Genomic DNA, 144,179 nt, shown 5'->3' on the forward strand with positions numbered 1-144,179 from the left:
TACCTTTACTATACTGTAATAAATGGCACCATTAAATCGCATAAATTGGCTTCCTGAGTACGTATCAATATAGTATCTCCCAGTTGGTGGCGTGGGGGCAACAGTATGATGGCTTTCAAGGTAATGTCTAGGTGAGAAATCCTAGCTTGCACAGAATAGTGTGAACATGGTTGGGGTTAAAGTAGGCTCTGATTGTCTTTGTGGAGAATTGGCCAAAATCTGCCCAAGTTGACCAGTACTCTGTCATTAGCAGGGAATGCCAGTCAGGTTGATTAAGGCCGGCAACCCAATCTACACTTTTATCTTCCTAAAAAGTGTTTTGTTAAAGTCCTGATTGACAGTAGAGGCCAATACCTATGGGGCCATCTTTCTGATGACTGACATATGGAAGAATGTGACCTGGACTCTAAGAGGAGTAAATGGTAAAGAATATGTATTAATGAATGAAATTAAATAGAAGAAAGAAAAATAAATATATTTAGGTTTTGTCAATCTAACAGAAAAGGGAAGGAACCAAATAGAACTAAATGAAAGTAGTCGGATCTTGTAGAGTGGAAGTTGAATTACTGTTGGAAACCGAATGTACAAGTTTAATCATGAACAAAATAGCTTAACTGTATGTTAAAAAGTTTGACATGATGTCATCTAGATTATTATGGGTGTGTACGAAAGTATCTTCAGCAAAGGATCGTTACCTTGTCGTGGTGCTGGAGCTTGAGCACCTCGATGCCATGAGCTAAACCGTGAAGGGCCACCCAAGACGGGAAGGTCATGACAGAGAGGTCAGACTAAATGCGATCCCTGGGGAAGGTAATGGCAACCCACCCCAGTATTCTTGCCATGAAAACTAAATGGATCAGTACAACCAGAGATATGTCGCTATACCATTGGAAGATGAGACCCCCAGGTCAGAAGATGGTCAAAATGCTACTGGGGAGGAACAGAGGATGAGTGTCATGAGTACTGATGGCGAGCAGGAGGGGGCCTCTATCCAGGGGGGAAAATGTATGTGTAGTACTGAGGAATTAAGCAGCCATTCAAAGAGACACAAATCAGACCCGCCTTAACTTTTGGGGTTTGTCTGTCTGGGTTTTCCCACGCTTCTTCAGTTTGTTAGGATTCTGTTTTATGTAGCAGTAATAAACACTAGAGACCTACTCCTTGTCTCAGCGTGATTCCTGACTGTTAGGACAATGAGTTCAACTAGCCCCAGATGTGATGATGCAGCTAGCTCAAAGCCGAAAGGACGGCTAGCGGCCGACGGTGCTGGTGGTGAACGGCGAATCCGATGTTCTAAGGATCAACACACCATTGGAACCTGGAATGTAAGATCTATGAGCCAGGGCAAATTGGATGTGGTTATTGGTGAGATGTCAAGATTAAAGATAAGACATTTTGGGCGTCAGCGAACTGAAATGGACTGGAATGGGCCACTTCACATCAGATGACCACCAGATCTACTACTGTGGACAAGAGGACCACAGAAGAAATGGAGTAGCCTTCATAATTAATAGTAAAGTGGCTAAAGCAGTGCTTGGATACAATCCAAAAAACGATAGAATGATCTCAATTCGAATTCAGGGCAAGCCATCTAACATCACAGTGATCCAAATATACACCCCAACCACAGATGCTGAAGAAGCTGAAGTAGAGCGGTTCTATGAGGATCTGCAGCACCTACTGGACAACACACCTAAAAGAGATGTCATTTTCATCACAGGAGACTGGAATGCTAAGGTGGGCAGTGGAATGACACCTGGAATTACAGGTAAGCATGGCCTGGGAGAACAAAACGGAGTAGGACATAGGCTGATAGAATTTTGCCAAGACAACTCACTCTGCATAACAAACACTCTCTTCCAACAACCTAAGAGACGCCTTTATACATGGACTTCACCAGATGGACAACACCGAAATCAGATTGACTACATCCTTTGCAGCCAAAGGTGGCAGACATTTATACAGTCGGTAAAAACAAGACCTGGAGCTGACTGTAGTTCAGATCACAAACTTATTGCACAATTTAGGATCAGACTAAAGAGATTAGAGAAGACCCACAGATCAGCTAGATATGAGCTCACTAATATTCCTAAGGAATATGCAGTGGAGGTGAAGAATAGATTTAAGGGACTGGACTTAGTAAATAGGGTCCCGGAAGAACTCTGGACAGAAGTTCGCAACATTGTTCAGGAGGCGGCAACAAAATACAGCCCAAAGAAAGAGAAAACCAAGAAGGCAAAATGGCTGTCTGCTGAGACACTAGAAGTAGCCCAAGAAAGAAGGAAAGCAAAAGGCAACAGTGATAGGGGGAGATATGCCCAATTAAATGCAAAATTCCAGAGGCTAGCCAGAAGAGATAAGGAATTATTTTTAAACAAGCAATGCGCAGAAGTGGAAGAAGACAATAGAATAGGAAGGACAAGAGACCTCTTCCAGAAAATTAGAAACATTGGAGGTAAATTCCAGGCAAAAATGCATACAGCCAGACATCCTGAAGAGTGAGGTTGAATGGGCCTTAAGAAGCATTGCTAATAACAAGGCAGCAGGAGACGATGGCATCCCAGCTGAACTGTTCAAAATCTTGCAAGATGATGCTGTCAAGATAATGCATGCTATATGCCAGCAAATTTGGAAAACACAAGAATGGCCATCAGACTGGAAAAAATCAACTTATATCCCCATACCAAAAAAGGGAAACACTAAAGAATGTTCAAACTATCGAACAGTGGCACTCATTTCACATGCCAGTAAGGTAACGCTCAAGATCCTGCAAGGTAGACTTCAGCAATTCATGGAGCGAGAATTGCCAGATGTACAAACTGGGTTTAGAAAAGGCAGAGGAACTAGGGACCAAATTGCCAATATCCACTGGATAATGGAAAAAGCCAGGGAGTTTCAGAAAAACATCTATTTCTGTTTTACTGACTATTCTAAAGCCTTTGACTGTACGGCGGGGCTGTATACTCTCACCCTACCTATTCAACTTGTACGCAGAACACATCATGCGACGTGCTGGGCTTGAGGAATCCAAGGCTGGAGTTAAAATCGCTGGAAGAAACATTTAACAATCTCAGATATGCAGATGATACCACTTGGATGGCTGAAAGCGAAGAGGAACTGAGGAGCCTTATGATGAAGGTGAAAGAAGAAAGTGCAAAAGCTGGCTTGCAGCTAAACCTCAAAAAAACCAAGATTATGGCAACCAACTTGATTGATAACTGGCAAATAGAGGGAGAAAATGTAGAGGCAGTGAAAGACTTTGTATTTCTAGGTGCGAAGATTACTGCAGATGCTGACTGCAGTCAGGAAATCAGAAGACGCTTAATCCTTGGGAGAAGAGCAATGACAAACCTCGATAAAATAGTTAAGAGCAGAGACATCACACTGACAAGAAAGGTCCGCATAGTTAAAGCAACGGTGCTCCCCATAGTAACATATGGCTGTGAGAGCTGGACCATAAGGAAGGCTGAGCGAAGGAAGATCGATGCTTTTGAACTGTGGTGTTGGAGGAAAATTCTGAGAGTGCCTTGGACCGCAAGAAGATCCAACCAGTCCATCCTCCAGGAAATAAAGCCAGACTGCTCACTTGAGGGAATGATATTAAAGGCAAAACTGAAATACTTTGGCCACATAATGAGAAGACAGGACACCCTGGAGAAGATGCTGATGCTAGGGAGAGTGGAGGGCAAAAGGAAGAGGGGCCGACCAAGGGCAAGGTGGATGGATGATATTCTAGAGGTGACAGACTCGTCCCTGGGGGAGCTGGGCGGGTTGACGACCGACAGGAAGCTCTGGCGTGGGCTGGTCCATGAAGTCACGAAGAGTCGGAAGCGACTAAACGAATAAACAACAAATGAAAGTATAAAATCTGTAAGTTGGTGATGGCTGCATGTTATGCTCCAGCAAATGGCAATACTGGAAGAACCAGAGATGACTTCTGAGAAAAATGATTAAACATTCTGAATGAATGAAATCCAGGGGAAAAAAGTTATTCTGTTAGATGGCACGAATGGATAGGTGGGTGGGAACAAGATGAGACAGTACAGCAAAAGTAATTGGGCATTTTTGAGACCCCAAAATTAAGAGAGTGATGACTGTTGATATAGAGCTCCAGGAGATTATCTTTGGGAAGCTAGGCACAGGGAGCGACAGTGACATAAACAAAAGCATACTTTAAGCCTGGGCAATCTTGAAACTGTGAGAAAGCAGCTCAGATTGATTCCTCCCTAATCCACTATAATATAAGATGAACAGAGGGGACAACTCCGTGAGGCTTTCAAGTTTCTGTTACTATAGCCTATATCAATAAAGTGTAGTTCCAGTCAGATTTATGGAGTCTGTTTTCTGAACCTGGCCTATCTCAAAAGGCTGACATCAAATGTGGGGAGTTATGCTAATAGTATATATGACAAAAGGTGCTTAGTGGAATGATAAAGTGAAGTAGGATGTGGATGAGAAAAAAGGCATGTAACAGAATGCTGCAAAAATGATGATCAAAGAAAGACATATTGTGTAAAGTGTATGGAGAGAAAAAGATACCTGCAAAGAATATAATCAAGAAGAGCAAGGAATTTTTCAGATTAAGAAAATGCAGAGTGATTTTGATGGAATAAAACATTGTTTTGAAAGTCAGTGTAGAAGGATAAACAAGGACCCTCCTGCAGACTGAATGGAATTTAAAAGAAAAGTGATGAAATGTTTTTAGATGACATTTATGTAAGAATAAGAAGATGCATATAGGAATACAGTAATAGACTGAAGAGGGGAATTGAAATTGATTGAAATTAATGTTATAAATTGAGAAAAAAGGACCAGAAAAAGCACACAATCAAGTGAAGGGGCTTGAATGGTGGAATGTTTTACATAAATATGGAGTTGACATTTGGTTGCTGAATGTGGTAAGAGTAGTATATGATTAAACTCAAGCATGCATGAGAATAAATAGAATGCTTAGCAAATGGTTCAGCAGTGAGGCAGGAGTAAAGACAAAAATGTATGATGTCCTCTTGGTTGTTTAAGTTATTTATGGATAAATGTATAAGGAATGGCTGTGATGATGATAGAAGTGTATTGCTTGGGGGCATGAATGTATGCATGAATCTTTGCATGAATCTTTATGCAGATAATGCTGCGTTACTGGTTAAGAACCCAAGTGATTTGCAGTGAACGTCTGAAAGACTATAAGATGTAACTGAAAATTAAGGAATTGAATGTATTGAAGATCAAGGTAATACAAGACCAATTGAATTATTCAATTAGACAAGGAAAATTGAATGAATAATTGCAGTTTAGACAAATGGTAAAAAAAAACCCAGGGCAAGTAGATTAATGTGTGTACCCTGGTAGCATGTTTCCTAAAGATGGGGAAATGGAGAACTTTTAAGATATGCAAATACTGGCAGAAACAGAGGGTAGTATGTGATACCTTGCAAGGAAGAATCTTTGTCAAAATAAGCAAGGTGCTTCTGCTCACCTTGTTTTATGTAAGTGAGACTTAGGTATGTCAGAGAAACCTAAATGTAAGCTGAATGCTATGGGAATGGGGTAATTAAGAATTGTATATGTAAAACAAGAAAAGATAAGGTTAAGAATGTAGGTGTGCTGAATAACATGGACTGAATACAGAAGTGCATGACCACTAGGAAAGATGTACTGCATGTTGAGGTGGCTTGATGATATAGAAAGAATGTGTCATGAGTAAGGATGGCGAGCAGGGGGCTCCCATCCAGACTGTTAAGCGCATTCGTAGCACTGAGGAATTGGGCAGCCATTCAAAGAGACACAGATCGGGACCGCCTTAACCTTTGGGGTTTATATGTCTGGGTTTTTCCCACACTTCTTCAGTTTGTTAGGATTCCTGTTATGTACAAGCAATAAAACATTAGAGACCAGTTCCTTGTCTCAGCGTGGTTCCTGGCTGTTAGGACAGAATGAATGAGAAAAGTGAATAGTTAAGGAGAACGGAAAGAAAGTCATGGTTGGATGGAATTGACAGATCCTGAAAAAGAGAAAGATGAGAGGTTGTGTTAAAGAATGAAGGAAATGTATGAACACGCATGGATGTGATGGAAGCACAACAAGCACAGGTACAGCCCACTAACCATTTCTAAAAGGCAAGAATATACAATACTGTATGCTTTGGCAAAAGTGACCTTTCTCTTCTGCTCACTGGTTGCTGTCTTCTATGGTCATTTCATCCTGGGCTGCTAAATTAGTGAAACACCTAGAATGGTGAAAGACTGGGAGTTTGATTTTTGGTTTTTTTACAAGTTCACTGATGGAATGGTATTAATCTGGTGAAATTGACAAAAGTTCTGCCATTTTCCCCTTCCTGCTCAAGTGAAATTGTAAAATTGTGGTGTTTTCTTTTTCTTTTTCTGGTCCATTGGTGGAGCATCAGACGGGAAGGCATCAGGTACAAGGAGGAGTCAACAGAGAAGAGGTCATACAAAAGGTCTATCATTGGAAACCATGTGTGCCCAAAGACTTGCCACTAAAAAAGCAATTGGTGCTTGTTTTCCCAGCATGAGTGGAAGGGATAAAGAGGCAGGGGAATCCACCTATCAGGGATTGTGGTAAGTGCGGTCTGGACAGAACACCAGCCAGCAGCATGGCCAAAGCAGAAGGAAGAGGTTTAACTCCAGAAAGTGATTTCTTAAGCTGACTACATTTCCATCCAGTTTACACAAAGGAGTCAAGCAGCTTAAGGCTGCAGTGCAGGAAAACCCATAGTGAATGGTCTTGGGGTAAAATAGTTTTAGCTATGTTTTATTTTGCTTATCTTATGCCTTCAACATCTTTGGGTTATTGTTTCTTACACCCTTTCTATACTCTGCATGGCTTTGATTACACTGAAAGGGAATAGTGTGATGGGTACACATGTATGTAATTATTCTAAGGAAAAGGCATTGAAGATGTAGACATTACCTCTCCTCTTAATGGAGCAGAGTTTGCTTACCTCATTTACAAAGGGAGAAAATAAGACAACTGAGAAACTAGAACAAAAAACCCCATGTAGATAAGAATTGTTTTTCTTTGAAATATGCATAGAAAATACGATATTATAAACATATACACACACAGCAATCACTTCAGTTGAATTCAGTGGGATATGCTTTCTTGTAAGTATAATTTCACAATATAATTTCAATCTGTGCTATTTTAAATAAATAATAAATTCAAATGAAAACTTTTGAGAATTCATTAACCCACTAAGCTACTTAACCAGTAATTAATCCTGTTGATGTATTTTTGCTTGCTTCCTTCGGGAAAATGTTAATGTTGCCTTTGATGCCTTTTGTTTACCAAAACCAATAAAATCACAAGTTATAACATTTATTTATTCATTACTTTGGCATTTTTGTTGGCAATAAGAATCATGCATAATCCCATTGTTAACATAGACACAGGCAAATCTAAACCTTTGATTTCAGGATTAATTCACTAAGCCTGCTACTTTTTAATGGCCTTACCACCATCACACGCAAACCAAAATAGGCCATTTGAAAACTGCTAGAGGACTTGTTTTGTTCTGTACATCAAAGCACATATTTAACTGCTATTTTAATAATTTTCTTTCAATGACAACATCACCCTCAACATCAGCACATTATGTAAATCATGGACTCCAGACCAGACTACTGAGAAGAGAACCTTTAATTTCTTCTCCTTTTAGGAAAAAAGTAACAGCATTAACAGTTGAAATTCACCACCTCTAAATCAGGGCCTTGTTAATCTGCTCTTGGTCAAAATAGTTGTGATCTAAGTTGCCAGAAAAAAAATAGATACAACAGATATTTCTAATTGTCCAATAATCTTAATTTGGGTTACTCATGATGCCTGGTACTCATGGACTATAAATGGTCTGACAAGTGGTATTTTTGTAGTAGGCAACTGGTGGGAATTTCAGGCTAACCTTTTCTGCACTCAGAGGCTGAGTAGGATTGGGACTGATTAGTACTTGGAAACTTCAGTGGGAGATCTTAAAAGAATACCAGAACTATAGGCTAGTCAAGAAAACATCCCTGAGGAAGGAAACAGCAAACCCTTCTGTTCTGTAGTCAAGAGAACTGTATAGATGTATCCATTAGGTCACTAAGAGTTTGTCTTAACTTGAAGGTTTAACTTTAGGTTATTGTTATTCAGCTATCATTCTCAACTATTGATCAAAATCTAAAAGCTATGTCTCAGATTGGTTCATAGTGGTTATATAATAGAAAGAATCTGTACTTTGCTGCATCATAACTCAGTACTAAGAATCTGACCTAAGCAGACAGTTCAGAAGATATAAAGACAAGATGAACCTGCAGAAACTTAAATAAAAGTAAACAGATTTATAATTATTTATTTCCTACCAATTTGCTCTCAAGCCAAGGATGTAAGTGGAAATATTTGTCACAATTCTCAAACTAAAAACTTAACAGCATGCCACCAGCTTTTCCTCTACTCAGGACATCAATATCTATCCTATTGCACAGTTCAAGTTGTATATAACAATCCATTTATGCTCAATTGGAATATAATTAATGCTGCAACTGACAAGAGACAGATGAAGAAATACCCTTCTTTTATGTCACTGTTAATAGTAGAACATTATTTCCCTTGATCATAAGTAGTAACAGTAGTTTTTCTGTTCCATTTATTGCCTGAAATACCAGAATGCACAATTATTGTATTCATATTAATGTGACGATCCCAGTACCAAGATCTTAACTTAGAAATTCGCCAGACAGTCCATCAGAAAGCTTAAAGAATTCTTTACTAAGGATCCGATTAACACAGGATAGTAATCAAAGCTCCAAGTGAGAATTTGGTGCCAAGACATTCAAAGTGATTCTTTCCCTCCTCTGATCTCATCCCTCCTCCCCATCTCGCAAACAAGCTGTTTCTCACTCCTGAGTTCCCCCTCCCATCTCAGCAGTTCATTAGAGTGATTAACAACCCAGGTGTCTTATCAGCAGCAGAGCGTCCTTAGCTGAAACGGCTGAGGCAAAGGAATGTGAACCTAACAGGTTGGTTCTCTGGGAATGCAGTGAATGTGTGAAGCCAGCTAACACATGTAGAAACTTCTAATGGCAGGTGAACTAAGAGAAGGGAGCTTGACAATTAAGCTAATGAATTTCATGTGTTTTCCGATGTCTCTGAAAGGCATTAACTTTCTTGAAAAAAATGAAAACTAAACACAGAAAAAAGAGGTATTTGGTTCTTAAATTATTGTTTCTGAAAACCTTTTATTACAGCTTGTCCTCAGTTAACAACTACTCAGTGAACTTGCGATGGCACTGAACAAGTGGTACTAACCACTGGTCCATTGCAGCATCCCATGATCACATGGTCACCATCTGAGACCTTCTTTGCTCGCTTCCGACAAGCAAAGTCAATGGGGAAGCTTGCAGGAGGTCACAAATAGTGACCATGTGACATCCTCCCTAATGACCTGCGGTGATTTGCCTAACTATGGCAACTGTCCTAACAGCCAGGAACCACGCTGAGACAAGGAATAGGTCTCTAGTATTTTATTACTGCTACATAAACAGAAAATTCTAACAAACTGAAGAAGCGTGGGAAAAACCCAGACATATAAACCCCAAAGGCTAAGGCGGGCCCGATCTGTCTCTCTTTGAATGGCTACCTAATTCCTCAGTACTACGCATGCGCTTTACAGCCTGGATGGGAGCCCCCTGCTTGCCATCCTTACTCATGACAGCAACTGTGAGTGCCAGAATTGCCATTGCTAAGCGGCGCAGTCATGTGACATTGTGCTTTACAAACTCGTCACTTAGCAATGGCAATTCCCATCCCAATTGCCATTGTTAACTGAGGACTACCTGTAGTTGAATACTGGAGACGCTGAGTTTAAATCATAATTCAAATCACATTATTGACTTGGGAATACAGTAATAAAGATTTTTCATTGTCCAGAGTTGGGCAATCACAAATCCCTTACTGCATGTCCAGAAAACATATAGCCGAATTTGACAAATCACAAAGATCCTTAGGCATGAAAGCCGGCTAGGTGACTTTGGGCCAGTCACTCTTTCTCAGCCCAACTCACCTCCCAGGGTTATTGTGGGGAAAATAGGAGGAAGAAGGAGTATTAGGTATGTTCCCTGCCTTGAGTTATTTATAAAAATAATAACTTAATAATAATGTGGGATTTTAAAAAATCTAAAAAAAATAAAGTAACTCTCCCCTCAAAAGAGACCCAGCCACACCTATATTTACATCACTGCTCCACCACAGCAGCCCCATCTGCTCCCTAATAAATGAACAAAAGTAATAAGGGTAGTCCCCTCCCATCACAAGGAGGGGAGTCTAACTTGAAGGTAGTCCTCCTGTAGTCCTTTATTTACAAATTGGCTCCTCAATACATTTAGTCGAAAGTAAATCTAATGTATTTCATTGGATTTTATCTTCTCTCGCATATGCAGCATTGCACCCTTGAGTAACAGATAATAATATACATTATTTCTAGTAATCTCCAATTATACTTCTAATACACTGACTCTGAAATCACAAAATAAAATCTGATTTAAAGTTCACCCAGGGAAAGATGAGTAGAAATCAACTGCCCAGTTTTACAAGCCAATATTCTGATTTCTACTCCACAGTGCTCAAATGAGATCTTTGCTGATTAGGTTTTGATGCATTTTCTGTTGCCATCTGGTTAATCAAAGAATTTGTTTGCGGCATGCCAGATGGTAAGTGAGAACATAACAGTAATGTAGTCAGTCTAAGCACATTCAGTAACAATTCACAACATTAACCAATATTTCATAATTAGCGGAAAATGGAGCCAAGCTTGCAAGACTAAGCATGTGGGAAGACTTGGTACTGACTTTGTTAGAAAAGTATGAATTTGTATATCTTACTACACAGTTTATTATTTGGCCACATTTAACCTTTCTGATCATCAATTTCAGAATTCTCATTCAAGAAACCTTAAAACAATTTGATATAGCTTACTTACCTTCTAAAACATGGCCCCAAGTATTTTTGTTAATTGCAGAAGATGGCCACATTTTGGTAAAATGAAATTACTGCTTGGTGGTGACCAGACTTCTTAACCTTGTCCGGGTTTTTTTTTAAATTAGAGAAGAATTTTAAGATGGTAATACTAATTTTAGTATAATGTATATAATATTGTTTCTGGAATTTTAACTGATACCTCATTTTTATGACTATTTTATACATATATACATACAATGCACAACCATAATTTTATAATATTTATTAGATATTATCTAATAAATAAAAATGTTCTTCTCTAAAGGCATTAGCAATTTCTGAGTTACATAAATAGTAACTACTTACGTTTTCATTTTAAAATACTCCAATTCATGTAAAATTATTTGCAATTATGCCCAAGCTGAAATGGAGTGTTACTAGACTTTGTGAGCACTTCTGTGGGGCTGGTGAGGAAGGGTGAATTACAAGGATGACCGGGAGTGCAAATAACCCAAACTACTTATTTTTTTTCCAAAGAAGTTCAATTGATTTAAATAGAATTTACTTCTAAGTAGTGGGCAAAGGATTTACAGGCCAAGCTTATTTCATGGACTTTAATCCAACTCAATATACGTACTCAATTCTTTTGCATGAATGTGCACAAGATTGTGCTGTGAGAATGTGCAGTCTTAATTATGTGCCATCGAGTCATTTTCAACTCCTAGTGACCAAATTAATACTGTAAAGCATTGTCTTTGAAAAGTGCATAAAAAGATGTAGTTGGTCCACAGGACAGCCCCTAGTTATGTTAGAGCTGCGCACATGAAGCATATGGCTATGATACTGTCTTGTGATACTGTTTTGCCAACGGAAATCAGTATGTTTCTGGGCCCAATTCAAAGTGGAGAGTAGGAGGTTGAAAAAATCTGAGATTTGGATAGAAAGACTTTCCCCCACAAACCCAAATAGTGTAGGTGGCTCCCGGAGGCTGGGCCATCGTGGTTTTGATGCCAGCGGTAAGCTTTCCCTATAGTGAGAAGACACAGCTCTTCCACTTAATTGAGGGGGGAAAGGGCCAGGATTTCCTCAGTTTACCTCCAACTGCCTGGACTCGCACGCCAGGCCGAACCACGAAGTGGCTGCGCCAAGCGGATTCAGGCAAAATCAGGCTAAACCGTGGCGGGCTCAGGGGGAAAAGAGCCTCGTCAAGAAGGAAAGGGGGTGCCATTCGCTCCCTCGCCTTAGGCAGCGCGGTTGGGGCCGGACTTGGAGAGCTCTCCCATCCCTGTCCGCCACCCTCCCCTCCTCCACGGCTACTGGAGGGTCTCCCCTGAGCAGGGGGAAGGGAAAAGGGCGCAGAGCAGCAGCCTCGGCGGCCACACCGGGAACTACACAGCTCCTCCTCCTTCTCCTAGTCACGGCTGCGACGAGAGGCGGCGCTTGCTTGTGGCCGGTGTGATCGCTGCGCTGCCGCCGGCCGAGTGTTTCAGCCCAGAGTCGTCCATGGTCGCGACGTGTCGCTTTGAGGCGCCGGGAATGCGCTAGGCCGCGTCGCTGCCTCGGCCTTTTCCGCCGCTCTGACCGCGACGGCTGCAGCCACCCCGCGTTGCTGCGGAGCGAAAATCCCGCTGGTCCCCCCGGGAATTCCAGGCCGAGAAGGGCGAAAGGCGGCGGCGGCGGCGGGTGCCGCCGCCTCCTCTCAGTACTGCCCCCTTAACGCCCGGTCGGATCCCCCCTGCTAAGACTACCAGGGAGAGGCGGAGAAGGAGCACAGCAAAGCCTCGCCAAGGTAGGCCGGTTCGGGCGCCCCCTTCTAAGCACAGGCTGATAAATTGCAGGCGCGCGTCCTCGCCTCGCTTCTCGCACTTGCTTAGTTGCGGTTTGCCGGGGAGAGAGGCTTCCCTTCCCAGGCTCCGTGCACCGGAGACCTTCCGTAATTCGGAAAAGCTGATTTTGTAACCCTTTCCTCAAATACTTCTTCCCCCCTGTGCGCCCCCAAGAGTAACCTATCTCCTCTCCTTGAGTTTTACCAGTAGACGTCTTCCCAAGTCACAGCTGTGAGGAAAAATGGACTGTGTATTTTCTTCCGTCCCCACTTTTTAGTGCCACGAAGATTAGGAACCGCAGCTCTCCCAGTTTATCTCCCTCCCCTTTCCTGTCAACTGAAGGTCGTGTCCTGTCAATTTCAGGCTAATAGTTTTACTGGAGCAAAAGGAATTTGCTCTTTTTCTTAACCTCGAGGAAGCAATTCATAGTAACTTCATCCCCTGTAAGTGTCTACATAAAAAGACTGATGCTACTTTCAGGCCAGGGGAAGTAAGAAGGCTTGTACTGTATCTTCTCTGTCCCATCAGTCACCCCTTTGCCCAGCTAAGCTTTTTAAAAGGAAAAGAATAACAGGTATTTTCACTTGAGGATTGTAGAGAATGAAGACTTATTTTTAGAATATGACAACATTCGCTAGGGAAGTGGAGGGAAAACACTTGCAAAAATGATCTCCCCATACTACCCCCTAGCCCACCTCAGGGCTGCCCATTTGCAGTCCTTGCTTAATTCAAGATGCTTGTCTCAGGATTACGGATATCTTAATCCTCATGTCCTGGAAATGTTTTCCTATGGGGTATATACCTGGCAGTATGTTTAGAGGAGATGTACAGTAGTTTAGCAAAATTAATTAATAAATAAAATTTAGGGCATAAGCATTTGCCATAACTATAGTCCACTTAGTTAGATGTATGAACTGCTATCCTGAGTTGGCAGGAATGTAGATACAATGGTACAGGGGCTACACTGTAAGCAGTGAGGTTGGAAGGAAATGAAATGCAAAGTTTGTGATAATTATATTGGCTTAAATAGGTATGAATTAATTACAGTTATATTACATACACTAATTCCTAAAATAATACCGATAGATAAATTGACTTGGTTAAATTTGATTAACTTTTTAAAAAGCTTTCAGTGTTGCTTCTGGACCAGTGGCAAAGTTCAGTCTTACTGAGTGATATTACATGCAGGATTTTTCTTAGCTGTCAAACAGTGTCATACCCATGCTCTTTTCTAATGGACTTATTTTCTGATATATGTGAAAGTCATGGGGGTTGGAACTGTAATGTTTGTAGATTGTCTTGGGAAGGAAACTTGCATCCTTTGGTGGTATCCTAGATGTAAGCATATGTTTGTGCATTGTGCTTTAAATGCAAGTTATGTGACAGGTACCCATGTCTCATCCCTCTTATGAGAAGTACCCTAAAAGCTGTCATGGGGAAATGGTTTAGATGAAACTTACTTATTTTCAGGATTTTTCAGTATTAAATATTTAGGGTCCCTTATTTGCAAGACAGTCAAATGTTGCAAGGGAAACATTTAAGACATATTTTCAACATATGGCTTATTTTGCTTTTTTTTGTCTGTATGGTTAACATATTAAATGTTCCTAATAGTTCCTTCTAAAATGCTATATTTCCAGTGCCAAAATCAAATGGAAACATCTTCCTTTATTACTTTTGGTACATTTTTTAAATATTAAGTGCTTGCATCCATCGTGGCATATATGTCTCATGTATGCATGGTTTCATAATAAAATCCTTAATTATATCTTAGGAAGCAGTGGGATACCTATAGGTACAGTGGAATTGCATACATTACACAGATCTTGGCATAACCATCCTGTCTTATCAAAAGGGAGAAGTTCAGTTTAAAAAGTTACATGAAACTGTATTATATGCAGTCTCTAATTTATACCTCTGCTTTTTTAATTAATATTTTAAATTTGGAATTAATGGTTTGGTACTTTTTTTTTCTATCTATGCTTTGTTATCTTTTGTTTAGAACTTGAAAAACAGTCATGTATGTTACAGTCTCATGATTTTTTAACAAATGGAACTGGGAGAGATATGAGGTATGCCTTACTGGAACCTTCTTGGAATACTGTTGTTAAGGTAAGCAAATGAAGTGGTTGTTAAACTTTTTCATTTGTTGAGTACTTGCAGAATGTCATCTGTACTTCACACAGCCAGTAGATATTAATAACAAGCTGATGCTTAAAATTTGTATGTTTAAATGAAATGTACAAACACAAGTTTAAATAACTTGCTGACATAATTTTTACTTTTGACATCAAGGATTTCCTCTGTCAGCATCTCTTGAACTAAACAGCTATAAATGTCACAAATTCCAATGTGCTCCAAACAGATGTAAATTTTTAGAGTTGACTTTTTTTTAGTAGCCCATTATTTTTTAGTATAGTAGAAGATATGATTACAAGAAATACTGTGACTTAATTGTTATGACAAACTCCTGGAGACCAAGTTTTGTTTCAAACAATGAAATGAACCTAATAGATATATACCTAAATAAATTATACTTACTGCTTCCTTTTAAAAAGCTAACTGAAAATAAGTTTTTAATGAAAGCATGTATCTTAAAATCTATTTCCAGGGGTTGTTTAACTAAATGAAGATGAAATCAAATAGAGTTGTTTCTTTATGGCATAGAAACATAGGGAAAATACTTAACATTTAAAGTTAAAGCACTGTAAATGACATAATAACATGTAGATATAATCTAAAACACCACACAATATTCAGCTTCTCGGTAATAGTCCTTCTATTACCTCCTTCAAAAAAAAACAAACAGAAGCAAAAACAAAACATCCTCTCCAATTAAATAGTCCTTCTAACTATTCCTTCTAACTTGTTTGTTTAAGTAAGATCATCTTTATTAAATATTAGTGGTTAAGAACAATTCCTAACATTGATGAAAAAAATGAATATTTTTCCCTGCCAAATTAACAAATGGTACCCAAAGAACTGGCAAAAACTATTGTTTCTAGAAAGCAGAAAATTTGTGTTGAACATTGGAATTCTTGTGGGAAATACCTTTTAATTGTTTATGTTTGTATTTACATTTAATCTTTTAAAATAGAATAGATAGCATATTTTTTAACTGATTTCTTGCCTTTCATTAGGAAGAGCAAGACAGCATACATATGCCGCTATTTTTATCTCCACAAACAAAAATCCTGTGTGGTGGGTTGGGCTGAGACCTGGATGCTCAAAGGCATCTCTGAGCTTCATGTTTGACTGAGGATATGAAGTTGGATCTCCCTGTCTCTTAATCCTCTGTTGATAAAGATGGAGGAAGAGTTTGCCTCCTGGACTGAAAAAGTTGGTCATCCTTCTTTAACTAACGTCCCTCCAATTCATAAATAAATAAAGACACTTCAGTCTACACATATTGAGGCAAAAGGATTTTGCCAGTTCTAAATTGCTAAGTTCTGATATTTGGTCATTTCCTCCTGTTCTTGGTACTGTACCTATATATGATGCATCTAACAACCTAACATGTAAATGACAGTGATTTAACACTAATACTTTTTTTCCTGGTACAGACCCCTATTTCACTTAGGAAAGATCTATTGTTTTTGCTACAGTGTTTCACATGCCTTGCATTTTTTAGTGTCCTTCTGATCATGAGTCTTGCAAAAAGTATAATGCACAATGAAGAGTGCTGACAGTGTGCATTTGTTTAATTCTTTTCTTGAGAGTTTTACTTGTACGTTTGCCAGATGTATTACAGTTTTATTTATTTATTTTGGGGGTGGTAGTCAAGCCAGATGCTAATAAATCTATATCTCTCATTCTCACTGTCTGATATTGTTATCCATATATTCTTGACTACTAATTCCCTGAAGATGCCCACTATATGTATGCCTTTTACAAATTAATGCAGGACAGCACTGAGTTTGTTATATATAGGGTTCTGCATTTTCTTCCAGTAGTCTATACATAAGTCTGTTGAATAGAAACTTGTCATCTAGCTCCATTAATGCTAATTAATGTTTATTCATCGCTGGATCCAGCAGTGTTGGATAATTTTTGATCAGTCTCCAACCTCTCCTTTTTCGTTAAGGTGGTAGAGAAGGTTCAGAGGGCCCTGGAGGAAGTGGGTTAACTGGACCCTGTGTAGTCAAGTCTCACACCTGGCTATAGTACCAAGAATGCATTGATTGTGTTTGTGGATGATGTCTAGCAGAACCAGGTTAAGGGTGGTGTGACTTTCCTGGTCCTAGTTCTCTCAGCTCTCTCAGCAACTTCTGGACCTTCTCTAAGAGTTGTATGCAGGAGATGCTGTGTTAGAGTGGTTCTGTTTACTCCAAGGTCAGTTCCAGTAGCAGGGGAAAGATTGAGCCTGATGTTCTTCATGGTTCAACGTGTTCCCCGCTCCTGTTTAACATCTGCATGAGGCCACTGGGCAAGGTCACCCAATGGCATGGGGTCAGAGATCATCAATATGTGAATGATACCCAGTTGTCTATTTGGTCCCAAGCCAATCAGGTGATCCCAAGTTTCTTTCCAGAGTCTGGAGGCTGTTAAGAGTCTGGATGGGGAAGAACAGTGTCATGTCCCCCTTACCTTTTGGGTACCTCCCTAGGCTCTTATTTGCTCTTATCTAACCCATTATCAAAATCTGGTAATTTAATTTAGAACTTTATTTAATTAGACTGAAAGAAGCAGTAGAATTGGATATCATTAACAATTGATTTAGAGAAATCCATAAGTCCAGAAGGACAGTATATGCCCTGTATGTGGCCTAGGCTTCACTGATTGTGAATTGTTTTGGACATAATTAAAGGTCTGGGTTGTGAGCCATTTGGTTTTTGACCAAAACTATTTAAAAGTCTGTTTATTCCCACTAAATGTGCCTGACCCATAAAGAAAGCTACCTAAACTAATTTAGTAATTACCTGCAAGCAGTATGCATGTATGTTTTTCTGAAATTTATATGCTGCTCAATTCCAGAAAGCTTCTGAACTGTTTGCAAGTGACAAAAAAAGTAGAATTAAAAGAGTTAAATGGAGAGAAAAAAAACCCAGTAACAATTGGCTTCCTAGCCATTGACACACTGAGGAAAATTGTCCTAGCATCAATAGTCACCTACTGCAGGGGGTGGGGGGGAGGCACTATACCATCAATCCCCGAACGCTTTCCAGAACAGACAGGTCTTTCCCTGAGTGCCAGCAGGATTGGTTCTGATCTGAGAGGACCGCTTCCAAACAAGAGGAACAGCAACAGAAAAGGCACAGTATATGTCTGTATTGTGAAATTCTGTTCCTTAAAGTGCATCTGATTTTGAAGCTAGTGCTTTTCATGTCAAGAGTAAACAAAACATTTTTTTCCTATTGATTTGGCATGATGGATTTTGGATTTTTCTGACTTTTAGGTCTAGTTTTTAGAAAATGTGGATATTGTATCTGTTGATGTAATTTTAATTTTTTTTAAAAAAATAGAATAGATTTTATTTTTTAACATTGAATATCTGTCCAGGAATAATATTGTGGTCCAAAGAAGTAATAAACTGAGACATTGCAAATGATTAGATTCTATGAGTGGCAGAGAACATCATATGTCAGGTTTTCACTACTTACTGAGCAGTTACATTTGAGAGACATACACTGATATTGTCATGCTACATACTTCCTAAATAACTGATACAAATATGCATGATCAAGTTTTGTATGCTTTTTTGGTTTTTGTTTGAATGGTTTTTTTTCTAATATGGGAACCAACTATTATCTTGACAGATACAGTAGGTTACTGAAGTTAATTATCCATAAGATTCTAAATTATGACTATACTCAAATAGCTGTTAGCAATGAATAATTTAGTGTAGCCTCATTTTGCAGTTCATTTCAGAGGCCCTTTTCTCTTGAAGGCAGTGAGATGATGTCCAAAGATTTGTATTTATTATTCTCTTATGTATCTGCTTTGTTGTTGGATCTTTGGTAGGAAAAATACAGAGTTATCTGTGTATGAGGGGAGAGAATGAAGAAGTTGCAGTATAATGTATTTTATTTTACCAGAATTCCTTCTGAGGCTGTTTATTCCACCTGTCTTTTTCCTGTATCTTGATTTGCATCAAACAATCTACTTGTATTATTGGCTGGCTGGCAGAGCTAGAGGCTAGCTAAAGGCAGTCTTCATTAGAGTATCAATCCAAGGGCAATGTCCAAAGAAAGTCCACAGGTCAGAGCATGTAGACTATGTGACAGACAGGATTGTATAAGATTAAGGTCCAGGCACAATCAGATATTACCCAAGGCTCAGGCTCAGGTTATCAGAGAGGCTCTTGCAAAAATCCTACTTAAGAGGAAGATATTACTCATCAGTAGAACTTTACATGTGAGGAGGCCTGCCTTTGATTCTTTATATGACTACTACTGCTGTTAGTGGTTGACTCGCCTGCACTTTGATGCTCCCCTAGGACTGGGTAGGCTTCAACAGCCTTCTTGGAATGAGGGAAAAACTTTTGCATCCTGAAGTATAGATCTCCCTCAACTGATTGTGAGCCTTATGGTCAACATCAGATTTCCTAAGAGTTTTTCAGAGAAATTCCAGATTTTCTAAAGAGAAATACTCTGGGATGGAGGTTGTATCTAACAGTTGACAAGTTTGTATAATTATCATTAGGCTTCAGGAAGAATTTTGCTGCAAATTGTTTTTACTATAAACTATAAAAAAACTTTGCTAATGGTATAATATGTTCAATAAATAAATAGTGTGGTTAAAAAGGGAGGGAATCAAGTTGTAGGTAGATTTATAACACAAATGTCTTCTTTTATTACATAGGTAGATAAATTTATTGTGCTGAAACCATTAATGCAAAGGTATAGCTCACTGATTTTATTGGAATTATCTTATATGCTAAAAAAATGAATGCATGGTCATTATTAGAAGAGGGATAGACAACATGGTGCCAGTGCATACATGGACATCATTAAATTCGCTTTCCCAAGTGACTTTAAAGATTCATCTAATTTATAAATAAATAAAATGGAAGTACTCATATTATAAATCAAAGATCTAACTCACCTAAGTTCTATAGGCAGAAAATAAAAATATTGGATAGATGCATTCAGAGCTTTGTTTGGAAATATATCCCCTTGCCAGAAAAAGAAATAGGTGAATTATGGTGGTAGAAAGCATCTGGGGTGGGTAAAGGATTAGAGGTAGTGACAAGCAACCAAGCCAACATACTATGTGTAATCATACCTTCCACAGCAGCCCTTTTACAAATACGAGTAGTCCTCACTTACCGATGGTAATTGTGACCGGGAACTCTGCACTAAGCGACACGGTCACAAGGCGCAATGTCACGTGACTACATTGACTTACGACAGCAGTTCTGGCAGTCCCAGTTGCCGTCATTAAGTGAATCCCACACAGTCGCAGCATCCTGCAGTCACGTGATCACCGTTTGCAACCTCCTGCCAGCTTCCCTGTTGCCACTGCTTATCAGAAGCCGACAGTCGCAAATGGCAATTATATGACTTGTTCATTTCCCAACTATATGCGGTGATGCTGCAAGGTCACAGCTGCAAGGACCCGTCACAAGTACCACTTGTTCAGTGCCTTTCTAACTTCAAACGGTTGCTGAATGACTGGACGTTAAACAAGTACTGCCTGTATGGAATATTCTCGCCTATTCCCGTGCTTTCAAAAATTCAAAAAATTGTGTGTGCCTTCTTCCTAGGGCTGAGAGACTATGACAGGCCAAAAGTCACCCAGCTGGCTTTGTGCCTAAGCCTGGACTAGAACTCTCAGTCTCCCAATTCCACTCCCTAGAAGAAAGCTTATGTTTTCTAGGGTAATGTTTGATAATAAGTAAATTTTTAAAATGGCACATATTTACCCAAAGGAAGATGCCCATATATCCTTACAAAAAAGGAGAATTAGGGGAACAAATTATAAACCCCAAAATTCTGTGTCTTGCCCAACTTCCTACCTTGTCCAGCTAGGGTTGCCAACTCATACTAAAACCAGTCCTGGATATTATTTTTTTTTCTGTAAATGACAAAAGTAAGATCCACTGAGTTCTGTGGCTCTTACTCCCATGTAAGGACTTCTCAAACTGCTCAGTTAGCATGCATGGTAACTCTGTCAAGACCTCTGTGGACAGAGGATCCTGGTTTTCTAGAGTCTTCATTTGCATGGAGACCTATGGGTAGAGGAAGCTACCTGCTGCAGATACTCACTTTCTACCTGTGGAAGACAGCAACAAAAGGAGGGCAGGCATAGCATGCTTGTCCCAGTCTCCCTGGAATCTGCAGCCTTTCCTCCTTCTACGTCTACTTCTTCCAGCTACTTAGTTTCATTATTTGCCAGCTTTCAACAGTGTTTTCTTTTAGGCAGGGTTAATGCGTTCCCCCTGGTCTCTCTTCAGTTACCAGCAGCTTCTCCACCTTTTCTGCCTCTTCTTATCCACTTGCTTTCATTATTTGCATTTGCAATCTATTGACTGGGTCTCAGCAGTGTTTTCCTGTTACCTTTTTCTTAGCTGATGTAAGAAATATACACATCCCAGGTATATAACAGGTCATTTCAGAGAAAAATATATACCTCCTGGGTAAATACAATGGATGTTTAAAATAAGAATAAAATTGAAGTTCTCAGTATTGAGTATAATTGGTTTGAATTTGATAATTTATCTTCCATAATTATATAAAAAATACTAGTTTTCATTGTATGCATCTTAATTCTACTAACAGTATTTGTTAATTATCATCATAACTTTTGGCTTTTTAAGTTTTGCTTTTAAGGAAAGTATACAGTTTAGCAAAACAGTGACACCCTGTGGATGAATACTATAAATAAAACATGTTGAAATACTGCCCTACTTTATTTATTAAATATAGTATTCTGCTAATATGTTGCCCTGATCTCATTTCCACTGTACCATGAAGTTTGGGCAAATTACGTTTTATAATCTATCCTTCAAAAGTTTGTTGTGCAAATAAAATTGATTGATTGGGATTATCTTGATATTTTATTGTAAACCGCCCAGAGTCCCTCTTTTGGAGGAGATGGGTGGTAGCAAAATCTGAATAATAAATAAATAAATATCTTTTGGGGGGGGGGGGTCAAAAAATTATAGTGCAACCTGCTCATATATGCTCAAAAATATTTCCCACTGAAATCAGTGGAACTTAATGTCAAATAAATGTCTGTATATTACGATAGTAATTATTTAAAAATAAAATTCCACTTTCAGTTCTGTGCCAAACATCATCAACAGCTGATATTATTATAAAGACTAGATTTGTTGATCAGAAGGGAATCCTGCTTTGACTTTGGACTTAATTTTTTAAAAGAAGACCTCTCAGTATTTTATAATAACCCTTCCCATAATACTTTGAGGTTAAGGATAATGCTCTAAACTTGTAGGGTTGTTGAAATGGGAAGGGGTTTTTAAAATACACATTTAAGTATATGAGAGAAGCTGAACTCATTTTAGCAGCTATAATTACAATCACGAATTGTGCATACATCCATTCAGCGACTGTTAGAAGTTACAGCAGCGCTGAACAAAGGGACTTATGCCTGGTCCCTGAAGTTATGGCCGTTGCACTGCCCCTGCAGTCATGTGATCAAAATTTGAGCGCTTGGCAGCCCGCCTGCACTTACAACCACAGGGGCATTTCAACCCCCCCACCCACCTATCTCCCCCCATCTATGCCCTTTTGGGCCCCTGCACTCCACGGCCCCTGCCACCCTAGGTGACCTTTGCCGTCTTCTTCCTCCTGCTGCTGACCAAGCATGCCCGGCCTGGCCCTTCTCAAGGCAGCTGCTACCCACAGAAGGCTTTCTTCCCGAGGTTCTATGCAGTGGTTTTCTCGCGAGACCTGGGGAAGATGGCCTCACATGGCCAGCAGCTGCCTTGCAAAGGGCCAGGGCAGGCACACCTTGTCAGCAGGAGGGGCAAGAAGATGGCAAAGGTCAGCTGGGGTGGTGGTGGAGCACAGGGCGGCAGGGGCCTTGGAGCAGGGTGGTGCTGATAACTGTGGCTGGGACTAGGCTGGGGCGGCTGCAGCTCCCTGGGGTGCTGCAGCTTTGTGCCACACTGCTGGGGCTTCCCGGATGCTGCGGCTTGCTGGCACTTGCTGGGACTTCCCAGGTGCTACAGCTTGGCGCCACATTGCAGGGGCAGGCTGGAGCGGCTGAGGCTTCCTGAGGCGGGTGTGGTTTCAAGCTGTGCTGCGGCTCAGGGGCTTCTTGCAGACCCAGAGCCGTGGCATGCCAAGAAGCCCCTGAGCCGCAGTATAGCAAGCAGCCCCACAAGGCAGGGTGCAGGGTGGCCAAAAGGGCTGTGATGGGGGGAAGATAGGCAGGTGGGGAGAGTTAGAGAGGAGACAGTCCCTTACCTTACTGAGGCTTGGGGCTGGGAGGGACCAAGCCAGGAACGGGTTGGATTGCGGTCGGTCCTCATCTAATGACCTGTGGAATTCGCTTAACAACAGCAACAGGGATTGCCGTTGCTAAGCAATGCAGTCATGTGACATCTTGCTTTACAATCACATTGCTTAGCGACAGAATTCCAGTCCCAATTGTGATCGTAAGTTAAGGTCTGCCTGTAGTTACAAATGGGAGCTCCTCCCCTCAGATCTGCTCTGCCTCAAATTGAAGGGAAGGAAAAGTAACTAAAATGCAAGAGAAGGGAAGATAACTTGCTGATAAGGAAGGGTATAAAATGCTGGAGTGAATTAAATTAGCAAAATAAAAAGATACAAGAGAGGAAGTCCATTAAAAAAAGATAGGGCTGAGGCTGGGAATAGCGTTTGAAGATACTTTCAGGTAATTTGGAGGAAGAAATATTATTGGGGATTTAGGAAATGTGTATTACCACACTTGACGATCAGATTAATCCAGCCAAACTGTTCATTGTCATTCCTTCTTTTCTCCCTTTCCTACAGCCACTTATGTACTTTTAATTACTTTTGCTGTAAATGTTTTCCACTTATAACTGGTATATGTTTCATTATTCTCCTATCATGTTTGAATATCATAGGAGTATATTTATGTTATTCAAAAATAAATGTACATATATTTTAATCCAGTATTTATCCAGTGGTGATTTTATGCAATGGCCTCAAGCCACCGGTCTTCACCAGTGCCTCAGTCAAAGAACAATGATGCTTTCTTTAAAAAGGAAATGGATTCTTCCAAATGTTTTCGACCAGTGCGCACACTACCAGATGTATGTCCCAAGGAACCCACAGGTAACATTAGTTTTGATGTTTAAATAGTCAGATATACTCTTGGGGTTGTTTTTTGTTTTCAAAAGGGTAGCTGGATTATTTTTTCATTTATCAAACAGAGTGGTAGCCTCTTAAGGACTAACAAATAAGATAGATAGATAGATAGATAGATAGATAGATAGATAGTCCTGATTTTGAGCAACAGCAAGATAATACTCTTAAGATTAATAGATACTGGAGAACAGTCAAGTTATCCAACTAGTTGTCAGTGATAAAATTAAAAACCAAACCAAGATGTATCGAAAAGTTAGTTTTCGGAGCAGCACTCTTAAAATGTTGTGAATCAACATTCAGGAATAGATTTTGCCTGACAATAGCTCTGAGTGGAAAAGGAGTTTACAGAGAAGCCTAATAGAAATAATTTATTATCAAAGGCTTTTGACAATTAATGAAGGTATGCTTTTTTGAAGAATTTACAAATAACCTGAGAAGAAACATTAGAATACCTAATACTCTAAACTGAATGCTTAGTATCAAGCTCTGCATTCAACTGAAGGGGAGCCTCTTTCAGAAACTGAGGTGGGACATCTGGCGTAACAAGAGAAATTGTTATAAAAATACTGAATACACTTATTCAGAGGTTAAAAACCCAAATCCAGATTGGACAACTGAGTCAGTGCATTTGCATTAAACATCTGGTGAGTGGTGAGAATAAATTTTCTCCTTTGTATAAAATAAATCATAGCTTTTGAACTATTTGGTATAGACTAAATGACAGAAGTCTCCAAGCTACCCAAGAACTGGAAGAATGCAAAGTAATAGTGAGATATTGAAAATTTCTGGCTTGCTTAGTATTTTGCAGTAACTCACTCAAAAAATTATATCTAAACATAACTGCTTTATTGACATAATGGTATATTGCCTGTATATAATACTAAGAATATTCTAGATTCAGCCAGTTTGAAGTGAACGAAAATTGGAAGACAAGCAGATCACAATCAAATAGTTTTGATATAAATTAAACAACGTGAGAATGAGTATACAACTCTATCGGACATTTTTACTGGCAAAAAAATGGAGAGTAGACAAATTGCTGTCCTAGCTACATATAATTTGGCCTGCGATATTCTGATAGAGATAGATAATTAAAAACAGCAATCTTTTACCACTAGAAGAAAGAATCATTAAAATGAATCTTTCTTTCTGAAAACGAAATTAAAATGAATGCAGTTTTCAAACGTACCTAGACAATATATAGGCCATTATCAAAAGATTTCATTATTTCACAGGTAAATGAATAAAAAGCAGACTGTGGACAAGCACTGACCTGACCTTTCTGAATCCTGCTTTTTTATTTCTTGCTTTTTGGCTTCAACCCCTTAAGAATTCTTAGAAACATTCACATTATTAGAAAAATAAGTTTCCAAAGTATTGGCAGAAATACAACCTGCAATTGAGCCAGTGAATCAGGGTTTTAGAAATTAATGAACAAAACATTTTTGTGCCATTACTTAAACAAGGTTTTGGCAGGAATAGGCCCAACTTGATTATGTGCTACCTGGGTAATGGATGGGGCACAAATATTTCTTTCTTCCCTCGCATTGAACTCTGCTGCCATTTGGTATGGGAAGTCAGCAAAGTATAATGACTTTGCTGTTGTAAAATATTGTAATTGTTTTCTATTCTCAGGATTCACAAAGTTTGTTTTTAATGATATCTCAGGTTACCTTCTGAATACAAACTCTTATTTGCTGCATCACTGACAGTATTGAAGTGTTCACGATTTTCTATTCTTTTATGACTACTAATAGTATTCATAAGAATAAGAAGAATATGCTTGCTCTTCTTGTTTCAAGAATGTGAACTAAATTCAGACACATCTAAGTCCAGCTAATATGTTATCTTGCTATACAGTAATTCTTTAAATACTTGTTTGTATGGTTTAACTGTATAATCAGCCTATAGGATTACTATAAACTTATGAAATACATTCTTTTGCTAGGTTATATTCTATGACTGGATTTTTTTTCTTGTAGGTGATCCTAATAGCTTATGTGACAGCCCATCTTTAGTTGTTGATCAACATCGATGGACTATTTATCATTCCAAAGTAAATCTCCCAGCAGCACTAAATGATCCTCGATTAACTAAAAGGGAATCTGATTTCTTTACAAAAACATGGGGACAGGATTTTTTGGACATTGAAATCGTGCCTTCACTCTACCTCCCACAAATAAACAAGGAACATTTTGTAACATACCAACAGGAAGTTGTTCAGGTAAAAAGAAACTATATACGAAACTGTATACTGTATACTAAACTCATCTATATTTGCTATTAGAATTTAATGTTTACTAAACTTCAAACTGACTTCCTAATATATTCAGATTATTTAGTCCAAGTTAATGTAGAACCATGAAATAAATCAACTTGCAAAGATTAGTCCTACTAATGATAATGAATTTGTAGTATATTGTACGTTAGACTTGTGTGATAAATTAAGTTATTTAATGCATCCATTTCATGATGGATAAAAACTGATCCCTATGTAATTATATATAGTAAACCCTTGATTTACTAGACCTCAGTGTAGCAGGCTTTGAATGTAAATGGTAAAGTTCATTCACTATTTAATGCATGTTTAAAATACCATTCACCATTTTCCACATAAAATTTACGTGTAAAACGTTACGCATGCATAAAACCCCACTCACCATTTAAGAAATATTTGGGTCTAATAAATGATCCTTCCCCTTACTGTTCTATTAAATTGAGCGTTTACTGTAATGTTGACTTGTTTTTATAGAAGTGGATTTGAACATTCTAAGACAGACCTTCAGCCAAATTTATAAAATAATGCCCTATAAACTATAATGAGTCAGCTAGATGTATAACCAAGGTATTCTGGAGCTAACCTATTATACAAATACTTTGGTTAAATATTATGGCTTCATATTAAGTCTGAAATTTAATTATTTATTCATTTATTCAATTTATACATCTGCCCATCTCAAATATATGACTCTGGGTGATGAACAATAAATGAAAACAAGATGAAAACATCATAACAAAATAATAAATAACATATACATCAGCCAAGATAAAAACCAAACACACACAAAAACTCCCGGGCTCGGTTACAAAACCAGGTCTTCAAGGCCTTATGGAAAGCCAGTAGGGTTGGCGCAAGTCATATCTCCAGGGGAATTATGTTCCAGAGGGTGGGTGCCATGACAGAAAAAGCTTTCTTCCTGGGTCACACCAGATGACACTCCATAATAGATGGGACCTGGAGCATTCCCCTCCTGCCCAATTAACAGGACAGGTAGACACAACCGGGGAGAGACGGTCCTGCAAGTAACCCGGCCCCATGCCATGAAGGGCTTTATAGGTTACTACCAGCACCTATATTGAACCTGGAAGCATACCAGCAATCAATGCAACTTGCAGAGTAGAGATGTCACATATGCTGAACTAAAAGTACCTATAACTGCCCACACTACCACATTTCGCACCAGCTGAAGTTTCTGGATGCTCTTCAAGGGCAGTCCCATGTAGAATTTGTTGCAGTAGTCCAATCAGGAGGTGACCATGAGTGACTGAGCAGAGCCTCCCAGTCTAGGAATGGGCAGAACGTAGCTGTGCAAAGGCCTTCCTAGCCACAGCTGCCACCTGGTCTTCAAGCAGGAGCTGCAAGTCCAGAAGGACCCCAAATTGCTCATAGGTTCCATCTGGGGTAGTGCAACCCCATCCAGAACAAGAGATGGAAAGTCCACAGAACCAATGGGTCCTAAAGCCCAGAGCCACTCAGTCTTGCTAGGGTTGAGTTGAAGCTGGATGTCTCCTACTGTATCAGCACTGATTGGAACCAGCCCTGGAGGAAGGAGGAGAACCAGCACAACACAATACCATCCACCCCCAACTCCTCAAGCAGGTCGAGAAGGTTACCATGATTGATCGTATTGAAGGCTGCTGAGAGGTCAAGAAGAGCAAGGATGAACACACTATCCCCATCCTGCACCTGCCAGAGGTCATCTAGAAGTTTGATCAATGCTGTCTTGGTCCCATATCCAGGTCTGAATCCCGACTGAAAGGGGTCCAGATAAACTGCTTCTAGAGTTCTCTGGAGTACTGCCACCTTCTCTACAACCTTCCCCAAAAAGGGAAGGTTAGAGACTGGAAGAAAATTGTCCAGAATAGTTGGGTTGAGCAATGGCCTCTTGAGGAGAGGGTGACCACTGCCTCCTTAAGTGCCAGTACCACCACCCCTTCTCTCAAAGAGGAATTTTCCACCTCCAAGACCCAACCACATGTCACCTCTAGGGAGGCCTTAGCTAACTAGGAGGGACATGGATATATAACAGTGGTGGCCAAGCTAACTGTTGCAAGAACCCTGCCCACTACCATAGGACCAACAAGATCAAACTCCTCCCAGATAACCAAGCCAGACCGAATTGCAGCTAATTCATTGAATTAATTGGCTCTACTGCTATGTAAATGATTAGAGTGGGTAGTATCTAGAGAATTTTAAAATCATTGGTGTATTTTATCGATAAGATAGTAATTCTTAATTATAAATACCATACTATTATGTCATTTATATTCCATTTTGCCAGTGAATTTTTGGTAAAGGTTTCCTCTTGGGTAAAGAACTTAACATATTAGAAAAATGTTCTTCATCTTTTTCAAACCAAACTTTTTCTGCATCTGATTTCTTCTATAGAAAGAGAAGATTCATGAGAAATGTAAGAGTATTTGTCCTCCTAAAGATACTTTTGACAGGACATTGTTACATACTCATGGTAGGGTTCTGCTTTTATTTTTTCTTCTAGTCTTTAATCAGTATCTTTCATGTGTCGGGTTTATTTAGAATAATATTTAACGTTTTAAAACATTAATTACTAAAACCAGAAAACAATTCTAAAAATTAATAAAGCTTGTTATAATTTTGTAACAGTTTGAAAATCAGTGAATGAATGGAATTTCTTGAGGGTGTATATAATACAAATCTCTTTATCTGTCATGTAATTTAATTTTTCTTTTATTTCATTCCTAGATAAATCCAGGACAGATCTGGAACAAGTACCTAAGGTATGGTTAAAATATTTCATAAGCTGTCATGAGAAGAAATGTATTGCTCAGATATTTGGCCTTATAATTTAGTCTGTGTGTATGGAAATGCATCTTTTAATAGTTCTTTTTTTGATGTAGTGGTTAAGGCACCAGGCTAGAAACTAGAAGACCATGAGTACTAGTCCTGCCTTAGGCATGAAGGGTGACCTTGGCCAGTCACACTCTCTCAGCCCCAGGAAGAAGGCAAGGGCAAGCCATTTCCAAAAATGTTGCCAAGAAATCTGCAGGGACTTGTCCAGGCAGTTGCAGGAGTCAAAATTGACTTGAAGGCACATACGAGTTCTTTTACATAAAGAAGTATATAATTCAGATAGCTTAACATAATTCTCTACTGTTTGCATGTTTTTCTTCTTTTGCAAGATTTTATTTTATTTTTGACCTGTGTTGAATTAACATTTAACTGTTTCAGAAAACCGTTAGAATGTGGCAAAAGAAACTCCAGACTTGTATGAGTCTTCTTTTCCCTTCTTTCATTGTCTGCTCATAAAATGTGACACCAAGTGTGTGGAACTTTAAAATTTCTCAGTTTAGTTTCCAACAAACTTACGCCAATATTTTAAATATATAGTTCATTTCAACCTTTATTTACTGCAAATTTCAAGTAAATTTTTATTTTAAAAATGCCTAAAACAATAATAGCTGGTGTTGCAAGCTTAGAAAAAAAAGACAGTAGATGCTATTTTGCATTTGGACTGGGATAACTGGGTATGAATCCCAATTCAGGCATTTCCCTTCGTGCCCCGTCTCTCAAGCAATGCCATTCTGTCAAGGTATCCATCATCTGGATAGGTTGGTTTGTGTCCATCTGGACTGAACTATGTGGATTAGTTCCTGGTGTATATTTGTTCCCCTGTTATGATAATTTTAAATCTATTTCTAGGTTAATGTAATGTAGTTTTATTTTTATCTTGTGAGCCACACTGAGTTGCTGCTGAGTTGGGCAACCTTACAAATCAAACAAATATAAACCAGCCATGACTGAGGTATTATTCAGTGTCTGTATGTACATTGGGAAAAATGACAACCTATTTATAGGACAAGATAGGTAAGAATATTAAGGGTGACAAGGCGATGATGATGATGTGCCATCAAGTCATTTTTGACTAGTGACCAGATAGATAGATTTTCTCCATGATGATCTATCCCTAAACTGTTATTTTAAGTCTCGCAATGGTGCACTGATTGCCATTGTAACTGTCTATCCATTTTGCTGCTGGTCCTCCTCTTCTCTTTCCTTCCACCTTTCCCAGCATTAGAGCCTTTTCCAGAGAGCTGGGTCTTTGTATAATGTGTGCAAGGTAGGATAATTTGAGCGTGGTCATTTCTGCCTCAAGGGAGAACTCTGGGTTGATTCATTCAATGAGCCGTTGGTTTGTTTCTTGGCTGTCCATGGTATTCTTAGCAGCCTTCTCCAACACCAAAGTTCAAAGGGATCAGTGCTTTTCCTGTCTTGCTTCTTTGAAGTCCAAGTTTTGCTTCCACAGAGTGACAAGGCTCTACTTAAAAATAAAAAATTATAGCTACGTGGGTACTAGTGATTATTATTTTTGTTGCTTTTAAAGCTGATAGTTTTTGAAGGTTTTTTTGCTGTTTTGTTATCTGTAAGCATATCTTTAGTTGTAGTTGTGCTAATCCTCTGATTTCAACAAGTTCTAGATTCAAATGCAAATTTTCCTCCTAAAAGAGCTTCTTCGTCATGGTCTCAGATTTGTACTTCTGTGTGATGTGCCTGCATGTGGACTTGCTGAGACCCTTCTAGAGCTTCTATATAATTATTCGGTGGGCATCCTATCCAGTTCCACAAGGGCAAAAACAAGGAGGTAAAGAAGGGACATCTTCCTGATACTGGCTCAGTGGCTCCAGCAGTCTTAAGCACCAAATCATTCTTCTCCAGCTCTGCTACTGACATTTCTGCAGTTGCTAGACTCACCAGTCCGTACAACCTAGACCCTGCTGGTTCTTCCTTAGACTTGTGTTTGATCTCGGAAGGAGATACTTGTAAAATAACTCCTTTGAGACCTACTTATCTAGATTACCATTTTGTGCATCAGAGTAGCTGGGGCTGATTCCTTCCCCACTCTACCTCAAGATCACTGATATTGTAGTTGGGTTTTTCATCCCCTCTCTATTTTCAAGGGTCATTTCAGCCAATAAATGTGTGGCAGCTATGAAAAAAGATCAATGTTCTGCTAAGGATTTTTAGGAAATGAATTCAAAATAAAATTGTCAGTATTGGAAAGTTGTGTATAAACCTTTGGTGCATGTAGCCATTTTTTCAATCTCAAGTACAGTTCTGGTTGTTGCACCTTAATAACATATTTTAGATTCTGGGCTGCCAAACTTAGTAGCATAGTTAAAACTTTGCCATCCTTTATAACTGAAAAGAGGAATGCAAGCAATGACCAGCAGCAAAAGTTATATTGCTTCCTGTATAAGATGCATACAGTCTATTTTTCTCTCACAAGCAGAAGAAATATCAATGTTAATTACTCATATGTGTAGCGACTGTAACGTTTAGTAAGCACACTGTTTTGCTCACATAACAGGACTTTACTTCCCCTCCACTATCCTGATCTTCTGATAAAGAGCTTTAAGCAGTAGTTTATGATACACTCATTCAAGTCTGAATCATGTTTACAAGTTGATAGATACACAAAAAAGGCATGTTTTTAAAAACTGCTTTAAAGGACTTGGGGGTCAAAGTTACATCTGGTGGCAAAATACTCAGCCATTAAGTATTGTTGAAATCAAAAAGAGATAAATCAGCAAAAAGAAAAGGACCATCAGATACACAGCAGCAGAAACACGATCACGTGCACAGCAGCAGAAACACCAATGGAAAGAAAAGTAAAAAGAGTTTTTAAAGGAAGGGAAAGTAAAAAAGAACAAAAAATAAGACAATCTTGTGAAGACAAGAATGTCAGTTAAAAAGAATCTGAAGCAGCTATAGAATGGCTTAAAAGGAGGCGGGAGTGCTTTCCTCAGATTTTACAACTGGTAGGGACAAAGAAGCAGCATTATGGTCACACATGCTGGTACAAAGATTAGCAAGCTAGTCAAGTATCCATTTCTAAAGGCACACAAGAGGCAGAAAGGGAGATGGAGATGGAAACGGGAAGATTATTGCAACCTGATGAGCAATGGAGGGGATTGGAGATAACATTGGAGATGTCCCAGTTGCAAGGCCTTTCATGTGGTATGGAGACCAACATGATCTGAAAAACAGGTGCTTTGAAAGTAGCAGACAGGCATTTTTGTTGTCACTGGAACCGCAATTCCTGCCATTGTTGAAGCTACAACCACCACTATTCAGGGATATACTGCAATTATGAACAAGTTGGCTGTCAAATGGTAGAAGTAGCAGCAGGGTAACAGACAGGCGAGGCCAGAAATGGCTTTAACCAGTTGGAACATACTGCCTAAGAATGTGTCCTGGTTGCCTGCTTTCAGTGCCGTCATTGCTGTGCGTGTGAGTGGTTTAATGGAAGGATTACACAGAGAGCAAAATGATTGCAGTCATTCTCAAGAGACTGATGAAGATACAGCCATATCAGATGGAAGATCTTTGAACCAGTATACTGGACTAAAGTGCCTTTATCTCTAACCAATTTATCCCATTGGTTGGTTGTGAATGCACACAAGGCCATATGCCTGCTGTGCATAGTGATAGAGCCACCTATGCCATTAAATTGACAAGACCTGCCTTGGGTGAGAGGTGAGATTGAATAGGGGCCCCTGTCTGAAGTGGGAGACAGGTCGAGTGCAAGTTTTCCAGCCTGAGCCATTAGTGTGAAGGTATTGGAAGGAAGGCAGGATCTCAGTAGATTTACTGGTGATTTAGTATATATGAAAGTTTAAGTGAGTTTCTAGGGTTTGTGACCAACTGAGTGATTATTTCCAAATAGACTGGTTGCTGGATATGTGTACTGCATCTTGTGGGGAAATAAAGGCATATGACTGGATGGAGAGGGGAAGGGAGATTAGTGAGAGTCAACAGAGTGGGTTGGGGGTGGTAGTTATATCCCTGTACTGTTGGGTTGAGGGAGATATGGAAGGGGATCCTGGGTATGCTGTTCCAGGAGAAGAGAGGCATCTGACTTAATGGAAATCTCTACTTCTAACTCAATAAGCTCATGCTGGTGGCCAGGTGGTCAGATTGGGCCAAGGTAGTAGCCTCAAGGTGTTGATGGTAAATGCCACATCTGTCTGTAATAAAAACTCCTTCATTCACAGTCTGGTGGTGGACAAACAGGCAGATCTGGCATACTTGACTGAGCAAGGGTGATGATGAAATCAGACATTCCAGATTTCGGGTCCTTCAGCCTTGATGCCACAGCTAGGGAGGGGGAAAGAGTATTAATAACTAGGGATACTCTTTCTGTGATTAGGGAAGCTGCTCTAGATACTAGGGGGTGAAAGCAAGCCATAGAGATAAGTAGAGATCCTGCTCATGTATTGTCTGCCCTGTTCCCCAGTGAGATCCCTCCCTGGGCTCCTGAATCTAGTCTCGGGGCTGATGATGGATAGCCCCACCTCTTTGTGTTGGGGACCTTCATACTCCATGGCTTCAGAGCCAGGATCAGGTAAGGCCCAGGAATTCATGATCTCCATGGTGACCATGGATTTGTCTCAGGTAATCTCTGCCTCAGTACATATAGGTCTTGGAGGTGTTATGTAATGTGGAGATGAAAAATATTTCTATCGCACATAACCCCTTTGACTTCTAGATCATGCTCTGATCCAGATTAGATTGGTAATACCCCTGACTTCCACAGGATGGGTCCTATTCAAATGGTCAAAACCAAAAAGTGATTCTGACTGAGCATAGGTATGTGCCCATTTTCAGGCCTGTACTTGGCAGTAAGGGAGGCAAAGCTTCTTTACTTCTCCAGTGGCTCTGTTTAGGATGACTAATCCTCCAATTAGGGAAAAAGTCAACACAGTATATTCCATCTAATCACTGTAAACAGTTTTCACAGCACAACAGCATTTTGCCTGAAAGGCACTCAGATTTCTCAGAAACTTGACTCCTTGTGAATGGGGTCTTAGTGGTGACGAGGGCATAATCTTGTTGCATTACTTGTTGCATAAACTCCTTCTGGTTTATGAACTCCTAGGAAGTGGATACAGTTCTCTCTAGATTGTCCACTGCGAGATGCCTGGCTCCTGTGGGGCAGGGGGTAGTGAGACCATCTGGATCTGGGAGGTGGTCAAGGCCTCTTTATAGGAAGTTTTGCTAGAAGGGATCCTCCCTGGAATTGATAGTGTCAGATTACTATTGCCCAGTCTCCAACTTACCCATTCTAGGGAAGGTTGCTGAGACAGTGGTGGTGGCAGATCAACTGCAGAGCATCTTAGATGAAGTGGATTATCTCAGCCTTTTTCAGTCAGGGATCAGGGCAAGGCATAGGACTGAAAGAGCATTGGTCCTTCTTAAAGATTTTTTTCTGTTGGAACCTGGACAGGAATGTGTACCTTTCCCAGTCCTTTTAGATCTCTCAGAGGCTTTTGATAGCATCAACCATTATAATTACTGGATCACCTTATGAGGTTGGAGATTGGAGGCACTGTTTTGCAGTGATTACACTCCTTCAGCAGGTGCTCTCAGTCAACTGTAGAGAGGGAAGAGAGGTGGCCCCTTCCACAGAGGTTGGTCTTCTTCCTACTTTTTGACATCTCTATGAACCAGCTCTCAGTTTGGAGTGCAGTATCATCAGGATAACCAACTTTATATTGTCACTGCAGGCTGTTGGTGAGATGCCACTGATGTCTTACCACAGTGCCTGGAAACTGTTAGGTTGTGGATGGGACATAACAGGCTAAGGCTCAATCTTATACGATAGAGGTACTGTTTTTCTATCAAGGCTTTCCATCGACACCAGTGTTACCTTTGTAGGCAGGCACCACGGGTTCACAATGAGAGATCCTTCTGGACTCATAGCTCCTGTGGGTACAGCAGGGGTAAGCTATGGCTAGAAGGACCTTTGCCCAGCTTCAGCCAATGCACCATTTGCAACTTTACCTGGTGCAAGAAGACCTTGCTACAGTAACTCTTGCCATCTGTTTAGTCAGCTGCAATGCATTCTACATGGGAATGCCTTTAAGGACTACTTGGAAGCTGCTTCTGCTTGGGGGTATTTCAGTCCTCTGGAAGCGTTTTCTTTAAGGGTAGCCTGCTGCATTCAGGAAGATGTTGAAGATGGAGCTGTTCTGGAGAGCATTTTAACCTGTTTGGAGCTCTTGTTTTTGTTTTCTTTTATTATTTCACCATTAAGAATGTTTGTTTTAATGATTTTCAGGTTACTATGGATGTTTCAGATTGGTTTTCTGAAGTGTCATCCACCAAGAGTCAAACTGATTGCAGCAGGGTAGAAATAAATAAATAAATAAATAAATAGCGGTATAATTGGTTGATTTAAATTTTAAATATTTTATGCCCAGCATGAACTGCGACACTACCTGAAGAAAACATAAATAAATAAATAAATAATATAACAATAATATAACTACCATGTCTCAATTATAGTATGCAGTGAATCCGTCAATTATATTCATAGTGAGATGTGGGTTTTTTTCCCCAGATTTTTATGAAACCAGATTTTGCCTTGGATGATCCCCTAACATTTAATGCAGTATTACCTTGGTCTCATTTTAATACTGCTTCTGGAAAAGGAAACCGTGATGCTGCTTCCTCCAAGTTACTTCAGGAGAAGGTAAACAATATGCATATTTGCACCACAGTGATTGAAAGTAGTATTTTATTGAGATACCATGTTTTGTTTAAAAACAAATGAAGTGTTAAGATATGGATACCATGTTTGGCCATCTCATTTTCCAGCTCTATCCTTTGTTTTAATACCAGCCCTCAAAAAAAGCTCCCTATGCAATTTCTAAATATTTTTGGAAGAGCTCAGTCAGAAATAACATCAAGTTTGTGTGCTTAGCTTGTGTCAAGTATTTGTGGTGCTTGCAACTAACTCCTCTCTGCCAGTTTCTACATAGTTCTAGTATTTTTCCAGCCTTTAAACTAGATTGGAGGAGCACAGGATTTGTGGATCAGTAAAAGAATTTGGAGAAAATGCATCTCTCTTCGTACATTCATGTTTTGCCAAGTGTCCAGGCACTGGCCAGGTGCCAAACAATTGGTTTTTTTTAGAATCCAGAGACAATGAACCCACCAGTAAGTAAGGAGATGTTAAGCTTTATTGTGAACTTTATCAGGCAGATTAAACAGAAACATGAAAACATAACACATAAAAGCATAATGTACCAAACCAGATGATAACAAATCTCACTTCAGCTGTCAAGACCCCCGGTGAACAACAGCGGAGAGTCCCCAAGCCAATTTTTTCACAGCACCCAGTGCAAGGTCTGTGCCCAAGCTCCAAGCTCAAGAGGCAATCCTAAGGTTTTTATCAAAGTCTAGCACTGGAATCTCATGACCCTGTTTCCATGGTACCAAGGCTACAGGACTTGGCCTTGATGAGATAGCGCACCTGCTCATAAAAAATCCTGGAATGTCTGGGAATTATACAGATAAGCCAGTGCTATTCTAAACAATCTTGAGGTCTTCCCACAACTGTGTGAAGATCCCTCCCCCTTTTCAAGCAAGAGTGAAAAAGAAGCAAGTTAAACATAGCTCAGAATGAACTCTAAACTTCTAGAATTTTCTTAAAATGAAGGAGAAATCAAAATATGTCACTTAACTCCTCGAAATACAGTGATCTTCTGCATTGCCACAACAATTCACAGTAACATCTACTAGATCAAAGAGACTTCCATGAATGGAAGAATAAAATTTTTCTCCTTGAAGAATGGTAGCAATTCAGGGATACTGAAATGTTTCTCAGTTTTATACTGGAATCTTTTTGGTTTTGTCCGTATACTAGTTTTTGCTAAAATTTAGTGCTAAATAAGGGGATCTCTTTTACAGGTAATAATTTGTAAAGATGCTCTGCACACTGTATGAATTCTCTAACATTTTGAAACTGACTTTTGTAGAAAGACCAAATCCAACAATATTGATTTCTCTTCATTTCTTAAGCTGAGCCACTACCTGGATATTGTGGAAGTAAATATTGCTCATCAGATCTCTCTCCGATCAGAAGCTTTTTTTCATGCAATGACCTCTCAGCATGAACTGCAAGACTACCTCAAGAAAACTTCCCAGGCTGTCAAAATGCTTCGAGATAAAATAGGCCAAATAGATAAAGTTATGTGTGAAGGATCTCTTAAAGTGTTAAGTTTATCACTGAGTAGAAATAACTGTATAAAAGCATATAATAAGCTGAACTTGATGGCAACTGTACACCAAACACAACCTACAGTACAGCTATTGTTGTCCACCTCTGAATTTGTTGGAGCATTAGACTTAATTGCAACCACGCAGGAAGTGCTACAGCAGGAACTCCAGGGCATACACAGTTTCCGGTAAGTGATGTTTGGGATTCCATTAGATGAGCATAATCGTATCTGTTAACTTATTTTGCATTTTTGTACTTAATTATTTGACTGTTTTTGAAGAGTTAGAGGGAAATGCTTATTTAGCATTCAGTTATGGATTTGGAAATTTGCTACATGAGAAGGATCTAATGCAGAGAAATGGCCTGCACTTTTCAGTTCTGCAGAATCCATAAAGGTTTTTTTTGTTGTTGTTCATAAGAAATCTAAAAAACTTAGGTTTAATAAATATTTTAGGGAAAAAAACTAAAGAGATTTTTTTAATGGTTTTTAAGGGTTTTATTGTTTTAAATGTTTTAAAATGATTTTTGTTGCTATTTTTTTTGGTTATTTTGTTGTACTGCTTTGTTTTTAACTTTGTATGCTGCTCAGAGTCACATATGTGAGATGGGCAGTTATATAAATTTACCCAATAAAATAAAATAAAATAAAAAGAGAGTGTTTCTTAAAATATAAGAACCTTGGTAGATCAGACTGCCATCCTGATTAGAACAGAAGTCATTCAGATGTTTCCAGGAACTCATAAATAAGACAATGCAAGCAATACATTTCCTATTAAACTGTTCTCACTTTGATTGAAATTTCTTAACTTCAGTTAATGTCACAGTAGAATGTCTTTGTGTAAAGGAAACTGTAATGTACGGAGAACAGAATTTATTAATATGGTAGTTATAAACTCCCATGTATCTCAATACTAACTTGTTTCTTCTGTACCTTTCCCTTGATTTTTTTAAAATCCTAAACAGGCATCTTGGATCACAGCTTTGTGAATTAGAAAAACTGATAGATAAAATGATGATTGCAGAGTTCTCTTCTTATTCTCACAATGATTTAAGTAGACCTCTGGAGGAAGAATGTAAAATTCTAGAAGAGGTACAGTATTCAGTATTGAATAGATTTACAGTTGCCTTCAGGACACAATCTGAAATCCCTAGCTACAAATGCTATTTACTTTTTTCCATTCATGAAATTAATTCACACCAATATAACTTGAATCATATACAGTGATTTATAAACATTAATTCCGATCCAGATTTGCATTTGTTGACATTTTCCATTCTGTTTTTAAATATTGCTTAATGATGATAATAACACATGCAGCATTCCAGTCCATTAACACGTGCAAATAACTTCACTGAAACTGTTATGTGAGGATTGGAAATTATTGGATATCATTCCCATTGACAAACTGTTAAGAGTGGTTTGGATGGTACTAGAGGAAGGAGGGTCGGGCTGGCTAGCTCAATTCAGAGAGTCAGCACTGATGGCTCCGTATTGAGTTGGAGATCAGTAGCCAGTGGAGTCCTACAAGGATTGGTCTTGGGGCCATTATTATGTTAAAAAAATTATTAATGACCCGGATAATGGGGTTGATGAACTGTTTCTTAAATTTGTTTATTATATAAATTTGGGAGGTGTAGCCAACACCCAGAATGACAGAATGAGATTGGATTCAAATCTGGACAAGTTGGAAGACTGTGCTGAGATGAACAGCATGCCTTTCAACAGGAAGAAATGTAAGATGTTACATTTTAGACGGAAAATTATAGAGTACACATACAAGACGAGGTATTCATGGCATGAAAGTACAACATTGGGGAAGGACTTGAGCATGATCAAGTTGAACATGAGCCAGCAATGTGAGCTAACTACTAGAAGAGCTAATGCACTCCTGGGCTACACTAAAAAAAGATGCATGAATTTCTTACTCAGTTCTCCTCTGCACTGGTGAGACCACAACTCATTTACTAATTGATATTGTCCAGTGAGGAAGCATACTGTGTTATGACTCATAACATATAAGATCAGATAAGCTATATCAATATTAAGAAAAGGGTGGCAGAATCAAGATGAAGCTTTTTATTTATGTATTTCACAATATTGAAGTTGCTCTTGTGTCAGAATAATGCATTTTCTGCTAATTAAACACACTGGGTAGTGGTACCTCAATCCAGATGTGAAAAACCGTTATAATCTCCAAAAATATATTTTCATTATATCAATAAATATGCTTGTCTTCTTCAGTTTGGGTTCATAAAAATATTTGGTGACTCTGTCTTAACTCTCTCCAGTATTTAAATAAGCGTATATTCACACCAGGATCTTGCAACCTCTGCTAGTCCAAACCCAAAACCTTAATACTGCAGGGTTGGTTTCCACCGAATTTACTATTTAGTGTTTTAGCTTACTAAGTTTTAATTTTCTTTTTTATAGGGTATTTTGTTTCTTGTTTTCCTTTACCTAGGAAAGGCTTATATCACTAGTGTTTGGACTTCTAAAACAAAGGAAGCTGAATTTTTTTGAAATATATGGAGATGAAATTATTATCACAGCAAAGAAAATAATAAAGCAGGTAACTTATGTTTCAAATATTTTTACCTATCTGATATATTGAAAGTATATATTCTGCGGGCAATTTTATATTACATGGTAGCTTAATAGCTTTCTCTTTTCTAATCTTGAGTTACAAAAATGTGGAAAAATCCATGTACTGTTGATTTATCATAGTGCTTTGAATAGACTACACGTTGTTTGGAGAAGTAAGCTAATTAGGTTTTAAAATGCAGGTTGTTGGGAAGTTTTATAAGCTGAAAACTATAATTCCTCTCTAAATGTTGTAGAAAATAGGGGTTCATTATCTATTGCTTTAAATTTATTTAAAAGTATATCTTGGTTATCACAAGTGGTGTCTGATAATAGCATTTAGCAGCAGCTAGAATTTAGAGAAAGGGTGGGGAATTGCAACTTGATTTATTAGAATTATGAGTTTCAAATTGTGACCCAGCCCTTGCTGTAAAGGACTATGATCATTCCCTAGACTTCGCCAGCCTTTTTTTTTTAAGTGGTATATTTTGAGGGAAATTGATGGCAAAGTGGTGACTTGCCCATGTGTGGGTAGAATAGCTTGTGTGATAGTGAGAGCACCCAGTTAACTGTACAAATGCTAAGGGCTTGATAGAGCAATGTTTGTTTTCTTCTTGTATATTTGAATTCATAAAGCTGAGCTGAACTCCTGATGACTTTACTCCATTTAGCTTTCTTTGCAACAATGTGGAAGTGGTTTGTCACTGCCTTCTCCTGAGGTCTTCTTTTGACTTCCCAGTCTAGCTGTCAGCCCCAGAATTCCCTGACGGTATCTCATCCAAGTGCTAATCAAGTCTGACCCTATTTAAACTTTTGCAGTCAGCCACCACCTCACAAGCTGGGCTCCATTTAAGCTTATCTATTAACTTTTTAAAAAGTAAATATGACATAATTTCCACGTATGAGGGCTAGGATTTGCTGTGGCTCTCTGCTGAGGGTAATCTTTGCAATTAAGATGTGTTACCACTTAATGTATAAAATACATTTAAAAAACCAAAAGCAGGATTGAGTTAAGACTGCCAGCAAGCTGGGTTTGTAGCTTCAGCCTCACAATAATTAGCAGGAGGAGAATAATGCTAAATAAGTAAATCTTATTTATTTGTATAATTAAAGCAGAATCCAATTTAATCTTTCTCTTTCTGTGGATTGTTTGATTTTATCTGAGCATAGCATAAGGCAAATTAAAGAATCTCTAATTGGTTAAGGTTGGGAGGCATTAAATCTGTGAGGAAAGCTAAGACAATTGTTTTGTGTTATGCAGTGTATTGCTACCATAGTATTACAAATAGAAGAAATTGACACAGAAGCTGTTGTAAAGTAAGTATAAAACTAAATTGCTTTAAATTCTGTGAATGATTTATACTTTTCTGCATCTGTCTTTGCTTTTTAGCAATTGTGCTTTTAGCATCATTCTGTCAAGTGCATTATTTAATGTTGGGAATATTCAGATATTAGAACAGTCAGAAGAAAATGGTAATGCTGGAAATGGTCTCAATACTTCTAGTTTAAATTAAGATGCAAATTTATTTAAAACCCTAGTATTCTGTGGTCTTTGTTCAGATGTAATACTGAATTATAGGTTAGAATAACAAAAGGAGCAACTGGCCATTTTCACATCGAATGATAAACTAGACCAATAAAGATAAATCAGAATTCTGAGTATCAGAACATCTGGTGCAGATCAGAAGCAAAGTGAGCTTGGGCTTGAACAGCAAATATATTGATTGTAGTGATGTGCTATGCTTCAGTTCTGAAGCCAGAAAGGTGCTTTTGAGTATGTGTAGTATATGTACCAGATCTGTTGATACCTCCTTAAGGAAGCTGCATTTTTAGCTTCTCGATTCTAGGAAAAATAAATCTTTGAGCTAAGGAAGCACCAAGAAGGTGCTACGTGGTGCTTTACAGCAGACATGGGTGTGCTGTCAGTGTGCTCCCTTAACTCCAGTGTATTGATCTGGGATCACACAACGACTGTGTGCATCTAGAAAAAGGTGCAGGTTCATTAATCATCAGAACAGCATTGTAAGGACCTTATTGTTTCCACTGTAAACCTGAGAGCTAAATTAAAGTTTAAATGATAATGTTTTCATTTTACATTATTGTTCATAGACTTGGAGATCAAATGAGGATGTTGAATTTTCCACAGTGGTTTGAACTTCTGAAAAGTATTTTTTCTAATTTTATTGTCTTTCTCAAGAGAATTAAGGTAAGATACTGTTACTTTCAATAAATATTTTATAATGTATCTTGCATAGTACATAATACAAAGTGTACTAGTTCTGGTGACATAATGTAGTTTACAATAGAATCCTGGGCTTTTAATATAAAACTCATCCATTTTGTGCATGGGTAAAACACACAAAATAAGCCGCAGAAGTCTTCTCCCAAAGAGAACCATGTACCAAAACCCACAGATATGTGAAACCCTTTCCTACAGATAATGAGTCCTAGCCTATACTTACCAAGCATAGATTCATGAAACAATGGGTACTAGAACTGCAGATAATGAAGGCCACTTCTATATAGTAATGTGAGATTTTTACATTTAGATGTGTCCATAGTACTGCAGTTTAATGAATAATTATGATTGTGGTCTATAGTAAGTCTAGGAGAGGCTGAATTTTAGCCTCCTTTCCTCCAACTGGCTTACATAGAAATTGGAGATTATAAACTATAGTTTATATTAATTTGGTTTATAGCAACAAGTCAACTTTAATCTAAAATGAAATTGACTTGTCAGGAAACCATAGTTAAGATAAATGCAAGTTGCTCAGGCTGAGACATAAATTTTAATCCATTGGATGAGAGGAGAAACAAGACATGTCTAAGCTTTTGATGTGCAAAGGAACTGACAAGTTTAACCATAGATCTTAACTTGCAAATTAAAACATACCTGGAATTAAATATCTGCAGGCAGCTATTTGCCTTTATCATTAACACGTTGTTTGCAAGAACATCCAGGCTTTATGAATGAAATGAGCATGAGGGTTGAGTGTTATTCCAAAACACTTCCTGCTTTGGTACTTCATTTCTTGTTTGTTTGAATCAGCATTCTCCATCCTGCCTGAATTAGGGAAGTCTTCCTCTAATATCAGCTAGCAAGCCAGGATCAAATTTTAGAATAAAACTAATCCTCTGCCCATTTCACATGAAACATAGATGAAATGAAGGGTTAAAAAAAGATGCATATTGTTACTATTCAGTCCTAAGAGCAAGCAACAGAAAGGGTGGTCCTGTTTTGCTAGGAACTTGACTAAATATTGTTGGGAATTATTGTAACTCCTCTCACTTGGAGAGTTTAGTGAAAATTTATTTATCTATTTGTCGAATTTTTATTACCGCCCATCTCCCCTCCAAAGGAGGGACTCTGGGTGGTTTACAGAAACAAAATTTAAAATTCAATATCAATATAAATACAATAATAAGTAGACACTAAAAATATAAAATATAATAAAATCCAGATGGCTAAAAGTTGTGTTTCAGTCCATGAGTATAAAAGATCATCCTAGAGCGCTAGCCTTCCCCACGAATTTACAATCCATAATGATAGTTTCCTGATTTAGTTCCAACTATGATATAGAAACATGGTTAAAAAAACAGACATACATTCCAGCATTTATACCAACATCCTGTCCCGTATTGAGCATAAATGTTTGTAGACAGCTATCATGAGCATGAGAAGAAATGTTCGTGTAATTGGCGTTGTGAGGAGGCATTTCTCTTTTTGTTCAGATTCACACAAACAGAAAATCTTCCCTGACCTCTCATTCAGGATTAGAAGACATTGGGGGTCCAGTTGGAGTTCACAAGGCCATTGTGGTAGGGCGTGGGACTGTTATTTTCAAACACTGTCACTTGCTTTTAGTGCAGTTCATATATGCAGCCACAAATGTTGCATTTAGCAAGTTTTGAGACAAAATATATGTTAGATAATTGTGGATTATGAATATTTTAATGATTTTTTTGTTTAAGTAGAGTTTAATGTTCTATTAAACTAAAATATTTTGCTAAAGGATGTAGTTTTCGAGGAATACAGCATTTTAACAAGTACTGTATCTTCTTTAGGGAACGCTAAATGTCATCAGAAGCGTGGTTCTCTTGGTTCTTGACAAGAACCAAAGGAGCAAGGAAGTGGGCGACATTTCTCTGGAGACTAATTCTGCAACGGAGAGTACCACAGACACAGAAGTGGCATATCTGACTCATGAAGGCATGTTCATAAGTGATGCCTTCAGTGAAGGAGACCTTCCATCCGCAGTAGCTGATTCTGTCTCTCGGAGAAACCTCTCCCCAGGCAGTGAGCCCAGCAGTAATGATTCTGTATCTGAAGCCGAATGCACCACTGATTCCACGTCTAGCAAGGAACAGACTTCGTCCAGTGTAACACTGGGTGGGATGGAGATTATGTATGTAGTAAAGACCCTTATTCTAGATCCTGATCCAAACACCAGGCATGATTGGTTCCAGCTGTACAAATATGAACATTCATAAAAGTTCTAAAAAACTGGACTTAGAAAACATAATTTCCAAAACTCAGATGTCAGGTTTGACTCCTATTCTATGCATTCTCTGAGGAAAGAAACAAAACTTGAATTCCTAATCCTGGTTTCTAACACCAAATACTGATTTTACAAAATTCTAAGTTTTTAACATGGTAACTGTATAACTCATAATATGATAGCAAATTGTCACATTTTCCAGTCTTGTTTTCAAATGTGATATAGAATTGTCTGAAACAAGCAGCTTGCCCATCCTGTCTGTGTATGTTTGTGCATTAGAAACTTAGAGATCTGTGTGATTTTTGCTGCCTGCTATGCTTTTGTTGCCTTGTTGTCTCTGGATGAAAGAAGAGCAAATATTGCTGCCACATGTTTTAATTGCAATGGAAGAGTCTTATTTATGTGTTTTGACCTAAGCTGAGAAGCTTTGCTTTGATACATTTATTCCATGCCCATCCTCCAGTCCTTTTAAGAGATTTCTAGTTCTCCTTTCTATTCCATCTTCATTGGTGGACAGTGCCTGTAATATGCTAATGAAATTCTCTTTACTTGAGAACAGCCACAGTACAAGCATTTGCTCTAAAACATAGAGGTTACTGATCATAGGATTTCTCTGCCATGTTATGTAATAACTTCTTGCACTGGATCATTTCTTCTTGTTTTTGGAGAACTGATGTTGTTCAACAATTCTAGGCAATTGTCCTATAAAATGTCGTCCCCTACTGTAACAAGCTGCAGGATTTTAGCTAAGAGTCTAGTATCTTGGTTCTGGTGATATTAAAATAATTGTAATTCTTATGTTAAAAATTCTAGTGAGCAGAAATTTACCATAAAATTCCCTTCTAGTTCAAAGGCGTTGACCTCAAAATACAGTGTAGTCAGTAGGTGATTCCATTTTTCTCCAAGCAAAGCAGTAGCTTATATCAGCTACGTATAGTATGTAAACAAATTTTTCTTATTACTTTCAGGATTGGTGAGGATATAAAATTATCAGAACTGGAACTGGGCAGATTAGCAAATAACATCCAGGAGCTACTTTACAGTGCCTCTGATTTTTGCCATGATCGCTCTGTCAAGTTTCTCATGGCTAGAGCAAAAGTAAGTTTGATGCAGATACCTATAACCAGGAAGAAATTTTTCAGCTAGTTGTGTTTTCTTCTTGCAGTTATAACCAGATCACTTTGGCCTAATTCCCATATAGAAGTATGTAGAGATGGACTAAATGTTAGAATTGGTCAGAAGATTCAGTTTAAAATCTGTATTCAGACCAGAAGCTTTGTGGCTTTGTTTTGCTCACCTGTCTTCACAATCTAATCAAATCTAATTACTGGGAAAATGCAATTAAATGATTACAATAATAAGATAAAGGATAGATAAATAAGGAATAAAACAAACCTTGATGCCATTTCCCCTGCTAGATGGTCTTAGAAGTCTATAGCATAGGGTTGGAAAATGAAAATGTGATTGCATCACCTTTTCTTCTCCCTTTAGGATGGATTCCTGGAGAAACTGAATTCTACAGAGTTTGTTGCTCTTTCACGGTTGATGGAAACTTTCATCTTGGATACAGAACAGATCTGTGGTAGAAAGAGTATGTCGTTGCGTGGCGCACTACAAAGCCAAGCTAATAGATTTGTAAACAGGTTCCATGAGGAAAGAAAGACTAAGCTCAGGTATTTGTATGTAAGTTACAGTTATAACAGATTCTTTATTGCATTCTAAACAGTAAAAAATGGAGTTGAAATTCACTGCATTCCACCTGAATTATTTACCTCTGAGTGTAAGAAGCATATTGAATCCATATTAAATTAATAAAATAATAGTTAATTTTAAGTTACTTTTTAGGTTTCTGTAAGTAGAGTGCCACAGTGGATTTCAGAAGGGATATGGTAGATCAAAATGAACAAAAATACTTTTTTCCCTTCCCCATTCATTATTCTCCTGTTCACACTGATTTTCCAAGTTTCTCTTGGGACTAGGGAAATGAAATGGCTGTTCAAGGATCTACTGTTTCCAGCATGGTCCTTTTTAATATTCTATCCTTATACTTGTGTATGCTCTTCCTTACTTTCACTCAAACCCCTTTGCCTATATTACCCTTCTACCCTAGTCTCCTTAATCACCTCCCTCCATTTTCCTGACACATATTTCTCATGGAGGAAGTGGACTGAATATTTTAGGTTAGCAGTGTAACCTAGATATTTTGAGATAAGATAACATCCCAGCATCAGATACCTTAAGAAAACTCATAAATGGGAGAACTAAGGCGGCAGTGGCTGAGCATTGAGAAGGGTAGAAGAGGGTTGACTTGGGCCAACAAAGGAATGAGTGGCTCATCTCAGCATCACTGCTTCACATGAATCTAGGTTCTCATGGGTGTTCATCCAAACTCTGGCTTGGAAATTAATAGTGGGACAATGAATCAAAATGAAAAAGAAAAGGATTAAAAACAGTAAACTCATCTTTGAAATGGTATATTTGTTTTTGACAAACCACGTGGTCAGAAATAATACTTAATGTTATAAACACCAAATGGGATTTTAATTTTTTTTAAAAAAATCTACACAAATTGATGCTATAGGCAAAACAATCCAAAGAAGTTCAACTAGCTTGCCCCTTTGTCAGGAAACTCCTAATATTGAATTTCAAATGAGTGTGGATGCAGGAGACAAGAGCACAGATTTTTTTTCTCTGAACCTCATTTTCTTTATGTATGTAAATAGTCTTCTACTAGATAATGAGCGCTGGAAGCAAGCTGACGTTCCTGCAGAATTTCAGGATCTTGTTGATTCTATATCAGATGGCAAAATTGCTTTACCAGAGAAAAAAGCAGGTGGTGAGTCCTTTCTCTTGGTAGCCTCTAGATTATTCTAATGTTGCGTGTACTTTGGCAAACCTTTGACAGACAAAATCCATTATGACCATTATTCCCAAGCTCTTCAGTTCCTGAAGAGAAAGAGCAATTTGATAAAGGTAATACTTATCTCTGGGACTCATTAAAGCATTGAAATAAACATAGCTGGTTTAATGAGCCACGGACATCTAAAGCACTGCACAGCCTTACTGAGAAACAAAATTAAATGTATTTTAAAATGTCTGTAAATCTGACATGTCTTAATGTAACCTGCAAGCTGTACTCCTTAGACATGGCCTGCACTTAATTCAGAGTGAGAAAGCTCTAAAAAGAATTAAATGTTATTATTTATATTTCCTTGGATGAGTAAAAGAAAACATTTTATATTTAATGCAGGAGATTCTGCCAAAAAGCTGCATTTTCTTAGAATATCCAAGTTACCCACATAGTAACTCCAGAATATCAGTAAACAAATCATTCATTACAGTTGTTTGTAAGGTATAGTAGCTACTCTTCATTATTACTGATATATTGGGAGATTGCCAGGAGGCTCTGTGCCCTTCTGTGTGAGAGTATCCCTGAAGCAGCACTTCATTTTTTCCCAAAAGAAGTTGTAAACTAAAAAGATGCAGTTTGGAATTTGAAAAAAAAAGTGCTTTTTGAGCAAAGGGCAGATCTAGCCTCCTCTCAGTTATTGAAGATTGTGGGCCATTTATATTTTCTGATAGAATAATGGGATCATTTTTGAATCTCAAAGCTTAAGCTCCCATTATGGGTTTTGTTTCTTGACTTGATGGACTCTAGGAAATTGAGTTAAATTAGATAATTGAAACCATAACAGCCACTTTTCTTTCACAACTGATGAATATTTCGATTTCCAGTTACATGATGAACCATCTGTTACTTTCAACTGCACAGTTATTCCACCATTCTCACAATTTTCTTTCTCTTCATTGCAGATCTTAGTAGGTCTCCAAAATGGCTGAGAAAGGATAATAACTATGGGCCCCAAGGTTATAGACAAAATCTGATTTTTTGTGAAGCAGGTGTCCTGTAATTTACTATGTAGTGACTTATGTGACAAAAGCAAAAGCCAGGAGTGACTTATGTGACAAAAGCAAATGAAAACTAGGTGATAGTATTACTAAGAAAAGTTGAAACTAGGATAATTTTAGGCCAAACCATTTTCTTTTTTATGCAACATCTTACCAATAACTACTCTGCAAAATGTCTGTCTGTCAGCCTTGAGCAGTCAGTTGCATGCTGTGTTAGAACAGGCTTTCCTTCTCTGGCAGTCCACTTGATTTCTATAGTGGCTGGAGAGGAAAGTTGGTGTGTTTCACCCTTCTCTAGCAATATCTTCACTCACTGGCATAGAATTCCAAGTAGTTTCCTGGACTTCCTTGCTGCCTATGGCACTGTGGTAGATTTCAGCACTGCTGCTAGCTCTCAGGAAGGAGGGAGCGCACTCCAGGGAGAACTCTCAGTAGTCCAGGGGCTCTTGGTAGGAAAGCAAAGGGATTCAAGGTGGCCCTGCCCTAGAGTCTCTCAGGTTATTTGTGCTTGGGTTAGTTAGAGTAGCTTTAGTCTGGCAAGATTCTGTCAATATGGTGAGAACAATAAAGAATTAGAGTTGGAAGACACTGACCTAGCGTGGTTCTTGGCCTGTTTCCGACAGGCACAGATGATAATTAGGATCTCACTGGAGGACCAGGTTGCTAACCAGTTCCCCAAATTAATCCACTATGATAGGTTGGGACCAACAACATTAGTTGTTGGGACCAGGCCCGTACCCCAAGCCCCACCTTTTGATGCCATGTGGGTTCTGAAGAGTTTTCATTTCAGGAAACTGGGAGTGCCTGGTTTCCAGTTGCCTTATCCACTGAATTGGCTGAATGTGTCCTTTTCATGACAAGGGGAAAGTGAAATCCAGGATGTGCACTTCAAGATGCTCTGAACACCGTAATGTAGCAGCTCACTCTGTGTCTCTTATGGCATAGATAAAGAACAGTCCTCATGCCTGTGGAGTTAGGGAGCTACTGGGCTAGTGCTTAAATAAACCAGAATGTATTAGTACTTAATGAGATTGATTTAACAAGTGTTCTGTGCATTGCCATTAGTTAGTTTTTTTCTTTTTGGTGATCTTCATAGCACCTGAAGAAAGAAAGCCAACTGATTTCCTTATTGTTGATGGACAAAAATATGCTGTAGTCGGGTAAGATAAACTTTCCCCTTTCTTCATAACATCATTATTTTGAATAATAATTTTGAATTTAAAATATCCTGATGTGATTTATTTTTAAAATAAAGTAATATAAAAATATTTAAAATTTAGTATGTATAGGACTGATGGGTGGACCCAGGCAACTAATCAATCCAGTTGGCTTCCAGAGGGCACTTGGAGAATTTCACAGCTCTCTGATGGGTGGTTCTGTTCAGTGCCTGGTAAGCAGCTGTTATCGGGAAGCAAGCTGGGCCCTGGATGTTACTGCTATTGAGTGGCCTCTTTCTGAGGGCTGATCCTGGGTGGCACCTTATTTACTGAGGCCCCTTTGGGAGATGAAGCACCAGAAACAATGCCTAGAATGCTGGTGGAAAAAGTCTAGAAGTGACACCAACCACAGGGTATGCACCATGTTCAGGCCTACACTGTGATAGTAATGGAGGGGAAGCATTCTAACTTCTCCTCTCTTTGCGTTGGATGACTGTCATCCAGTGGCCTTGTACAGGATGGTGAATTCTGTGCCGGGGCAGATACAGTTTTGTGATCTTCTCCTGGGCCACTATCACTGGTTTGCACAGCACTCTGCCAATAAAGTCGCTTGGATTTGCTGTGGCCTTGGCTGCTCTTGGACAGAGGCTTTGATGGTAACTGGTATCTGGGACTTCTTTTGATGTGTGACCTCCAAGGAAGTGGAGAGGGTGCTATCTCAGATATCTTCTGCTGCTACTTACCTTCAGTGACAGTTCTGTCACTGTTTCAGTTATCTTCTGCTGGTTGGAATCCTATACCTTCTGGCTTGTATAGGAAGTGGTGTTTGTGTGACCACCTTTACCCAGCAAATTGTCAGTCCCTCATTCCTGGAGGGGGAGTTCCCAGCAGCCTTGAAAGAGGCTGTGGTGCATCCTGTTCTGAAGATGCCCTCCCTGAATCCAGTAGTGCTAGAAAACTAATGGCTGGTCTCCAACTTCCCCTTCTTGGGGAAGGTTGTGGATTTGGTAGTAGTGGATAAACTGTGCAGCACCCTAGCAGAAGTGACTTATCTGGATCCTTTTCGATCAGGGTTCATACCTGGGTTTGGGATGGAGACAGCGTTGATTGCTCACTCGGATGACCTTTGTCATGAACTGGATGAGTGAAGTATGCCCTCCCCCCGGCCTTATTAGACTTCTGTTATTGGGCTGCTTCCAGAGGTTGGGTCGGGAGGCATTCTGCAGTGGTTCCACTCCTCCCTCCGTAGGTGGTTCCAATATGTGTTAGTGGGGAAGAGAGCTTGGCCTGGTGACCTCTGACTCCAGGAGTGCTGAAGGGATTGATCCTCTCTCCCTCCTTTTTAACGTCTACATGAAGCCACTGGAAGAGGCCACTTGGTGATTCAATAGTGTTATTTCACCTGATTACAGGGCAGTTATATATCCAAAATACAACAATGGGATTAAATTTGATTAAAAATATTTCTAAGAACAATGTTATGACATTTAATATATCGGTAAATGAAAATGACCTGTACATTTACATACATGTAATATGATGGTTCTCTGATATTAACTTGTTAATTAATAAAATGAAAACATTGTAGCTAATATTGATAGAATATCTATTTCTTTTCTTTACTTCCAATACTCTTAAGTTATCTAAATAATAGAATGTCAAGAATTTGTAACTATATCATATAAATATTGTATTGAAATAACATAATGTATCAAGAGTTATAGTAATACAATAAAAAGGAAAGAATAAACTGAAAATTATTTAAATACATACTTACATAATTCATATGAAGTCAGTTAATGTTCTTTTTAGATAACAAATTTATAAATACTCAGAAAAACTAATATCAATTAGATATTAAATTACCAAAAATTTATCATGCAAATTTTTAAAAACCAGCAAAAGCGAAACCTTAAAATAACAAAGTTAAAACATGAAGGATCTTAAACAAAACTTAAAACTGTTTTTAACAATTTGGGAAAATAAACAAGTTTTTACTTGGTGTTATGAATTTCTATAGAATGGAATTATTCCACAATTGACACACCAAGCAATTTTTCTGGTAGCATCCATTATACTTACAGTAATTTGACAGGGCACATTTAAAATGGCTTCTGAACTAAATGTCACTTTTGAGGTACATAAATATGAGAGGAGGTGAATCTTTAAGTAAAGTATTGCTTAATATCTGTGAGTATTAAAATAAATAAGCAATTGTTATGCTTTTACTAGATTCCCTTCTTAACATATTTGTTGATCGATACACATAGGCCTTCACAGTGGAATATGTTCATGATACAACATGTACTGTAGTGATTGCAACAGTATGCCTTATTGAATCTGCCTTCCTCTGTAAATATATATTTGGCTTTTCTGAAGCAGAAAATCACAACTTTCTATATCATTAAAATAATTAGTATTTCCAATGATCCCTGAAGCATATCTCTCCATCAGTAATGGATGAATTGCTTCCAGCTGCACTTCAAATTTGAAAGTGGCAAAATAAATTTGAAACTGGCAAAGCATCTCTTCTGGTAGCATTAAAGCAGCTGCATTAAAGCCAAGTCAGTCTTCAAAGCAGTTATATAAGCCTTCCAGAGGATGCAGTTGCTTTAATGCTTTGAACAAGAGTACTCTGTCTGTGTTAACACTCTTTGCAAAGTGCCATTCTTGAATAATTTGGGGCTGCATTCATCTGGACAGAAAATTCAGGTGCCATTATAAAAAACTGACTGGTAGTGTCATTGACAAAATTGTTAATGTCAATATGATTCCAGTATATACTATGATTTGTAGTGACATCTTCAGTTCTTTATCTTGCAGGACAGTGTTGCTATTAATTAGAATCATCCTTGAATACTGCCAGTGTGTGGATAATATCCCCTCCGTAGTGACTGACATGCTTACTCGCTTGTCTGATTTACTGAAGGTACAGCTGCTCCAATCTATTATCAAATGTATGGAATGTTCTTGCACTTTTTTAATATTGTTTTCACACAATGTTTAATTAATCTAAATGAGTAAGATTAAAAACACTGGAAGAAACAGCAATTAATATCAGAATACCTACTATTTGGATTCTTTAGTATACAAAACATAAGAAAACCAAATATTTGGGGGGACAGATCCCTCAGCATAAACTCCAAAGTAGCTCCAGTTTGAATTTTAAATTTACTCTCAAAAGACCTATGCAAATATACTTCCTTGCCTTAGACCATCTGTCTTAAATATTTTAATGCTAATCAAATTATTAGGAGAGCCATTTTGGTGTAGTGGTTAAGGCACCAGGCTAGAAAGTGAGTTCCAATCCTGCCTTGGGCATGAAGCCAGCTGGGTGACCTTGGGCCAGTCCCTCTCTCTCAGCCCTAGGCAGGTGGTGGCAAACCACTTCCAAAAAATCTTGCCAAGAAAACAGCAGGGACTAGTCCAGGCAGTCACCAGGAGTCAAAAACTGACTCGAAGGCACGCAAACACAAACTAAATTATTAGAATTCATATTGCCAAGCTACTCCTTCAGCACTGGAATGCACAGATTACAGGTAGTCCTCGTCTATTGTCCACTCATTCAGTGACCACTCAAAGTTAAGACGGTGCTGAACAAGGGGTACTTATGTCAGGTCCTCATAGCTGCAGCTGTCACAGCATCCCTGCGGTCACGTGATTGCAATTTGGCTGCTTGGCAACCAGCTTGCAATTACAATGTCACAGTGTCCCACAGTCATGTAATCACTATTTGCAATCTTCATTGTCAGTGTCGGACAAGCAGTCAGTGGGGAAGCCAGCAGGAGGTTGCAAATAGCAATCCCATGACCGTGAGCTGCTGTGACTGCACAGGATTTGCCTAATGATGGCAACTGGGACTGCCAGAACTGCTGTCATAAGTTGGTGCAGTCACATGACATCACACCTTACAACTGTGTTGCTTAGCAACAGAGTTCCTGGTCCCAATTACTGTTGGTAAGCAAGGACTACCTGTATTAACTTACATGTTGAACTGAACTAAGGCAGACATAACTGTAAACAAAGCAATTATTGTCAGAACTTGAATAAGCTTTCCTCTTGGTTACAGGAAGTCAGAAAGAGTTTGTCTTTTTCTGACAAACTAAGTTAATTAAAAAAGGGACGCGGTGGCGCTGCGGGTTAAACCGCTGAGCTGTCGATCGGAAGGTCGGCGGTTCGAAACCGCGCGGCGGGGTGAGCTCCCGTTGCTCGTCCCAGCTTCTGCACACCAAGCAGTTCGAAAACATGCAAATGTGAGTAGATTAATTGGTACCGCTTCGGCGGGAAGGTAACGGCGTTCCGTGAGTCATGCTGGCCACATGACCCGGAAGTGTCTATGACAACGCCGGCTCCAAGGCTTTGAAACGGAGATGAGCACCGCCCCCTAGAGTCGGACACGACTGGACTTTACGTCAAGGGAAACCTTTACCTTTACCTTTAATTTAATTAAAAGGCATAAGATTTCATGAGCTGCAGTTTATGCCTTTTAATAGAAAAAGTGCTACCAGGCATCTGATGAAATGAACTGCAGTTCACGAAATTGTGTGTCTTTTAATAAAATTTGTTAGAAGAGGTGCTATTGGACTCCTGAATTTTAATTACATTGCTTGTAATTTTTAAGTAATTGTTTATCCTTTTCTCTTTCTCATATAGTATTTCAACTCAAGAAGTTGTCAACTAATACTTGGAGCAGGTGCTTTACAAGTGGTTGGCTTGAAAACAATAACTACAAAGAATTTAGGTACGGGTCTGGTTTTCAAACATTCTGTGGTTCTGTAAATTCTCCCTAAGGTTTTTGAAGGAAAAGGTCCCCCATTTTTCAGGGGTATATTTTAAATTTTGGCTTACTATAATGTTTTCTTATGAATTTGTTTATGGCAGATAGATAAAAGTGTTTGAATGTTATAATTGGGCCTTAGAAAAGTAATTGAAAAATTCAGTTGATAAAATGTGGTTCGTTCTGCCTAAAATGTTTCCTTCAATACTGTTCTCTAACGGCAATTATTAACCCTAACCCTCTTTCTCTAATGGAAATTAACCCTAACCCTCTTTCATGCAGATAGTGGACATGTTTCTATGGGTAGTCCTCACTTAACAACAGTAATTGGGACCAGAATTTCCATCACTAAGTGATGCGTTTGTAAAATGCGATGTCATGTGACCATGCTGCTTAGCAATAGCAGTTCTGGCAGTCCCCAGTTACCATCGTTAAGCAAAGCACCCCAGGTCGTTAAGTGAGGACCTCATGTGACTGCAGCTTCAGACTTCCTGCCAGCTTCCCCATTGACTTTGCTTGTGGGAAACCGGCAGGGAAAGTTGCAAACCGTGACTGCGGGATGCTGCAGCGGTTGGAAATCCAGGCCAGTTGCTGAGTGCTTGGATCATGATCACATGACTGCAGGGGTGCTGTGACACCCGGAACTTTGAGGACTGCTCTTAAGTACCACTCATGCAGTGCCATCGTAAGTTCAAACTGTTGTTGAACAAGTGGTCGTTAACTGAGGACCTCCTGTACAGCTTGTACAGGAAAAGGTCTCTTAGTATAGAGCGACAAACTCTTCTATTGTGATTTTCCTTTTGTTGTTTCTGTTTTTAGCTCTTTCATCACGCTGCCTACAACTCATAGTATACTACATTCCTGTTATCAGGGCTCATTTTGAAGCTCGCCTGCAGCCCAAACAGTTCAGCATGCTTAGGCGTTTTGACCACATTACCAAGGTATTTTTCCAGTCACTTTCTGACTTAAATGTTCTAAAAACCAACAAGAAATGCATTTAGGCTTCTCATAGTGTGTTGTGTGTGCTTCCTAGAGAAACATGGACAGCAGTGCCAATGCTTCCAGCCCAGAGATGTGCTTTTGAGCACATAGAACTTACTTCTCATTATATCCTGTTTTAAGTGAGACAGTATTCTGTCTTCCTGCTAGGATTTTGGTATCCATTCAAGGATTTAGGTGAGAAACAGAGGCTTATTCACTTTCATCCAAATGTCTTGGCAAGTGAGAAAAGATTCCCTGCTCCTACAACCCTCCACCAAAAGTAGAGAGCTTGGAAGAGAGCAGTTATTTATCTCATTTGTTTAAAGTTTGGAAAAGAAACAGCCAAACATTTGAGGAAAAGGCAGTTTTGTATACTTTCTCTAACAGCTTAAGAATTATATTTTGCTTTTTCCAAACTGCAGTTCAGGTAAATAAAAACTCATCAAACATGCATCACAGGACTTGCAGGAGTTCCAAGACAAGAGAAATGGTGGTTCAGAGAAGCAGAAACTTGGTTAATAAGCCAAAAACCACCCAGAGTCCCCCTTTCTTGGGGGAGATGAGTGGTAATAGAAGTTTGAAGAATAAAATAAATAAATAAAATAAAATAATACCTGAGGATAGATATAAATAAGGGTGTATAGCAGCCCAGCATAAATAAATAAATAAAGGAGGGGCATAATAAAGAAGTTGTTTTTAGTTTTACTTTGTGCTTTATAGATATTATCAGAAGTCTGGCTTAATATGAATAATAATCATGTTTTTAATTGCAGGATTACCATGACCACATAGCAGAAATTTCAACTAAACTTGTAGCCATAATGGATAGCTTGTTTGACAAATTGCTCTCCAAGGTAATAATTTGAGGATGGAATGTTGCTGCTTAATTTGTGAAGTTCCTCATTTTGCATGGAACTTGGAACTGATACTCGAGTTACATTTTTCTTCCTCTTTTCTTTTAACTTTCTTGGCAGCATGTGCCAGGAGATACTGTTTGCCCTCAAAAATTAATTATCCATGTACTATTGCTTCATGCCAGTAAGATTGTTATCCTACCCACAGACATAATCTCTATTTTTTAAATCCGTTCAGTTGTTTCCAATTCTCGGAGACTGCCTGGACAAGTCCCTGCAGCTTTCCAGGCAAGATTTTTTGTAAGTGGTTTGCCCTTGCCTGCTTCCTAGGGCTAGGAGAGAGGGTCTGGCCCAAGGTCACCCAGCTGGCCTCATGCCTCAAGCGGGACTAGAACTCCTGGTCTCCCGGTTTCTGGCCTGGTGCCTTAACCATTATACCAAACTGGCTCTCATAGCCTCTATACTTCCAGCCTAAAACAGGGAGGGTAAACCAATTCTTTGAGTATTTGTGGAACAGTGGCTGCCACAATACCAGCTTCCACGGAGCATCACTCACACCTACGACTCACAGACTATTCTGATTGCAGTGTTCTCATGCGAAAGAGACATGGAGCCAGTGTACTGATGCCATCCTTTTGGATAATCTCTGCTCCTGTCCCTTGTGGGGTAAATGGCACAGCAACCCTATCTCATAATAAGGGTTCATTTGACCCAAGCTGCAGAAAACAGTCATGTAGCACTATTTTCGCATAACTCCTAACTGCCTTGGTAAGAGGACTGCACAAAGGAGAACAAATTGGGGATAAAAATCCAGAGTGAGATGAATGGCGAAATTACTACAATGACCCTATTCCCATCTTTTCCTCCCACAAATAAGATGTAGTCAAAATCCAGAAGACATATTCAGTGACCCATACCCTGTCTGCATTTTCAGTATGAAGTGAAAGCTCCCGTACCTTCTCTCTGCTTCAGGAATATTTGTAAGCAGATGGCAAAGATGCATGAAGCAATATATGACCTGCTTCCCGAGGAGCAAACACAGGTGCGCCCTTTAGGATGGGATGGTTGATTGATTGCTGCTGTGGAACTGACAGGAATGTTTAAGAGATGTAAAATAGAGTCATACTACACAATATTAATGGCATTTTAAATACTCTGCTCTACTGTTGAATGATACATAATGCATAACATGTAGTAAAAGTGGAAGTCAGAATGGGAAGTGCTTTGATTAATCTGAAATGTTGCTGCAAGAAAAATCTTAGTTATGAAACTTTTTAGAATGGGAAGATAATGGGATTGGTGTCTTTTCTCTGGTTTTTCCAAATACAGTCTGTTGTTTATTTTAAATTCCTTATCTAAGAAAATCTATTTTATTACTCTCTGTATGTTGGTAGATGGATTCATTCAAATCATAAAATAGGTATATCCTTGGATCATTGGTTTTAACTAAGTTGTTATATTACAGCTCATGTGTGAATATTGACAAAACATTTCTACTGGCAGCACATAAAATTGAAGTATTGAAAGCTATTCTCATCCTACCGTAGCTGATCTTTGGCAAACTTGTTTCTCCAAGGGGCATAAAAAGTAGATATGCAAAATGACTAGATGCAGCGCTTCAGATTTGATTCTAAAAAGGTGCTTCTGAGCAAGCAAGAACATGAATAGGACTTGTCTGCAGTTCTTTAAAGCAGTCATACCTTTTTCCGGGATTCGCAGAGGGCAGATAACACTGCAGAACTCTAAAAATAACGCCCTTTCTGTGACATGGTACCAAACAAAGCAATTTCCATTGACCTTTTTGTAAGAACAAAAAAATAAGCATCTTATGGTACTATTAATATTATTAAAGCTTTTCTGGATCACTGTTCACTTCATCAGATGTGTCTGATCTAGTGTTGAGTGAAGAACATTTTGAGCACACAGTTGTTGAGAGGACAAGAGAAGGGGGGGAAGCTGATGTGGAGAAGGTCAGATAGAATTACAGAATTACTGTAGAGGTAGGACATGGATTTACTTAGATCGTGACCATAAACACTTCAGTTCCTGAGAACATTATTTCACCTCAAAATAGTAACACTGATAGCTGAGCTAAAATTCAGTAAAAGGTTCAAAGTATTTTTTCTGGATTAAATATAGACAATACAGACAAATGCTTTTTATCAAATTACATGTTTAATTACTTATTCAGTGTCAGAATATTTGCATCACATCTGACTACTACTCTGTGTAATTTCAACCCTCTTATTTCCTACCGTTTCCCTCCCCCTTCCCTCACAACATAAATCTGCTTCTTTCTCATGTTGTTTCCATTGCAGTAGACTGTCATAGCTGTTCCTCTAGAGAATACTTGTTGTTTAAACTGCAAATTTATGTACAATAACTCTTAGTTTCTGTGCTAGTTATTGATTCTTCAGAAGAATCAACCCCTTTTAATAATGTCTTAACTCTGACTTTTGTATTATCCTTTAGATGTTATTTTTAAGAATTAATGCAAGTTACAAACTTCACTTAAAGAGACAGTTGGCCCACTTAAATGTAGTCAATGATGGAGGACCTCAAAATGGGTATGTTACATAAGATTATTTTTTAGTTTGGGGTACTTATTTTGTTGCAGCATAAAAACAGTTAACACCTTACATATTGTTGTATTTGCCCCCCCCCCTCGGCCACAAACACACTTTTGCAGTAGTTTTAATTTACTTAACTACAGACTGTCTGCCCCGGTGAGACCCCATGTGCAGTACTGTGTCCAGTTCTGGGCACCATAGTTCAAAAAGAGCAGTGACAAATGGGAGCAAGTTCAGAGGAGAGTTGCTGAGATGGTGAAAGGTTTGGAAATCAAACCCTATGCGGAATGGTTAAAACATCTATGTTTTTAACCTACAGAAAATAATGGTTAAATTTTAAGGAAGGAAGTTATAGACATCAGGAGGAACTTCCTGATTGTATGAGCTGTCAGCCAGAGAACAGGCTGCCACATGATCTAATGAGTTTTCCCTTGCTAGGGATCTTTAAGCCGTGGCTAGTCATCTCCAAGATACTCTAGTGCAGCAGTTTTCAGAGTGGATGTACAGAACCTCAGAGTTCTGGGAGGACTTGAATGGTTTCTGTGGGACTAATGGGAAAAAACTCTCTACAAAGGAGTAAGTCCCTTTTGGAGAGGGATTTTTTTCCCCTCCCTGCAAGGGAATAAGTGGGGGAAACCTTGAATACCATCAACCATCTGCTCCCACCTTAAAGTGGCTCTTCCCCCTCACATGCTATGAAACCAGCATTTACAAGTACTCTGTGAAGGAGGCAACTGCCCATCTTTCCTTAGCCACCACTCATGTCTTCTGTCTTCCTATGTGCATGCACACAAAACCTAGCTCCTGTGCAGATGGGTTGCAGTACATAAGCTGCATTAGGCTGTGTGGGAATTAATTTAGGATTGTACCACTCAGCTGGTTGGTTGGCAACCCTGATTGCCCCTAGTGATGGGGAGGAAAGCAGAAAATAAACTTGGACACCAGTTCTTAACATCACAAAATTCTTTCTGACAATTAGCTGGCATGGATACAGTATAGGGAGAGAGGGAAATCAAGGAGAGGTACAGTAGTCTTCAGCCCTGCTGATGGAATAAGCCTGCTTTCCACTTCTCAGTCTATTGCAGGCTGGCAGAGTTTTAAACCCAGCTTTACTATCTGGAGTAACCTATTCTTTGTAGTAAATAAAGAGTCTGTATTCTTGGTAGTAGAATCTGCGGCCTTCCTGATATTTTCGATTGTACCTCCCATATTCCGCTGTTACTATGCTGTCTGGGGATGCTGGAAATTGAAGTCTCAGACACCTACAGCAGGATTTTTTACACTGTGCTTGATGGGATTTTGTGGTCAGGAGGGGGGAGTTCATTCATACCCAGTCAGTTTTCTATCACTAGAGTTTTCCCTCTTGATTAAGGATTCCAAGATCATTATTTTTTAACTAACAGGTTTCATGACCTGAAGAGTTTGAAAAAAACTTCTCTAATGCATCCTGCATTGAGTAAGGGGTATATTTCAATAGGATTATGCATAATCTTGCAGTTATATATTTTCAAAAATTATATACATTAGAGGAAATACAAATATATACTTACAAAAGATGCTACAATTCACTCCTCAAACCTTTTTTGGAGAGTTCCCCATCTCAATACTACATTAAAAATGTATAGGTTGAGGTTCAGAGGATTGCAACAGTTGATAAAAAGTAGATTTGAGTAGAAAAAATTGACCAAATAACAGATGGGCTCACAACTCTTAGTATTTTCCTTTGCCTTATTTTATGCCTGAAAAACTGATTTTTTTTCTAAGAACATGACCAACAGGTTATACTATTTACTAAATGCTTTATATTCAAATATACAGATTCCAGCACAAAACACAAGGTATCAGGCTTAGAGCAAATGGACTTAACATTCAACATACAATTAAATAGTATCAGTGTCTACCTGGTTTGAAAATGTATTTCCTGAATGTATATTTCTGTTTTGCATAGATTGGTCACAGCCGATGTAGCTTTTTACACTGGAAACCTCCAAGCATTGAAAGGGCTTCAGACTCTAGATTTAAACATGGCTGAAATCTGGGAACAGAAGAGGTGACTATCTAACAACATGCCACTCTGCGCTGGAGTGATTTCTTCTTTGCAGAAGATGGATCTTGCATACTGAAGAAGAAACTCTCTTGAAATTGTTAGAACTTAGCTATAGGAATGATTTGGGGAGAATCCTTTTCACAAGAAAAGCAACAGCAGTTCTTTGCGCAGTTTCTTCATTCTGTCTGGAACCAGACTCAGGTTTCTTTGGACCAAATCCAAAAGAATTCATAGCTGTAACACAGCTGTTGTCTAGAGAGTGCTCTGTAAATCTTTATATTAAAAAGATGCTTTGCATTTCCTCTAGTGCAATGAAATTCATGTGGTGTCTCACCTTATTTAATGATGGTAGAGTTTGAAAATTCTTGCTGTTGAATTCTTGAAAATGTTTTCACTATAAAACTATACTGTTAAATTATTTTTTTACAGATGTTTCTATAAATTCTTGATTACCTACATAGCTTTGGATTTGTTAAGGTGCATTCATGTTCCAAAGTATTTTTTCCAATTGAATTACATACTCTTATCAAGAAACAATATTTTAAATATTTCCTGTATCTTACAAATGAAGTTGTAGAGCTTGCCCAGTTCTTATAAGGGCAAGCTGAAAAGGCAGTTCAAGCATATTCGTTGTTTATTTAAGGACGGAGATTACAATGGCATAGATAGGCCAATTTCCATGTAACATTTACCTCCAATTCTTTCCCACCCACACACTCAGTTAAAATATTTCAAGGGTGCATAGTCATAACTATACCCATAAAAGCAACAGTATAAGGGGTATTAATTTGTAACATTTTTTAATGCTTTCAGGCTGGTACCTGCCTGTTATAAAGTAATGAAGTGCCTGTGTATTTCACCTCACAGCATTTTTATCTAAATCCAGTGAGTGCCTACTCTTGTGATGATTATGTACGACGATAGTCCACCATGTTTTGTGTGCCTATGACTTCTTTCAAGCAGGCATGCCTATCTGTTAACATTAGCAGAAATCACTGTCAATCAAAATAAAACTGTTAAAATGAACTGTTTAAAAGACCAACTTATTTACTAACATTACTACCAACAAAAAACAATATCCAGATGGGGGGCTTGATAATCTTTATTTCAGTACCTGTACAGACGTAACATTTATTTCCTCCTTTGTCTCAACACATTATTTTATTCTGTTAATATGAGTACAAGGAAGAGGGCAATCTGTTCCATATTGAAAAGTAAACTAATGCTCTTAAGTGGTAACACTATAGATGTGGGATGAGAAATCACGATTCAAATATTTCGGGTATCTTTTCTTTGAGTAAACACAGGAGAATACAGTCCAAGTGAGGGGGGTGAAATTGCTGTGAGTAGCACAGTCTGAAGTACAGAAAGGCAAGTAACATTTTAGGCATACCTGCTATAGTAGCAAAACTACTACATAATGTTAATAGTTAACAGCGCATTGTTTCACGGCTTTTTCTGGTACAAGCAGTTCAAAACTCACTGAAAATCAGCAGGTTAAACTTCTCACACAAGAGCTGCTTGTCTTTAAGACAAACCATACTGCACTTTAGGTTATATTAACTGAATTACACAGTCATTTAAATGTTTGCCTCTCTGAGTTTTCTCAGTTAAAGGGGATTACAGAAATAATGCTGTAAGAACAGCGAACAGATTGTTTGTATACAAAGGTGATGCCTATACATTCTTCCACTTGTGAAACCGTCTACATCACATGAAATTCACAGCCGCTCAGTGGTCTAGGATCCGGAGATTGCCAGAGACTATTTTGTTTTCCAGAACTGCTCCAGGAGGGATGTCAATCCTGTCACCATGGTTTGCAATAATTATGACGGTTCCCTATATACAGAAAGTAAGAATGTCCCAATGAGCTGCCTAAGGACAGAATCCTAACATTTAAGTTTATATTTCATTAATTCTGAAGCAATCACATCTCATAAAGAACTCTTTACATTTATCCTATAACTTCTAACAAAAACACATGCTAAATGTTTAACTACAGAAATTCCAACCCATATGCAGGTAGCGTTTGATAAATTAATGTCATGTTTCACAGAACTGTTCAGTTATATTTGACAAATGCATGAGTATTTAATTGCAGACTTAAAATGCTTTCTAAAATTAGCAGAGTTGGAGCTTCAAGCAATTAAGAACTTACATATCTGAATCCAAGATTGTGGTTAACTAAGGAGACAGTGGTTTTTATAGCGAAAAACCTTTTATGACTCCCAACCAAACTGCAGAAAGAAATATTCTTGGCTATTAATTGCCAACCAATTTTCCCTTGGGGTCTCTTCCTGAGGGATGAACCTAAAGCACTATAAATCTTCGAGAGATCAACATCCTTCTCTGAAGCAGCTTACAGCACGCAACTCTGAGGAGAACCACTCATGCAGAACTTTCAGGTTTTCATCTTAAGTGTTTTCTTCTTAGTAGATCTTACTCATATATCCTGAATTTCTGAATTGCTTCTTTCTGAACCACTAAAATTTCTCTGACTGGGATTTATGACCTTTTTCTACATCTAGGAGGACAGCTTATTTAGCTAATTAATTTTCTACACTACCTTTCGTGTTCCTCCTTTTTTGATTGATCAACGGCTGTTTTTGTTTCAGTAAAATTCAAAACTTCAAAATGTATCTACAACAGCTAATTTGAAAGGGACAGTCAACAGCAAGGGTTTTTTCCAATCCTTTTTTTTTTTTAGAAACCCAAAGGGAACACTGCTTTAATTTAAAACTATCAACGATGCCATTATACTATTGCAGACACCTGCAAGTCTTAAAGAGCCATGTGAGCACTGGTCCCTTACAGATTAACTATGAAAAACAAAGGTCATGTGTTTTGTAAGGGGCTGCCAAAAGTTCCATTGGGTCCCTGAAGGGCACATACTTGAACAAGTCCCTGCTTTAAGTACCTGGGATATGTGCTATGTTATTCATGGAAGCAACACACTCTTATCTCTCAGGTTGCTTTGAATGCTCAGAAGGGTTCAGCAATAAGCCCTCCATGGCATGGGGCCAGATAATTTGAGAGACCACCTCTCCCCAGTTACGCCTACCTACCCCATCATAGCTGGCAGAAGAGGCAAGTTACAGGTCTACAAAGAAATGTCATCTGACAGGACCCAGGAAGAGAGCCTTTTCTGCCACTCTTTTGAAGGTCATTCCCCCCCGCCCCCGCAACAGGTTAGACCGGCCCTGACCCTGCTGGCCTTTCAGAAAGCTCTCAAGACATGGTTTTGTTGTCATGGGGATCCAGTGGTGATATGGACGTACTCTTAGTCATTGTATGGATTGCACTCTCCTGCAAATTAAGTTTTAATAGTTTTAATTGGTTTTTAATGGTTTTCATTTTGGTTGTTTATTTGTAACTATTGTTTTCTGTTTTTAAGTATGTGAGCTGCCCAGATTCACATATGTGAGATGGGTGGCTATATACATCGAAAAAACAAACAAACAAACCTCTCTTTCTCTAGAGGGGCCTAGTATGTAACAGCTGCTTTGAAACTTTCTGAAACCAAGACAAAGGCACAACATCTCCATGGAGCACAGTTAAATCAAGGTGTCAATTACAAGAAACTGGTAAGAGTTGAAACTGGCTTCCTAAGAAAGCTATTTCAGGTAGCAAAATATGTGCCTAATGTTACTCTGATTAGATGCTGGGATTATAAAAATCAAAATAGAGGTTTGGCTATGTGCTCTCAAATACTGGCTAAAAGCTCACTTTCAGCCCCAAGGTCTGGTACATCTTATTGCACCAAATAATCATTACTCTTCTTGGAAATTACATAAATCTCACATAGTCAAGTGAGATGCTGATGCACTTGGAACAATGTCTGGCAATGACAGCTCATATACAAAGAATTCTTGACATAGAATTACAAACAGACTATACCAAGATGTCTCTTAGAGCTCAATTGGGGCAGAGCTAATTCCATTTTAAACCAGAATTATATCTGGCCCAATTCACAAATAAGGAACTTTGGAAGGCCTATACACTATTGCAGTTTAAGATCTTGCCATCAGCAATGTTGGAGGGTAAACACCCCCAAATTCCCTATGTGGAAATGTTTTGTTCCTGAAAAGATGGGAATACTGAATCACAGGATCATATCCTGCTATAATTTTTACCAAGACACCCACAATGAGTTACTAACACCTTTTCTTAGTCCATTTCCAGGTCAGACAGAAGAAGTGTATGTGCAGCATTTTTGGCAAATAAAGAAGCTATCTTGGATAATGTTAACTGTTGGGACTTTTATATTTAGCCCGTAGAATGTAGCCTATAGAATTCATACATTGTTGACAACAAAGTAGGATATGGATGACTACAGGCCTTTTTATCATGCATGCAACATTATAATTTGTATTACATACTGTATTTTTTTTAATGAAGTCTGACCCATAATAAAGTTTTAAATTAAGATTTAAAATTGCTTTTCTAGTACAATTATATAGCTAAGAATTTTATTAATTTGGAGATACTTGAATTTTATTAATTTGAAGATACTTGCCTTTGGATATTACTATTTTGTTTGCTTTAACCAGATACATGCTACTCAACTTGTCTGAACTAGTTTGATCTGATTCCCTTTTTACTTTCTCCAATTTCCTTAATTTTTTTTCTTTTAACTACAAAAATAAGCTCCAACATAAGGAATGTTTATTTTAAAGGACATGTTTAGTTGAAATAGAATGAACTGTAATGAATGGAATTCATCTTTTAATATGTGAATCCACTGTTCAATATCTGTTTAGTTCAATATGCTTAGAAGCTTTCTTTATGCCCATTCCCTTCATACTGTATTATCTGGTCATATATCTGTTTTAAGTATATTGAGCTTTCTTTTTTCTGATTTCTTTTAATGTTATAATTTGCTTTGATTCAATTTAATGAGAAATTCTAGCATAAGATTACTTTTCACTTTTTTCAAAATGAATAAATGGAAACATAGTAAAGAACAATCCAAATTGGAAGAAGCCCAGCCTAATTCCTCTGCTTCTTTTCCCCAACTTAAAGAATTTCTTATACCAAGTTGCATACAATGGAAGATAATCTTTCTTAATTAATTTAACCACAATAAGATTTGGAAGCAACATTTGATTCTCTCAAGGTTGACATTAATAACAGATCTGACAAATTAACAACCCAAGTAGACATCAGGATAAAGAAATTAAAGAACTGCAGACAAGACATCTGCAACTGAGTTTAGAAGTCTCAGACACCTGAACAAACTGGATGCTAAATAAGAACAAGCAGAAACAGAATCACACATTCATAAAAATAATAAAGGCGGGATAGAAAATAAAAAATAAATACAGAAAAATAAATACATAAAAACAACTTAAAATTCAGAGGTCATACGGTAAGATCTAGAAATGAAAAATCTACTTAAAGCTTATCTCAACTTGGACATAGATGAAACTACTGTTTTTGCTGGCGCACATATGCAGATACAGCACAAAACAGCTTTTGAACCAGCTGTGCAAACTTGCCAAAGATGTGGCTGCTGTAGCAATTCAAAGTGAAGTGCTACATCTGCACTCACACATACTGCACAACATGGCTTCTGACTGTTCTGTGCAACTCTATTTAACTAAGTAATTGTAAATATACAATTAACTAATTTTAAAGGAATGTACTGGATCCCCAATATCAAATGGATATTGCAAGAATGTATCAATGAATCCTAAAGACATTGGCAGATTTGGTCAAATAGTGTTTCTGAGAATGCAGCATTTCCTGCATGTTACTGAAGTCTATAGAGCTTGGAATCTTTTTTTCATTTTAACTATATGACCAACCTTTAATGCAACATGTTTCCCAAAAGTGACATCTCCTGAAACAGTTAGATGATCCAGCTCGAGCATATCTGGGATACTTTCAAACCTCCTCAGGAAATCCTGAACCTTTTAAAAAAATGAGAATGTAAAGGGTCAGGTTCATGTGTACAGGAATCTCTCAGTGTACATTCGAAGAATTATACTGCAAACCACAGCACAAAGTTATTGATTTGGAAAACACAAGGCCTGAGGGAATGTTACAATTTTTGAATCTGGAACAAAGCTTGATCTGCAGCTCATTTAGAGCCATACAGTGTTCACCGCTTTACCTGTAACTCTAGGTTAAAATGTTTGTATTTCATATAGTTCTTTTAACTGTCCTACTTGTTCTGATCCACATCTAAAGATGATTAAATTATTTTATCCACCATAGCTGAATGGGAAGATTGAGTGCTTTAAGGAAGGCAGAACTATAATGAACAGATAAAAGTGGAACGGAATAACTTGCTTTATATCAAAGCTTTCTTTAAGGAGCGTGCGAAGGCACCAATGTTACCCTTCAGGCCCTGAAAGCAAACTAGTGAAAGAATCCCAGGGCAACTTTGGAGGATCAGTGGCCTCAACCTGGCCTCCCAAACTTCTGGAAGCTTGCAAGACGCTATTCACTGGAAGGACCAGGGATGCTTGTTTTTCAGCCTGGTTTTGGGGGGACCAGTAGAGTGGGCATGAGAAGGGGAAGCCTCTGGGAGGAAACTATCTCCATTCTTAAAATTCCCTAAATCAGGCCAAAATCTAATATATTCTGGGGTTGCTGGGGGAGATACATGGTCCCATGTTGCCCACCCATTTTAAAAAAGGCTTACTTGTGCTTGAAATAAGTACTTAAAATCCAGCTGTCTATAAAATGGACTGCAAAAGTCTGGTCTGGAGGTTTATCACAGAATGGTTAACTAAATTTTGTGAAGCCGCCCAGTGTCATCTGGAGTGGAGTGGTCAAGAAATTAACTAACTAAATAAGTAAATAATCACAGTAAATACATCCAAGAAGGAATAGAACTGTTAAAATCAGTAGAGTTACTATATAATATAGATGCAAATTGGCCTTCTGCACTAATCAATACCCGCAGATTGCAGAGTTTCCTCTGTATTCTCACAAGATTTCCAATCAGATCAATCATAACCTTTAATCTTACTATTGTATTTTAATCCTACTACTCCATTAGAGAATTGTTAGCTACTCAAGAGTCTCAGGATATAAGCCCAAATAAATAAATCAACGTATTACATGCAGTAAATTAGACGGTGCTTCAATAACTGATCTCAAACACTAATTCTGTACTGCTAGTACCAACGTGACTCAGAAGAAAAAGGGTAGCAACTCCTAGATAATCATATGTAGAGAGCATTCTAGGACACTATCAGTCTTACTCCTGGTTACTTAAGGGTAATTAGTAAGAGCTATTTTAACTAGCTTGTAGATTGAATGTTTGCTTCCATACATAAACATTTTTGTTCAATTACTATGTTTACCTTGGTGAAAGAGCTCCCCAGCTTGACCAGTGGTACAGTGGGAAATTCCCGTTTCTCACTCATTGTTAAAGACCCAGCATTAAGGCTGTATAGGTTAGACATCACAAGTAGAAGATCAGACGTTGTCTTGACCGGCAAGAAACGGCTACGGGGAACATTTATTCCCAAAGAGTTCTCAAAACTTTTAACAGCAGCACCAACTGCAGTCTCCAGTTGAATCACATTTAGACCACCATCTAAAGTCTGGAAGAGAAAGTGTTCAAGTTCATGGGTTATGCCAGCTGGCTAAGTTTCAGAGATTCAGTTCAATTGAACTTGAAATTTCTATTTGCTAAACCTGAGATCAAAGTGTTATTCTCATGAAAAACTGTTATTCCAGTCACAGAGGGTTTATTCAGTGCATACACAGGGGATTTTCTTTGGCCACCATGTATGTGGGAAATGGGAAGCCATGTTTATCTTACATGTCCCTTGCCTGCCAGAGTCCTCCAAACAAGCAAGGAACATTAATTAGATGCTTTTGTTTCATGACCAAATGCTGAAGCAAGCTGGACAGGAATATGAAACTGAGCAAAGGTTTCCTATTCTGATAGACCAATGTGCCCTTCTCACAGTCACCCACACCCTAGTCACCTCCCATTTGGACTATTGTAATGGGGCTGCCCTTGAAGAGTATCCGGAAGCTTCAGTTGGTTCAAAATGCAGCAGCCCACAGAGTTTTGCACAAGTCTAGATTTGCACATGTGTCATCTCTTTTGGAGGAGCTGCATTGTTGCCGATTTGCTTCCAGATCCAATTCAAGGTGCTGGTTATCACCTTTAACGCCCTACATGGCTTGGGGCCTGGTTATTTGAAGGACCACCTTTCCCCAGGTACATCAGTCTTCTCCACTTTTTATCCAAGGAGCTCACAATGATAAAGAAATAAAAGAGAAAAAAATGAATAGTATAATTGGTTTTCTCATCTGAACTATATTACCCAATACATGATTTTGTTGGAGTTCTAGGTCCAACAAAACAAGAAGGAAGTTAATTGATTGAAAATTCCTAGAAATCAACCCAAGATACAATTTAAAGGTTTGTGTCCCAAAAATAAAGGTTTAATGGTGATTTTATCCCACTTATAAATGGAATAAACAGATCTACAAAATGAAAATGGTACATTTTCAAGATAGGTTTATCTGAAAATTTTATATGTAAATTTTAAATAAAAGATCATAAACCTTCCTCCAAGAATAAACAGACTAAAACAAAATCAAGTATTACAGAAACACTAAAGATTACTAATGTGCTCTTGAAATTATCTTCCAGCTTGATCTGATATAAAGTACTAAAAATACTGTTTTGAAGACAGGATAGCCATGCATGTCTTTGAAATACTTCTCTAGGTGATCAGCTCAAGAGGATGTATTTTTATATTTCCAATTTCTCTTGAACTTTCCATAATGATATTCTCACCACAATTGAAGATTTCAATTATTTTCAGGCTTACCTTTGGATTGACAATGATTTCCATATCAATAGCATTCTGTTCCTGCAGCCTTTTAATTGCAGATAGTGAAACCCATAGGTTGTTTGTGTTGAATATTTTGAATTTTGAAACAGACTTGAATTCATCGACATGTGCTTTTGGCACCTGAGCTATTTCTACTAGCCTCAGTTTGTTTTCATACTGTGTAAGCGTACCACCCTAAAAAATAAAGCCCTTTATTAAATAGAAATCTGTGACAGTGCCCAAGCTAACTTCTAAACAAAATGCATATCTTTGGTTCAGCTTGAGTTAACTGGTGCAAGAACAGTTAGTTGGTACCATTGGTTTCAATGAGATCTAGTTACAACTACTTTAGGTTTAGAAACTCATGTGTATTTTGCCATGACAGAATTTAGTTGAATGTTGTAAAAGATTCAACATTGGACAAAAAGTTGCTTTTATTTTATTTTATTTTTCTCACAGCAATGTAATGTAATTCTGCTTGGAAGTATGCTATATTGAGTCCAATGGGGCTCATTTCCCATACTGTTTTCCCTTACGCACTATAACATGCGATATTCAGAATCAGGATACTACATCTTAAGAGACGCTGTAACTTCATGCATAAATAGTTTTCTTTTTAAAGAATTACACTTTTTAAAAAAACTGTATATCATTTTGGAAGTGTCTCCTAAAAAGCAATTTGAATAAAAATTAAACATTTTTATGAGGTATTTTCCCAGTCAGTATCCTCTCAAATTATGTCTTTCATAATAAATACTCAGGAGAACCTCAATGGAACATGGTATGAAAGGGCAAAAGTAGTGAATTTCATAGCTATGGAACAAGCAATATAAAACAGTAACAGAAACAATCTCAGCAGTGGAGGAAGGTGGAAAAGGAATGAGCAATTCCAGAGTGAGAATGTGTAACTAATGAATCTCTGTCAGTAAGAACGTGTCTTGTTTCCTGCCAGAGGAAAGGACCTGCAGACCTGGTTCACAGGCTGGGGGTGTGTGTGTGAGAGAATTACATTTCTAGAGGACTGCTTTGTTGCAAATGGGGAATGTAATGGGTTTAGCAATCCTTGTAACTAACCTGAAGTATACAGATTTTACCTATGCTGAAATAAATTGAATTAAATATTTTTACCTTAACATCTGCCCTTGTTTTATTGGTGACCTCCATAACAAATTCACATCGTTTTCCATTTGGTGAATTCATGAGGTGATTAAGGATATAGAGATCAACAGTGGCCCCAAGGTTATCTATGTTGGAAACAAAAATATATTCCTTCCCCTCTCCAATAAAAGTATCCAGCAATCCAGAATTATAGAAACTTGCATAGATGTCTCCATGGCCAGGGGGATACCAAGCCTCTGTGTTCTCTCCTGAGTAAGATACATCTTTTGCTATTGGAAGTAAAGACTCCTTATTAATTCGAGGATACCTGGAAAAAAAAAAATTAAGCCACCAGGATAGCAGCTGAAATATTAGGTGAGGCACTAATGGATCTACTAGAGAAATATGCAATACCTGGAGTGAACATCAAACATTTGTAGTTACTTACTACAACATGTTTATGAAACTGAAGGCTCATATGTAGTTTATAACTGAGAACTGTAATTTTAAAAGGCAATTTAAAATACATATAGGGCTAGAGTTACTAAAAATGTATCTGAGAAAAGCTGTTTTTTTTAATGTGAGAGCTGTATCCAGACTCTTCAAATATCCCAGAAATCTAAGGGAAAATATGTGAGAAAAAAATGATCTCAGCTATCTGATTCAGCAGAAACAAGAGAAAACTAGGAACCTGCAAAATATAATGAATACACAGCATTATTCTTCCTCTCCGACCAAATGCACTTTTTCACGAGGGGATTGCAACACAGGATACTCAGCAACATCCCATAAGCGTAATGGGAAGAACTGTCTCAAAACCCTCATTCTCTCAACTACATCTCATTTACAATTTTCTTCAGCCTACTTATTTAACAGTCTTCTTTTTTATTTAAAAATTAATGCTTAAAGCCTATATAATAGTCTGAGGTTTTTTAAACATTAATTGTATTGCTAACCGTTTACATAACAATTGAGTGGCCTACTTAAACGCCATTTCTTCAGCAATTACATAACTTTTATGATTAAAAGTGAAATATAAATACCTGCTTTGATTAAAAGTGTAGATTTGCACACCACTATGGCTGTATTTTTGCAAGATTTTTTTTGTATCTTCATCAGTGTTGAAGGAATTCATCAGAACTAGAGGAACATCTGTATGGTAAGTTTTATTTAGATGCTACAAAATAAAGAAAGCATTGCTGATTATTTTCAACATTTGTCTCCTTGTACTAAAATTAAAGATATCTAGTGTTCAAGATATTAAAAATGCATCTTTGCAAATCAACAGTCAGTCAACAGGAAAAATGAACACAGACTTCTAACTCAAACAACTATAGCTAAGATGTTACAACAATTCCTATAAAAATATGTGCTAAGTATAACCCTCATATTTCAGCTTTATATTTGGATCAAAGCAGTTAGATACGGTTAAAATATAGACCCAAATTTAATCATCCAGTACAATCAATCAAGGGCTTTGAATGATAATGGTGATGCCTAACACTGTAAAAATGAATCCCTTATGCCAAAAATTTAGTTTGATTCATCATTAAATATATTTCTCACCAAATGTACCAAGTGTAAAGTTCTTTAAAAAAAACTCTCATGAAAGCAAACTTCTCATCAGTCCTTGTCTACAGGATACTCAAATTAATACTCAACCCACAATCCATTTTAAAATGTACTTGCAGTCACTGGGATGTGATCCTGCAAGGTTGTTTATGCTTTGAAGATCTAATCTGCAAAATTTCATACAGTTGCTGACTGCAGGCAGCAAAATAGAAAAAGTCTTCATTCATACAAAATTGACAAAGCATGGAATGGAAAGCAGAATCAATAATATTTTCACATTCTCTCCAATTTTTTTGTTTTTACAATCTGAGAAACAACAGCAGAAACAAATATTTTCCAAACACTCTTAGACCAATGCTATCTCTGACACAGCCAACACCTCAGGTTCATCATGGCATGAAAATTCATCAAGAGTCCACCATAAACTTCTTGAAAGATCAGTTACTATCGCTGCTTTAATGACCTTCCACCAAACTGATTAATAAGCACCAGTGTAAAAAATTGCTACTTCCCTCGAGCACCGATTAATGTTTCATGGAGATCATGGAAATCAGTGGCTATTTGCCTTGATAGAGTGACTACCTCCGAAGGCCATCTACTGGGAGACTAGTGGGCTTCCTTGTGCAGTTGGTTGGCCACTGTGAGAAAGACTGCTGGACTAGATGGGCCAGAGGTTCAATTCAGCAGGACACTGCTTATGTTCTTATATTCATATAGTTTTTGGAACTGTAATGGCAAAAAAACCCCAAAGGTTCTTTCACTCTATGATAAATTACTGGTTTTGACAATGTCTGTCTGGAAAGGACCAAACGAAACAAGCCTATTTCATCAGCTCTACTAAAATGCATTAATTGGCTTTCTCTTATCTTTGAAATATTTCCAGCTAATATTCAGAAGAAATATTATTTATCTTCAAGAATTTGGGCTTCTTTCTTCTGTATTTTTAAACTACAGGAGGAACTTTAACTTTTTACAGATTGTGTATTATGCTACATTATCTGAAGAATGAGGAAAGCAGTAAAAGAAAAGAGAGAGAGAGAGAGAACTTTCTCAGTACTCTTAATGTTTCATTCCAATTTGCTCTCAGGTGCTCATTTACTACTAGTCATATGCCAAAAAGTAATGATACATCAATATGAAGTAGTTGGATTGATTTTAAGATTCTTAACTTGCTCTGAATTAACAGAAAAATTGCTTTTTTTTCCACTAGCATTTTAGTGCTTTGCAGTGTCTCTCTGTGAATGATACCTACAGATTTCATAATGTGTATTTAATGAGAAGAACCCACATATAAGCTACTCACTTCAATCTGTTGAACTGTTAAATCCAGGAATGTATTCTCATTCCGCACCCCAATGAGACTTTTGGGGCCTTTACATCCCATACTGGTGCCCAAGCCGCCATTGAGTTTCACCACAACTAACTTGTTCAAAACTGAAGCAATGCTATCAGGTAACCCTCTTGCTTTTATCTTCTCATATGGCTGTATCTGAAAGAAAAGCAATAGTTACAAGCATTAAGAATAACTGTATACTCTTTACATTATTTTATTGTAAAAAAAGATTTAAATTTACTGTCTTGATCCATAATTTATTCAGGTAAGAGTCTCATGGTTGCAGTGGTACTTTATGAGAGGTACTACTTTTGCAAAGAACTTTAAATTTGAAATACAGTAAACCTTCAGTTTAACAAACCTTGATTTAATAGTTTTTGGCTACAGAGACAACATTTTCATCTGGATAGCACTGCAGAATTGTCTATATTTTGGGAAATCACTCCAAAGAGAAGTTGATGTTTCCTCTAACCAACGAGTTTGGTTGCTGTCCTGAAATATTTTCTCCCCATTTCCAAGCAACAGCATTTTAGGTTAAGTACTGAGTGGGAGCAAAAGTAAAACTAGCCAACCAAAACTGATTCAATCTCTCTTATTACAAACATACACTGAACATCAGAAAAGATGATGTGACAGGGAACCTTATATTTTTGTTACTTCAGTTCCTGGACACATCTTTTGGAAGCCATCTTTAATGACTCAAAGATAAATGACAGATATTGTCAATGATGGTGACATTCTATCCTTAGCAAAACTGAGCTGCTGTCACATCATGCATGTTGGCTTTCTGTCCTTCAAATGAAAACCTGATTCCTTTCAGGAATTATGGGACAGTGCTGCTTAGTGTTAACTTCTTTAAAATCCCTGAATGAGTCAGAATATATTTAAAAAACAATGAGATCCACAAGAAATTGGTAATTCACATCATGCTGCAACTTACAGAATCTTCTGGAGGTCTTTGGATCTTCCCCCAGTCCACTGATGGTCCTTTTTCTTGTAAGAATCTGTGAAAGAGCTTTTGAAATCCTTCCAGGTCTTTTTTAGTGTGCTGAAAAAGGCAGTTGAAGCAGATTTTTTAAGGTATCAGCCTACGGTGCAAACTCTGCTAACATTTATGCAACGCGGATATATAAGACTATTGGAAATTTTGAGGCAACAGAAATGAAACCATTTCTCTTCCATTTTTGAGGGGAAAATGGAAATTTTGAGTAAAATTAAAATGTATCAATACTTTATAACCTTATTTCAGCTTTCCTTTGCTTTACAGATCTGTGAAGATCATAAATGTCAGGATTGGTCATAAAGTCACTTTATGGACTTTAAGGATTGGTCATAACTGCGAACAGTTGCTAAACGAGGGCTACCTTTAATTTTTTTTTTAATCCATTCAGTTGTGTCCAATTCTCAGACTGCCTGGACAAGTCCCTACAGTTTTTTTGGCAAGGTTTTTCAGAAGTGGTTTGCCATTGCCTCCTTCCTAGAGCTGTGAGAGAGTGACTGGCCCAAGGTCACCCAGCTGGCTTTGTGCCTAAGGCAGGACTAGAACTCACAGACTCCTGGTTTCTAGCCTGGTACCTTAACCATCATACCAAACTGGCTCTCACCTTTAATTATAGAATTTATTTTAAAATGTTTTTTCATTTTAAATGCAAATGGAGCAAGGCTACATGCTACTGGATTCTAAAAAGTGCAGCATCTTTCCTTTTCTGCATCCTTAGAAGCAGCAGGCAAACAAAAATTAACACTGAAAACAAAAGGAATTATCAAAGGTTTATTAATGCAAAGAAAATTGATGGGTTTAGAACTTTATAACTGCCTCAAACAGATTCAGAAAGCAGTAATTTTAAAAAAAGGCTAAGAAAAGGGAGGGCATCCAAGGCTCAAAATACACATATAAAACACTACATAATCAGCTTCATTTTCTAAACCTGAATACAATATCATCATTATCAGCAGTTTCTACTTCTATGTCTTTATCATTTGCAAGGATTTCTGAAGATTTCCCTGTAATGAGGAAAACTATCCTTTCTTATGCTAGTTTATTTCTGGGTTAGATGTGAATATTTTTAAATATATAACAATTCCTTACATATCTAACCATTTTGTGTATCATTTTTTTTTAAAAAAGTCTTTTTTCTATTCCTCCCTCCCATTTCTATGCAAGACAAAATAAAAACAGAAGAATTTTCTCATCAATGGTTAGGCAATAACCATCATAACTTTTTAGCATTATACACACCCGCATGCTAAAAGCTTATGAGTTACATACATACACTCACACCCACCCATGCCCCTTAAAATGCACTTGGCACAGCTTTATTTGTATATAGCTTTATGTATTCTTGCCCATCTACCCTGCTATTAGAGTTGTCAAGCTTGTCAACTCCTTAGGATGTTTCACTGTGAAAAAATCAAGAGGTGTCAACTAAAGACAATGAAGGAGCTGAAAGCAAAACAGATAAGCCAAGTAAGTCTAGAAAAAGTCATATCTCATTTTGTATCAGCTACTCCATCCCCAAATGGAAAGAATGCACAGAAAACTGCTTTCTAAATGACATTGTTTAATATAATTACATATAGTCCTAGAGGCCACATGATGTTTAAGAATAATAAAGTTTTTGAAGTGGCTCCACTTAAAATTCTATAATAATTCCTTTGCTTCTCTGACAAATTCAAGAACATCTGTCTAGATCTTGCACTTATTCCAAATATACCCATATATTTTGAACATCCCCAAAACAGGACCTGCTTAAGCACATACGGTAATTTTGTTCCAGTTCCTACCTGTAGCTCATTCTGTGGTGCAGTTGCAAGTATTTTATCCAGTTCCACTTTCATGGAATATTCCAGTTCTTGCCTAATTGCTTCCTGGAATGGGGAGGTACCAGCCTGAGACATCGCTTTGCTAAAATCTTTAAAAAGACAAAGAAAATGTTTATTGGCAGATCATAGAGAGATGAGAACAAAGTGCCTACAAGATGAAAAAAGAGGTAATTTTAAACTGTCCTTAAAAGCAGTGTGTACCGTATAGATTTATTTTCTACAATATTTTACAAGTGCAAAACAATTCTTCTATTTTGCTAGTCAACCAATGAGCCAGACAAAGAGGATGCACTCTACATCTTGGGCTTGTTATTAATTAACTAGTCATGGAAAAAGTCCCCAAGTAATTGCTCTTTTTTTCTTAAGTTGTCAGACTGTTCTGCATTTCAGCAGCTGAGCATTACTGATTTGCCAAGCAGTTTATCTATTATATAATATCAAACTAGTTTATCTAATAAAGAACCAACAGTGATTTGCCTTGGTAATTAGCTAAAAGTATTAACCTTTCATCATTGACAATTGAAATTGCCCTGTTTCAAGGCTTCCCTTAATCAAGTAAAAACACTGTACTCTTATCTTATTCTTGCAGCTTTTCAATCACTTGTCCCGATACTGGAATTATTTACTGGGGGGGAAAAAAACCATGCACACAATGCACTAGGATGAAGTGCTTTTTTATCTCTTTTAATTACAGTATTCTATAGACATGCATATTGGGAGAAAAGTTTGTCCATCTTCTCTGCTTTGTTTATTTTCATGATAGACAAGTTTCATTTCTTTACAACTTGGAGTAAAAGTATCTCACAGTCTTACAATTAAGGCAAAGGGCTAGAAACCAGGAGTCTGAGAGTTCTAGTCCCACCTGAGGCATGAAAGCCGGCTGGGTGACCTTAGGCCAGTCCCTCTCTCTCAGCCCAACTCACCTCACAGGGCAGTTGTTGTGGGGAAAATAGGAGGAAGGAGTAATAGGTACGTTCACCACCTTGAGTTATTTATAAAAAATAATAAAGGCAGGATATAAAATAAATAAATAAACAAACAAACAAACTACTCTCTTCCCGGCTGGAACCCAGGATGTACAAAATGTTTTGACCATGAAGAATTCCAAGCTCAAAACAGCCGTATTGAGTGTTCCAAGCATGAAACAAAAAGTGTGCTTTCTTCCAAGTGTGAAACAAAACTTGGTATTTTTAAGAGTCATAGTTTTAAGTACATACAAGATTCTAGCTAGAAAAAAAAATCTGACAATCTTTCACCATTAAACAGGGAATTAGCCAAACCTAGCTGGCGTACAGCACAGAAACAATCCAAAATACCAAAGTTCATAAATGAGCAGTAGCACTTTTTTATTTTTCCAGTTCTATGCAAAAGAAACAAAACACAGTGATCTGCTTTTCTCTAATTTATTATATCAATTTGAAACTACATTACTAAGTTTCAGGTAACTCTTCATTGTAAAAAAACAAAAATAACTCCCCCCCATACCTATTAAGTTCCTACCCATTCAGTTGAAGTTACCTGTCTCCCCATCCACTTCCATCCAATCACATGGCCAAATGATTTTCAAGTGCAGCTGGCTCTGTTGCAATGGTTATACAACAGGCATTGTACAGTCCACAATGAATCTCCCAGTCAAATTCTGAGCGGAATCTAAAAACATTGCTAGCTATTGTGGACATTGAGAGATGGTACTAACAGGACAGCAAGCAGGTGTCATCCCTGAAGCAACAATATAAAATCGCACAGTGATCTATCTTAGGTTATTATTTTACCTATTCAAGTCACACTTGTAAAACCCATGCACTGTAGTATGTGCAACATTTGCAAAGCCTACAATTTACTATTATTACAGATAATTCACAACTAACAGAACAGCTCAGAACACAACACAATATTAAGTGAATATACTAGTCAGGTCCCATACTGTTGCTGATGGTTTACGAACATACATTGTACAAGACTATCAGTACTTATAACATATGTATAAACTGTAGGGTTTTCCAGATCTGGAAAGTTTTCAATGAACACATGACTTTTTTTCCTTCCTACGCTTATTTTTTAATGAAGCACTGTATTTTGCTTTTCTAGCTCTCTTTATACCAAATTGACTCTTCTTAAAAAATGAATCAGCAGAATAATGCAAAATCATTTAAATCATTGGTAGCCTCAGAAAAAACATGGTTAATTTTGGATGAAAACTCTAGAAAAAATAGAGTGCCATGTATAAATGTGATTTTGACTCACTCAATGTTATTTTGTAATAAAAAGAAACTCAGAGTGAAGTACCTAACTATCTACAAAGAAAACTGATTGTTTCTACACACAATATTTGCTTTTCATTTTAGAGCCACTTCAGTTCCATATAAGGGCATTTCCAGGTTTTGCAATAACAGCCTAAAGCATTTTTATGTTATGTGTAAATAATTTTAACTTGCTTGGCAACGTTCCTTATATTAGAACACATAACATTTCCCAATTCCAATTCTACTGTAAAGCTTGTATTAGCCATTTTCCTACTAAATGTACAGTTCGGTCTTGCAGGTCAGCAGAATACCATAATATATCTATATTCATTCATTCATTCATTCATTTTCCACCTTTATTATTTTTTATAAATAACTCAAGGCGGCAAACATACCTAACACTCCTTCCTCCTCCTGTTTTCCCCACAACAGCAACCCTGTGAGGTGGGCTGGGCTGAGAGCGCGCGACTGGCCCAAGGTCACCCAGCCGGCTTTCGTGCCTCAGGCGGGACTAGAACTCACAGTCTCCTGGTTTCAAGCCCAGCACCTTAACCACTAGGATACAGTACAAAACTTCAGGTCCTCAAAGCAAGCAGGAATAATTTTTAAAAAAATCAGAAGGCCTGTATGTAATTACAGGATATGGGATCATACGCATGTCTATGAGGAAAAGATGATATTCCTATTGAAGAGGTTTTTTTGTTAACAGTCAGTTCTCAGTTTGCCTGCACATTGTCGAATTATGTCACTTATCTTTTGCTGTTTTAGACCCAGGCATACACATAACACACTCAGCATTATAAGCAAGTTTTGTAATTTTTAAGCTGAATCCACTACTGGCACTAAGAAAGAAGAGAAGGGACATCAGAAACAGTTTTCAAAGGAACTTGAGTAGACTGATATTTATAAAGAAACTTCAGTAGACTGACATTTATAAAGAAACTTCAAGCTTGGTATATGTGTAACAGAAAACTAGACAAGAATCTATAAATTTTGTACAGATGTGAAGCACACTGGTTTTCCACTGTATCTGACCAAAGCAAGAATAATTTGTTGCAAGAAGTAGCTGTTACATTGTAGCTAAATACTTACAATACTAAACACTGTAGGAAGAGAGTATTAGTCTATGGTATCCAAAAATTAGGAGGGTCTGATGGTGCCTTTTAAAACTAATAAGTTTTATTAATAACATACACGTTCATGACCTGCAGCACACTTTGCCATACTCCATTGCATCTGATGATTGCATCTGAAGAGACTAAAATTTATTAGCCTAACCAGACACTATCGGACTCCTTCTATAATACTGGTATCAACCTAACGTGTTGTGGCTTTATTAAAAGGACTAAAGGATTAGTAGTATCTCAGAAGGATTCTCAAAATTCTGTACTAAAAATCATCTGTTCCTTCAAACTATTATAAATTCTTAGGTTTCTTCAACTAGCGCATATTCAGGTTAAACAGCCTTGGAAACTGATTGATAAACAAGACCGTGGCTTATAGCCAATAGTTCTTGTCCGCTGGGAAAGAACTTACACTAATGGAACAAAGTCATCTTCTCCTACCTCTCAAATCTGCTCCAGAGGTTTGACAAGCCATCTAGAGCAGATGGAGATGCATAAAGGATACAGAAAGAACCAAGCAAGAAGCACCACTTCACAAAAGCTCCGCTCAAGTAGCAGTAGATGTAGTCTCTTGTTATCGAAGTACCACTATCATTCAACAAGTGAATCTTCACGAACAAAAGGCACTCTATTATTTCTCTATATGTAGCTCTGTACATGCCATAATTAACACTACATAAGCTAGGAACAATGAATGCTATGCAAGACATCCACTGGAAGCATTTTTACCATTTAAACCAGTTATTAAAACTAATCATAGTTCCAACTATTGAAACTTAATAAAAATCAGGGCTGGAATGGTCAGATTGTTTTCAGATTACAAAAATACAGTTGCTTAACAATTTAACTTCATCACATGCATCACATATTAATGAGTCATGTTACTCGTTATAAAAACAGAATTCTTCCCCAAGATGGTACCCTCCTGATTTGTTGGATTTCCAACTCTCAAGCCGGCTAGGCATTATGGGTGTTGAGTACCCCTGCTGGCTACCAGGCTGGGGAAGGCCGATACAGATAATCTCAGGTTTCCAAAGAGTATGTTTGTTAATATCACATGGGTTTGGAAACAGGTACTTGCTATATTTATACTTGAAAATTGTTAGGGAAACACCTATAAAGTATATTATGTAAATCAGCCCCAATTTAGAGAAAGAATATTTAAAATCAACTGCAGATGTCACAGTGAATACATTTAGCTTTGTTTTAGCTAATGAAATCTTTAATGTGCTTTAATTTCATTTTAAGTAGTTGGAGACTAAAGAAGCACTGTAGAACAGGCTTTCCTTTTTAGTATCCACACAACAGAATACATTTTTGCCCCATTCCCACAAAAATAACCCTGGAAGTTACAACTGCCTGATAAAATTAGCAGAACAAGGTTTGTTTGAACTGTTTGCCTTCCCTCCTGCTTTTGCCAATTGCACATCTCATTTCCAATGTAGCAATAAAGTGATGACCCCCACATTGCCTGATACAATTAACATATGTAGAGAAGCAGACTAGTAAAAAAGTTTTCACAAATCTGGGAAGAAAGGCTTGCTTCCTCACATCTGTTGCAAAAGTTAACATTGTACTGAACAAAAGATGGATGGATGGATGGACAGATAGACAGACAGACAGACAGGCATGCATGCTTCACAAGATGGTTAAACCCAGCCTGTAACACTGTTTGGAGCTTAGACGCCAACAAACAAGGCAAGAAGTCTACCATCCCTACATTTAGTAACAAGCTCCTGAGAATAAAACAAAAGGAACAGACAAGGATTAGACATTCCTTCTTGAAGAACTATTTTCCACATATAGTCAATAATTGATCATATAATCTATTAGTTTTGAAATAATATTAACATTGTAAAACACAGAAATAAAAAGATTTTAGTCCTGTTTAGAGATCCTACATTCAGTCTGCTTTATCTGTTTCCAGATGTTAAGGAAAGAACTGGAACGGTTCTCACCAAACCTGAGGCTCTGAAGGTATTGCTTTCCAATGGAGTCAATTGGGTAGCACAACAGTATGGCTCTAATCAAACGTTCAAGACATTCTTGTGCTTTTAGTGCCTTTATCCAATACCAGTGCATAAATTGGACAAGAGAGTATTACACCACCTTGACTTCCTAATTAAAACAAAATAATAATATAACACTTTTCCTACTGCTTTCAAGAGTCTTACCAATATACTGCATCCCATTCAAATGTTGAGTGATCTTTATTTCCGGATGCAACTAAATGTAAATTGTGAACAAAGAATTCATGCTTACTATGAAACTCTGCCTTCCTCAAAGGCCTTTCTTGAACCTTGCTTTCCTACTAGATACAATTGTACATTTGTAAATGCTGCTGTCATGAGTACTGGTGGTGAGCAGGAGGGGGCCCCTATCCAGGGGGGAAAACGCATGCGTAGTACTGAGGAGTTAAGCAGCCATTCAAAGAGACACAGATCAGACCCGCCTTGACTTTCGGGGTTTATCTGTCTGGGTTTTTCCCGTGCTTCTTCAGCTTGTTAGGATTCTGTTTTATGTAGCAGTAATAAACACTAGAGACCTACTCCTCGTCTCAGCGTGATTCCTGACTGTTAGGACAGCTGCATGAGATAAGCTTTTGCTTATATTCACACTTGTAAGAGAAGGAAACTGAAACAGGGTCATAAAAAATAGTACAAGTAGTACAATGCTAATCACTCTGCTTTATAGTCCTAGCTTGTTAGGAAGAGCACAGCACAGGTTGATGTTTCTGATTCTATGGCGATTTTAAGTGGACCAGAAAGGAAGGGATTGAATTACAATACAGGACATTTGGGGGTGGGGGTGAGGATAGAGAAAAGGAAAGCATGCGCCTAGTCTCACTCCAGAGTTGTTTGTTCAGACTAGGGATAGTAAAGGTAAAGGTAAAGGTTTCCCTTGACATAAAGTCCAGTCGTGTCCGACTCTAGGGGGCGGTGCTCATCTCCGTTTCTAAGCCTTAGAGCCGGCGTTGTCATAGACACTTCCGGGTCATGTGGCCAGCATGACGACACGGAACGCCATTACCTTCCCGCCGAAGCGGTACCTATTGATCTACTCACATTTGCATGTTTTCGAACTGCTAGGTGAGCAGGAGCTGGGACTAGCAACGGGAGCTCACCCCGCCGCGCGGTTTCGAACCGCCGACCTTCCGATCAGCAGCTCAGCGGTTTAACCCGCAGCGCCACCGCGTCCCTGCTCAGACTAGGGATAGACAACCTGAAATTGGGACTAAATAAGTATGCTGGGCTACAATTGCTAAAATCCTTTGCCATTAGTCATGCTGACTGGGACAGATGGGAGCTGAAATCTGGTCGATCTGGAGGGCAACAGATTGCCTGTCCTTGATATTCACATCAAATTCTGTATCACTGCTGTAAATTTTATTCAAACACATTAAAAATTAAGTAAGTAGCTTGAAGAAGAAATTTCACCATGCCAAAGGTACAGAATCAGTCTGAGACTGAAGGATACCCAAGGATGAGAAAACAAAATGTATGTATTTAGAAGACATGTTAGGAACATGGCAAGAATGACAGCTGTATTTAGAGTATATGTTATGCACCTTTGATAATAGTTTATTTAAATAAATGCAAAAGATATATAATTCTTCCTAGATTAAAAAAGGAATCTGGAGCTGGGGCCCAACAAGCTACTTTACACATAATTAGGTGGCTAGTGCTATCCTTTTTCCTTTGTTTTTGTTTTTACGTAAAACATATAGCATGTGGACTTTTGTTCTAGAAAGACAGGACCCAAGTTCTCTTGGGCAGGGAGAATTATTGGCATGAATACACTGCCTCTGCCATCTCAGAGATTTTTAAATTCATTTTAAATAGTTATATTTAATCTAATCTAATTTAAATATATAGTTATAATCTACAGTATATGGATTTAGAAATTCCATCATATATCTACAGAATTTGCTTTAGTAATTATTAGAAATTATACTTGGATTATATATTTCTGAAAGATGTTCAATACTATTTTTATATAGCATGACCTCTTCAATTCCACTACTTTCCTGTTAATAATAGAAACACGTGGACCTTTTCACAGCCACTACCTAAACACTTAAGACCACAAACCTGAATGTATTCATCTGGAAAAAAAAAAAAAAAACCAGCATATGTACTGGCTCTAAGTATTTTAGATGTATCTGTTCATTCAATTTATATAAACAGGTAAAATTATTTCACATAGACAACACTTTTTAGTTTAAACCTAATTACAACGGCCTCGATTTGCTAAGTGATAATGTGATTTGCTGGCTTTTAGCTTAGCAAAGGGATGGAAAGCTGTAGTCTGCTAAACCCTTTTTCACGACCCCAATGTATCCAAAACTTCTATGCCAAAATTTGGTGGCAAAAGAGAAGCACCATTTCATTGCGCAGTAACAAAATTAAAAAAGCATGTAAGACATTGCATAAATTTAAATGCTTTAAAAAGAAAACAAAAATCTACCCACCCCACACTAAAATTGCTAGATAGTACAGGAAAGTGCGTTACATTCTGGCCACTAAAGTTTAAATTTATATTAGGAATTACTAATACTTAACCTCTATTACAGCAACATAATCTATGAATGCAGGAGAAATATAAAAAATACATTTCCCAAGGCAACTCTTGTTTCACAGAGCAATCTTACACTAGAGTTAATTGACACGATTTGGCATTTAGCAAAGACAAATATTTTCCAATTCAAAGTTTTCCATAAAATTAGTAATATTGACTAGAGTACATTATATTACAGTTTATCTGAATCAATATAACAAGTTGAAAGTGTAATATGGTATATATACACATGGTGTAACCCTGAGACAAGCTTGTTCAAACCCATGGTTGGTTATATATTCTACTAAGTGGCTATGGAGCTGCTTATCAATAACTCAAGTTTGATATCTTTAAAGAGAAAAAAAAATGATGGTATCTCCATAGGATTGTAACACTAAACCAGTTCAACCAGTTTTAATAGTAATACCTATTAAATTGTTATGTACATTCAGCCATTTATTTTTCTGTTTCATTCATACACACAACAGAAACTGAGCCTCCATGTCATTTCCTTATATACAAAGAGAGAACCTTGCTCTGCTTTGCTGAATTCCCCATAGCACCAGTTAGCTTTATGAATGAAGAAGGCACCTGGAGTTATATTACTGAAACATTGGGTGGGCAATAGGTTCCCCAATCCTACTAAACACTTGACCCATGAGTAAGCACTGAAAGGCTAGACAGGGAAAAGTTACTAAAATATTTTTAAAACTCTTATATTAAGAAAACAATCCATACTGAACAGGTGTCTCTTTAAAAACACTGAGAAGGAATGACACCAACTAAGAACAGTTGTTTGCCCCAGCTAAAACAGAAATGCAACTCTAAAGATGACTTGCCACCGTAAAGCAAAACCACACGAGAGGACAGTTGCTGACTGTCAATAAAACTGATATGAATGTGATCCATTGTGCATGGCCATTTAAACATGACAGGCAAGAAAGGAAAGATAGCATTTCCTTCCCTTCTGGTAACATACTTATTAATAAATATTAGTAATAAGAGTCCACTGGAGTTTGGCAGCCAATACATTTAAATAAATAAAGAAGTGAAAATAAATGAAATACTCTAAATTTATCACCTCATTTTATAGGATTTTGGAAAAGCTTGAAATCGTACTGGTGTGAACTAAGCCTTATCTGTTTAAGGGAGTAATATACATACACAATCAGTTAATATAATTTAGCAGTGAAAATTGAAAACAGTTGGGCACAATCTATCCAAACTGAAGCATTTTTATTCCTACTTATTTCAGTGGATGAATTAAACATATTATATTTGGAAGGGCCTGTTTCTTAATAAGTTTGCATGGCGTGTCAATTTTTTAAGTCCCTAGCTGTACCTATTGCTTTTTGCAAACTGATCTTAAATCGATCAGGTATGCACACTGATCAGTGTAACTGATGAGTTATGCAAACTGATCTATCAGTGTTTTAAATATTTTAGCACAGGTTCCATCTCCAAACAGATATTTCAAATCTTATCATTAATGCTGATTATGTGGTTTATTACAGGAGACAATTTTTTTTTTAACCTCAACACTAATTCTCTGCCTGAGTGAATATTAAAGTAGCTCCCCTACACACAGCGGAGTTTACCATTCAATAACTTGGTGGAAACTCCTGAAGTAATTTGTATATATAGTAACTGAAATAAAAATTACAGTCTTAGGGCAAGATAGGAAACAATATGCAAAATATAGAACCATGAATAGAAGGGCAAAAATATATTTCAGCAGAAATACTGTATGAGCCTGATTTCAATGGGAATAGGACATGCAGAGATGTATGACTCTCACAATACAGTTACCGTGGATATTATTGTATAAACATGTAACTATGCATCTTATTATAAGTGATATCTGTGTCTAGGAACAAGTTTTAGCATGCTTAATCAGCTCAACAATTATAGTAAAAGGCACATATATAATAGTCAAAGCTTCAGTTTTACTCCACCTCCATTTATTCAGAATTAAGTTATTTTGAGTTTATTCCCAGGTAAGTGGAAACACCATTTCAAGCAACCTAGCTACATATATACTCTATATAGTATAACACTGGGTATTTTTCAAAAGCTTCACATTTTAAGGGAAGATAACATATATTGCTCCTTAAAAATCATGTTTGTTTCGCTCATTCTACAATGTTAAGTACAGCATTAGCATACTCTACTACATTTCAGCTTTTTTAAAGCAATCACATCACATTCTGTGTATTCTACAAGATCTACTTTTAAGAAAAAGTATTTTGAAAAATAAAATTTGCCATGCCCTAAGGTCATCTGAAACAATCAGATTTAAATTAAGAGCATGAAACAACTTCATTCCATGGCAAAAAGCAAAACTGTATACATACCACTTTCTATGCCTAGTGCTAGACATTATTAATCAGCTAGAAACTATTATAAAAGGCTGCTGTCATAAAAAGGTATTTGCAAATATGCAAGTATATAATTCTAATATTTTAAAGTCCAAGACTATCTTCTAAGTAAGGCATGTGGTATTATAGAATAGACACTTTCAGAAAACATAATGAAATCCATTTTTATACAAAATGGCCTCTTCCAGTATTGGGCTTAAAAAGTAGCAACACCAGACACTAAAATAACATTCATTGGTTTTGGGGAGTTTGTTTTTGTTTTGTTTAAGGGTCAATAATTTCTGTGCTTAGCTTTTTGCTCAGTCGTTACAAGGATTATTCTCTATCTATAACCCATCACGTATGTTCACACTCTACTGGGATAGATAGTACTCTGAATTAAATTACCTAGCTTTTCCATGTATTATCTATTTGAAATATTCTACACACTTTCCTTTCTAGTACTGAAGGCTTCATACATTTGGTTTGAGGCATCATACAGGAAACAAGATTTCAGTGAAATAGTAAGAATGCTATTAAATCATTCCCTTGTCACAGCATTGCATCAGTCATCAAGCTAACATGTTTGCTTATGGACAATTTCACAATACAGGATTTTCAAACCACATATACAGACATGCACAGCCATAAAACACCCAGGAGAAATGGGGCTTTAATAACCATGTATGTCGTGATATGTTAATGGAGAGGCCAGCTGATAAGCAACTCAGTACAGACTGTTCTTTAATTTACCAGACTCAGAGCCAGCAGCTCCAACCGCCTCAGTCTAGTTTTCGTCTTTTTTTTAACATTTGGAGAAAGAAAAGGAATCCTACTCACACGCTTCCCCCCCACGTACACACACATGGGATTTCTCTCTCTCACACACACACACACAACACACAAAGATCGTAGACACCAGCAGTGCTTTGCTATCACCTAAGCAACACTCAAAACAAGAAGGGAATTGTTGGCTTAATCCAACTGATACCCCTTTGAAACAGCCTCCCACCACTGCCACCGAACCTCTACAGCTGCCTGCGCGGCATAGCACAGCTCTATTTAGGAAAACACATAGCAACGAACATCATGTAGCTTCTGGCACTTCAGCTTACACTTACCTTTTGCAAATGATGACATTTTGGATCTTTATGAAAATACTCTTCTTGTATAAATATAGAAAAATTAAGACACCACCTCCTTCAGAATATACCAGAAAAGCTCAGAAAAATAAGAGCCTTTTTTCTTTTAACTGACTTCTCTCCTGAAGTAACAGATACATAAATGTTGAATAACTGTGGGGGAAGTATCAACAGAATACTCTTTCCGAAAAAATAAAGAGCCCTAATCATAAACGTCCTAGCCACCCACCCCTACAAAAAGGCCATCAAATGACTTTCATCAGGATTTTTTCCCTGATTGTCCCCTGCTCTCTTCCTAGCTCTGTCCTCCGGAATAAATGACTCAGAGAAACTGTCTTCAAGGTAAAAACCATAAGCATTTACGTTTCATCAATGAAAGAGGAGGGCCAAAAACTGTGCCTCACCACCGCCCTTTTCTCCTCCCCTTCCTCCACCACTGAACCGCCTGGCTGCAGCGGAGATGAGAGCGGATCCCACCATTCCCCCCACCCCCGACTCCTCCTTTCCTGGGGATTCACTAGTGGGTCTCCTTTAAAAGGCAAGACTCCTTAGGAGCACCTAAACGCTACTCCTGCTCTCTCTCCTTCTCCAAGAGCTGCCGGCTGGTTTTCCCAAGCCACCTCTTCCGGCATGAGAAAAGGATCTCTTTTGATTTCCCAGCCTCGGTTCTCATCCCCAGCTGGGGGAGGGAGGGTCAGACTTAGACCCCTATTCCTTCACTTCAGAGAAATCTTGCAACAAGAAACCGGCTCATTTTTGCGTGTTGTTCTTCTCTTTTCTGCCACACAACAGCTGCTTTTGCATGTTAGGGCTGCAGTGCTATTCCTCATCATCGCTCCCTTGGGTTCGATGGGTGCAACTTCTGAATAGACCTGCTTTGTAAGAATGTGCTGTGCAAAACCCAGGTCATCTGACTTTGTAAAAAACAGTTTGCTGCAGTCCTTATTTAAGGGTATCTTTCAAAGTTTTCAAAGAGATGGTCACTGCGGCAGAGGCAGATCTGGGGCACCCTTCAGAATATCCAGTTTTATTATAAGCTTTTACAGCTCAAATGCATTTTCATTTGATTGATCCACAAAAATGCGTGATATTGTACTTTAGTCTAAAAGTGTCCCAAATCCTTAATTTTATTTCAAGATTATACATCAGAAGACTCAAATATTTTCAGTCTGATGGCCACTAACTGGAACAGTGAGAACATGTTATGGATGATCTTGCAAAAATGACAAAATATTACAAAATAGCTGCCATAGGGAACATAAGCATTTACTCGATGGTTCTCTTCTATCCCCATTCAGCTGTTTTTCTTTTGGGCAGGTAAAATACTTATAAACAAAACACTGGACTGCAGCCACCAGTCAAATTAATGGGGGTTTAGAAACTACTTTGGACTAAAGGTTAGTGCTTTGCAGCATACCAGCTTCCTGGTTTTTGTTTTTGGTCTTATTTTAAATTAAAAGTACTCTGGAAAAAGAGGTAAAAAGTAGAGGGGCAGGAGAAAACATGCATTCTAAAAGACAAACCTACAGGAATGGAACAAGAGCAAAATATAAGGGACCACCTGGGAAAATTTGTGGAGTTGCATATTTATTTTCCCCATGGCCTATGGTTCCTGTGGGATCTATAAAACAGACTTATAAAATCAACACACAAGTGGGTTACTATGATAAAGGAAATGTATTAGTTTCCACAACATAAAAGTATTGTTTTATTTATTCAATGTAGGCACCGCCAGACTCTAGACTGACCATGGATGGCTCACAATACAAGACAGAAGTATCAGTCAAACGATTTTCCCATTATTATTCCTTCTCCACAATTTCTATGAACACATAATAAACACTTTCACTTTCTCTGTGATAACAGAGACACCCACATTAGGCTGTGTTTGCAGGATCTGCATACCCGGCAAACTCAATTAACCCTCTTAGGGTTTGCAAGATTCCCGGAACTAACTACCTTGACTCCATTTACACACCATGCTTGGCTAAAATGCAGTTGACTACTTTTCAGATCAATCTATCCTGCAAGCACAGCCTTATGCATTCTTCAGTGCTCAGAACAAAGGGGGAGCATACCCGTCCTTCTTTCACCTGTATCAACTATTCTGCCTAAAGCAATGACAGTGAGCAGAAAGTGAAATTCCACCCCCAGTGACTTCAAAATCAGCAGTTTTCCAACTGCATCTTCTAGGACGGTGTTTGTCAACCTTGGCAACTTTGTGTGACTGGCTGGGGAATTCTGGGAGTTGAAGTCCACACATCTTAAGGTTGCCAAGGTTGAGAGACACTGCTCTAGAATGTTCCCTCAATTCCTCAGTCTAGTCTAAGCCTCAGGATTCCCCAGAGGTCTCCCTCAAGTACCAGCCAGACCTGAGCCTGCTTATTTACCTGGCTCACAGTCACTTTGGAGATGCAATGCTTCCAAATTCAGAGAAACACTGTAAAGGCATTGGTAGGTGGGGCTTCAGCTATCCCCTCCAAGAGCTGGAAGGAATGGGGGGTTGATGCTTAGTCTGCATAGTCTATGCGTCCATCACCACTGTTTCCGATTTTGGGTTTACCTCCCTCAGGAAGCTACTAGCCAGGACGGGATGGGGAAGGAAACAGATGGTGGTTGGGTGAAGCGCGAAGTCAACCGGGGAAAGTTGAAAAACCAACCAGGAGCCGGGGCCTAAAACCAACCTCTATTAAAGCAACAAATGAAAAAGACGAGGTTAGGGGAAAGCAGAACAGCAGCACTCTGACGAGAAGGACGTGACTATCAGCAGGTCACCGCAGCGTATTTTCCCCTCGGGCTGCTTTGCGCTTTCATCACCACCCCGCACCAGCTGCTTCCAAAGCACAGGCGCGCGCGCCACCTCGCGCGGACCATTCCCCGCCCCAGGCAAACAACAAAGGCCTCCTCGAGGCAATCCCTATTTTAGGAGACGAAGCCAGGGAAGAGGGCGGCGGTAGCAGCAGCTACTCTCCCACCCCCTCCTTTACAAAGCCATCAGGTATTACCCACCTATTTCCTCGGGCGGTGGGGTTGGGCCGGGGAGTGGGAAGGGTTTGGGAGCTCAATTCTGGCAGCAGTGGTGGGATTTTTTTTTAAATAGTGTATTTCACAAAAGCCCCGGTCTGGTCTCTCCTCCCACTCACGTCAGGGCTCCAGCAGTGGGCCTCGAGGAGGAGGAGGAGGAAGAGGATCGGCGGCGGCGGCGGCAGCAAGTTAAACGACTCCGTTAAGCTGCCAGCTTCAAGGCGGAGGGAACTAAAACGGAAGTGCTGCATTAAACGTAGACGTCGTTGTTCGCTCTTAAAAGCGCAGCCGCCAATCACGGTGAAGAAGGTGTAGAATTTGGTAGAGGTGGGCCGTCCAGTAATTGCTTGCTTTTGTCCGAGGCCTTTGGTTACCAAAACCGGCGATCTTTTCATTGCAGCAGTTTCACTCCGCGCGCTCGCAAAGTAATGGAGGCTCGGTTGTGTTCCACGGTACGAAGTCCGCACAGGGCGTTCGTTTCCGGGAGCAGCGGCAACCTACCATTCAAGTGATTAAACGACGAGGATCTGTGGGAAATACCCGAAGAGTCAGACTAACTCCCTACGAATGAGGTCTCCTCGTTGTTTTTGACTACTTTGGACTTGTCTCTGACCGGAAGCATTGATATGTGCACAATGGATGCAATAACAATTCACATGTCCCCTTATGAACATCGGGTTTTATTTTTCATTCAGTTACATTGGCTGTGTTCACCCAGCAGTAAGTTAATTATGGATTAGTACTAAGGCCTGTGTTAAACTATGGTTTCCTAACCACACTGGTTGAGTCCAGCCCATATTGAATTAGAATGTGATTTGGCTGGCTTTGATTTAGTTAAAAGTTCATTATGGTTGTAAAATAATAAAATAAGCAAAATATAAAATAATAAGACAGTGATTATGATTTAATATGTGATTGATTTACATCCCCACCTCTTGTTCAGGAATTCATGGCACTGCCTCCTCCCATTTTTTCCTCACAACAACCACCCTGTGAAGCAATAAGGTAAGCTGAGAGAGTGGCTGGCCCAAACTCACCCCCTGAACTTCCATGGCTGAAGGTAGACTAGATCTGAGTCTCCCTGAGGCCTGTTCAACATTTTAACCACTATACCGCAGTAGTGTGAACACAGCCATGAGATCAATTTACAATAAAGTATTGAAAATTATAAAATAAGCTAAGAGTAACAGCAGTAAGAAAGCAATATCTACTTAAAGTAAGAAAAGCTAAAACAGTTTGGTCCCTTTCAGATGTGAGCTAAATCATCCTCTGCAGATCTGGTTGAGGACAATGGATGTCACCTGCCCCAGGTAGGGGAAGGCTGAGTTAAAACATTCAAAAGTTTGGGAAGCTTTTAACAAAAACCCTTTACGCATACATGAAAAGCATCAGAGTGAATACAGCAAAGAACATGTCAGACTCAGAGTTCCTTACTTTAAAAAACCCTTCCCTGATTACTACCCATCATATCTTTTAAAAAATCCTTTCCCTGGTAACTAGCTGCTATATCTCAGGTGCCAAGAGAGGTATGAAAGACCCCTGCTGAGGATCTAAAAAGTCATTCAGGCACATTGGCAGGAACTGATAAAGGGCTTTAGAAGTCAAGAGCAGCTACAGATCATGACTGGTTTTAAAAGTCAAGTTTTTGAACAGGATCCAAGAGTTAGTGCAACTGATAAAGTTCATGCAAACATATATATATAGAGACAGAAATCTAACTCAACTGTTGTCCACGGTTCATAATCCAAATCAGCAAAGCAACCTGTTCTGATGCAGGAAGCCGAACTTCTGTTTTAAAGGTCAATAAGCATTTTTCCCCAGCAGTACTTTGAGAATGTAATCACCTAATAGTTCGTCCACACCATCAAAGAAACTAGGCACTGATTTTTTAAATGCAGTAATACCCAAAACAATGCACAGCACCTAGCAATAATTTTATATTTATATTTATTTATTGCATTTTATATTTGTAATGTGTTTGATTTTTATCAGATTTTAATGTTTATTGTTGTAGCTTGATTTTACTGTAAGCCGCCCAGAGTCCCTCTTTTGGGGGAGATGGACGGTAATAAAATTTGAATAATAAATAATTTTGTGTGTGTGTCTTACAGAATCAATAGAAGTTTGAAATGTCTATACATCAAATTTTCAATGCATACAAGAAATGTCTAAGGCATCAAACTACTTGAAACATGTTAGATCTGAATCTAAGAAGGAAATAGTTAATAAGTAAAAACAGCTTTTTCAGAATGACTAATTAAACAAATATGAAAGTTTAAAAGCAAAATATTTTGGCTTCTGCCTTCCTTCGTTGATCCAATGTGAATAAAAAAGAAGTTGGAGTTAGTGTGGGAATTACTGAACAGCGTAGATGGAATATTCCCAGAGAGAGATTTATTGGTAGAGGAAGGATGTCAGATACAGGATCCAGGATGAGGCCAGTTGAAGAAGATGGAAACCAAAATGTTTTGCTTTTCAATTTTTATGCTTCCATTTGTTATTCCCTGTAAATAAACACATTCAGAAACACATACACACATATATGGATGGATACAGGAAAACAAAGACTAAAAAGAAGGATGTATTCTTAAAACCAAACTATTATTTTATGTATTAGATTATTAAAGACTAGAAAATCTGGAGGAAAGATTCAGAAGTTCAGATTCCAAAACTTCTTTTGATTAGACATAGTTTTTCTGCATAATACTTGCAGATTCATAGACTTTGACTGGCCTTATAAGACAACCAAATTACGCTATCAGACTGGTTCTGATAACATTCTGTATTTGTCAGAAGCCCACAGCAGCTATGATAAGCAAATCCCAATTCTCTCCAGGGGATTGAGATACAAAAACAAAAAAGGTTATAATATTTCTTCAGCAGGTAAGGCACCTGGGTTTTGTACACCTATTCCATGACTTATTTGATAAAAGTGGCCATCCAGCTAAAAGATGAAGAGGGAAGGGAGAGTTTACAGTCTAGAGTCTGCTTAATAAACATTTCCCTGCACTTTCTCTTTGGCAGTATATCCTACATTGTTCTCTACAATATTTTTATTTATTTATTTAGTGGAATTACAGATAATGAGGTCTAAAAGCCATTAATACTCTCAAATAGCATTTCTATAATTGCAGTAGTATTTTTATGGAACAGCAACAGCCACTTTTATTGCAGACAGTAAGAAACAATATTTTGCGGTTGGCAATGGCAATATTGAGACTCTGAACCTTTATCACTTCTTGATGATGCCCCTTTGAAGAGATATTTATTTCTGCCATTTTTTTCACTCATATAACTGAGGACAATGTTCAGTTTTAACAAATCTCATTCCTGTTTTTACACTTAGTCATATATATTGGTGTGTGACTATGGTTGGAGTCACATATCACACTAAGCCATAATGTAGTTGGTTTAGCTTTGTGCAACAGGTGAATCAGAAATTGTGGTTTATCAATTCTGGTTTACATATCATAGTTTATGGTTTGATGCTGTTTGAACCTAGCTAGATGTGGCTTATTCAAAAAGCCATAGGTGAACATCACGAACTCCCTCATAGTTAGACTCACAGTTCAAAAACATATGCATAACACGTTAAGCATAGTTTAATTATAGCTAAGGAATGCTCCGGACAACCCAGTCAGCCATGCTTCGTTTATCCACCTCCATTTTGGGAGGTATCTCAACAGGCTTTGCATTCTTTAGCAATACCATGTTTGTGGGGAGGAGGGAAAGCCAATTCCTTGTTTTCAGAACAAAGCTTCCCTACTCTTGGGCTTGGAAAAAGAAAATCCAATAGCCAAATCATCACACAGGGATGGTCCTGCTTTACCTCCATGCTTGTACCACTCCTTGTTTTTCTAAACAGCCCCAAGACGTTAATCTGGATCTGGATAAAACAACGTGCCAGGCTGTAGTTAAAGTAACCTAACACCAAAAAAGCCATGGAAACCAATTGCCATTAGGGTACACTTAGCAGCTCTCACAAATCTCCCAGGAATGCCCCGTTTTCCAAAAGTATGGTAATCTCAACATCCAGCTACGTAATATTGCTGGAGCACTAAGCAGCTAAAATCAATAATCAATTACTAAAACCAAAAATAAATTACCAGGGACACACTTGTTTTGTTTTCTTTTTCCCTTACTCAGCCCTAGAGTGACCATTAAGCAAAATGAGCATGGGTTTAGAGCACCAAGGGAAGGGGGCACCACAGAGTTTTTTCCCCAGCTATCCTGCCCTGAACTCTCACTGCCACCCTTGACTTTAGTTTTCAGCACCTATTAAGTCTTAGTGTCTTGTCAGTTAAGCAACGGAAGGGCCAAGGGACATCATTGTTGGGCTGCGCTTAGGGCATCAGTTGCCTTAATCTGGCCCAGCCCCCACTCTTCAGGGCTTCTTCTGAGTATGCTTACTTGTGCCTTTTTTCTGTGAAGTCCTTCTCCTGTTATTGAAAACATTATTTTCAGCAAACTTATTTGTGTTATTTGTGTGCCACCCATTTTACCAGACACTGGGCTCACAACAATAGCATCAATAAAATTACCTAAGAAAAAATAGGCATAAACTATAGGGCTGCATGGTCACCTGATAACTAAAAACATAAAATTAAAACCTCCAGGGGCAATAGCAGCCAACATTCCTTCAACCTCTCCTGCAAAGACTCAGGAAAAAAATAACCAATAATGGTAATTTAGCAACTAGGCAACCTTCACTTTGGGGCTTAGCAATTCCTTGGCTGTTCCTCATGAAATTCATTATTCATTTCAGCAAAACAGATGTATCAATGACTGTTTCTATCTTTGATAAAGGTAATTTTCCAGATCATACTTTATAAATTAGAGATCAATATAAGAAGGGGCAGAGGGAGGCAGAAGAGAATGATTGGATGCTTAATCCTAAAGTTTCCCTTACGCTTAATTCTGCTATTCCTACCTTTGCACTATTTTAAAAGTTGTAGTGTTCATTTCACTTATTGTACCCCTATTATTATTAGTCCATTTCTTTAGGCTGTGCTGTGTCTGCAAACCCATATTGTCCACATAGGCATGTGGATCAGCACCAACACTACGTGCATGTAGTACTGATACTCTGAATTAGAACTGTGAGAATAGGTTATATTCTCTCTGAAAAAACATTGCAGCTGCTCAGAGGATAGATGGATGAGAAATAATTTATGTCTGTTCTTTTGTCCACTTGATTGAGCAACAAAAAATGGGAGTTCTGGCTCGATAAGAGAGGGAGTTCCACTCAGAGGGGAGTGGAATATTATAGTGTTTACTTAACAGTTCTATGTGCACATAATGTCTTCCAAAGAGCTGGCCCTCTGTGTATACACTGGTTTTGTATTCCTGCTATAATCTCAAATGCTTTATGGTATTTTTATTACTGAAGAGAATTAAATTACGTTTATGTCAAATGTCTGTTAAAATGTAGGCAAGAGTACTTGTTACTGGGAAAAGTAAGTCAGACTTGAGAGCCAGTTTGGTCTAGTGGTTAAGGCAATGGGCTAGAAACCAGAAGGCTGCCTTAGGCGCAAAGCCAGCTGGGTGACTTTGGGCCAGTCCCTCTCCCTCAGCCCTAGGAAGCAGGCAATGGCAAACCACTTCTGAAATCTTGCCAAGAAAACTGCAGGGCCTAGTCCAGGCAGTTGCCAAGGATCGGACACAATGAATGGCCAAAAATAAAAAAGTCAGATGTAGTTTTTATTGCTTTCTACATTGTTCAGATCAAAGAGCAAAATAAAATAATATTTTTATTAATAGCCGTCAGTGAAAATAAAAAAAAAATAGAACTTGTGACTGATACATATTACTTCTATTCTACTCTGCCTTATAATTAGACTGAGAAAGCATATGGGTAGGATTTCTCTGCCTTCACTAGCACAGGTAGTTCTTCCATGACCAACCTGTTATATATGATTACTTATGGATTTCTACACGTGAAAAGAAAATAGAGGAACTCTGTAGTATACCAGTCTAAAACCTGCCTTCATCCTTAACTCAGCCTTTACGATCTAGAGTACCCTTCCAATGGCCCTGCTAACTGGGAGGTCTAAGAACTGGAAAATCCCTGGTTGGGGAAGGCTAACTTCAGTGAGTTCTGTAATTCAGTATATTGTAGAGGAATCCTTGGAAGGATATGTTTCAGAGCTGGTAGTGTAGGTACAGTAGCTGTTTCTGATTATGAGTACTGTCACATCCTTTCTAATTCAGGCAAATTGGTTGGAAAAAAGTGGGGGGAAAGAAAAAATGACTGATTTTAGAGCTGTGTCTGTACCATTAAATTGCTTGGTAGAGAGCGAAAAAGCCTTCAGACATGCACACTGGCCTTTAACAAATACAAAATAGTGTTAGTTACAGTAATCTGTGTCCTAAAACTTGCTGGGAAGAAGAAAGGCTCTCTTTTTTGAAATATAATTTCCACCTGTCCCATAGATTAAGTTGCCATGGCTGGTGAAAAACAGAAGAGAAATCAGCTAGACAGTCATATTAAAAATAACAACAACAACAGTCTGGCTCTTCTTTCCAGCCCAGTGAATACTGCATGGGACTGCAGTAACGCATACAAAGCTACAGAAGAACCTGATATCTATTTATATGTTAAAATGTATGTGAATCAGTTTTTAAAAACAAACACATTGGGTGCATTATTATTCTACCACAGTCATATTAGGTTCTGACATACTTCAAGAGCCCCAAAGAAATAATGCCAGGAATATAATGAATTCCAAAAGAAGTGAAACATCCCAGACATCATTTATCAACAAGAGCTACATTATTTAGGCCAAATTGCATGGCACCCCTGCTAATTAAGTAAATACACAGAGGAAGACTGGGTTAACATACCACACTAAGACATGTTTTGCTTAATAGTTTATTGAATAAATCTCAGCTGACTAGGTTTGCACAACACACTAAACTAAAGCTATCAAACCATATTATGACTCAGTGTAATATGAATGTAGTCTTACATTTAAGTGGAAATCTCAACAAGGAAGAAAGAAATTTGAGAATTGCCATCCTTAATCTAATGTACTGAAGTTGCCAGGGACATGGTGCTACTTGCATTAAGAAGAAATTGTTTTAATGCTATGACATTTAACATCCTTGATCCCAGCTCAGTATGTGAACTATATTTTATATTCCTGATATTACTTAAGACATTTCTGAGATGTTCTTCTTGGAAACTAAAAATAGCAGGATCTTTCAGGAGCAAAGAGGCATACACTTATATCGAGATTATCTGAGTGATTCAGGATCTATTACCATTAATATAAGGTATGGTAATGTATAATTGAATATTGTACATTACCATACTTTATATTAATGCTAAGGGATATTCAGGGTTCCATATTTAAATATGTAAGATGGAAAAGATATAGCTTTTTTAAAAAAAGTATTCCAATGTTCTCTGCATGGAATATGATCCAGCTTCTTTGAAGTAAGTTTAATTAAATAGGAACAGTTTTTATTTTTAGATATAAAAGGTGTAACCTGGAAGATGATAGAGCATCAGCAAAACCATTTTTTATGTTTGCATTTCCAGGTAAAAATTGTACTAGCTTTTATTTATATGCTGGGTTCATGCATTATACTAAATCACAATGTGATTTGGTTAGATTGGATTGGATTAGCAAATCAAGCTAATGTTGTGAATGTCACGTACCTTAATCTCAGCAACATGGCAGGGTCTATTTTGTGAGCAAGATGGACAATAGTGAGCTAGGTGGTATGGAAATCCAGTGGATTTGCAACAGTTTGAATAACTACAACCAATGCTCATAACTAGTTCTGTATTACTCTGGAGTAAAGTATTAAGTGGAATTCTCCGGGGCTCCATCCCTGGCTAGTACTATGCAACATCTTTCTAAATGACACATATGTTGGAATGGAAAGGATACTTATAAAATTTGCAAACATCAAGGTTGGAGGATTAGCTAATGCCTTGGGGAACAAAATCACAATTCAAAGTAACCTCATCATGTTTTAATGCTGAGCCAAGTCCAACAAGATGATGTCTGAGTGTGAGAAATATAAGTTCCTGCATCCATATAGGAAAAATAATATGCAGTAATACCCATTATTCCTGGCTTGGCAGCAGTGCATGTAAAAAGAATTTAGGAATACTAATTGACCGTCAGTAGTATTTGAGCAAGCAGCATGAAGCAGCAGTTTAAAAAGCCAAGTCAATCTTCTTGTGCATTAATAAAAGCACTGAGTTCAGATCACAGGAGATAATAATGTAATTGTACTTTGTGCTGGTTGGAGTACTGCGTTCAGTTCTGATCATCAGACTTTAAAACAGATGTGGAGAAGTTGGAGCGGGTGAGCTGGAGAGCTACCAGAATGACAGACGGCCTGGGAAACCAAGCCCTTGGAGAAATGGTTTGCAAGTCCTCCCCCAAGGTTATTTCTTCAATAAAGAATATTTTAGATTCATGAATTTTGCATAGTATTTTCTTTTTGAAATATTACATACTGTTTTCTGAGCAGAAATTACCAGTCCAAAGAACTTGGGTGCAGTTTTCAGTTGATGCCAAATTGCATGGGAAGTATTTGGAGTACAGAAGAAAAACTGCATTCACACAAAATATTAAGCTGTTGTTTGGTGAACCATGGTTAACTGTATAAACTAGCACTGGCCAAATTTATGCCACATGCTAGGTAATAAGTATGGTTTACAAATCATACTGGTTGGGTTCATACAACCAGCTAAATCACACACAAGCAGCCCCTTTTTGGTTTGGTGCAATATGTTAACCTCATCCTAGGCTCTTGTGCACACTCACGTTGGATAATAAGTCATATACTTTTCTATTCAAAAATAAGAATTTTAGGGGACTTATTTCCATATAAATGTGCATAGTTCTGAAGTCTTGACCTCAAAGCCATTAGAGAAGTTTCTGATGAGATGAGACCAGGATCCTCTTTTCTATGACAGTGAATGGCTTTTTGTGCAACCAAAGCACAGGCTCCGAACATAAAATAAACTTCTTAATTGCATATGTTCCTGGTTAATATTACTCCTCATTTAGAAAGCACATTGCCCCATTCTTAAATGACAAGAGAGCAAGTAACCTTTGTCTTGAGCTTGTCAAGCTTTGCCTTCGTTATAGAAGATTCATTATATTTAATTAGAGCTCGCAATCAAATCAAATTTATTTATTTATTTCTCACATTTCTTCACTGCCCATCTCGCCAAGCGACTCTGTGCCGTTTACAATTCAGTTAAAATAACAAGAGATTAAAATCATAAAAGCAAGTGCAAATTAAATAACAGAAGTAACTCGTCAAGTGCAGGACCATTACTAAATCTTCTGCATTAATGAATCTAAAATACCCAGCAACTGCAGGTATAGGCCTGGAAAAGATTTCTGCCCTTTGCCAAGTTTTCTTGTAAGATGCTCTATTATTTCATTGATAGACAACTCAGTTCCTGGTTTTAGCAAGCATTCAGAAATTATAACCCAGGATCTACCACCTTTAGTGCCTATTTGTTTTACTACGGCTTTCATGACTGAGCATTATAAGGTAACTGCATAACATTTCAATATAGTTACTAGCTTTGTATCTTCTTAGCTGCTCATTTAATTATCAGGTTGCTGGAAAGTGTGCAGAGACTTGAGAGAATTCGAGTACTAATACATATGCTTCTAAATGAATAATATGTATAGAATTTATCAATGAAGCAGCAGTTTTACTGAAGTACATTCAGCTGGTGTTTTTGTTTTGCTTTTATTCACAGTTCCAAAAATACTACAATGGTCACAAGTCCTATCAATCTCTGGTTGTTTGGGGTGAGGATACTATTACAGTGACCTTTGGATATAACTTCATAAACCATGATGTGAAGGGCATTAAATTTCACAGTGAATTTTAACAGTCATTATGTGGATCTCAATTCACCAGTGTTATTCTTCAGAGAACCATGTCGCCTTAGGAGAGGTCAGTTCATGAAAGTTTGGGGTGGGGAGAGAGAATCTGGAGAAAAACAACAGATGCAACAGTTGGTTATTGTCAGGTAAACATTTTTGTAGCCTGAATCTTGAACTAGGTTTCTTCAGCAAAAATTTTACATAAATATAGGGATCACGGTTTTAATAATCAAGTTTGGACCTTATGATCAGGAAAGTATTTTTGAAAAATAGTAATAAGTTCTGACTTGGCTGGCAAGTATTTTTTGTGCCATGTACACAGGAGGAATCACTACCCTTTGCTTGTTTGCATTGTAACATAGCAAATATTCCATGAACAGCCCTCTGCAAGTGTGGTCAATGTTTCATTTGCAGAATTATTTATATGTTTGCAATTTTTGAGAAAAGTCAATATGAGCAAAAATGGGAATAGAAACTTCAGTGATGCTTAATGTTTGCCTCCAGACTGAGGTGAATATTACAACTCAAAATTTTCCTCGCAGCTGAAATCTCTCAAGATCCCTAAATTTCACTAGATTTCAGCAATCCCGTGCCCAAATCTCTTAATTACTCATATGAGACAGCCAAAATCTAATGTGAGATTTTAGTTTTCTTCTGAGATCTGGCCATTTGTTGTTGTTAAACTTCGGTGGATTGTAGGCACCCATTTTTGGGTACTAAATGCTCTGACACCCCCAAATGATCTCTGTTCTAGAGTGCCAAAATTCAGTTTCGGGTCTCCTTCACCAAAAGTATATATCCTGGCTGGGCAATTTGGGGAACTCCAGTCTTAACTCTTCTAGAGTAACCAGACTAAGGAAAGTTGTTCTGCAAGTATTTTTCTGCTTGGGTATGCACAGAATGATAACAACCTGTCTCTAATATCAGTCAGTTAAACAGCAATCATATAGTGATAGTCGTACATTGACTGTGTCCAGGCGAAAGCTGTTTTTCTCCAAACTTTCTGCTTTCCCATTTTCCCTTTACTTTTGGAATTGCAACATTATCGTTCATAAATCTCATGCTGTTCCATATTTTATTGTTGAGAACCATGCCGCAATCGTATCATATTATTGGGTGGCTCATGAAAGAATGTCTGGCCTGCCTTTTGTCCCTTCCCTTGTATGCCTCTATGGTGAGGTGATGGAGTGCAGTGTGGGAGGGGTAGATACAAGCCACCTGGCTGCTGATTTCCAGCAGCATCAGACCATGGTGAGGCAACTGTATGTACACATTGTCAGGGCCAGCCTCGCTTCGCAATAAGCACAGACTCACTTAATGGGTATTAAGGATTTCTGGTTTATTGGAATGATGGCTGACAGAACGAAAAACGGGAACGGGGTAGGTGGTGTGGGGGTGCCCCTTTTATACCCTCCTGTATTGCCCCGGGCTTCCCCACCCCTCAATGCCCCGATCCCTCTTGATGGGACCCTTGATGGCTGCTTGGGCGTTTTCCCCGGTGTCTTCTTTGTCTCCCTGCGACGGTTGTGTCCTCCGGGGCACCATGTGCGTCTTATCTTCATTCCTCTGACGTCTCTCCTTTCAGTTGTTTATGGGTCCATGGGTGTGGGTGCCTTTGGGTGCTTGTGTTAATCCCTGTTTGATTATCTTCTTCCCCTTTTCCTTAATGATCATGATCCACGTTGTGAGGCTCTTTGTGCCTTGCAACGAGGTCATGACACACATGCTTTGCTTTGCTGATCCATGGTTTATTAAATAAGCCACAGTGGCTTAGGCTCGCCCATTGCACTAGGTCATAAATGTTTATAAATAAATAATCCATGATTTACAAACCTCAATAGGTTGGGGTCACAATTTGCAAAGCAGAAAAAAAACTGCCTCATACTTTATGGCCTAGCATAGTGGATGAACCCAGCAACTACAGATATATTTAAAATTCCATCTAAATAAAATGGTTGCAAGCATATCAAAAGCCAATCTGAAAGGATCCTGTTCATCAGCCTTCCGCAACTTGATATTTTCCAGGTGTGTCATGATAGGATTTCTCAGAAAGCCCTGCCAATGACGCCCACAATGGAATGCTTACTACCAAAGCAATAATCACTGCCCCCTGTATAAATGCAGGAGAGGAAATAAACCTGATGTCAAGGCTACCTGTCTGGTAAGTGCTTTTTTTTTCCTTTTTGTAATGCAGACAAAATGATGTAGAAACTTCACCACAAAGGATTATTTTTCAATGGAAGCCAACATTGCAGAGATGACAGGAGGAAGTTCTCTTAACAAGACCACAGTATGTGTGAAATGTAATACGCATTTTATGGGAAAGTTTTGTAGTTGCTTGTAATTTCTGCGTGCACTTAGTCTATATTAAATAGCTATTCAGTAGCTCATGAATCTGAAAAACCTTTCTTGACTGCATAAATTACAGTCAAGAGCAGAAAAATGGGAATATAATATGTAGAAATACCATTCCTTTATTGTTGGATATAAGCCAAGAAGGAAAAACAGATATGGGAAAGGTTAATGCATAACATGGTCTCCTAATCAGATTTAAGAATATATGCCTCTTTCTACTAAAATATAAACATTGCTAATGTAAATTGCTCAAATTTAATAAAATTCATATTAGATCCTAGGGACATATAATGTAAAAGGAGGCTCTTCTGCCACCATTGTGCGATGCTTAGCCTATTTTGTGCATTATTAATTATTTGGGGCATCATTGGCACATCGTATGTTAATTAGTAACTAGTGGTGAAGTTTTCCTAGATATCACATAATGTCTTTTTGTATTTTTATACTGTCTTAATTCTACCAGTACTTTTTTTTTCTGTTGTGATAGTTTTCAGAGTGTATAAAAACTCTATTGGAGTTGGGTAGCTATAATAAATTTAAATAAATAAAAATTAATATTGCTCCTTGTCACTGCTTCACATACCTACTGAAATCCCATTGTGTGTGTTATGAATCACAATAGTACATGGAAACATAATATTTATTAATACATGGAAATAATTAAGGAATATGAGACACTTTTTGACCTCTTGTAGCAGAAATACCTTTCGGAGCATGTCATAAAGTTGTTTCTTTTTTATGTCTGCCTATCAAGTTTGTAAAATACAAAAGAGTTAAATATGATTTTCAGACTAGTCATTAATAAATACAAATCTTTGCTATTACTCATCTTTCATTGATCAACTGGCTTTCGTTTTTTAAGCCTGGCATCTTACTCTCTCTCTTTAGTCTTGCTAATGACTCACATATCCTTTGAATGGTTTCTTTAAAGTGCAAAAAATCAAATATTTGGTCATGAATTTTTCTTCTCTGTAATGTTTAAAGTCTTAGGAAACAAGATGAAGTCTTTAAGAAACAAAAGAAATTAGAAGAAGTCGGGCAAAATTCAGAATCACTAAAGTTTCAATCTTATTCCAATCAGTAATAATTTCACTACTGAGTAATTTCAGTACTTCAGATCAATGTACCCAATCTAGCAAAAGCCACGAGTCCATGGAATCAGAATTGACTCCCATGTTTATGCAGAATAAAGAAGCATAGCACACAGGTAGTTCTCACTTAACAACCATTCGTTTAGTGACTGTTCAGACTGATGGTGCTGAAAATACCAACTTACAACCAGTACTCACATTTATGACTGTCACAGCATCCCTGCAGTCATGTGATCAAGATTTGGGTGCTTGGCAACTGGTCCACATTTATGACCGTTGCAGTGTCCTATGGTCACATGATCGCCATTTTCAACCTGCCTGGCCAGCTTCTGGCAAGCAAAATCAATGGGGAACCATGTGATTTGCTTAACAACCACATGATTCACTTAATGACCACCACAAAAAGTTTATAAAATTGGGTCAGATTCGCCTAATGACCACTTCGCTTAGCAGCCAAAATTCTGGTCCCAGTTGTGCTTGTTAAGTGAGAACTACCTGAACTGGCATGGTTTGCTGGTGGATGGCAGCATCTGTCACTTTTTCTAAGACAAGCATCTAAATGTAGACGAGATGGAAGTAGCATCACCCAACAACAGGCACCCATGAACTTAGAATTACTAGATTTTATGAAAATCATCCCATTTTTTTTTAAAGATCTGGTTTCTCAAAGGTATTAGTAAATTCATCAGGGATTGTTTTTCAGGGTTCCTATTCAATTGCAGACTTCTAATTCATTCAGTGACATGTGCATTTACAAGTCAATGAATTATCATTTATGCTCCTTCACTATTGTTGTTGTAAATTACTTTGTTCTGTCTGCAGCTGAAGAAGTGAATTTTTTCATGTTGATATTTAACTGCAAACAACTTTAGCCCAGCAATTTAATGGATGCTGTTGAAAAGTCAGCTCTGTATAGGAAAGGACTAAGAGACTTTTTCAGGAAATAAGAGAAACCTGGTACAATACCTGCTTTGATAAAACACAAAGTACACGAAGTGCACGAAGAACTTCTCTGAAGTTCCTCTGGAAAAGCTAAACAGTCTTATTGACTCCATTCTTTTATGCCTAAACTTGAACTTATGTGTACGATAGCATTTGCATTTCAAGAGAGAAGAAACTTGAGTAAATTTTGAACAAAGACAAATAAATTTCCAGCATGTTATATCATGTAGTTAGTATTATAAAGAGTTTCTCCACTTTTACATACAATAGAAAAACCATTTCAAATTTTACATTTCCATATTAATATTGCTTATAAAGAGATTCTGTAAAGTCCTTGTGCAGTTTTAATTTTTATATCATAAGTCTTTTGTAACTTTCCACAGATTCTTTAATTTATAAACCAAAAGTCATTCTCTTGGGAATCTTAGTGTGGTTATGTCTTTTTCAACAGAAGCTTTCTGTTAGTGTTGTTCTCTAGTTTTCCAATTGACTCAATTTCTCTACTGTTATTTCTTCGCAGTTTTTGACCTCTTACTTCTGTCTGTTTTTCTGCCTCTTCTAATTTTTCCATTTATCTGTTTATACTTTAGAATCCTTATCTTGCTTTTATGTTGTGCTAGAAATTATTATTGCCTATTTACTCAATTAATTCTAATGTTAGGGTAACCACGCTCCATGAATATTTGTGATTTCAGGAATTAAAATAAACCACTTATAGGTACCTTATGTTTGACTTGCAACATTTTAGCCTCCTGACCTGTTTCCTAGGGGCATCTGATTGGCAATTGAGGAATTATATACTAGGCTAGAGAGCTGTTTTTGGATCCAACAGGGACCTTCTGTATGAAAGAAACCCAAGCGTAATCTTAAGAGCATAAAACCACAGCGATGTAATTATTTACACCATTGAAGGATATGGTTCCCATACTCCAGCCACTATGGGAGTTTTGTATTTAAATGCTATCCAAGCTATTGCATCAATTTCTAATGATAAGTGTTTTACCTTATGCCTTCCACTAATCAACTGTGAAGATTTTTGTATTAAAGTTATTATTTCAAGCCATGTAAGATGAGGGAACATCAACTAGCAGCTACATCCAGTGTCTGTTTCTCTGATTAAAACTCCATTTCTTTATTTGTAAAAATATTTATCGTTAAGATTATCCCAAAGTGCTTTAGATTTTAGATGGAATAGAAGTTCAAAATAAATAATACAGACATATTTACATACAAATACACAAAAATGTACTTCAGAAAGTATTATTAATTTCACTCATATAAGCTAAACTATAGGAAGGGACATGGTGGCGCTGCGGGTTAAACCGCTGAGCTGCTGAGCTTCCCGATCGGAAGGTCAGCGGTTCGAATCCGCGTGACGGGGTGAGCTCCCATTGCTAGTCCCAGCTCCTGCCAACCTAGCAGTTCGAAAACATGCAAATGTGAGTAGATTAATAGGTACTGCTTCGGCGGGCAGGTAACGGCGTTCCGTGTAGTCATGCTGGCCACATGACCATGGAAGTGTCTACGGACAAACGCCGGCTCTTCGGCTTTGAAACGGAGATGAGCACCGCCCCCTAGAGTCGGACACGACTGGACTTAATGTCAAGGGAAACCTTTACCTTTACCTAAGCTAAACCATAGTTTCCTTTGGTGTGTTTTATTGAATAAACACCAGTTAGTTGGGTTTTCACTAAACCAAACCCAAAGTAATTATGACTATGTGGGCTTCTAAAAGTGAGAGCTTCAATCCAGCAACTGGTGTTTTATACAGCTCTTCAGGTGGAGCAAGGTATATTATGCTCCCAAAATTGCAGTATATAATAGGAGACTTTTCACACCAGCACATTGTTTACCCAAAATCACTTGCCCATTGCAAGTAAAGCTTCTTTAGCCCACTTTAATGCCTTGTCCTCTGCAATATTGGAGGGAAGATATAATAATATCCTTTTTGCAGAATAAATTTGTCCCTTTGCTCTGGAGGAACCTGAGAACCTACTCAGTGTTCCTTTGATGCCTTTTTACAATAACTTCCATCTATCAATAGAAGTCCCTTCTGTCCTGAGGACAATCTTCTTTGTTCCTTACTGTCAGACCAGAACCCGACTCCTGGAGAGCTACAAAATTTCTTTCAGTTATCATTGTCCTATGCAGGAAACTATTTTTTTAAATTATTGTATAATTTCATTTTGTTCTTCTTTGTCTCTTTTATTGAATCTAAGTTTTATTTCTGCTGTTTATTTGTCACTAAACAATATACAATTTTATTTATATACAGTTACATTCACAGAAACTCATGTAAATATAATAGCTCAATAGCTCAATATTTCATAATATTTCAATATTTATTTTACTAATTAATTTGTCACTTTGTTTCTATTATCTAGACTGTATTCCTGTACTCAATGTGTTGTAATAACTTGCTATAAGCACTTTTATTGATGTTTTAGAAGCTTTCTAGATTTTAGACATTGAACTGTTTTTCCAGGTAATGTTTGTTTTCTCTTCCAATGCCTTGGTTTATTGTGTTCTGTTCTTTTATTCTTTTAAGAAGATGACTGTGTAATTTGCTGGTCAGTGACCATAATAAAATTCATCTTAATGACTATGTACATAGTATGACCCCACAGTCTGCTTATTATTTTGGGGATGCTGTACCAAAATTAAAAACCTGAAATGGTTTCCTGAAAGATTTTGAAGAATAAAGCTCCAACATTGTAGGAAGAAAGTCATTTAGATTTCTATGACATGCTGTAAATATTTTGCCCTACGTTTAATGTGTAAAGGCAAAACAATGCAAGAATCATTGTAAATCCAGGGATTTTCTCTTCAGATTATAACCTGATCTGTACATCCTTTGTTTGTCTGTTTATCTGAAGCTTTTATAAGGCCACCCGGCTGAAACAATGGCCCTGGGTGGCATACAACAATAATAAACATTAACAAAAAAGTAATAATACATTGTTAAAAGTAGACTAATATATGAAATGGTGAACCGAACAGGACAATTAAAACAACCAAAAGGGGACGCCAGTCAAATGGACCCAAATGCCTAGGGATCATTATTTCTATTAGTAGAGTGTTTTCACACTCACTTTTCTCTTTTTTACACTTCATTCATACTGCAAAGTTCAATATGACTTGCTTTGTTTTGACAATTTTCATCCATTATTTAAGTTTCCTTTCTAACAGTGGATTGCCCCTATCTCTCAATTAACTCACAAAATTGCAGACTAAGCATCTGTAACTTTTGTGCTCTGTTTAATAAGATGTTTATCTCACTGTGCATTTGTCTTTGAAGCGGAAAGCTGAGGAACTTGGGTCAGCTCCAGTTCAAAGTTGGAGTCAAGCTCCTAAACTTAGTTTTGGAATCTTAAAACTCTCAACTTCATAACGTGATCTTAGGTCACCTTCATCCCCTCAGATAGCCTCTGAAGAACATGTCCGCCAATCATCTGATATTATTTTGGATTTAAAGAAGCATTAATCTGATGCATAAAAATCATAAAACTTTCCCAAAGGATAGAAGTGGGAATTTTAGCATAGAGATGCACTGTTTTCATTAGTTGAGATTGAGTCCCGTGATTTACAGATCTGAGAGGAAAAGTGTTTAAAGGCATGTGTGGAAAAAAAATTGCAATATGAAACTCGCAGCCAGAGAATTAAAGAAAGATTCTTTAGTTAACCTGATAGCTGGATATGTGTGTGCTTCCTCCAACACTGGTTTCTGAGAGTCACTGGCAGCTGAGTCTACAAAAACCAGAATATGTCCTCAAGGATTTATTAGAGATAAAAAAAATAGCATCTGAGTGATCTTAAAAAGAGCACTCATGACTGAATAATGTTTGGCTTTATATTTGACACTTTCCCTTTATGGCTAGGCATTTTACATGCACTTTAATTTTAAGATAGCTGAAATCAACGACATTTTCCCAGATGCAAAGGGTTGTGGGGAGCCTATCCTATTATTGTAAACAAGCCAGTAATCTTATTGAGCTGCAATGTATTGATTAGTAAAACCTGTTCAACCACTATATTCTATTAACATTCAGGACAATGAAGCCTGAAATATGTACTAGCTACATATTGAGATAGGTGTCACAGTTCTGTAACTCTCTTGAAAATATAGAAATCTAACAAATAATATGATATGCTGTGTTGTAGCAGGAAAAAGAAGTTACTCTAAATAGATTTCTATCTATACCTGAATCAATTTCATGCAAATATTAGGAAAGACATAATAGGAGACCTTCATTCCAGTTCTAAATTTTAAGTTGAAGCCCTTTCCTCATTCGCAGTTTACAGCCATACCAGAAAGTCCTTCATGCTCCAGTGTTCTACATTGACCTCACTGGCAGCATCTTGTTCCCAAGCCCTTGAATTCTAGAAAATAACCTGCTTTTCCTACTTAACCCATCACAAAGCCAATGTGTGTAAACTTTAATTCCCTTTCTCCTCCCTTTACTTTGGGGAGATGTGTCTTGATCAGCAATGGTAGATGCCCACATGGGTGTCCACTGGGCAGGCAAAGGGGGCAAGCAACTTCATGTGTGTTGTAATGCCATTGTGCAAATGATGCTAATTATGTACTTTGTAAAATTACACATTTTGTATTTGATTTGCATGATGATGTCATGACATCATCGTAGGTTGTACCAGACGCCTATATTCCTGGGGAAGGGGCTTGTATCTTAGAATGGAGGCAGAAAATATATGTTGTTGAATCTTCATTGGAAAATTGGTATCTTCAAAAATTCTCTCCTATCACCATTTTTTATAAAAGATTTTATTAAATTTCAGAAAAGGACAAAAGATACAGAAAAACAAAAAACTACAAAAAAACCTTTAAAAGTGTGAAAACGCAAGAGAAACTTTTAAAAATAGATTACAAAAAGAAGTGACTTCTGTCATGATCACTGTTGCGATGCTTGTGACATCGCAACGGCTCGCATGACAATGCAGGGAAATGGGTACCGGGTGGATTAAGGGAAAAGGCAACTAGCTAACAAAAGAGAGTAACAGGTGCTGGCAACAAAGTATCAACTCTAGCGGGAGGCACAGAAGAGAGAGATACAATGTTGCAAAGAAGGTAATTGACAAGACCAGACCACGAGGCGCGCCCGAGCTGTCAAAGAGATTACGAACCTGATCGCCCGGCAATGAACCATCACCGGCCAGGGAAGCAATCAAGGAAATGCCCGGAGCACAGGAGGGGCTCCACGACCCCTCACCTACCAGCAACGGAACCGACGGGGCTCGGGGCGCACCTGAAGTAAGAAGGGGTGGAGCGCTGACCGGTGCGGGCTATTTAAATCCCGTTCCGGTGCGCTCCACTCACTCTCAGCTTTTCTAAGGGCATGCATTCTATTCCCAAATAAAACCAGAACCTAAAGTCTACTCTAGCGTCTGTGTTTTTATTGGGTCTCAGGCAGAGCCTGACAACTTCTGACTTTAAACATCAAGGATATATAGCAATTTTCCATAATCAATCCCTTACTCTATTTTAAACCAAAATCACATTATTTCTATAAGTCAACTCCTTAGCACATTATAAAAATCACTAAATACCATCGCTCCCTCCCCTTATATTAAAAGAAAAGAAAAATTATAAATCACCCAATCAACCCCCCCCAAATAACAATTACTTAATTATTCCCTTCCTACTACTATTCTATACATTCCTATCTACTGTAATAAAGATTAAAAACAAAAAAACATGTAAATTGTCTACCATAATAGTTAATAATACAAGAAACATGAATTAATATTAATTTTTAAAAAAACTTAATAATCTTAATCCCAACCATTAACAATAAGTAAAAACATCCAAAGCCAAAAGACCATCCATCCAGACTGTCCATATTTTTAGCCCCTTAACCCACTTCAAATAGACCAAAATATTTGCATATCCCTATAATAAACACAGAGCTATTTTCTTAAAGAAATCAAACAGCCCAACTGCTCCTCTCACAACACAGACTTCACTTCAAAAAACCTCCCATACATAAATAACCCCTTCTTTTCCATGGTGTTCCATCAGAAAGTCAAATTCACTCATGTCTTACAACTCAATTTCTCCATTAAACTTCTTCAATTCAGCATTGTCAATTTCAGCCAACATTTCAACAGAAGCCCTGATCTTGCTCTTAGAAGAGACATTTCCATCGCTGTTAAATTCTTCAATTTTGTCCACAGTATCCTCAACCAGATGGCACATTTTAGACCAAATATTTTCCACAATGCTCTGAATGTCTTGCATAATAACTTGGCAGGAATCAGAAAAAAATCTGCTTAATATCTGCTTTAATATCACAATGGAAGTCAGAGAGAGCCTGGTTAAGATCATCCATGTCTCACGCAGTAAATTATGGCGCCCCCTGGATGCTTAACTGGCAGAAGTAAAAGGTAAGGGAAAATTTCCGAACCGAGTTAAGATAACAGTCAGTTCCCCAGAGAAAGTAGCGGCAGGAAAGTAAAAGTTCAAAACGGCAGATTCAATGTGTGGGAAAAATACAAAAATCTTCAAAATTAGCACAAAAATAATAACAGGGAGACAATAATATACTCTTAACCCTCCTTAGTATTGGCTGGAAAACAAAAAGCTTAAAAAGAACTTTTTCAAAAAAAATTAATCACAAAAACCATAAGCACCAAGAGAGATAGTTTCTCCTTAATGTAGAAAGCCTCTCTTAGGGTACAAATACTTAAAAAAAAAAATAAATTGGGTGCGTTAGAAATGGGGTGGCTGGACTTAATGTCCCTTTAAGGCTACAGTGCGGCTTGGAAATGGTGACGTCCCAGCCTCCTGGCAAAGTCTTACCCGTCGATCGTGAACGCTATTTACGATCTCCTGGCTGCAACTTGCCGTCTGGAAGACAAATGGGTCAATTCTGAGCAATTTCCTTGGTCTGGAAAAACACTCCTGGGCTTCAGGAGAAACCAGCCTGAACCCAGAAAAACTGCCACAATGCCAGTTCTGCCTGCGGAGCTCGCGGGCACAGCTGTTCAGTCTGCCATGTTTCCACCGGAAGTCTCTCCTATCACCATTAAGGACAATTATTTGCTACCCATTGTTGCAGCACCTGCCCTATGAAACACCCTGCCCTGAGAAATCCAGATGGCCCGGACCCTGTTGGCCTTCTGGAAGGCTGTAAAAACCTGGCTTTTTCCATAGGACTTAGGGATATGGAGAGAGGTGAATCTGTGAGATGCCTCAGTTTTGTATTTTGCACCTATTATATTTGTTTGTATTTGGATTTATGCTGTTTCTATCTTATTGCATTGTGTGCCACCAAGAGCCATTTGCTTAAGATAGGAGACCATATACATTTCATCAGTAATAAATAAACCAACCAAGATAGTATGTCAGGACAGCAGATCACTATTCTAGCAGATGTTGCATTTCTATAGAAAGGATGAATTGCCCTGAACATTCCTAGTGAAAAATATCATTTGCCTCAAGCATTTGCCTCTAAATCATTTACACCAAGCCAATCATTCAGATCTCCCTGATGAACTCGGAATAAATAACGATCTCTCTCACTGTTGGACGAGGACTGAGGAGACACAGGTCCAAACCTCTGACATGAATTTTCCTCCATGACTATCCAGTACAGAAAGATGGGGGCAGGAACTTCCTTTTCAAAAAGTATGGGAGGTGGTGTGGTTTCGTCCAGCCTGGACCTCATTGTGGTCCTTTGCAAATAGAAAGACTGTCCATTTGTGGAGAGAATCGAGGCCCAGCAGGTTTCTCTCCGACCAGAGGAAGGAGAGAGCACAGTACCTTTTGCCAATGCGTTCTCCCTTCTGCAAAGCCTCTGCTCTGCTGTGAGCAGGGGGGAGGCAAATCTCCTGGACCTTGTATGGTGTTTTTCAGGGAGAATGTGGGGTGAGGGGAGTGTGGGCACACACCTCTTGCCCACTTCATCTGCAGGAACAGAGCTCTGTTCAGCCCTGGGTTTAATCCTGTGTATTTTAGACATATTTCTGTCTTACCACAAATCCCTCCTAAAAGGTCTTCAAAGCTTCAGAATCAGCATAATGAACTTCTGAAAAGGAAGCAACAGACCCTGTTTATCTCAGCTTCCCCCACCCCCGCCCCAGTAGCTGGATTTATATATCACACAAAAATAGAAAATTGTTTGATTTTGACTTAGTTACCCAGCCAGTTGTAGGTTATTCAGTAAATTATGATTAGCAACCCATGGTTTAGCAGAATGTGGAAATTAGGCTACTGTCTCATACCTAGTACTGTGCTGACAAGCTAAAGGAAAACTAAATCATTTTGGCTTCCACTTGTGTTTCTACTAGTCCATTAAAGCAAGGAAGCTTTACTCCACCCTACTTGACTGCATCTCAACTGCTCTATTGATAGCCCTAAGTTTTGTTTCTCATCAAGCAACAATTGATGTTCAAGATTCATTTGTTTGTTTATTTCATTTATAGGCCACCCAATTCCCTCACAACTCTTGGCAGCATACAAAATGAGACAATTTAAAACAATATAATACAGAATAATACAAAAAGGTCTCGAAAAAATAATATAACCAATCATTATTATATTTTTATCCTGATTTTTTTATATATAACTCAAGGCAGCAAACATACCTAATACTCCTGCCTCCTATTTTCCCCATAAAAACAACCCTGTGAGGTGGGCTAGGCTGAGAGGGAGAGGGCCTGGCCCAAAGTCACCCAGCTGGCTCTCAGGCCTAAGGCGGGACTAGCAGTAGCTTCTGTTCCTAGGCCAGCACCTTAATCACTAGGCCAAACTGACTCTCTCTCATCTTATACCCTCTGGCACAAATTCAAATATGGTTAGGGTGGAGGCCATTCAGATGTTGTTCCAGAGGGCAGGCACTGAGACAGGGAGGACCCATTTCCTGGGTCTCATCAGGTAACCCTGTTTAATTGACAGAACCCAGAGCCACTGATTCTGCCTGATTTTGCAGAAACTACAGAAGACAGTCCCTCAGATGACAAGTCCTTCAGCCATGAAAGGCTTTATAGGTGATAATTAGTACCTTGAATTGTACCTGGAAAGCTCCCAACAACTAGTGCAGCTCACAAAGCAGCAATGCTATGTCAGCGTATCATGGCATGCCTATAGCTGCCAGCGCCACTGTGTTCTGGACCAGCCGCAGCCTCTGAGTGGTCTTCAAGGACAGCCTTGTGTGGAACACATTGCAGTAGCTCAGATATGAGGTGGCCAAAGCATGAGCGACTGTCCTAAGGGCCTCCCGGTCCAGGTGGGAGTGCAATTGGTACCAGATGAATTTGTCTGAAGCCATTCTGGCCACAGCTGCCACCTGCTTCTCAAGCAGGAGCTGTGAGTCCAAGGAGATCCCCAAATTGCACACCAGTCCTGAAGGGGGAAGTGCAACCTTGTTCAGGATTAAAGAGATAACATCTCCAGATTCAGGTAATGCAAATACCCAGAGCTCTTCATTTTGTCAGGGTTAAGCTTCAGCCTGCTGATCCAGGCCTACAGCCTTCAGACACTGAGACAAGACCTTGACAGCATTACCTGGTCAGCTCAGGGTCAAGATATACCGCAACAAGATGTTCTGATGATACCTGACCCCAGACAGATAGAGTACCTCATCCAGCAGCCTCATGTGGATGATGAGGGGCAAGAATATTGAACCCTAAGGCACCCCACATGTCAGGGGTCTCTGCGTCAATTTCTTCTTCCCTGCTTAACCAACTGGACCTGACCAGAGAGGATGGAAGACAATGTCTGCAACACCATGCCTCTAAGCTTAACAAATGTGTGCACTATTCTAATTCTACCCATACCTACCATTCTTAATTCTAGAGTTAAGGACAGGCTTATAGGTATTAGTGGTAAGATTTCCTCTTTGTGAGTCCAAGACCTGAGCAACCCTTAGGTAAAATGTTCTAGTTGACTTCTACAATGTCTTTCTCTCAGAGGGATGGGAAGATCACTTCATCTTGAGGAGTGTGATTCTGCAAACATAGACGGTTGGATCAGGTTGATGAAGCTGCCCTAATATATATGAATAAATCGTACATAGAGAATTTACCTTCCCTGTACAAAAGAACTTTGATTCCCTCAGTCAGAAGTCTGGCCCACCTATCAGCAGGACAGAATGGGGTAATGCAATATTTGCTTAACTTAGTCAAAGCACCAGAGCCTTCTTATGCAAGAAGGAATTAATCATCTAAGGATAAAAGAGGAATATTGCAAGAAGTTATTCGTTGCCAAAGTAAATTCCATGTTATTTCTAGGACTGGCAAAATTTAATTCAAAAGTAATTGGTGTAAAGGATCAGCCTAGATGAGAAGGAAGAACAATCTCCAGCACCATTTGTGTGTGTGTGTGGGGGGGGGGGGGACTGCTGAACAGCGTGGCTGCTTTGACTGAGTTGATAGGTGCTGTTAGATCATCTGATCAATGTACTCCTATAGTTCTGTTAAACAATGTCCAGAGAATTCTCCCTAACCTTCATACCATGTACTCTGTACAATATAGCAATGGAGAAAGTAGCGCAGTGTAGCTTTATTTACTTTTTTATATATTTAATCCATTTACAAATCACTATGGTACGGTATATGATTAACCTATATAATATGTTGGCATCATAAATAAAAAATAAACATAGAAGTAAAATCTCTTAGTATAATGAAATCAGAGAATGTCACTAAAAAGTGGTATCTAACATTAAACATCATTTAAATCCTGTTAGAGGAAAACCATAATAGAGCAGTAGTTCTACTAACCTATCTAGGGCCCTCATGAAGACAATAGATTACTGTCAGATTTATACAAGAAGGTCCACACAGCAGATGGCAGCACCTTGGGGACCTTGGATGATCTTGAAAAAAGCTAAGCAAGATTGGCCTAGTAAGAAGTTGATAGGGGAACTATCTATAAAGTTCAGGCCTGTAAGCTAGGGCTACCAGATCTCAGATGCAAAAATCCAGGTAACTATTAATAATCAACTAGATTTTTGCAAACCCAGATTTTGTAGTCCAAGTGGATTAGACTGGGAAAGTAAAAAGAAAAAAAAAATCCCAGAAGAAGACAATGGCAAATCACTTTAATATTTTGCTAAGAAAATTACATGGATATGCCCATGAAGTTATCGGAAGCTGAGCTCAGGTCAAGGAAGCCTTTACTTTTTTCCTTACATAAAAGGAAGTGTTTCTTAGATAATTTAAGAATTAGATCAAAGCCAGTCTTATAGATTGTGCTTCAGAACTAACCAAGCTACTTCAGTTGCCCTAAATTGATGGCAATACAGCCTATACAGTGCTTTTTTCAATTTTTTTCTGAACCCAATGAGATACACAACTAAATTAAATGTATTTAGTATTGGGCTACTAAGAAGTGAAATGAATTGCAGATGAGAGTTGACCTGGAACAAAAACTAAACTGGTAAATGTTTCTCCCACCAGCTCTTTCGTTAGCCTTCCTGAATCAGGTGCCCTCCAGATACAATCAATAATAGTCCATTAATTTGCAGCCAGCATTGTCTAGTTATATGGGCTGGAAATTATAGGAATTGTAGTCTAACACATCTGGAGAACATTAGAGAGACAAAGACTGCCCTACTTATTGAGCAGAGAGAAATACAAAGGACTTTGTTGATTGGGGCAATACATTGTTTCTTTCCATCCCTTCTTGCTGTGCTTTTAGGCTGTCCTTGTTCTTCAGATTTAATTTGGAACTTCACTTATTTACTTTGTATATGACCAAATTAAACTATTTACTTACCGTTAATGTTTGAGCCATGGTTGCTTACCTTCACATTTTGATCCCCAGGTTGCCCCTTTGGCTGTTTTGTTCACCTTCTTGTTTGCCATCTGAGGCCTGTATTTGCTATTCATTCTAACATTTTAGATGGTTTTATCTTGTATCTGTTGAATTCTGCTGTCTTGCCTAAAGGTTTCCTTCCTTTCTACGTTCAGTCCCTGAACTTATGTTCGGATTTAAAAGGAAATGAGCAGTCCAAGAAGTTTAGCATTCTCTGACAAAGATAATTTCTTCAACTTCCCAAGGAAAATGAAACAATTCCCATTAGTCTGATTTGTTTCCAGTTTCCTTTTTCTCTCAAGAATACAGTATCCACAACCAGCACATCTACGTGGATGCACAGGCTATATTGTTTCAATGTATCATTCTTAAGCTGCTTATGTCTTCTCCATCCATGATACTTTTACACTGATTTAAATTACCAGCTCAACATTGCTGACGTTCATAATTTCTGCAAACAATATTAAACATATAGAATTGTGTTTTGTAACATACCCCTATATATATATATATGGCACTGTCATTAAAGAACTGTTTTACACAATACAAAAAAACCCAGTTATTAATTAAGATGGGCTGTATATTCAGCCTCTCTGAATCAATATCTAGTTCACAGGTGAAATTCACAGCAATTGATGCATTCATGAAACAAACATATACATGGCATTTTAGGAATGCACAGCATCAAGTAAAGTAAAATGGAGGACAGGGTGACGGGGTAAATTACTTAGTATACTGAAGCCCTTTGTAACTTGTGTAGGGATAAAATGCAGTGAGTATCTCTGAACGAGAATGGGCGGTAAATAATACAGTAATTTGCTTATCAGTCAATGGCGTGCTTGACCAGCTGAACCAATAACCAATCCACTGCCTGCTTTGGGTTCAACATATGAAATAGGAAATCATATTTCTGATTATATGTCTTGCTTATATTAATTTCTGCTTAGCAGTGTTGTTAGGAGGCATTCAACCAGTCCCTTAATTAATCTGGTTCATAGTACAAATGAAAGCCCAGATATCTTGGAAACTTGTGCAGGGATGTTCACTCACATCATGTTATAGAGTATAAGACATTTGGCAGAAGAGTCATTATTTCATGCCAGTTTTGAATATTTGTTTTAAAACTAATGGGATTTATCTTGCATAAGAATGGAAAAGATATATTTTACACTGTATGCCAAGGAATAAAGGGATTATTATTTGAAATGACAAACTAATTAATTGTAAAAATCACTAAAATCCAAATGCAGACCAGAAGGCCTAACAAACATCTCTGAACTGTAAATGGTTCTATTGTGCTTTTCACAATGATATTGGTATTCAGTAGAGCCACCTCTTGATAACTTGACTATTATTTATATATTCAGTTTATTCTTTTGTTCAAAAAGAACATTATTTCCAATTTTGCAACTGGAAATAACATTCACAATTTTTCAAGCAAGAGCTATTTTGGGGAAGGAAGGCAGGCAGGCAGGCAGTTCAACTTGAAAACAAATTATATCTTAAGAAATATAAGGAAGACTCATTCCATTATAGAGTTTTCTGGAATACAGAATGAAGATTTATCAAAGCTGTTATCTTCTATTGTAAGCCTTTGTATTTTGTTTTCTTCCTGTTAGCAATTTGTTTAACTTATTTATAATCTGATTATTCTTCTCTCATACAGAGAGACAGAGATCTTCAGAAATCTCCCATAGTTCCTGATAGTCATTCTAGTCATTCATTCAAAGAGACACTTGTATCGTTTTACAACTCAAGATAGAACCTTCTATTAAGAACATAAGTAGAGCCCTGCTGGACCACTTCAAAGGCCTCTCCAGTACAGCATTCTGTTTCCAGAGCAGCCTATCAGATGCTTAATATTCCTACTTCCATACACTCTAGAAAGCTTTTAATAAAGCACGAAAATGAACTATATTTTTTTAAAAAATCAGTGAGATGATAACTTCTCCAAAGACTGCGCTCAGTCAACCCTTGTGAACTGTAAAAAAATGTTGGAAATATTACAGGTTTTCAAGGCTTTGACTTTGCTTGTGGGAAGCCAGCAGGGAAAGTCACAAATGGCAATCAAGTGACCACTGGACAGTGCAACTGTCGTAAGTGCAAACTGGTTGCCAAACGCTCAGATCGCGATCACGTGAGTGTGGGGTTGCTGGGACAGCCAGAACTTCAAGGACCGGTCTTAAGTGCCACTTGTTCAGCACTGTTGCAACTTTGAATGGTCGCTGAATGAGTGGTTGTTAAATGAGGACTAGATTGATTCCAAGGCACAGCAAAATGTTCCCCTCCATCCAGGTTCTCATGCCATTCCAACTTTCATTTTTTTTCTCTTGATATCCTGTTCTCCAGAAAGATTCCTCCGTCCCCATTCTTCACTTTTATCCCAACACAGAGGTATTCAGCTGTTTCTCCCAACAGCAAGACTTCTGATCTCTAACCTAGTTAAACTGGTTTGCTGGACAGACACAATATTTTTCTCTCCTCTTCAGGAGAATTAAAAGAGGAGAGTGAATGACCAGTTCACTGGGTAGACTCAAGCCACCCTCTTGAATCCCATCTTTTCCTTCAGTGCAAGAGGAAAGCAATGGGACTCTGCCCTAATATATTCCATGACTCTACTGTCTTTCCACTCCAATTCCCACATTCCTATGCATTCAGTGTGCATGCAACAGAGCCAGAATTGACAAGGCAACAGCAATTGCATCCAACCAAAGCGCATGCCGCATGCCTACAGTATGTGATGAACAACCATTAGAGCAAGCAAGAAAAAGGAGACAATAGAAGAAGGGGAAAAGGGAGCAGAAGAAAAAAGATAATGATAACTGATGAGGCACATTTGTGGCATTTGACAGTGGTAGTTGGTTCACTTTGTCTAGCACAGTAGCTTTCATTTTTTGGTATCTGAAGTCCTAGTCAGTATGTCAAAGGTCCCGCCATGATGGAAACAAAGAGCCCCCTTTTTCCAAGAAGGGTGTTTGTATGTTTACAAATATTTTGTTATGTGTATCATTTAAATAATAACAATTTCTTTAATTACACTTAATTAAAGTTTCAGTGGCATACTCAGTGTCTCACCAAGACTATTTTAGAATCCCATCTGTAGTCAGCACTCCACAGTTGAGAACCCCTGCTCTAGTATACAGTATGTTTTCAAGATGGAGCTGAGAAATAAGGAACAAGGTTTCTATTGTCTTCTAAAATGTATTTCTAAAAAACAAACATCAGATTCTGAGCTTTTAATTGGTGATGTATTTTTAAATGACTTAAAACATGAATTCAGCATCCAAAGGATAATCAAAGGGAAAAAAAATAAAGAGGCAAGGGAGGCAAACGCTGAAAAGACATCTCATTTCAAAGTTGATGGGACTGGGTTTTAATGCAAGGTAAGCATTTCACACATTTGGGAGTTGTAATATCTCTTCTAGAGCTACCAAAACTGGGGTGCAGGATTCCAGATGATAGCAAACAGATACAGGACACTCTATCTCTTGCTAGTGGTCATTTGGATTTTTGCAAAGTAGATCTGATAGCCAGAAGTTTTACATTCTTAAAAAAAAAATCACAGAGCTTGCTGGAAGCAAAAGGGTTTTTTGTCTGTTTTTGCTTTGCTTTGCTTCTGTTTTTATGAAGAAAGGGAAGGGCTGTTTGCTGATTCATGGAGCTTAGGGAGTTCTAGGAGGGGAGAAATGAACTTAGCATCTGGCAACCTCGATTGGCTAGTGGTTTGAGCATTGGATGGTGGGGACAAGTGGGAAAATGCACGCTAGATTTAATGTCCCTTTGGAATGACTTACAAATGGAACAGATGGTGGTGTGATTGAGCACAATAATACAAATATGTCACAAATCCTTCAGCTCTTATTTAACTTGGCAACATGCCTCTGACTTCTGACAACTGGTTCCCTGAGTCTCATTTTTTAAAATTCAGTGTCTAGTCTTTTCTAAATTAGTTACAGTAATAAACTGGTAATAATATTTCATATATCAGTTGATTATGTCAAGAAGACATGGCTTTAAAGCAAAAAGTTAGCTGTAATTCCAAACTATTTGCAAGAGATTTGCTGTGAAAATCCCTCCACTTCTGAGTGGGTGTTTTGAGTTATGTGTTTGTCTGCACCACCCTAATACAGCTGGCTTTTAGTCATCATGGAAAAATTATGGATTAGCTTACTAAAAATGAAATGATTGTCATGATTTTACATGCTCATGTACATGGAGGCAATCTTAATACAGAAACAACCACTTGTGGGATCCAGTGAATTGGTTGGGCCAGGGATTCTCAGAGTCATAAGCAAATTTGAGGCGTGGCGTGTCACACTGTAGCTTTGCCTGGATCAGGGTGGCCTTCTCTGAACTGTTGATGTTGGTCAAGACTGTGTCCGAGATCCAGGTGCCAAGCTTTCCTGAAGTAGCCTTTGCGCTTGCAGCAATGGCTCCAATGCCAACCCAAATTCTGGGTGCTGCCCAAGGTGACCTAGCCAGAATTGAGGCTGTCTTGTCTAGTCTTACCATCTTCTAGGGTGGCTCTTCCTGGGCTGCTTCACCCTTGGTCCTGGAGCTGAGCCTGTGTACCTGCTTCAGGCATCCTGAGCATCCTGGCCTCTCTCTGCAAGGTGTATTCCTCCCACAAGATGTGGACAAGGTGCAATTGGGACTACTCTAGGGTCTCTTGAGTCTGACTGAATCCTAGCTGACCCCTACATCAGGCTTGGGAAGAGACCCTACCTAGAAACTTAGAGGATGACCAAACCTGTTCTCTCGAGGGCAGCTTTCAAGCTCTGTGGCAGGGAACTAAGGAGAAAGTGGCTATCAGGGGAACTGCAGTCTTTGGAGTGAGATGCTCATTTTCTCTTGTGAGTCCCAGCCCACTGACACATGGACCATGCTGCTCATGCTGCAGATGATTATAGCAAACCACCTGGGAACTGCTTTTCCAAAGAAAGACAAGCTGGGAGAGGTAAAGACCAGACTGGGACTGGCAACTTTGCCTCTTGCCTACCTAGAGTATGCTGGGCAAAGCTGCTGCCCATGTGTGACCTCTCCCCTGGCAGCCAGGTTTCCTGGAATGGGCTCCCTGGAATGGGCCACTCTTGCCCACCAGCTGCCATTTTTGTAAAACACCTGTTCATGATAAAGCTGCTCTGATGGGAATTGGGGGAGAGAAAGAGGCTGAAGCTGCTAAGAAGCTGCCAATTCAATCTCTGTTGTGCTAATTAAACCCACCTACTTTGCTTTCCTCTCACCCCTACCATTCCAAGCAGGTGGAAGCTCCTCCAGACTGCAGTAGGATTGGGACTTAAGGTGGGATCTGCATTGTGCACCTCCCCCATTGTTTTGTGCAACACTTGGCTAGGGGGACAGTACCAAGCAGAGAAAATTGCAAAGCAGTAGAAGAGACAGAGCGCTTGGGCTATCTGGATAGCACTTGGGCTATCACAGGTGCACAGGCTCAGGGCAGGATGCCCCCTGGGATGAAGCCCAGGAAGAGCTACACTTGAAAAAGAGAGAAGGTAACATTAGGCAGTAGCACCTCAGTCCAGGATGGGGCACCTTGGGAAGTATTTGGGAGTGGGGTTCCCAGAGGAGCCATTGCTGCAAGCAAGTTTTGACAGTGATGCAGCTTTGGGTATGTAAACCTGGCTTGTATGCACATGGTTGGATCACTGCCAGACCATCCTTTCACTCTGCCTGTAGAAGTTGTTAAGAGCAGGACCTCTGTCAGGATGCGGGGTCAACAGTTTTATTTGGGAGGAGAGGAAACACACTAAGTAAGTTCTTGTTTTAGGGACGCTGGGCACCCCAAAGTTTGAGAAGCCTTGCCTTAGGCCAATAAACAATAGTTAAAGCTAGACAGTTGGTAAGGAAATATCAGAGGAGATCTATCAAGCTGGCTAACTCACCTTCATGATAGCTTCTGCCAGGATCAGACTTCATCCCACATCCAACTTTTAATCATGTGACTTCTTTCCTCCTTAGGTCCTTCTTTTGGAAATCAGGCATAAAGCCACAATAGCATATGATAGCACAGTTCATTATATGTTAAGTCTACCATATTTCGACTGAATCGAATTATCCATTCAGTCGTATCCGACCCTTGGCAATTCCATAAGCCAGCTCTCTCCATGATTTCCGATCTTGTACAGCTTCTTTCAGTTGCTTTATATTTTGGCCTGTGTCTGCTTTGATTACATCCGACCAGTGAGTTCTATGACGTCCTCATCATCTTTTGCCACTGACCGTTCCAAGCATAACGTCTTTCTCCAATGATGTTGATCTCATGACATGACCGAAGTAACTAAGTCTAAGTTTTGTTATTTTTCCTTCTTCTACCATATTTAGGCTGCATTAATCCAGACAAACCCTAGATGACAACAAAGAGATATAGTAAACTAAGTCTCTGTGATCATCCAGAGCTTTTCAGCCCAAATCAGAAAACAAATAGAGCCCTGTGCTTGACATGGAAAAGATGTGTGCTTATAATATACATGTGCTTAGTTATAAGAATAGAGGCAGAATTATCACATCAATCCAACACGGAAAGTTCTTATCAGGTTATATCACCTCTCTTGTTCCCCATTTTGGCTCTTTACTTTGGTAAATATAAGTCCAGAGATGGGAAACAACTGACCTTCAGGGGAAAAAAGAATCTGAGGTCAAGCCCAGATAATAAAATGCCTGATGAAAGAATGTCAACAACTGAAGCTTTTTTTATTATTGTTTTTCCATGGAAAAGGCTTACCACAGAATTTATCCCTGCCCCACAACTGTTACAATACCAGAGCCCAGCCTACTCTAAACTGCGCAGCAAACACAAGTGTTTACACTATAAGCCATTGAGTTTGCTCTCCCTTTCATCTATTTAGCCAAGCATTCCAGGAGGGATATTCCAGATGGAAGGGAAAGGGGATTGGGATTCAAAAGAGATTTAAGATTTACAGGAATCCATTCCTTGAAAGCTTATATTTGGGGAAAATAAATATTACATATTTTAAAAGCAGTGTGGGCTAAACACATTTATAGTAGTAATGAGAATAGCAATGTTCATCAGCAAAGGTCAACCATCCCTCCCTTCCTTCCTTTAAAAAAGGGAGATTTTTGACCTCAAACTCACAAGATTTCACCTATTTTTCCTTGTTCCTACTACAATTAACATTAATATTCTCCCCCACCCACTGCTTTTCTCTCACAAAACACTGCACACATGCTAATAATGACGGAGAGCTTGCTGCAGGGTTATTTTCTCTCAACCCTCCTTCTCAGCAGCATGGATATGACATAGCTATGCCCTCCTATAATATAGATATATTCGTTAATAATTTTATTTGCATTTGCATGATCAATTTTTGGTTAAAGTTTACAACTTGAGTGAAAAATATTATTTTTATTAATTTAACCCTTCTAGTTATGTTTTGTTTTGAGATGGAAACAATACTACCTATTCTTTTAATATCTTGGATTTTAAAATAACATCTCCAGTAAGAAAATTTTTAAAAACTTAAAAATGCAGGAAGTCACATCTCTAGACAATTAAGAGGTATGTGCACTATCCATTCAACCAACCATTTATCCACCCACCTAGTAGCTTGCTTTAATTTAAATGAATGTTACTATCATCATCAATGATAATAATAATAATGCAATAAAAAGAGGAGGCTGTAGTAAAGCTGGAGAAATGAGTGAAGCTGGTGGCTTTGCCATGGGAAGCAAGGAAATCATTTGGGTACTAGGAATCTGGGTGCCAAGGCCTTGAAATTAACAGGACGTAGGAAACAGGTCTTGGATGAAAGAGATAACAGGGAGAAATAATGTAAGATAATGAGAGCATGGGGTGGTCTTAGTGAAGTGGAACTTACAAGGAAATCACAGAATTAGGGACCTTCTGAAAGGAGGGGGAATGTCTCCCAAGGATTTGGGAGGAAGAAACAAAACTTACTGAAACAAGGAATAAAAGGTGCGGAGTTGTGGGTGCAAAAACAGACCTAGGCAAAAGGAACACAGATCTGGGGCAAACACAGACCTAGGTTTTGGGTTCTGTGTTTGGTTGTTTTCCTGCAAATGTTTCATTACCAGGCTAGGTAACATCACCAGTGTGAGGGAGAGTGGGGTTTGCTGGCTGTTTATATATAGTAGCTTTCCCTGTCTGTCTGGGGGGCAGGGTGGGATTGTTCCTTGGTAGTTCCTTGGATAGGATATTATTTCTTTCTTGATTGTTTATCTGGTGCTGTTTCCTGCTTATCTGGAGGTTGGTTCCTAGGAAGTATGTGCTTTGAGCTGTTTGTTTCCTTCCTTGACTTTAGGCTGTATCTTTTAAATGTCATGTAGACAGTGGAAGGATTACAGAAATGCTACTTTATTGATGAATATGAACCTTGAAAGCCTACCAGAGTTTCCTTCTGTCCCCTCTTATACCAAACAGAGTCAAGGTAAGGTTACATTTTCACACCTTCTCCATTCCCAGGACTGAATGGTCTTTTATTTTCCCTTAGTTGCTCCTTCATACCTTCTTCAAGGTTATCTCCACATTCTTTTACAATAAGAAATTCATACTATTCAGTTGAAATCCATCCGGACTGGGGCCTTTCCCAATTTTGATAAATTTAATAGTCTCCAATGTCTCTTGTAATTTCAAATGCACTTCCAAGATATCTGCACAGTCCTGCAGTAATGGTTGAATGTCTCCTTAAAAAGCTATTCTTTTGAAGTTCATCAACCATGTCATCAAGCATATATAAATGCTTTTTGTTGTTCATTCGTTCAGTCGCTTCCAACTCTTCGTGACTTCATGGACCAGTCCACGCCAGAGCTTCCAGAAATAATTGTAAATTAATGGGATTAGTATCTGTGAATCATAATCCTTCATTTAAAAATACTTCAGAAATTGTATTTTGTTGTTTCACTTATTTGAAATGATGTGCTCATAATTTACCTGCGAATTGGTTGAAACCTACACAAGGCCTATTATTCCCCAAAGAATAAGTAAAAGAAAAAGCTTTACACTCTCACTGGCATGGCAGCTAAAATGTCTGTCACCCCAATTGAAAGGAGATTGGCATCCCAACCACAGACCTTTAGTATTAAAACTGTTCTAATGACAAAAGTCTTAGATACAATACATAACACCCCTTTCAATTTAATATGTAAAGATTTCATCCAGTTTGCTGAAAATTTGGAATTAAGACATATCTGGGTTCTAATCCTTTGGGTGAAGATGAATGAAAATTTCAAAGGGGAGGATTTTATATGAGAGTCTTTTTGGTACATTAAATACAGTACATTGTCTACAAAATTACTCATATTACTCTCATTCTCTTCATTTTTTGAGTTAATCACTTGAACTTTATTATTAACTGAACTATTCTAGCATTGAGTGATTTTGTAGCTCAATAACTTAGCATTTCATATTTTACCCTGATTTATTTTAATGTGTACAATCTACTTAGAATTTTCTATTTTTTAGTCTCTTATATATTCAGCAGATTTGCAATAAAGTACCCTACATTTCTAATAGTTTGGATCTTCTGGAGTATCTTAAATTTATATTTATGTTTGGTCTCAGCTAGACTTACCTTAATATACATATCTGTTTAGAATTCAGTATTTTGTATTTCAGTATTTTACATAACAGATCAGCAATTAATTAATTTAGCTTTTTAGTATTTTAGGTTACCTTCGGTATTTTAGCATCTATATTTATATCCTGTCCCAGCTAGTTCTGCATTAATTTGTGCAAACTGTTTAGAAAGTTTCTTGTTATTGTATGAACTTTTTGACTGTCCTAAAGAAGTAACACTGTAAAGGCTTTAAAAACCAGCTCCTGACAGAGAGCACAGACTGCTGTGTCCAAAAGGAAAAATGAAAAGATATGAGAAAATAATTGGCCCTCAACTTCTAAAAGCTTATAGTATTGTGAAAAGGGACACAGTAACTCAGCTGGAGCTTGAATAGGAACAGTCCTATTATGGTTGACAATACATTGGTAAAAATATTGTGATGCTTGCCACTTGTACTAATTGCTAAGAGATGTATTTCCAAAAAGTGTGGACCAAAATCACAATTTTGATGTTATAAGCAAGCAGTATGGTAATGACAGTAGGTAAAGGCAAAAGCCAATCTGGCGGAAACCTGAGCGGAAGTCACTGTCATGTCAGTCTGAAGAAGCATAACATTGAGAAGAACCAAGTTTATTGCAACGACAGGGACAAGGTGCTATTCCTGTGACTGTATTCTTCTGAACTGAACATATGTTCACATGCAAACATTTAAATGGCTGGAAGAAAGGTAGTCTGAAAACTCTTTCCTTTGCAACTACTTTTAAGATTATTATTGTTAGGCTGATGTTGAATTATAAGCTTATCTGCTATTCATGAAAACTATTTTTTGCTGAATGTATTAACGTATGTTTTAGAGCATGCAGCGAAATCCAGTTTGGTGAAGGCCTATTTCATTTTTTCAGAGAAGAGGTTTTCCAAGTATATTTTAGGGGACTCTGGAATTATTATAGGAAAAACACCTTGCCCTATTTTCCAAATGTGGCAATGGAGGAATGCTAGAAGTATTTCAATTTCTTTTTAAGTCCTTTTTATTGGAAACTTTTCATCTAATCACTTTCCAGAAGTGTGTTCAAAAAGTTAGTTCCAAGACAAGAATCTGAGAGAGGGAGAGCATTAATAGAAAGGGACATGTCCTTCAGATGTTGCTCCAAACTCAAATCAGCATGGTCATCCGTGAAGGGTGTTGGGAGTTGTATTTCATTAACATTTGAAGGGTCATAGGTTCATCACCCTGGTGTAAGTTTGCATGCTTATATATTGGCTGTGTGCCCTTGAACATCCTAGCATGTCTCCTATAAAGTGAATCCATTTCTGAGGAATTGTAGAATATTCGAAAGGCCTCCTAAAAATATGTATTTTTTAAAAATCACTGCAATTGTGATAAATTTGCTTATCTTCTTTCTTCAAGACCTTGACCCTTAAAATTTAGAAAGATAATATAAAGAATTGTCTTATTTCCTTTAAAATTAAGTTGTTGTCTTCCACTTCTCAGTTACCGTTTTTTTTCCTTCCATTTAGCTCCATCTGCAGGTTCAGTTAAGAATTTTCTGTTTGAAACGTTAAGAGTTGCCATGATTAAGTAATCACAATGCTTACATTTCACTTAATCAAAAATTAAATGGTTTAATGAAACAAGCTGATCTTCCCTTCCAAAGAATTCTTTTCTTAAGTATTAAAAATTGAAGTTATAGTTATTTTAGAATTGCAAAGTTAATCCACTTAATGTCGTGGATGTAATGTCCACTTACTAAAGCTTCAGTTGATTAGTCAATTGGGATCCAGTGTTAACAGGAGCAAGTTAGCGGAGCTACATTTTAAAGATACCAGAAGAGAATGTTTTTCCTTCAAACAATGACCAGCAACAGTTTTGTTTACTTTGAGGGATGGCAAGAAACACCCCATGAAAATTTTAAGCTGGTCAGATAAAAATATCTGAGAATAGGATGGGAGATGGAATGAATAGGATGTAGAAGACTACATTGAAAACAATGTGATTGTCAGGTTGGTTCATTTTCTTCCCAATATTTAAAAGTCACACTAAAAGCCTTTAAATGTCCTGATGAACGAACAGGAACTATTCCTATATAAATCAAATGAAGGAATTAGATAACCATGCGCATACCTTATTGAAAAAGGCCCAACAGAAGAAAAAAAAACTGAGCTAAGCAAAAAGGAAAAAAAGAAAGCATACATAGAATTCTTACCAGCCATTGGACATATGAAGAAAAAAACCAAATGTGACTGGTATATTACGCTAAGCTAGGGTTTGCTAACCCATACTTTAATAAATTACAACTGGTTAGGTTCACAAACCATGCTAAGACATAAATCAACTTAGAAGCCACAAGTGCTGGGCTCCAGTATCAAACAAAGCCATAATATGGTTTGGTTTTGGCTTAGCATGATGTCTGAATTCAGCTTTTACATTCATTTTCTCTGTGTATGAGAGAAAAGGAGAAAAATAGTAATTGGAGTGGCTGGAATCCTGAACAAATGTCCATACTGCAAGAGACAGTATGTTGCAGCATGGTCCCTTTGTACCTCTAAATATGAGATGCCATATGGAAGATGGTAGATTGTGGATAGTTATGCCCATGTCTCTTCATTCTCTTTAGTCATTTCTCACCTTCTCTATCCAGTGGATGGAGAAGAAGGAACAAGCTGAATGGGGTAAGTGAACCATTCAGTTCATTGTCTGGAATGGTTCACCACCTGCTTCACTGAAGCTATTTTTAAATACAGTATATCCAAGGAGACCGCCCACAGAAATTAACGGTTAAACTAAAAGTTTACAGCAACAAATGAGACAAAGCAAGAGAGGGAGGAGAAGGGTGGATCAGGACTAAGAGGAAATCAGAACAAGTGAAAAGCCAGAAACTTGTCATGTCAATGAGGCACACTTCCCCATTCTTTGTGAACAAAGTCTCGATGTCACCTCTCCAAGGATAACCCATCACTTTGATCTTCAGCCCCAAACAACTTAATCATAGGCGTTGGGGTTACACTGCAAAATGTACCATTATTACCATTCATTATTCAGAATGATTGAACTTGCTTTCAGGCTTTTTCCTCAATGCACAGCTATGCCATTAAATCACTTCCAAATTCTACTTTATTTTAAAATATAATTATATTTTGATCACAGCAAACTAAACATGTACTGTCACAAGAAATCAGGAGTGCTTACTCAACATTTAATGTAATTCCAGTAAGAGCTGTGAGAGAGACTTGGTGATGATCAGTACATAGCACATTCATCATATTCAGCAAGTGTTTTCTATTTTGCTTTTTGGAGTAGAAATACACTTTCTTGTACCCTTTCATGAAGACCATTGGTGAGTACTTTATTAACCTAATGCTAAAATCCATATAATAAATGTCATCCTAGCATTGTACACGGCTTTACCATAATTGAAGGTGAAAGACTGCTGTTACAATAAACAAATTGCATTTGCCATCACAAATACAAAATATAGGCATACGCGTGATGCAACACAAGAAGCAAACAGTAATATATCAGGAGGGTTTGGTCAAGTCTGCAAACTATTTTTGAAACTATCTCTTTGCTAAAAGCACTCAGCAACAGGGACCAAGGAAACAGGTAATGAAGAAATTGCCACAAGGAAGAAAAGCTGATTCAGGAATAGCATTTGAAGTTGCATTTAGAGACGGCTTTTAGACTCCTCCGTGTTTAAGCCATCTCTTACATTCGGATGATCACTTAGTCATGCACTAGATAGAAACTCCACTGCAGTTTCCTTTTCCTCAGCTAACTCCTTAGCAGTCAAATCCATCTTCTCACGGGAGAAGTCGTTAATAGGAAGGCCTTCAACAAACTTCCATGCTTTACCCTGCAAAGACATTGGTGAGATTAAAACCTTTAACATTCTCTACCAAGGGCACTTGATTTGGGCTGCAAACTCTGCACCAATATATGGCAGCAAAGAGATAGTATTTTTGTATTACTTTGCTGGTTATCCAGATTTTTGCACCCAGATATGATATACGTAGCTATAGACATTGCATTACCATAGGCTTAATTTATTACACTAATCTGTGATTTTTGCTTAAGAAACTCTAGTCTTGGGAAGAAAGATTTCTAGGTTTCTACCTACACATTTTTACCCACTTCACCAAGTCAGAACTGAAAAGTTTTTTGGAGCAAATGCATGTGTTTATAAGACAAAGATGAATCTGGTACTTATCTGTAATTTAAAGTAAAGGTAAAGGTTTCCCTTGACATTAAGTCCAGTCGTGTCCGACTCTAGGAGGCGGTGCTCATCTCCGTTTCAAAGCCAAAGAGCCGGCGTCTGTCCGTAGACACTTCCGTGGTCATGTGGCCGGCATGACTAAGCAGAACACTGTTACCTGCCCGCCGAAGCGGTACCTATTAATCTACTCACATTGGCATGTTTTCGAACTGCTAGGTTGGCAGGAGCTGGGACTAGCAACGGGAGCTCACCCCGTCATGCAGATTCGAACCGCCGACCTTCCGATCGGCAAGCTCAGCGGTTTAACCCGCAGCGCCACCACGTCCCCTATCTGTAGTTTAAAGATACATTATTTGTCTACACTTGTCAAACATGTATCCAATATATAATTTTAGACATAACCATTCAAATACTGCAAGTCTGGGTATCTTTAAATGCAAAAGCACTCTATAATCTTGTTCACAGCAACTTGTCACTGTGAACCAACATTTAGAAATATATTTTACTCAATGCAGGTTTACAGGGACTGATATTTTGTCAAAATGTTGAAGGAGAATTCAAGTTATGAGTTATACTTACTCAGGAAGGAGTATGCTAGAAACTGTCACATTAAAAACAGTAAATATGGACTTTTATTCAGGTACAAAATTAAATATATTTCTTACACACCTTTGATAATACAACAGGAAATGAATAGATCAAATCATCGGGGATACCGTAGGAATTCCCATCAGAAATAACACCCATAGAAATAAATTCACCCTTTAAAGAAAATACAAATAATTAATGTGATACGTTTCTGTGCAACAGTTCACTCTGTAATGCTTTGTGTAAAAATACATTCCAGAAAAAAAGTTCTGTGTCTTATAGCATTTCATTATATTTTAATAGTTTACCAAAAGACCAAACTGGTATCTTTATTCTCTTTACACTTATGATTATTAAATTACATCCCATTCCTGCAAAAAAATTCAAGAAAACATACGTATCTCTATCAACCAGGGATCAAGTGTGCCCAATAAACAGCTAATTATTATGTTTTGAACAGCCATTGTCTAAGCCCAAATGTTCATGGGCCATGCAACACCTACCTCTGGAGTGCCAAACCAGATGTCTCTCACATGATCACAGATAGCTTTGGCTGCAGACATTGCACTTGACAGTTTCCGGGCCTTAATAACAGCTGCCCCCCGCTGCTGAACAGTCTGAAGTATTAACAAAGAAAATACAGGATTATTTGTATGTACTACTGTTAGTCCTCAATGACTTATAGAGAATCCAAGATCCAGAAGCTTGCTGCACTAATTAGTTATGGACATTATTCCAATGTCTTCAACTCTAGTATTCTAAGTGAAGGAAAGTATACTAAGCTTAAACATAGTACATAGTATTGTTCAGTAACAGAGGGAGCATCTTAACACCATGAAGCTTTTGTTTGGAACTTGTCGGCAGAAACAGCTTGGAGGCATTTCAGGCAATGCAAAGTTTCAATGAAGAGACACATACAGGAGGGTTCGAGTTTTATAAATAGCTTGATCTACCTTCTGTATAGAAAATAAGATGCATCCCTATGCAAATCAGTCACACTGAGATAAAATTACTAGGGATATTAGAAACCATACCATTTTTTAATCTAGAACACAAATAGATTTTCTCTGTCCATGACCCAAAGGTACACTATTTTCATTCAGAATCAATCAGCACTGACATATTTGCCTCTAGAACATGGCTGTATGTTGCCAAAGTGAAAAAAGAAATGCAAAAGTCTAAAACCATTACTTACGGTAATGAAATCACCTTTCAGCCAGTTATCATTTTTCACAGCTTCATAAACTCCAATGTATTTCCCTTGTACTTTCACCTTGGCATGGTTAACATCTGGATATTGAGTAGAAGAGTGATTTCCCCAGATGATGCAATTCTTGACATCCTTAGCAGTCACACCAACTTTCAGAGCAATCTAGTTTGAGGTTAGGGAGAAGAAACTGCCCATGTCATTTTGATCATTTCAAGTATGTTTTAGTTAAATGCACTGCTTTCAGAAAAACACTTCACTTACAGACTATCTGCCAACTGGAATCTAAAAATTCATGCCTACCTGGGATTTAGCTCTGTTGTGATCCAGACGAGTTAAACAACTGAAATTCTCTTTTGGTATGGTTGGAGCTGATTTTGAAGCAATTAGGCAATTAGTGTTTGCTGGATTACCTACTACAATAACCTGACAGAGAAAAGAAAAGCCAGACTTAATTACAGGAAGACTAATGAATGATAGGAAATGTAAACTGTCCCAAGCTCTATAATTTTGCCCCCTGGAGAAAATATTATTTCATTCAATATTGTTTTTCAATGTTCTCATGTTCTACTAGTGGCTTAGCATTATTTGCAATTCCTCCAAACCATGGAGACCTGGAGAATGTATTGATATAACATTAATGTTGTTTTAGTAAACAGCTGGATCTGGTTAAGGAAGTCAGCCAGGACAGTAGATTATGCCACTTTTATTTACCTTAACTGTCTTCTTTGCATACTTGTCCAGTGCTGTTCCTTGGGACTTAAAAATTTTCACATTTGCCTTGAGAAGATCTTTCCGTTCCATACTTTCTTTTCTTGGCATTGAACCAACCAGGATGGCTACGTCAAGGTCTTTGAATGCAACATCTTCTTTGTCAGTTGCAATTACCTCTACAAGCAGAGAGGAAGAGATCAACAACTGCATCTAAAAGATGAGTGCATGGCTTCATTTTGAAGAGAAATCAATGACTTAGCATCTACTGATAGCTGAACACAGCTCTAGTTGAAATTTCCCTGTGAATCTGAAGTTGTTACTGTTTTCAGATGCCAGGGTATCATAATATAGATAAATGCTTCAATCTGTGAAAAGGCAGAATATGTATCTAATGAAATGTAACTTCATGGCTCTCATTCTTGATACTTTTTTTTCTTACGGTTATCAAAATAAAACTTAGTTACAATCAGATAATGAAAGCCATGAACAAAAAGTAGGTTGTTTACCACTGAAACTATTTGCTCTAAATAAAATCAGCATAAGACAGTTGATTTTTAATTGTACATACCGTTCATAAAGTAAAATCTATGTGTGCACTATTTAATAATTTCATGCCTTTTAAAATGTTATTTTTTTACTATTACAAATGAAATGTCTCAGCAAACTTCAAATATTGTGTATTTAAACCTGATAACTCATTTCCTATACAAAATGACATCTATTCACAAAATGACAGCAAGATACTTATTTCCATAAACAATGTTGTGAAACTGGCAGTGTGTCTTGTGTCCAGAGTCTATCACATCCAACCTAAATATTTGCATAATTCCGATTTTCTGTCACCTCTTAAAAGAGGAAGAGCACAGTCTTGCAATTCCATAAGTACACCATCCAAAACCGTCATCATGGGAGTAATATCCAACAGCACAAGAATAAGAGGCTGTAAAATAAGAATAGATGGGTTTGTTGCTTAGAACAAATCTTTGGGAAAATGGAATAGATATGTACAATTAGATTGGATTCCTATTGTCCTACCAATTGTCCATGATATTCAAAACATTAGGCAGGTAGTACTATCCCTTCTCTCAAAGAGGTTAGCCTTCTGTGATGTCTTATCCTTGCTAGGGAAGTCCTTGAGAAAATCCAGTCCAACTACTTTAGGCTCATTACTTCTGTTTAGGGATATATTGTAATTTTTTTTTTTTTTACTGATTACCTGTTCAGTGCCGAAAACATCACCCTTTGCGATGCTGTAGAGTAGAGAATATGCAATCTGTCCAGCAGCGCCGGTCACTAGGACTCTGATTGGTTCAGACTGGAAAAAGAAGGATATTTGTAGAATCCAATAAATAGCACTAGGAGACATTTTCTCTTGCTATTTACAAGGTACAGAACTTTTTTTGGTAGCACTGACTTTTTAAAGAACATATAGCTTTGAAAGAAGATTGTGATAAAATTTGCTACTATAATTGGCAGGATAAGTGCTGGTGACATTTAAAAGAGAGCTAGCCAGACTGTCAGGAATTCTTCAGCTACCTTCAGCAATTCATAGATAAGGGTTAGTAAGTAAATTATAATCTGCCCTCTTAGAATTGGAAAGACGTCACAAAATAAAGCCATTTCCTACCTTCTAAACAGTTTTGTATATCAATATTAGCAACAGTATGATATTCAAATCTTATCTACAAAATGCAGATGCAAGAAGCATTATAAATGCTAGCTGGATAAAATTATAATTGTTGCCACATCTACTAAAGAACTGACCTTATGAACCAATGATAATTACAACAGTATAAAGCAATCATGCAGCGCTGACAATGCTGGGGCTCATTAACAAGCTGTTGCATTAGCACAGCAGCTTATAGGTGCAAGCTGTAACACAATCTGCAGTACAAGAAGCCAGGAACAAAGAGCATGCCCTGTGTAAAGTCAATGTATGCAAGATGAAGAACAGAGAACTATTAGTTTTAACATACAAATGAATCCTGCCTGAACAAAATACCTATTTGTTCAAGTTACCAAAAAAAAGTATTAATAAACCATCAGCAAAAGCAGCAAAAATTTATGCAGCAATTGATTTCTATTATTTCCCTATAATTTCCTACATACCATTTAATCATGAAAAACAAGGGCATATTTCTTAGGAAAAAATAAGTATAAAGGATAGAATCATTTGTACTGTTTTAATACCACCTATTTTGGGTAAGAGGTTTAAACATGAAAGTCAGGACATTTCAGAAAGCATTCTTATCATTTATAAAGAGTTCCAAGCCACAGCCTATGAAGCAAAGGCATGTTGATTATGACATCTCCCTCTTCTCCTTCCAGTCAGGGAGATTTAAATATCACGAATCAAAGAGCAAACCACAAAAATTGCACACCCTCAAAGCTCAATCAATGTATTGTGCAATTTACACATCTCTCTCCTAGCTCTAGAACTTGTCACTTTTTAACTTTTTTGAGAGAATAATTCTGACAAGAATTTGGAAATGAAGCATATGCCTACTTGAAGATCACCTTGAAAGTCACAAGGCAAGTCATTACAGCAATACTATTAGGTCAAATATTGCAGCAGCTGCATAGCGGAACACCACCAAAGGGGCACTGTGATTGGGCAACTTGGCAGCATCTTCTGCAGCTGTCCTCTGAAGCGCCACATCTAAATACTTACAGTAATTAGTGATTTCCAACTGGAAACAATGCTCCTCTTAACAGATACATTACTAAAGGCAGTTATTTGTTTTAGCCGTTTGGTGTTCTATGTCTCTATTAGTTTTGCTATTTTAGAAGGATGTTAACAATATTTTTAGATCACCTTGTGAACTGTCCAGAAACAGTAGGAGACTGGGCAACATACAAATTTTCTAAATAAATAAATTGGTATAAGCAAGAGGACACATTTCTTTTAAAGGGCCTTTCTCTAGCATGCAAGAGTCATATATAACATGCCCTTCTTGCTGCCCAGCTGAAAAGAGAGAGGCAGATCCTGTTACTGTTCCAAAAACTCAGTCCAGAAAATAAATTCAGTGTGGTGTAGTTATTCCTTGCAGCTTGAATCCTGGCTCTTTCAAACTCCCTTGCATTAAAATACTGCAGTTATTCAATTTATCAGGTTTTCCTTACTTCCATGTTCATGTTAGGAATGCTTAGGGTTACAGCAACTCACGATCTCATTCGTACTAGGATCCGCTTCTACTTCATTTTAAAAAGGAACCCACGAACTCGACCTCTGCATCTCCGAAACTTAATCACACTCGGCTCTTCCCTTCTAATAGCAGAAGCTCAGACGGAGGTCCCAAGCATTAATGGGACCACTCCCCGCTCCCGTCCATCTTGTAATGCGAGCGCTGATCCGGATTTTTCCCCTTCATTTGAGTCCCACATAAATGGAAGCAATTCCAGCATCCCCACATTTAAACGGGCTCGTCCACTGAATTACCGGATGCAAAGGGATTCATTGCACTCCTTTCGCCACCTTGCTTTTTCCTAGGGAACGACGCAACATTCCTAGCTCCCCCCGGTTACGGTGATTGACATGCCCTTCCCTTTTATTGCGATTTGTATTTTATGATCATTCTACACTTTATATCTCGCCAAAACCCTCTGTCCTCCGTCCGGGAAAAGGGGAGTGAAATAGCACTAACCATGATGGGAACAAAAAACGCGACCGGCCTCCCTTCTCGAGGTCACCTACAAGCGCAGTCTCAGCTCCAGCAGAGAGAGAGTACGTCTCGCTCGGAAGATAATGAAGGAGGCAAAGCCGCCGCCCCCTATTCTCCAATCTCTTGTTGTCACCTGGGAGCTGTAGTTTCACCACTCTAAAGCAGAGACAATGGGAAGCTTTAGATGCCCAAAAGAACTACAATTCCCAGAAGCCAAGGGAGCCATACGTCACCCTCAGCCTTACATCCAGTAGTATAAGCGAGAGAAGACTAAGATTTGAGCTAATGTTTGACGTAGAAATCACGCGCGTTTCAATCAGGGAATAGGCTTCAAATTACGATGCATGCGCAGAAAGAGTTCAATATTAAAAAAAATACCTCGACAGTATGATGAAACATATTAACATATTCTGTTAATCATTTTTATTGGAATTTTGCAGAAAAAAGGTACAGTTTAAAGTAATTTATGACATTCTACTTAAAACAAGAAAACAGGGAAAGACTACTGGACCGATTCTTTTTTAAAATGCAGTATAAATTAAACGGTGGTTATTTACTTATTTATTTAAACAATTCATAACAATTCATCTCCCAAAAGTGACTCTTGGTGGCTCTTAAGGCTTAAAAAGAAAACCAGTTTAATAAAAGCCATAATGCCCGAGGCCACATATACAATCCAACTCAGAACGAACAATATTAAGCAGCATTAATCAGCAGAATTCACTAACCGTATAGCCGAAATGCCTAAGGATTAATATTCAAGCTAAGTGAGTTTCTAAAAGAAAACAAGGATCAATGAAAAATAATTAAAACAATGAAATAACTGAAGCAAATTATGTGAATTAAGGTTTGATATTTTACTCTTGGTCATTCTGTGCATGAACAAATGAAACAAGATGTCTTCAAAGGTAGAAAAAGTTCCCCACTGCAGCACTGATTCCCTCACCACATAAGAAAGGGCTGAAAGGACAGGGTGGTGGAATTAAACTGTGATCCCATCCAGTGTCAGAGATCAGTAATGGATTAGAAGATTATGGTTCAACAGCTAGAAGGGCTTTTCTGCAAAAGTCAGAATAGCCAACCATTTTTTATTTCAGCAGAGCTACCTCATGCTCATCTCTCGTCAAACAGCAGTCTGCATACCTGCCAACTATCCTGAATCATGTGGGACCAGCCTTATGTTTCAAAATGTTTCTGGTAATATAGCAAAATCCTATCTTCAGCTGGAGAAGGAATCTGGGCTGGGTTCACATAAGCAAAAATTAGTTTGTGGTGTACAGTAGTGTGTTAATTTATTGTTCTGCAGGAAACCTTTAATTATTACAGTACATCATGTGAATACAGCCATTCGTTCCAAACTTCTTGCAACATAAACTTCCCTACTAGACCTGATTCAGGCATTTTTAGTTTTCCCTTTCAGCTTCTGCTGAAGACTATTGTGGGACAAGGACAGCAAGCATAGAAGTGAATGAGAGAAAGCTTAAAGAAAGAGATCTAGCCTAGCCTGAGGTTCAGGAGGTTGTAGCAAAAAACAGATCTAAGAAAAGGAATCATGGCAATTAGCAGGTAGCTGTAGTCACCACTTTGAAATGGAGGGGAATTAAACTTTCTGCTCCCACCCAGCAACCCGAAACATTACTAATGCCAAGAGGGAGAGAGAAACCCAGAAAGTTATCTCCCCGCATCCTAATTAGCATAGTAGAATACACATGCCTAAGGTGGGGGTCCTAGAAAACATAGAACATGCTAAGGGATATTATGGGATAGTATGTCGTATGGAACGGCGTTCCGCTCAGTCATGCCGGCCACATGACCACGGAAGTGTCTACGGACAAACGCCGGCCCTTCGGCTTTGAAACGGAGATGAGCACCGCCCCCTAGAGTCGGACACGACTGGACTTAAAGTCAAGGGAAACCTTTACCCTATGTCATATGTAAGATTACTGCACAAGTGCTAAAAAAATAAGCCAATAAAGACATTTTGTTGCCTTTGTTTCCTTTTTGTTTCCCTGTGAGAAAATGTAGGGAAATCAGGTGTGTTGTTCGGGGGCTCTTGTACTTTGGCAGGAGACCTCTCTTGTTGCTGTGCACAGAAATAAAAGAGAACAAAGGACCTTCCCACCTTGGTGTGGTTTATTGGGTGACAACTCACACCGAATCACGGGCCCCTTGGCCAACAATGGGACTAGGTCAGGCAGTTGCCAGGGGTCATCAATGACTTGAAGGCACAAAGAACAACAACAGATCAGCAGCCAAAGAAATCCAATTGCATCTGGGGTAGCTTGTGTGGGGGGGGAAGGATGACAAATATCTCTCACTGTCACCCAGAAATCCTGTGGAATGCGTATGTCTGTGTGAGTCAAGGTGGACTGTGGTGTTCTTCTTTTTCCTTCCACCTTTCCCAGCATTAAAGCCTTCTCCAAAGAGCTAGGTACTGAACTAATGTGTCCGAAGTAGGATAAATACATAAGTATTTAAGAACCCACTAGCTATAAAGTTAGCGCTTTCATATTGTTGCCAAGAAACATTAAGGACATGCCCACCTAGTTACCAGAAATGGGGCTCAACTTGAGGCAACCTTTAGCAGCAAACAAAAGAGTTAATCATCTTTTCTAAGGCCTTAGTTATTAAAAGATTATATGCATGTTGGGTAATTCTGATACAAATATAATACATTATTCTACCACTATAGAACTATGGTGTATGTAAGTGCGTATATCATGCAGCATGCGTCTGAGAAATTGAGCTTTATGACAGATCTGCAGGAAATTCTAATGTTAATCCTGAAGATTAGAAACAGGGCAGAGATTTATATCCACCATTTACAAACGGGCCAATTACTTATGTCTTGCCACAAACCGAGATATAAATTTGTACTCGTTTTAGGCATACCTCTATAGTTTTTTTCTCTTGGCCAGAGACTTCGACGGGTTCGTGCTTGCTGCGCAAGCGCACCTAGTCAAGCGCCGAGTCCTCCTTCTGGCCTGAGAATGAGCTCGCGCTTCGCTGGTTGCCAAGTAACGGGAGGAAAGCGCGCGCTGGTGAGGAAAAGGAGCCGCGCTTTTGCTGTCGTCGCTTCCAGCTGGCCACCGCTGCCTTTTTGCGATATATTGTCTTCATTCCGGCTCTTCCCTTCTCGAAAGGTGAGCTGTGGGGTGACTGATAACGGAGGAAAGTTCGCAGGCAAGAAGAAGTGGAGAGGCGAAGAGGGGGAGCTGTTGACAAGTTTTTCACAGAATGTAATCTGAGCGATTCGTGTTGCTCTTGGCCTTATTTATCCTATGATTCCGTCTTTCCGAGAGCAATAGCGTTGCTCAGTATGTAAGTATTCAGAGACTCCTCCTCCGCCTTCTGAAGTCTCCTGGCGTAGCGGGCTTTATCTCCGGCTGTTCTGCTGCACGTCTATACTCCGAATTAATTCCACAGAAATCAGTGAAACGTGTCGGAAGGGTTGCAAAGGCAGCCTTCGGAGGCGTAGCTGTATGGCGCGTTTATCTGTCTTAAGCTTTTATGAAAGCTACTTGTGAAAGCTTAATCGTGATTTAAGTCTATTAATATAATGGGATTAACTCGACCACCTTAAATTTACAATTTAGGGCCTTTCCCCTCTGCCGAGTTGAAGTGCCATCTTCCTTCCTTGAGAGGCAGAAAACTGTATCAGCATGTAATTTCTCGTCCCCATTGCTGATCCCGATCCTGCCTCTGTTTTAGATCACTGCAGTGACCGAACTTCTCTGGGTAGGAATGGGTGTCAAAGCTAAAAGATTTAATACACCATGAGGCTGCCCTTCATCAGTGTCAGAATAAGTGTCAGTGTTGGAATACTTCAACATAGTAGTACAGCTAAAAGCAGTTGACCCCTGCCTTGTTGATGAGTTGGGATAAGATGAAAGCAATGTTGTGGATCCAAGACAGAAAAAAGATGTTGCCAGGACTTGTCTGTTGGTAGGTAGTGGGAAAAAGCCCTTAAGAAAGCAAAGCAAAACAAAACAGAAACTCACTATTTTCCTTAAAATCTGAAAGTTTAGCCCCAATCCTAAAGTTTTATTGCTTTTATTATATGTTTTCTGAATTTTAAGAATCTAATTGAGAGTAGATAATGTGGGACATAAATTGTCTTACTCATATATACATCTAAGCATGCTGTCCATACTTTTATTTGTAAACTCTATTGAGCTCAGTGGGACTTTTCCCCTTCCTTTGTGGTTAATAAAGTATCACAAAGCTAAAAGATATTAGATTTGAGGGAAGTAAGGCTAGTCTGAGAAAATAAGTAGGCTATGTCTACAAGCCATGGTAGCACCTAGCAGACTTTGGTGCAGGAAACATGCACATACTAAGTGAAACTGAAAATACATCCTAGAAGAAAGCAATGGTAACTGCTTTCATATTGCTGCCAAGGAAACAAGATGAAAATATCCATTGATTTGGCCATTCCAAAATACTAACTTTCTTGTGCTTTAATCAATCTTTGGTTGTATGACTTATATGTTTTGGGTCATTATCTTACTGCATGACCCACTTTTTCTTGAGCTTCAGTTCACAGACAGAAACCCTGACATTGATAGAATTTGCTGGTACAGTTCAGAATAAATTCCATCAATGATGGCAAACTGTCCTGATCCAGAAGCAGCAAAGCAGGCCTAAACCATGATACTGCCACCACCATGTTTCATAGATGGAATAAGGTTCTTATGCTGGAATGCAGTGTTTGTCTTTTGCCAAGCATAATGTTTTTCATTCAAGCCAAAAAGTTCTATTTTAGAAACCATCCATCCACAGAACATTCTTCCAATAGCCTTCTGGCTTATCCATGTGGTCTTTTGCAAACCTTAGATGGGCAGCAATGTTCTTTTTGGAGAGTAGTGGCTTTCTCCTTGAAACCTTGCCATGCACACCACTGTTGTTCTCCTGACAGTGGTCTCATGAACACTGACATTTGTCAATGTAAGAGAGGCCTTAGTTCCTTAGACATTACTATGGGCTTCTTTGAGACCTCCTGGAATATTACATGCCTTGCTCTTGCTATGATCTTGGTTGGTTGACCACTCCTGAGGAGGGTAATAATGGTGTTGAATTGCCTCCATTTGTATTTGACAGTGGACTACTGGAGTCAAAGTCTTTGGAAATAATTTTGTAAGCTCTTCCAGCCTGGTGAGTATCAATAACTGTTTTTGGAGTTCCTCATAAATCTCCTTAGTTTGAGCCATGTCACACTTCCACATGGCTGTATTGTGACGATCAGAGTTGATAGTCAATATCCAGAATTCTGCTCTTTATATAAAGCAGGATCTCCCACACTCACAACTTATTATCATCCTATTGATTGAAACACCTGACTCTAATTTCCTTTCAAAAGAACTGATAATCCTAGAGGTTCATATACCTTTGTTACACACAAAGATGTAGCTTTGGATCATTTTCCTTGATGAATAAATGAACAATGTTTTTGACTCACTTGTTTAATTGGGTTCTCTTTATCTACCTTTAGGACTTGTGTGGAAAATAGATCAATACTGAAAATCCAAAAGGATTCACAAACTTTTAAGCACCATTATATGTCTTTCTGCTTTTGTATGGGTTTCTTTCTGTTTGATGTTAGAGAGATATACAGCTGTCACATAAATGTTTACTAGCCTCCAATTCTGTAGTTAGGGAAGTTTTAGAAATTAAATTAGTCTGAAAGAAGTTCTTTAATTCCTGGTGACACTTCATTTAATGTTGTCTTGTAACAGTAACAGTTCATTAAGTCTCCACCTGTTTAAACTAGGGATTTCTCTGTTTAACATTGCAGTTATTAGATTATGATCTGCATGTGTGGAAACTGCCATGTCTACATCGAAGATGTTAGTCAATAATGAATTAGAAATCTTGATTTACTTTAATGTGTGCACTGAAGTCTCTGGTGATTATTGTTCCTTATATTTATGTTCTCTGTACCTTTTCAGTAAATTATGTGCTTTTATGCTGCTTGGAACCTTTTTATAGCAGACTTTTTCTAAATCAGAAATAGTTCAGTATTATCTGGTGTCTGCCCAGAATCTTGTATTATCCTTGTAGTTTTCTATGGGAAATCTTTTGAGGACCCCATCTGTGATTTGAACAATTATTTCTTTTTATCTCCTTTGCCTCTGAAAGTTTTGCATGTTTTGACTAGGTTAAAAAGATTTTTTTAAACCCGTTTTCCTTTTCTTTTTTAAAATAAAGTTAATTTGGTCTAAAAGCAAGCAAACAATAAATTGGAAATTCAACACACATCTATTCTTGAATATATTTTGTGGACTACAAAATAATAAATATACTTTCTTTCTGCAGGATGTTTATATCTCCATGCATCCAAAAGGGATAGGAGTATCATGTAATTTGAAACATTTTGAGGAAGTTTACTAATGTTTCTTTTGATAAAGTTGTCTTATCCAGAAGAGGAGACAAAGCCCCATTCATATCCCTGAGTACTGAAATGTCACCCACTGCAGTTTCAATGTGTTGTATAAATATTTTATAAATTTTTGTCTTATTATCATTTGGAGCATAAATGGAGGCAATTGTTATTTTACTGAGTTCACTCTAAAAGTATAGTATTATAAATCTATCTTCATCATCCTTCATTTGGTTTTCTGAGGACCATGATAGATTTTTCACATATACTGTATGTTACTGTATTTTTTTTTCTATCTGTCCTAGGTCAAGAATTTTGACTGAAAAATTTGATTCCAGTAAGTTCTCACTATCTGTTTAATAAATGTCTCTTGTAAACTTATAATATATCCTTTATCTTTCTTCAGTTGGTAAATATTTTTCCTTTTAAATAGACTATTCAAGCCATTAATATTAGTAGAAAATAGTTTGAGTTGATGCATAATTACAATTCCAAATTAATTTTGTGAAGATATACTAGTCGCTTGGCCAGACTTTTGATTTTCTGCCCGTTGTCAGTCGTCATTCCCAGAATGCCAGCTGATGATCCAAGTTCCAATCTCTTACATCTTTTTCCATTACATAAAAAGATCCAGGCATCTTCCTTGCGTCATCAGGAGTGCACACTAAAGCTTTGCCTCCATCTAAGAGGATCTCCAGATGGAATGGAATAGTTCATTTGTATTGTATTTGTATTGTATTGCTTTTATGCAACTCTGTTTCCACTAATTCCAGTTTGGCCAACAATTTCTTTAGTTCTGCCTGTTGAAATTTCTGAATTAGAAATAATTCAGAATGTTCTGTCTTCAATTCTTTAATCTCTTTATTCTGAAATTCCACCTGAGTTGCCAATCTGTCATAAATGTCATTAATATTTGCCTGAGGAGAACTGAAATTTGCTTGCATTTCCTAATATAATTGCTGACATAACTTAGAAATATTATCCTCCAATACATGCATCTCTCATATAAGACTTTTG

General features: G+C 38.2%; 3 protein-coding genes across 6 annotated transcripts; 1 reads left to right on the forward strand and 2 right to left on the reverse strand.

Moving 5' to 3' along the window:
- Positions 1 to 12,394: 12,394 nt before the first annotated feature.
- Positions 12,395 to 61,757, forward strand: VPS54 (VPS54 subunit of GARP complex). Of its 2 annotated transcripts, none has more exons than XR_010068821.1 (24): positions 12,395 to 12,736; positions 14,776 to 14,885; positions 23,840 to 24,001; positions 26,017 to 26,258; positions 28,704 to 28,782; positions 29,037 to 29,071; positions 35,695 to 35,826; positions 37,158 to 37,543; positions 38,320 to 38,446; positions 39,819 to 39,926; positions 41,199 to 41,254; positions 42,047 to 42,143; positions 44,003 to 44,343; positions 45,405 to 45,534; positions 45,928 to 46,109; positions 47,160 to 47,272; positions 49,442 to 49,505; positions 52,326 to 52,431; positions 54,156 to 54,243; positions 55,099 to 55,220; positions 56,034 to 56,114; positions 57,049 to 57,156; positions 57,618 to 58,681; positions 60,633 to 60,678. XR_010068821.1 is itself a non-coding variant. In XM_063316831.1 (24 exons), the coding sequence occupies exons 3-24, from the start codon at positions 23,866 to 23,868 to the stop codon at positions 60,736 to 60,738; spliced, it is 2,934 nt and encodes a 977-aa protein (XP_063172901.1). In that variant the 5' UTR covers positions 12,403 to 12,736; positions 14,776 to 14,885; positions 23,840 to 23,865; the 3' UTR covers positions 60,739 to 61,757. The 2 variants fall into 2 exon arrangements, 1 of the variants encoding a protein (XP_063172901.1); XM_063316831.1 differs by having other exon boundaries at positions 12,403 to 12,736; positions 58,587 to 58,681; positions 60,633 to 61,757.
- A 301-nt stretch (positions 61,758 to 62,058) lies between these two features.
- Positions 62,059 to 91,238, reverse strand: UGP2 (UDP-glucose pyrophosphorylase 2). 3 transcript variants are annotated; one of them, XM_063316862.1, is made up of 10 exons: positions 90,934 to 91,238; positions 76,329 to 76,456; positions 74,485 to 74,592; positions 73,515 to 73,700; positions 71,683 to 71,816; positions 70,670 to 70,967; positions 69,539 to 69,736; positions 68,048 to 68,290; positions 66,539 to 66,643; positions 62,059 to 62,570 (listed from the first exon to the last, which is right to left on the reverse strand). In XM_063316862.1, exons 2-10 carry the CDS (start codon positions 76,440 to 76,442, stop codon positions 62,463 to 62,465), a joined length of 1,494 nt encoding a protein of 497 aa, XP_063172932.1. In that variant the 5' UTR covers positions 76,443 to 76,456; positions 90,934 to 91,238; the 3' UTR covers positions 62,059 to 62,462. The 3 variants fall into 3 exon arrangements, with proteins under 3 accessions (XP_063172932.1, XP_063172924.1, XP_063172916.1); XM_063316854.1 differs by lacking the exon at positions 90,934 to 91,238 and adding an exon at positions 90,800 to 90,927; XM_063316846.1 differs by lacking the exon at positions 90,934 to 91,238 and adding an exon at positions 87,770 to 88,140.
- Positions 91,239 to 129,516: 38,278 nt separating this feature from the next.
- On the reverse strand, positions 129,517 to 136,874 carry MDH1 (malate dehydrogenase 1). The gene is made up of 9 exons (XM_063316874.1): positions 136,766 to 136,874; positions 134,338 to 134,436; positions 133,965 to 134,061; positions 133,122 to 133,297; positions 132,711 to 132,833; positions 132,396 to 132,572; positions 131,704 to 131,817; positions 131,282 to 131,374; positions 129,517 to 130,252 (listed from the first exon to the last, which is right to left on the reverse strand). Exons 1-9 carry the CDS (start codon positions 136,766 to 136,768, stop codon positions 130,127 to 130,129), a joined length of 1,008 nt encoding a protein of 335 aa, XP_063172944.1. The 5' UTR covers positions 136,769 to 136,874; the 3' UTR covers positions 129,517 to 130,126.
- Positions 136,875 to 144,179: the final 7,305 nt, after the last annotated feature.

This window comes from Candoia aspera, chromosome 1 (genome assembly GCF_035149785.1).
Source record: "Candoia aspera isolate rCanAsp1 chromosome 1, rCanAsp1.hap2, whole genome shotgun sequence".
NCBI classification, from domain to species: Eukaryota; Metazoa; Chordata; class Lepidosauria; order Squamata; family Boidae; genus Candoia; species Candoia aspera.

Excerpts from the sequence above, each read along its gene's own strand:
- UGP2 (XM_063316846.1), bottom strand. Across the intron at positions 66,644-68,047 it reads TGGGGAGCTCTTTCACCAAG|GTTCAGGATTTCCTGAGGAG; the intron begins GTAAACATAGTA and ends TTTTTTTAAAAG. Across the intron at positions 62,571-66,538 it reads GGAAACATGTTGCATTAAAG|GGAACCGTCATAATTATTGC; the intron begins GTTGGTCATATA and ends TTCTGTATATAG.
- VPS54 (XM_063316831.1), top strand. The coding sequence starts at position 23,866 with ATGGCCTCAAGCCACCGGTCTTCACCAGTGCCTCAGTCAAAGAACAAT. Across the intron at positions 42,144-44,002 it reads TCTTTCTCAAGAGAATTAAG|GGAACGCTAAATGTCATCAG; the intron begins GTAAGATACTGT and ends TATCTTCTTTAG. Across the intron at positions 57,157-58,586 it reads TTCCCGAGGAGCAAACACAG|ATGTTATTTTTAAGAATTAA; the intron begins GTGCGCCCTTTA and ends ATTATCCTTTAG.
- MDH1 (XM_063316874.1), bottom strand. Across the intron at positions 131,818-132,395 it reads TGAAAGGTGATTTCATTACC|ACTGTTCAGCAGCGGGGGGC; the intron begins GTAAGTAATGGT and ends TTAATACTTCAG. Across the intron at positions 131,375-131,703 it reads TCTGGTTTGGCACTCCAGAG|GGTGAATTTATTTCTATGGG; the intron begins GTAGGTGTTGCA and ends TTTTCTTTAAAG.